This window comes from Gossypium hirsutum, chromosome D05 (genome assembly GCF_007990345.1).
Source record: "Gossypium hirsutum isolate 1008001.06 chromosome D05, Gossypium_hirsutum_v2.1, whole genome shotgun sequence".
Taxonomy (NCBI): Eukaryota; Viridiplantae; Streptophyta; class Magnoliopsida; order Malvales; family Malvaceae; genus Gossypium; species Gossypium hirsutum.
This window is the reverse complement of record NC_053441.1, coordinates 12,515,776-12,617,901: the sequence shown is the minus strand read 5'-3', so window position 1 is coordinate 12,617,901 and position 102,126 is coordinate 12,515,776. Positions and strand designations below refer to the sequence as shown.

The 102,126-nt window shown below is 33.0% G+C and overlaps 14 protein-coding genes across 21 annotated transcripts in view; 7 read left to right on the top strand and 7 right to left on the bottom strand.

The window, feature by feature from the left end:
• Positions 1-10,477: 10,477 nt before the first annotated feature.
• On the top strand, positions 10,478-12,642 carry LOC107906012 (LOB domain-containing protein 4). Of its 2 annotated transcripts, none has more exons than XM_016832846.2 (3): positions 10,478-10,926; positions 12,035-12,208; positions 12,467-12,642. In XM_016832846.2, exons 1-3 carry the CDS (start codon positions 10,750-10,752, stop codon positions 12,476-12,478), a joined length of 363 nt encoding a protein of 120 aa, XP_016688335.1. In that variant the 5' UTR covers positions 10,478-10,749; the 3' UTR covers positions 12,479-12,642. The 2 variants fall into 2 exon arrangements, with proteins under 2 accessions (XP_016688335.1, XP_016688334.1); XM_016832845.2 differs by having other exon boundaries at positions 10,485-10,926; positions 12,035-12,373.
• Positions 12,643-19,597: 6,955 nt separating this feature from the next.
• LOC107906014 (photosystem I reaction center subunit III, chloroplastic) lies at positions 19,598-21,888 on the bottom strand. The gene is made up of 2 exons (XM_016832847.2): positions 19,878-21,888; positions 19,598-19,763 (listed from the first exon to the last, which is right to left on the bottom strand). The coding sequence occupies exon 1, from the start codon at positions 20,565-20,567 to the stop codon at positions 19,893-19,895; it is 675 nt and encodes a 224-aa protein (XP_016688336.1). The 5' UTR covers positions 20,568-21,888; the 3' UTR covers positions 19,598-19,763; positions 19,878-19,892.
• Positions 21,889-23,104: 1,216 nt separating this feature from the next.
• Positions 23,105-23,740, bottom strand: LOC107903209 (uncharacterized). The gene has a single exon (XM_016829252.2). It carries the CDS (start codon positions 23,628-23,630, stop codon positions 23,298-23,300), a length of 333 nt encoding a protein of 110 aa, XP_016684741.2. The 5' UTR covers positions 23,631-23,740; the 3' UTR covers positions 23,105-23,297.
• A 2,022-nt stretch (positions 23,741-25,762) lies between these two features.
• On the top strand, positions 25,763-33,937 carry LOC107906015 (serine/threonine-protein kinase BLUS1). Of its 2 annotated transcripts, XM_016832850.2 has the most exons (22): positions 25,764-26,033; positions 26,125-26,162; positions 26,550-26,736; positions 27,614-27,868; positions 28,310-28,434; positions 28,692-28,736; positions 28,820-28,901; positions 28,996-29,064; positions 29,153-29,323; positions 29,432-29,497; positions 29,830-29,898; positions 30,004-30,123; positions 30,235-30,305; positions 30,520-30,690; positions 31,280-31,383; positions 31,527-31,624; positions 32,324-32,494; positions 32,578-32,626; positions 32,723-32,787; positions 33,323-33,384; positions 33,483-33,534; positions 33,625-33,937. In XM_016832850.2, the coding sequence occupies exons 3-22, from the start codon at positions 26,578-26,580 to the stop codon at positions 33,628-33,630; spliced, it is 2,010 nt and encodes a 669-aa protein (XP_016688339.1). In that variant the 5' UTR covers positions 25,764-26,033; positions 26,125-26,162; positions 26,550-26,577; the 3' UTR covers positions 33,631-33,937. The 2 variants fall into 2 exon arrangements, with proteins under 2 accessions (XP_016688337.1, XP_016688339.1); XM_016832848.2 differs by having other exon boundaries at positions 25,763-26,033; positions 33,483-33,937.
• A 2,266-nt stretch (positions 33,938-36,203) lies between these two features.
• LOC107906016 (putative glucose-6-phosphate 1-epimerase) lies at positions 36,204-40,552 on the top strand. Of its 2 annotated transcripts, none has more exons than XM_016832851.2 (8): positions 36,204-36,495; positions 37,552-37,626; positions 38,155-38,211; positions 38,296-38,456; positions 38,791-38,931; positions 39,466-39,568; positions 39,668-39,767; positions 40,008-40,552. In XM_016832851.2, the coding sequence occupies exons 1-8, from the start codon at positions 36,403-36,405 to the stop codon at positions 40,220-40,222; spliced, it is 945 nt and encodes a 314-aa protein (XP_016688340.1). In that variant the 5' UTR covers positions 36,204-36,402; the 3' UTR covers positions 40,223-40,552. The 2 variants fall into 2 exon arrangements, with proteins under 2 accessions (XP_016688340.1, XP_016688341.1); XM_016832852.2 differs by having other exon boundaries at positions 36,422-36,495; positions 38,155-38,188.
• A 1,029-nt stretch (positions 40,553-41,581) lies between these two features.
• Positions 41,582-44,006, top strand: LOC107906017 (uncharacterized). The gene has a single exon (XM_016832853.2). The coding sequence runs from the start codon at positions 42,491-42,493 to the stop codon at positions 43,613-43,615; it is 1,125 nt and encodes a 374-aa protein (XP_016688342.2). The 5' UTR covers positions 41,582-42,490; the 3' UTR covers positions 43,616-44,006.
• Positions 44,007-44,801: 795 nt separating this feature from the next.
• On the bottom strand, positions 44,802-47,105 carry LOC107906018 (uncharacterized). The gene is made up of 2 exons (XM_016832854.2): positions 46,640-47,105; positions 44,802-45,234 (listed from the first exon to the last, which is right to left on the bottom strand). Exons 1-2 carry the CDS (start codon positions 46,719-46,721, stop codon positions 45,032-45,034), a joined length of 285 nt encoding a protein of 94 aa, XP_016688343.1. The 5' UTR covers positions 46,722-47,105; the 3' UTR covers positions 44,802-45,031.
• An 8,572-nt stretch (positions 47,106-55,677) lies between these two features.
• Positions 55,678-60,844, bottom strand: LOC107906020 (ribulose bisphosphate carboxylase/oxygenase activase, chloroplastic). Of its 4 annotated transcripts, none has more exons than XM_041093806.1 (12): positions 60,389-60,844; positions 60,197-60,282; positions 59,783-59,792; positions 59,303-59,365; positions 58,816-58,929; positions 58,620-58,681; positions 57,778-57,832; positions 57,424-57,625; positions 57,177-57,283; positions 56,988-57,043; positions 56,630-56,722; positions 55,678-55,897 (listed from the first exon to the last, which is right to left on the bottom strand). In XM_041093806.1, the coding sequence occupies exons 1-12, from the start codon at positions 60,714-60,716 to the stop codon at positions 55,892-55,894; spliced, it is 1,182 nt and encodes a 393-aa protein (XP_040949740.1). In that variant the 5' UTR covers positions 60,717-60,844; the 3' UTR covers positions 55,678-55,891. The 4 variants fall into 4 exon arrangements, with proteins under 4 accessions (XP_040949740.1, XP_040949738.1, XP_040949737.1 ...); XM_041093804.1 differs by lacking the exon at positions 55,678-55,897 and adding an exon at positions 55,977-56,228 and having other exon boundaries at positions 56,622-56,722; XM_041093803.1 differs by lacking the exon at positions 55,678-55,897 and adding an exon at positions 55,977-56,228.
• A 1,818-nt stretch (positions 60,845-62,662) lies between these two features.
• On the top strand, positions 62,663-66,535 carry LOC107906022 (uncharacterized). The gene is made up of 3 exons (XM_016832863.2): positions 62,663-62,852; positions 63,014-63,222; positions 65,200-66,535. The coding sequence occupies exon 3, from the start codon at positions 65,305-65,307 to the stop codon at positions 66,376-66,378; it is 1,074 nt and encodes a 357-aa protein (XP_016688352.1). The 5' UTR covers positions 62,663-62,852; positions 63,014-63,222; positions 65,200-65,304; the 3' UTR covers positions 66,379-66,535.
• A 5,848-nt stretch (positions 66,536-72,383) lies between these two features.
• LOC107906023 (probable E3 ubiquitin-protein ligase RNF144A-B) lies at positions 72,384-73,795 on the bottom strand. The gene is made up of 2 exons (XM_016832864.2): positions 72,923-73,795; positions 72,384-72,814 (listed from the first exon to the last, which is right to left on the bottom strand). Exons 1-2 carry the CDS (start codon positions 73,732-73,734, stop codon positions 72,742-72,744), a joined length of 885 nt encoding a protein of 294 aa, XP_016688353.1. The 5' UTR covers positions 73,735-73,795; the 3' UTR covers positions 72,384-72,741.
• A 1,837-nt stretch (positions 73,796-75,632) lies between these two features.
• LOC107906024 (probable E3 ubiquitin-protein ligase RNF217) lies at positions 75,633-77,298 on the bottom strand. Its single transcript, XM_016832865.2, has 2 exons — positions 76,227-77,298; positions 75,633-75,979 (listed from the first exon to the last, which is right to left on the bottom strand). The coding sequence occupies exons 1-2, from the start codon at positions 77,057-77,059 to the stop codon at positions 75,907-75,909; spliced, it is 906 nt and encodes a 301-aa protein (XP_016688354.2). The 5' UTR covers positions 77,060-77,298; the 3' UTR covers positions 75,633-75,906.
• A 1,318-nt stretch (positions 77,299-78,616) lies between these two features.
• Positions 78,617-81,300, bottom strand: LOC107906025 (protein SUPPRESSOR OF GENE SILENCING 3 homolog). Its single transcript, XM_016832866.2, has 5 exons — positions 80,698-81,300; positions 79,946-80,621; positions 79,519-79,813; positions 79,114-79,367; positions 78,617-79,000 (listed from the first exon to the last, which is right to left on the bottom strand). The coding sequence occupies exons 1-5, from the start codon at positions 81,186-81,188 to the stop codon at positions 78,842-78,844; spliced, it is 1,875 nt and encodes a 624-aa protein (XP_016688355.2). The 5' UTR covers positions 81,189-81,300; the 3' UTR covers positions 78,617-78,841.
• An 8,477-nt stretch (positions 81,301-89,777) lies between these two features.
• On the top strand, positions 89,778-92,989 carry LOC107906026 (4-coumarate:CoA ligase 1). Its single transcript, XM_016832867.2, has 5 exons — positions 89,778-90,869; positions 91,829-92,027; positions 92,114-92,327; positions 92,432-92,534; positions 92,647-92,989. The coding sequence occupies exons 1-5, from the start codon at positions 89,871-89,873 to the stop codon at positions 92,761-92,763; spliced, it is 1,632 nt and encodes a 543-aa protein (XP_016688356.2). The 5' UTR covers positions 89,778-89,870; the 3' UTR covers positions 92,764-92,989.
• Positions 92,990-101,827: 8,838 nt separating this feature from the next.
• The window catches only part of LOC107906027 (protein STRUBBELIG-RECEPTOR FAMILY 7), a 5,322-nt gene continuing 5,023 nt past the window's right edge, over positions 101,828-102,126 (top strand). Inside the window, exon 1 of one of the 2 annotated variants that reach the window (XM_016832869.2) lies at positions 101,828-102,126. This exon is cut by the window's right edge and continues 173 nt beyond it. The gene's annotated coding sequence lies outside the window, so the exon portion shown is untranslated. The other variant, XM_041093802.1, reaches the window with a different exon arrangement.

Below are 102,126 nucleotides of genomic sequence, written 5' to 3'. Positions count from 1 at the left end.
AGAGGGTATATTCAAAAATAAGCAAGGGATTCTTACAGGATATTTATCTAAGTATGTTTGTTATCATGAATACGAAAGAAAGAAGTAAAATTCTTAAGATGCAAAAAAGCATAACAATTGAAAATGGCATGGATTTGGAAAAATCCCATCTTTTAAATATTCGGTGAAAGTGACGACACAACCTAACATTCCTTAAACACCCAAGTCAAATTCCATTTTTGGTTTGGGAAAGCATCCTTGGGCGAAACACAAATATATGGTATCAAATCACTAAACCAGAATCTAGTTGGTAGATAGGATTGTGAATCGAAACAGAAAAATTCGGTGTCCAAATATGCAAATAGACTAGAAATAAAAGGAAATTTTAGAGTCCAAAACATTGTATCAAATCAGCTCATCTGATCTTATCATCATTATTAAACCTATTTCTTCTTTTTTATATATGACTTTTTGGCAACCTTAGACTTTTGACATTGTGGTAACAGACAACAACCCTAGTCTCCACCTTACTAGCTTTGCCTTGTATAACGTGTTTTACTCAGACCACCTGTTTTTCACATAAATTATAAGGAGAGAAAAAAAAATGTAGCATCAACGTGATATAGTGGAAGTTATTTGGGAAACTAAAAATGAAAAAGGGTTTTAATTAGTTCTAATGATATGGGACCCTCTTGCTTTGAATTTGTTTCTTGTACATTAATTTGAAATTCCCTTTTCTATACCTACCCTACCCAAAGGGATGTAATTGTTTTTATTTATTTATGCTTTCCCTTTTCTCCAACGATGCAAGGGGTGTCCTTTTCGGATTGGCTCAATATTCAATTGCATGCCCTTGTGTCACACACCAAAATTGAAATAGGACGAAAATTATGGTCATTCTTAATATGAAAGGAAAATGTTAATTTCCATTTCTTGGGGAAAAATCTAATAAATTATTTTTAAGTAAAAAAGGCTATTGATTAAAAATAAAAATATATAAATATTAAATCTTGAATCTTGAATAGTTAAACTAAGACCATGAACCCAGTCCAACCGCGAATAATTTGTTTTAATTTATAATGAAAACTTTTACCAGTCAAAAAGATTGTATTTTATCCAAAAGAGGTAAAGGTTGAACCCGAGAAAGAAACCTATCGTGAAAAGTACCACTATGACTATCAGACGCTTTTACCGCCATTGGGAACTAGGCTTTAATTGGACACCCCCAACATCTAATAATCAAGGTCTTTTAATAATAGTAATAGTAATAGTAATAAGCTCTGGGGAAGTAAGTGACTTTATATCAAATAATAATTAATAAAATATATGATTAGTTTAGAATAAAATATCAAAAATGGGTGGAAGATTTGTCGTGCCGACACAGTTATCAACTCTCATCTGAGGTTTGTTTTGTAAGGTAGTAGACCAAGTAGAGCCCCAATAAATGAACTTGAAAGGATATTCATTGACTCAATGGTAGGACACCATAGTTGACCACAAGCAATATCAATAAAAGCAATAGTGTTTCCCGCGGTTCTCGAATTAATTACAAAGTAAACTGCTGATATATTCATCCTCGTTTTAGCATGTTTCTGTCTTAGTTACAAAATTTTATTGATATTAATTTAATCAATTTCGTATTTTAATTATCCTATCCTTAAAATATGGTTAATCATTAAATGAAATATTGTCGTGATATAATATAATAATAAATTTAATCACTGATATTTTTTATTTTGTTAATTCAAATTTAATTTAATTTTTAAAAATTCAACAAATACAATCAATATTTTCACATTCAATTAATGGTTTTCAAAATTATAAAATATAAATTAAAAATAAAAATTCTACAATTTTTAAAATAATAGATATATTTACCACGTCAATAATTTCGTAAAAACATTTAAACAAAAAATTCTAAAAATTAGTTTAAAATTACATGATTTTTATTTATATTTATGAAAATTCAATTAATTTAAAGATTTTAAAAATAATAATAAATGTCATTTAAGTTTAAATTTAGTTAACATTGACTCTATTGTAACAATAAAAACAATATGAGTTCAATCATGTTTTAAGTATTTTTTTTTTAAGTGTATAGAGAATTATGGATTAAAGTAAGGAGGGTAATAAAAAATAATAAAAAGGATAAAATTTATATAACAATAAAACTTCAATATTTTGAATTTAGAATGCATAAATTTAAACTATAACAATATAAAATTTATTTTCAAAAGTCAATTTAAATTTTTTAGTATAGATACTAAAACTCATTTTTAAAAAGCCTCAACCTCCTCCAACTCTTGAGAGGCTTGTCCCTCTATGTTTCACTTTTGTTTTAATTATCCTAAAAATACTTTCACATTTGATCATTAACTTAGAAATAGTGGCATTGAGCCATTGAGCACCTCATTATGAGTTTTACTTGTCGCCGGACCCATCTGCCTTTCCCCGTTGATGTCTTCTCTCTCCTCCTCTATTTATCTTTCTTTTTTTATTCACCACCTTTTCCTTTTGGTGGTGTATATGATTTGGGCATGCCATGCATCCAAAGTAGAACAAATTTGCAATACATGCTCTTCAATTTCTACACGTATGATAATTTTGTGTTTTTCTTTTTCTTTTTCCTTTTTCTCCCTTTGTTTTTTTGCTTATTCGTAAAAGATAAATACAATAAAAATATTGCTCTGATGTACAAGTTTCTCTTGTCGGCACTTTACCAAATCTATATCATTCTCAAAAAAAAAAATCTCAAGCTTCAACTCTCGAGTTTCAAAATGCTACCACTAATTCACTATCTATAGAAAATAAAACATGGAACAGTCAATAAATTCATGCCAAATGGTTCTCAATTAAAAGAGAGACCCCCTCCAATGATTGGACCAAAATGAGTGCCCGACACATCGGATTCGGCCGCTCATTCTTTCATTCAACCAAAGTTTTGAAGTTTTTGAGCACAGAATAGAAAGGGGGCAAAATCTTAATCTGTCGACGCCGACACTACCCACTACCCTCCCAATTCCAAATTTGGATTCAAACTATTTCTCGCGGCCTCACCCTCCATCCTATATGTTAAACATCCACTTAAAATCGATAACATCAATTCATAACAAATTAGAATGTAATTAAATTATGTAACATCAGTGAAAAAATATTATGTAGTAAATTATATTAAAATTATTTAGTGAAATGATAGGATTAATAGTTTAAAAATTATAAATTTTTAAGTTCAAATCCTATTAAATATATTATTCTAGATTTTAGAGGAATCATGAAAATACTCTCTCATTAATGTATCATGTTTGATATAAAAGGAATTGCTCAAATAAATCTTAATTGGGTTAATTTAGAGGATATGATTTTGAAAGTAGATAAAACATAGAAATAGTCTCTTCTATCCCAACAACATTTAGGACCAATTTACAAGGAATAGATAATTCCTCAAATATAGCCCAACCCATCTATGCCAGACAAGAAGAGAGTCCCCAAAATTCACCTAACATGTCACCAACTTATTCATCAATGACTAATAATGCAAGACAAAAAGAAAATTCAGAAATATTTGTTTTAGAAAAATTGTTTGAAATAAATAAAGAATGGTGTAGAAAGCACTTCTATTCCAACAAAAATAAGCAAAAAAGAGAAGATTACTTTAAAAATTATAATGATAAAAAAGAAAATATTCTTCAAGAATATTATAGATTTATGAATACTCATAAAGTCCATATAAAATTCTTTGAATGGTTTGAAGAATATTATTTAGGATCTGTTAATACAATAAGATATAATACTAGATGGCAAACTAATAAAGGAGAAGTTGAATCTTGACATCCCCCTTTAATGGACAAAATTCTTCCATTTCTTTGTTCATTTGTATTGGTCTTGCTTTTGTGGGTATTTGTCTTTCATCAAAATCGTTTTCGTATGGTAATGTTACTTCATGTTTCTTTCTATTCCAAAAGGCATTAGGAATGTCAGAGCAAATTGTTGATTCTATTTCCTTTTTGATTTGATCTATTCTTTTTTGTATTTCTCTTTTTCTTAATTGTTCATTTAATTTTTTAAAACATATTTCTTCTTTTAGGAAAGAGATTTGCTTCTGTTTTATTTCCAACTGTAATTCCATATGAAAAGCTTACATATGGTGAACTAATTAGTTTCACCCAAAAAGAAGGATTAAAAATTTGCCAAGATTTAAAATTACAAAAACAACTCAAGAAAGAAATATATCAATGTAGAAAGGAATTAGGATCATTCTGCCACCAATTTGACATCAAGAATGAGCCTTATTCTTCAAAAACATGTTGCCCTGACACATCGGATTCGGTCGCTCATTCTTTCATTCAACCAAAGTTTTGAAGTTTTTAAGCACAGAATAGAAAGGGGGCAAAATCTTAATCTGTCGACGCCGACACTACCCACTACCCTCCCAATTCCAAATTTGGATTCAAACTATTTCTCGCGGCCTCACCCTCCATCCTATATGTTAAACATCCACTTAAAATCGATAACATCAATTCATAACAAATTAGAATGTAATTAAATTATGTAACATCAGTGAAAAATATTATGTAGTAAATTATTTTAAAATTATTTAGTGAAATGATAGGATTAATAGTTTAAAAATTATAAATTTTTAAGTTCAAATCCTATTAAATATATTATTCTAGATTTTAGAGGAATCATGAAAATACTCTCTCATTAATGTATCATGTTTGATATAAAAGGAATTGCTCAAATAAATCTTAATTGGGTTAATTTAGAGGATATGATTTTGAAAGTAGATAAAACATAGAAATAGTTTAGGCATTAAATAAATAATTATAATACCATGGAAATTTTTAAATTTAACCAATATAAAATACATTTAATTTAACACATTCTATCGGTACTACGTGTAGGAATAACATACAAATGCAATGATAATATGCAAAGTAAACAAAATGAAAACTGAAGTTAAAATTTGATTTCATATTAAGTTTGTAACAGCTCGTTTTCAGTAAAATCGGAACAGTGATTTCGAGACCACAAATTCGAGTTCGTAAGATAAATTATTTTGAAATTATTTTATGATCTACCGTATGATATGAATACCATATAAAAATTTCACTAAGAAAATTTTACTGATTACATGATTAATTGATAAAATGACCAAATTGCATGAAATGAAAAGGTTGAATTCTAGTAGCTAAAATGATCAAATAGCTATGGAATTCAAAATTTGAGGTCCTTATATGGCAAATAGAACATTAAGAGGAGTTAGTAGATAATTTTGATGATTCATCCATGGAAAATTAATTAAAGAAAATGACTAAATTGGAAAGTAAAAATAATAAAAGATGATAATTAATAAAATAATAAAAATATCATCTTTTTCATCATCTTTCCCAATTTTTTTCTATGGAAACCCTAACTAAGAGACGAGAACTCAAGCAAGCTTATTTGGTTTAATTGGGTAAGCATTTTTGTCCCATTTTTAATGATTTTTATGTCTCCGAGATCGTAATAGATTAATTTAGCTATCTCGGGGATAAATTTGTAAAGTTATCAAAGTACTAGGGTTTTTCCATGGATGAATATGCATGAATTATGAAAATTTATGGTAGAAAATGAAAGGTTGTTGATAAATAAACAACTTTTGTAAAGTGAATTTTGATAAAATTGTGATTTAGGGACTAAATTGTAAATATGTAAAATTTATGAAAAAAATTATAAATTTTATGGGCTGCAAATGTTACATGTAAAAATCGGTTATGCTTTGAATAATGATTAAATTGCATGAATTTCATTTTCCAAGCCTAGGGACAAAATTGTAATTAATCAAAAGTATAGGGGCAAAATGGTAAATTTTCCTAGGAATTGAATTGAATTGAATTGAATTGAATATGAATTGTATTCAATTGTGCTAAATTTACTTGTACAAATCCGGATAGACCAAATACAGAGCTAGATCGAGGTAAAGAAAAAGTAACGGATTAGTAGCATACGAATTCACGAACATTATCAAGGTAAGTTCGTGTAACTAAATGATATAATTATATGTTTGAATCGAATGTTATGTATGTGATTGTATTATTGTCATGTATATGAAAGTATTCACATATTCGACAATGATCGATAAGTATAAAGTCACGTTTGAATAGATGAAATTCGATTGGATACAGAGTTCCCGTATTGGTTGTGGTCCTGCATATGTTGCGGACACACCATAGCCCGAAAGAGCATCCTGATATTAGCCCTCTCGAGCTTCATGTTAATAGCTCTTCGGAGCATCCCGATTAGTTGTGATTCTGCATGTGTTATAGACACACCATAGCTATTATGAGCATCTCGATATATGGCTTTTCGTGGGCTTCCCGATTAAAGGCTCTTTGTGAGCTTCATAATTTATGGCTCTCTAGAGCTTCCCGATATAGCTTGCTTGAACTTCCCAATATATGGCTATCCGGAGCTTCTCGTTAATGGCTCTTCAGAGCTACCCGTTATTGGCTCATATGAGCTTATTGAATATGGCTCTTATGAGCTTCCCCTTATACAACCCGGATAAGCTTCCCGTTACATGGCTCACATGAGATTCCCATTATATGGCTCAAGAGAAGGCTCATTGATTACGTGCTTAAACAAGCACTCCCGAATATGAATTAACGGATTTCAGATTCGTACACTTCATGTGTACTACCATTGTATCCATCAATATTTTAAATGATTAAACGGGTAAAGTTCCAATATGATATGATATAAATTCAAGATGAATTACTATGAGAAATACTTGAAATACAAATATATGATATGTACATGTTCATTGATACTAGAAATGATAAATATTTGTATGTGGAAATTGAATATTGATGAGCTCATACATGTTTCTTTATATTCATGTGAATTACATGACTAATATGCTTGATGATGATATGTGTTTAGGCAATTGGCCAAATTGCTTTGGATGTATTTTATAAGCTTGCCTTAAATGTAAATGAATGGTAAGTTAAATTCCCGTTATATAAACTTACAAAGCTCTAAAGCTTACTCTGTTTTATTTCTTCTGTTTTATAGTACTCGGAAGCTCGTAAAGGTTGGAAGTTCGGTATAAATAGAAAAATTTCTTTTGGGTATAATGGCATGTATAGGCTAAGTTTGGCCAAATGATGGCATATATATGTGTTGGTTGTGATTTGCCATTAGTTTGGCTTAAGAGAATATATTTTGATGTAAATATATATGTGTGTGTGTGTGGTTTTATCATGTTGATATGTGTTTGGTATAAGTAATTAAATATGAGTTTTGATAATCATGGTAAATGTGAATGCTAAGATATATGTGATAAAACGACTTGTTTAAAACTTGGTTTGGGTTGATTTGAGTGATTGGTATTACTTTGTGAATGTATTTATGTGTTGATGTAGGTGTGAGACAAGTTGGGTGAGAAAAGTAGCCTTGTAAATAGCCTATTTTCGTCCACAAGGACAGAGACAATGGCGTGTGTCTCAGCCGTGTGTGACACACGGCCTAGCACGTGGGCGTGTGACTTGGACGTGTGTCCCCTGCATATTAAAATTTCAAAACAGAATGCTCAGAATTTTTTCACACGGCCTGGCACACGGGCGTGTGGCTTGGCCGTGTGATCCCTGCACCTACACACGACCTAACGTATGGGCATGTGACTTGGCCGTGTGACCCAAGTCAGTAACCTCGGACACGGGTGTGTCTCTTGGCCGTGTGAGCCACACTGCCTGACCACACGGGCGTGTGTCCCCAGCACTTAGGAAAAATTTTAAAATTTCGCGAAAAATTCTCTGAGTACCCGGTTTAGTCTTGATTTTTTTCTAATGCATGTTTTGGGTCTCGAAGACTCATATAAGGGACTTTATGAATAATAGCTGATATAAATGTTAAATAATATGAATTGTCTGTATTTGATTTTTTTATTCCAGTAATACTTTGTAATCCTGTTCCGGCGATGGATACGGATTAGGGGTATTATAAAGTTAAAGTCGAATTCCAAGGGAACAAACAAATACTCAAGTGAAAATGAAAATTTTGTAATTTAATCCCCTCGTAGAAAGGTAAAATTGCAATTTAAACTAAAAAAAATCTATTAAACTCCTTAAAATATGAAATCATAAATTAATGTAACATCTTAAAATTTTATAATTTCATTTTATGTTATATAGTTGGAAAATCTAAAATTATTGCTTGAATATGTCGGCTGATACAAATTTTTTAATTAAAAAAACTTCTAATTTCTCATTCATAATAAAATATTTTTTTATGTAGTAGTCTAGCAGAAAAAATAATTGTCTCATATATTCCTAAAAGTAGATTAAAAAAATGCGCGCTCTCAAGTTGAAATTATTGACTTTTTAAAAAAAAAGATTTTGGTTATATCTTGAAACTCTTTACTTTAAAGCTATTCAACAAATTAAAAATGCAAAAATAGAAACAGGTCATGAGAATAGTTTGTATTTTTTTTTTAATTTTCAAATCCAATACATATTTTTCATAAGTAAATGCATAATTGCATGCTTAACTAAAACAATCTCATGATAATCTTGAAAACAAATCATCATTAACTAGATTGACACTTGACAGGCCAATTCATTATTATATGAAATAAAGCTTCTGTTTTGAAAAATGTTATCATCATAAATCAGAAAGTAAATACTCCATAACTAACAAAACTTCCTATGTGAACCAATGAAGAAAGGCAGGTGCTGCTTTCAATTAAATTAAACCCAACATGTCTTTGCAAATTACTCTTCATTATTACCATTTTCTTTCTTTTTACCATTTTGCCGCATGCATTCAGCAATCTTATGTTTCTCTTTCTTTCTTTGAATTTTTTAAATAAAACAAAACATTCAAGCGCGATAAACTTCCCATTTATGTGTTAAAATATTTTTTTATTTCTACAGACATTTTAGGGATGGATTTCTTCTTCTCTATTTCTAAATTAATATCTTTTTAATTTTCACATTCAACAAAATTATTTTTTTATTGATGAGATTATAAAAATAATAACTCAAAATAATGACATCCGTATTCATCATGTAAACTTCAACAATCACAAAGACCAATAAGCCTCTTTGCCTATGAACAAAAAATTTTATAGATTAAAGTTGTATGGATAAAATTTTCAAATGAACCGGTTTCAGATTAAATCGAGCCTGATCCGGTTTTATTAACAGCTCGAAAATCTTTTGTTACAAAAGTCTACGCTCGCGTCCATCGTTTGATCATATGAAGAAGAAAAATTAAATTAAATTGTGATATATCTTAAATTTTTTAATTCACACCTCACCCTCACACTATCACATGAAGATGGAAAGGTGAGGATTTCCAAGACATGCATTGGATCCACAAATATGAATATGAATACATATATATTTATATTGTTGGCCAAACCCTATTCTTATAATGATTAATGCTGAAATTATTATTAATTAGCATGTTATGTTATGCTCCCAAGCATGCACATGCATCATTTTCACACTACTTAAGAGTGTGCTAACATGCAATGAAATTTTAGGGACCCCACCAAATTAATCTCATTCTTAGCAAATCCACCTATACATGGAAAAATCATATCTTTATTTTCATCATTATAATCCATTTATCATATGAGAATTTTAATCAGGGTTAGTAGGCTTCGTTTCCTTAAAATGAAAAATTTTCGTTTAGATCCTTTAATTTTTTTAATTTTAAATTAATAAAATTAATTTTACACTTTAATCCCTAAAAATGATAAAAAATTGATTTATTTTTTTTTAAATTATAAAAAATTCGGCTATTAAAATAGTAAAATTATATTTTTACTATCATAAAAATTATAATTTAATTTCGGTCCCCTAAAATTTTTTTTTGCCTTCGCATCTGATTATAATCGAAATATAAATTTGGATATATATTATTGAATTTATATATATCTATAGATTTATATCGATGAATTGATGATATATAATTTTATAAGTTAATAGTGAAATAAGTAAAAAAAATTTATTAAACAATAAATTTAATTATGAAATTATACATTGTCAATGATTCATTGTGTTAATTTTTTTTATTATATTATATTTTATAAAGAAGAAGGATCTACTTACATCGTTATAAAATTAGATCATTTTGTATATTTATGCATGATAAATATTTTAATGATTCGATCATTGAATTTATCAATATAATTGTACAAGTCATTCATATAAAATTTCGAACCTATTTAATATCATGTCAATCTAAAATATTATATATATTAATTTTTATTATATGGACGGGATTTTTTATATAAAATAAATAATTAAAAAATTTTAATTTATATCAAATATAACGTGGATGTTATATTAATACGATGATTAGTTGATTAAAATATTAATTCTATAATATACAGAAGGTGTAAGGGCATCACTTTTCTTTTTATGAAATATATATTTTAAAATAAAAATGGGGTCCATTTGAAATGCACTGCCCATTTGCTTATTTAATACCACCCCCCACTTCTCCCTCCAGTAAAACGCCTCCTTTCCCTACTCCTTTTACACTCTCAATCTTGATCTCTTTCGCTCATTTTCTTCTTCAGCTATCCTTCTAATCGTATCATCATCTCCGAGGGAAAGCATACAGATTTAAGAAGGGAGAGCTTTTTCTATTTTGAAAGTGCAAGTACTAACATTGACTGAGAGAGCGCAGTCATACATACATACATACATACGTACATACATACATACATACATAGATATATATATATAGAGAGAGAGAGAGAGGGCGCCGGAAGCAAGCATGAAGGAGAGCGGGCGGAAGCAAGGTGCAGCTCCACCATGCGCAGCATGCAAGCTTCTAAGGAGGAGGTGTGCCCAAGACTGCGTATTTGCTCCTTATTTCCCTGCAGACGAACCCCAGAAGTTCGCTAATGTGCACAAGGTCTTTGGTGCTAGCAATGTCAACAAGATGCTCCAGGTTTCAGTACCCACCATTTTACATATATAATAATATATTGCTTAACTAAAATGACCTTTGGAGATCCTTATTCAATAATTCTTAGCTTTAACTTGATGACAATAATTCTCTGTTTAGTGCTCTCTCATTCTACATTCCCAGAGTATGTTCAAACTCATCATTTTCAACTTCTTCTGCTGCTTCCTATAAAAAAAGAAGAAGGGGTTTTTGATGATTTTGTCTTTTTCATCATCTTCCTGTTTTGTTTAACATTAAAACAAAATTAATAAACAGTTCCTGGCCCCATATAGATTATAGTGTCCCCTTAGGGTAATAACGACAACTTTTTTGTTCCATTCTTTTCATTTTGAACTTCTCCAGATTTATTATAGGACCCAGCTAGAAACTCGAAATTTATATATATATTTTTAATTCTACAATAAATTTTTAATTTCTTTTTATATAAGAAGATCATATGTTAATTTCGAATTTAAATATATGAAAATTAAAAACTCTAACCATTACTGTTTTTTTTTTGAGAAATAAGTTAAAAAAACTTCATTTATTAAAAAATATATGAATAGAACTTTTTGTTTGCTTTTTTTTTTCTTCTTCTTTCTGCTTAAATTTCTAAGGGCTGTTCGCAGATCACGTGAAGATGTTGGCTAGGTGCCGAGCGGGAAATTACATAAACTATCTTTTTGACCAACTTCTTTTTTTCACTCTATATTTTACTTGGAAATAGGTAGATTCTAGACCCCAAAGGAAAATTGTCTTTTCACCGAAGAAGTCCCCTCAAATTAAAATAAGACTAACTAATAAGGAATTGAGCCACCAAATTTAAGCATTGTATATATATTAAATATATATCATATCATTTTAACCTTATTTACAAAATAAATATATATATAAATGAACTTGTTTTAAACTTTAAAACAATGCTTTCCACTTTTGACTAATTCAATTGATAATACGAAATGATGCAAGGGGAAGTTGTTAAAATGATGTCACCATGAGCTCATATTACCGCGGCTTTTTGGCCCATGGGTCTTTACTTCGGCACGCACCTTAACACAGATCTGACTTTTAGGCCCTGCAAGCTGACCGAATTAAGCTATCGAACTTGCAGGAGTTACCGGTTCACCAACGAGGCGACGCCGTTAGCAGCATGGTGTACGAGGCCAATGCCAGGGTACGTGATCCAGTTTACGGGTGCGTCGGAGCCATATCATCACTTCAGCAGCAGATAGACGCCCTTCAAACCCAATTGGCCATGGCACAGGCAGAGGTGGTGCACCTCCGGGTGAGGCAGACCGCATCGTTTTCACATCATGGGTTCGGCCCTGGAAGCCCGAGTAATAGCGGGTCACCCTCATCCAAGCTGATGGGTTCACAAGCTAAACCCATTTTTGACATGGATATGGTAGTTGACCACGCTAGCTTCGGAGAGTCCATGTGGTCATGCTAGGTTATTATTATATATATACAACAGGCTGCATTTTTGTCACCCTATGCTTGATTTCCCTCTTAAATATAATCTCTAAATCATTTTTATATACAGCAATATGAGTAGACAAAAAAAAGAGAGGTGGTGGCGGTAGCGGTGGCGCTGTGGCGGCTAGAGTGGTTCTCAAGGTCATTTAGCATATTTTGGTCTGAAAAGGGTCTTTATCATTAACTATATATGATGTATATGTATAATTTTAACTTTTTATACATGAGCTTGGTTTTAGCCTATTTTGTTTGATGCAATCAATTTAAAAGGTGACGTTTATTAAGTTTGAAAATCGAGCACCCTTAATTAGCTCCTACTACTTCTTCTTCTTCTATCTTTTAAGTTATATAATGACTTGAATTAGTGCATAAATATCTCCATTGCTATCTAATTGATGTTGATGACTGCTTATATAGTCAGCCCTGGGTTAATACTTTTGTGGTGTTGGTTTACCTACCATATAACACCATTATATGAAAATCTTTTAAAATCTATTATTTTTTTGGGGAAGCTTTACGTTGGCTTAATACATTTGGTTTGCCTCATGAGTTCACCTGAAACGTGGGGGCATTGAATTGGATTAGTTGACAGAAATTTTAATACCATTATTTTAGGGTTAATGTAATTAAATAAAAAAACCAAGTTGAAAACAATTGCCTAATTCAAGCTAATATGGATAAAAAAAATTTTCAGTCTTCAATATGAGAATAAATTATCTAATTTAAGTCTCAATGTGAAAAGAATTATAAAATATATAGATTAATTTAGACAAAAAAATTTAAATTTCAATACGTAAACCATTACCAAATTTAAGCTCAAAATAATGTATAAAAAATTTTCAATAAAAAACCAACGACTTGGGATGTGGGAAAGTAAGTTTTCTGGTAAGTAAGATAAGTCTAGCAAACCATTTTCAAAAAGAAGAAAAAACATCCACAACTATTATTATTTAAATTTTCAGACTAGAGCCTTTTAATTAGAAAAAAAATAAAACATATTTAAAATTACATTTTTAAATTAAAATTTTAAATTCAAATTTTAGAATATAATTATTGAAAGGACAATTACGAATTAAAAAAATTTATAAACCATAAATCCAACATAAAAAATATCTTAATTATAAAAAAAGAAATAAATCTCAAAATTATACATGAATTATGGTTTAATGTGCAATTGTATATATGGAATTTGATTTTGTGCAATTTTATACATGAAATTTTGATTTGATCTAATTTTTGTAAATTTTTAACACAATTATCGATATAATATCATTTTATGTTTATATATTACATACATAAATAATTATATTTATCCAATATAAAAATAAATTGATGTATTTATTTCTTTAAATGTGTATGATTGAAACAAAATTAAAGTTTCAAGTATACATTTGAACCACAATTAGAGTTTCACGCGTATAATTGCACCATATTAAAGTTTATGTATACAATTGCACATTAAACCATAATTCATATATAATTTTGAGATTTATCCCAAAACACTACAAACTAACAAGATTCTGATTTAACATAATTAAGTTGTTGGAAGACGGGTTAACATCAAGTAATAGGTTCCTTATTGTGACATTAATTCTTTCCTTTCGGTTCCCAACAAAAACATTAATCAAACCCATAATCATGAACCCCAGTTGAGCGCATGTACGCTTGAGGGTGGTTAATGTGGCTATAACATACATGCATTCTCTTACGTTGACGTCTTACCTACTTTTTAGTCCTTTCCCGCCCTTTACTTAAAAAAAAGAAAAACAATTTATATTAAGCACCGGAGGAATTTTTTTTTAAGTGTTGAAAATATGGGTGGTGTCAAATAATGCAACATGGGATTCTACAGAAAGTCAAACCCCTAACCCAATCATTTCCACATCCAGTAACCTGTAGTAGTGTTATTAATGTATGTGTTTGTTTAAACTGAACATCCCTTTTTAATTGTTTCAACGAAGGAATCATTCGTTTCTATTAGAAGGTCTTAGGTAGACCTAATTAACACTAATTTTTCTTTGCATTACTTTTTCTTTGAAAGAAAAAAAAAACTTTGAATGAGACTAAATTGGCTATGGGTATCTGATGTTGAATATTGGCAATATCCCACATTAGGAAAAGATAGAAAGGGAGGGGGTTTGGTTTGTTATATATAGAACCCCTCCCCCTTTGGTTGTATCATCCCAAAATCTTCTCCTTTGTAATATTTCTAGAGGAAATATTAATTTGGTAGTGTCCGAGGACGTAAGCTAAATTGGCCGAACCTCGTTAAAACTCTGGTATTTTATTTCTTATTTGTTTGCTTTTATTTAATAGCTTTATGTTAGTTATATTTATTTAGTTATTATTGCTATAAATATCTAAGTGAGTTCTGTCTAGTTGTTGGGTTTTAAGCGGGACCATTGTGACCCCTCCAATTTAACTGGGAATTTTCTTAGTATAATTGTTGGCATAATAATTATCTAAATATTTCTGATAATATTGTTATTAATATTATCGTCGCTTCCGCAACAATTGGTATCCGAGCCAAGATTTTGTAGTATGCTCTGTGTTTGCAGCTTAGTCTGATCTTACACATCAGAAACATTTCCGAAAGCTTGTGGGTATTCCGCATTTGGTGGCTATTAAATAGAAGCTATGGCAAAAATGACAGAAGAAAAACCATCCATATCAACAACTTCCACTTCGTACATTTTGCCGAGGATTGGAACTGCAAATACGAGATTTGTAGTGGAAATTTTTGATGGAACAGGTCATTTCGGCATGTGGCAAAGTGAGCTTCTAGATGCCCTCTTTCAACAGGGTCTAGATATTGCCATTGAGGAAGAAAAACCAGAAGGGGTTGATGATAAAGAATGGAAGACCATCAACCGATTGGCATGTGGTACAATTCGATCATGTCTTTCCAGAGAGCAAAAGTATACATTCAGTAAAGAGACTTCTGCAAGTAAATTGTGGAAAGCATTGGAGGAGAAATTCTTGAAGAAGAACAGTCAAAATAAGTTGCATATGAAGAAAAGACTGTTTCGTTTCAATTATGTTCCTGGTACCACGATGAACGAGCACATTACCAATTTTAATCAGCTGGTGGCTGATTTGTTGAATTTGGATGTGACTTTTGAAGACGAAGACTTGGCGTTAATGTTGTTGGGATCGCTTCCTGAGGAGTTTGAGTACCTTGAAACTACTCTACTTCATGGAAAATCGGAAGTAACTTTCAATGAAGTAACTGTTGCATTGTATAGCTATGAACTACGCCGAAAGGATAAGTTGAAAGGTTCAGGTGAAGCAGCAGTGGAAGCATTGGTAACAAGAGGTCGTCAGCAAAGTCAGTCTAAGGGGAAGAGAAGAAAGTCCAAAGGTCGAGCTGTTGCCAAAGATGAATGTTCTTTTTGCAAAGAAAAAGGACATTGGAAGAAAGATTGTCCAAAATTGAAGAAAAAAGGGAAGACTCCGCAAGATGCAAATGTTGCAGAATGCAATAGTGAAGCAGAGTCAGACTTTTCTCTTAGTATGACATCTTCAACATTATATGCAGATGAGTGGATCATGGATTCTGGTTGTTCCTATCATATGTGTCCCATTCGGGAATGGTTCTTTGAATTTAAAAAACTAGATGAAGGGGTTGTTTACATGGGTAATGATAACACATGTAAAATAGCCGGGATAGGTTCAATTAAACTGAGGAGTCATGATGGATCTACTAGAATTTTGCGGGATGTACGATATGTCCCAAAGTTGAAGAAGAATCTCATCTCTTTGGGGTCGTTAGAATCTAAAGGCCTAGTTGTGACAATACGAGATGGAGTTCTTAAAGCAACTTCAGGAGCATTGGTGATGTTGAAAGGCATAAGAAAGAACAATCTGTATTACTACCAAGGTAGTACAGTGGTCGGGACAACAGCAGCAGCAATTACGAGTACCAAGAAGGACGCTGAGGCAACACAGCTGTGGCATATGCGTTTGGGCCATGCTGGTGAAAAATCCTTGCAAACTCTAGCCAAGCAAGGATTATTGAAAGGTACAAAGACTTGCAAACTTGAATTTTGCGAGCATTGTGTTCTGGGAAAACAACGAAGGGTGAAATTTGGCACTGGGATTCACAATACTAAAGGTATTCTGGATTATGTGCATTCTGATGTATGGGGACCGTCCAAGACTCCATCACTTGGAGGAAGACGTTATTTTGTCACCTTTATTGATGATTTTTCCAGACGAGTTTGGGTGTTTCCTATGAAGAACAAAGATGAGGTGCTTGAAGTTTTCCTTAAGTGGAAAACTAAAGTTGAAAATCAGACAGGAAGGAAGATTAAGGTTCTCCGATCAGACAACGGTGGAGAATATAAAAGCGATCCTTTCCTGAAGATATGCCAAGATTGTGGCATAGTAAGGCACTTCACCGTAGGTGGAACACCGCAACAGAATGGGGTGGCAGAGCGTATGAATCGAACGCTTGTGGAGAAAGTTCGATGTATGTTATCTAATGCTGGATTAGATAGAAAGTTTTGGACTGAGGCTGTGACGTACGCTCAACATCTCATCAATCATTTGCCATCATCTGCTATAAATGGCAAGACTCCTTTGGAGAAATGGTATGGAAAACCTGCTACTGATTATGACACCTTGCGCATTTTTGGTTCTATTGCATATTATCATGTGAAAGAATCAAAGTTAGATCCAAGAGCAAAGAAGGCTCTATTCATGGGCTTCAATGCTGGTGTTAAGGGATATCGTTTGTGGTGTCTAGAGGCAAAGAAGACGATAATCAGTAGGGATGTTACCTTTCATGAATCTGCCATGTTGAATAAGGTAAATCCAGAAGGAGTGAGTAGTACTTCGCAGCAGGTGGAGTGTACTCCGCAGCAGGTGGAGTTTGAGCAGAGTGTGGTAATTCCAGCAAAAGGTACCACTAGTGATTCTTCATTGGCAGATGCAGAGTCAGATGAGGAAGAGGTTTCTACCCAAGAACCTCAACAGCAATCAGAGCCAATTGCAGTCAGAAGGCAGAGACGAGAAATTCAGAAACCTGCTCGTTTCACTGACACGGTAGCTTATGCACTTCCAGTTGTTGATAATATTCCATCCACTTACACCGAAGCCATTCAGAGTTTAGAGAATAATAGATGGTTAGGTGCAATGGAAGAGGAAATGCAATCTCTAGAGAAAAACAAGATGTGGAAGCTGGCACAACTACCAAAAGGGAAGAAGGCGATTGGTTGCAAAATTGAAGACACTATTGAAGTTTGTGTTATGAGAAGATGTTCGAAGATGTGGAATATCGCCAAGGTGGAGATTTGTTGAATATTGGCAATATCCCACATTAGGAAAAGATAGAAAGGGAGGGGGTTTGGTTTGTTATATATAGAACCCCTCCCCCTTTGGTTGTATCATCCCAAAATCTTCTCCTTTGTAATATTTCTAGAGGAAATATTAATTTGGTAGTGTCCGAGGACGTAAGCTAAATTGGCCGAACCTCGTTAAAACTCTGGTATTTTATTTCTTATTTGTTTGCTTTTATTTAATAGCTTTATGTTGGTTATATTTATTTAGTTATTATTGCTATAAATATCTAAGTGAGTTCTGTCTAGTTGTTGGGTTTTAAGCGGGACCATTGTGACCCCTCCAATTTAACTGGGAATTTTCTTAGTATAATTGTTGGCATAATAATTATCTAAATATTTCTGATAATATTGTTATTAATATTATCGTCGCTTCCGCAACATCTGATATATAATTGATTCAATAATCATAATTGTTAATGTTGAATTACGGAAGCAAGAGAAGTTTTGATTGGCCTTGAAACCCTGAATCAAAATTTGGAAGAAGGAACTTTGCCAAGTGTGCAGTAAAATTGTCAAAGGAATCTAAGCAATATCCCTAAAGAAATCAAACTAGTATGAGCTAATTTGTTTTTAAAAGAAAAGACTTGTTGTCCAAAATACCAAAATCAAATCACACCTTTATACCAGTTTCCTTTTGCTCCCCATTAGGGTTACCAATAGTGAAGCGGTAGGTATATATTTTTTGAAATGAGGAGATATGGAGGACTGGTCCATCTCTCTTCTCTCAAGGAAGGGAAAGCATGGTGGTTGTTGGAATGCACTCACCATTATGGACTTCTGTAAGTCAAATTACTCTCTCATTATGTCCCTTTGCGATCACTCAGACTGCCTAATTAACCCATAAACCCGCATTATTTTTGTACTGTAAAGTCTAAACACAAAGAAGGTTGATTTGAATCTAAAGACATCAGCCATCATTTATCTTATGTAACTAATAAACTCTATGAATATGGGTTCTACTTTGAGATTAAAAAAAAAAGGTTGTAAATATTGGAATTCGAACCCGAAATGGACTTAAACTCCATGTTCGTAATTCAGATTCCATTAAGTAAACTAATTAGATTTGTTTTTAGTTTCGTACTTGCTCTTGTGGATGTAATATGTCAAGGGTAACCAAACCAAGAAATGAGAAGAGAACTAGAATGATCCAGGCCCAACTTGGTTTGATATCAATCTGGGTTACGAGCTGAAAAGGAAAAAGAAAATCATGTTTGCTACTTAGATCAAGGTCCAATTTTTAGGTCTATAGAGCTTCAGACAATGGCTAAAAAAGATGGGCTAACCACGAGGAACCAAATTTGCAAATGTCTTTTGGTTATTTGAAGACAATGTCCGGTTTCCATCGATGATCAACTTCAGACAGGGTTCACTACTAACCGAAAGACTTCTTCCAGCACTAATTTCTTTATTTCAGAAGACAGTCTTAACATGTCTGAATGAACAAGGCCTGAACCTAACCTTCACTACTTTATTGAAGTAGATTATCACATACACTTTTAAGATATTGACGATTTATTTTGTGCCATGCAGGTCGAGTTCCTGGCCCTCCTTATCGGTCTGTTCATTTAGTTTGTGCCAGTTGATGAAGGGCCAGTTAATGTTACTATTGGAGCCCAACTAAGCCAGACAAGAGGCTGACTGACTGTTTGCATTAGAATCACCACCCATCTTTCCTTAAATCTCACCTTCTATTCTCAACTTGAAATATATATGCATCTCTGCTTTACGTTTTGTCATCCATTGGTGTGATTAAACATCTAAGTTGATAGTATAGGATTTCATGGTATTCAAAGTTTCTTGTTTATAGCACACATTTGTATTTACTGTCACATGAATTTGGGTAACAACGATTGAGATGGAGAGAAAAATCATATCCAAATTATGTTTTAACACTAGCATTACATAAGCTCACACAGATTAAAAAAACCTTTACATATACAAGTAGAAGAAATTTCCCAAGACGCCTCTTTTCTCCATGAACAAAGTCAGTCTTCGCATCCTAGTTGTTGTTCCATTCAATCTCTGTATGCTCAAAAGAAAATGAGAGAAAACAATTATAATGATTAATGACATTGTTGGTAACAGGAAATATCATTGTCGAGAATTCAAGAAAAAACTTGAAGGGATGCTGGAGACCTGAGGAAGATAAGATTAAACGTCCTTGACAACAAGGTCACCATTGATAAGCTCTCTGTAGGCAGCGACAGGCCAAATAAAGCCTCTGAAGATGAGACCGGTAGCCAAAGGCACATCGATGATGATCTCCTTCATGGCTGGCTTCTTGTCATCGCTTATAGCAATGAGGTAGCTCCTTCCGACCCACCCGATCCATCCAGCGATGTACAAGAACAACAGGCCGGGCGTGATGAACTCACCCCAGTGCCTCTGATCGCCGCTCACTATCAAATGAGGCAACCCATCGGAGCCGCAGAGCAAGCCGTACTTGCCGTAGTTGTCGAACCGTCTCTTGGTTTTCTCGATGGTGGCTTTGATGGCGAGAGCCGGTGCGCTATCGGGGCCGTAAAGCTTCAACGAGGATTCCAGCTTCTTGATCTGCTGCTTCTCGCGCTTGGCGAATTGCTTGGACTCTTTGCAAGGAGTGAGCCCCGCAATGTCGGCAACAGCAGGGAGTGGAGCTGAAAGAAGGATGGAAGAAAGAGCCAGAGCCGCTGAGAAGGCCTGGAGTGGTGAAGCCGATTTGTCGGAGGAAGGATTGCTGGAGGAGCATACAATCAATGATCTGGATGAAGCCTTGGGGATCACTTGGGTCTCCAGCTTTGGCTTCAAAATTGATTTTGAGAGATTAGTTGGGATTGTAAGAGACATCTTGGGGATCTCTTTTCTTCTTCTTTTTGATTTTCTGGTATATTTCTTTGCTGATGATGAAGAAAGAGAGGAAGGTGAGGGTTGGGTTTTAGTCTTTTAGATTCGGGTAAGGGGGAGACTAGTGGTGGGAGGAAGGATAAGAAAGCTGAGATGGATGGTTGTGGTTGGTTAAAGGGCGACTGTTGGTTGTGAGTTTCAGATTCTCTTATATCCATATCCTCTCAAACTTGAGAGCTTTGTCGTTAGTTCGTGTGTTGCGCATGAGCCAGACCCTACTCACTACTGCATGTAACTGTAGCAATATCTTTGGTTACAATAAAACAGGACATCATTCAAAGGGGGAACTCAAAAATATCAAAACCCCGTTATTTGAAAACATAACATCAATTTAACATGGGATGGGAATTCCATTCCTTCGTCACTAAATGCAAAATCTTTAGACATAAAATTAAAATGATGTGCCAAAATAAATCTTTAGGCCTAGCGATGATTAGTGTAATGATCGTAACGACCTGCTTCCAGGGGCAAAGCGAAAGGGGCAACCAGAGCCAGGTGTTTAATATTCTCTTACTCGAGAAATAGTGAAAATTTTATCACTGTCCTAGTTACTAAATTGTATCCTATCAAAAAATTCCCGACTTTGCGGTGCTCTATTTCTGCTTGATGTCTTTACCAGATGCATTGGCTCTGCAGAGTTCTGTTTCACTCAATGTGTTGTTAGGTAACTATTATGAAGATCAAAGAAAGGAAGGATAGTCATGATTTTGAGAATCATCTGATAGAAAGTTGGACTGTGACCCTGATGATGGTTAACTTCGAGCATTTGGAAGGCCACTTCCCCCGAATAAGTAGCAATCAAAGCTCACCAGACGATGTTAAGGATTTTAGGCTTCAAAATAGAGATGGGTGTAGTTCTAGCAAACAAAACAGAGAGATTTCGAGGGGTAAGTTGCAGCAAGCAACTGGAGGATCTGAGAGGCAAGAAAATCTGGCCTGGCATACATGATGGGCAATTTGCGAGTGAAACATTGTTTATGTGGTTTCTTGAGAAAGAATTGTAAGCGTCTACCCACTCACTCCGCTCGTGCTCCCACATACATCTCTCTAATCGACTTTAAATCATGGTAGAAAGTTTTGATTTTTTTTCTTTAAGTACTATCTCTCTGAGATAGTGTGCTGTGATTGTTCTTTTGATAAAGCAACCAATTGTTTATTTTAATCAAAGTTTTGTTGCAGTTTTATGGTTTAGTAACTTCGGCAACCACTACTATGGTTAATGTATGTGCTTAGTTATCTGCAAAGTATCATAAAATAACTGAGTTAAGCTACATCAAACGTTCAGGCTAAATTATGCTTCAGAAAATAGATTTTTAGCTTTTATAATTTCAACCTGTTAAATTGAAACCCTCCTTTTTTAATTGATACTGATATCAGATGAACAACCTCAATTTGAATATAAAAACATAAACTACACTATTTTAACCATTTTTTTTCATGTGACAAAAGTGCACAGGGCAGGCAACACAAACAAATCCAATCTAAAATCAAATGACAAAGGCAACCCTAAACTTAACCCTGATGAGATACTATCATTTTAACACAGATAACCAAACATAGTTTGTCTCAAATTCACACAAATATAAGCAACCAAACAAACAAAAAAACAAAAAGCTTGTCTACAGTAAAATAAAGTACAGGGATGGGAATTTTCTTTTCTAAAGTTATCCCAGAGATATAAAATCCATTCCTGGAACCTGTCAAACACTGGCCAAGTTGTCAGGCTTGGTATGTGGAGGAGGAGGTGCACCAGGCGGCGGAGCTGGTGCCCCATAAATCTGAGGGTTAGTAGCTTGTCTCCGTTTAGCTCTTCTGAAGAAGTAATATGCCGCAGCAAGTAATATGCAGAGGATAAGTAGTGGTAGAGAGATGATTACAACCAAACCCATCTTTACTTTGAGCTTTTCCCTATGAAATCTCTTTTTAAAGAGGAGAAATATATTTATAAAGAGGTTTCTTGTGGCTTCTTAAATAAAGTGAGGGTTCAGATTCTGTGAAGGACAGAGTGGAAGAGAAAGGTAGGTGTTTTTTAATGTGTTTGCTAACTGTATACAGCTTAATGTTCAAGCCTCCACGGCTAAACTTTCCAACCCAATGCAGGCATTTGTCAATTTCCAGTGGACAAAAGTGTAGTAACGCTGAGTTAAGTGCTCATGAACAGGTCTTTAATTTGTCTGCCAAATCACTACATTCTGATTCTCCTAGGATGTTACTTTACGGTAGTTTAGTAGTATTATTTTTATTAAGATACAACTCCACTCCACTTGCAAATGTTCTTTCTATTTATGCTCTACTTAGTATTGGCCAACTTTTCTTCTTTTTTTCCCCTTAAATTTTTGAGGGAAGTAAATACCGATACTCAGAAACAAAAATTGCTGCTTACCAAGAATTGTAGGTGGCAAGGGCTATTACACACATACGATACGAATGGATATATAAAAATCTATACAATACAAAATGAGATGAATTAATCAAACCAAAAAGAAAAGGAAAGGGAAAAAAAAAAGGAAAATTGAAAAATTCAATCGATTACAATAACATATAGCCCAAAGAAAATTAGTTATTAAACCAAGAAACTACACCAAACTCAAATGTAGTTAAAATTAATCAACAACAAGGATACATATGAAGAGCTTGTTTAGTTCATAACGACATGAAAAAGCATGAGAACTTTTAAGCAGCGATCATGCCATTTTGTTGCTTCAAGTAGAGGGTATTGGGATGATGAGGTGTAGGAGAAGGGAATGCAGGTTGATGAGGGGAAGGAACAGAAGGGAATGCTGGGTGTTGAAGAGGCGGAGGTGGTGCTGGAGGAGTCCCTGGGGGCACCATTACACCATCTACAACCGAAACCATTCCCTGTGACTGAGGATTAATCCCAAGTTCTTGAGCAGCCAATGCACGCCCTTCTTGTCGCCCTTTGTTCCTTCCCATTACAAAGCAACCAAAGCTCAACATGATGAAGAGAATCACCATGGGAAGTGAAACCACCAGCACATATCCCATTTCTTCACTCTCCTGAAGATCCCTTCCTACTTAGAGATAATGCAACTTTCCCCCTTGAGCTGCTTAAGGTCTCTTTCTTTGGATTTAAGCTCATAAAATGGCGAGAGAGAGAGACTAACCATGGAAGGATTAGTTGTATGTCTAACGTCTATTTATGGGCAGCTGTGAGCTCTAAGAAAATTGCAACCAATTGACTTTTTTCCCCCCAATGTTCTAACAACTAAGTAAGTTGAGGGAAGAATTTTGATTATATATAATTATAAATGCGGTTGGTTCAAAAGATATGACTAATTAATTTGATTATATAGTAAAGTGATGGGGAAAACTAATGCTGGAATGGACGATTAGTGCACATTCCTGGAGTTAACCCCAACATATATTCTTTTTTCTTAATTTGTATCGGGTTGCTGGCTTTTTTTTATATGCTCCATATCTCTAAACTCTGCGAGGTTTTGGGTTTGACTTTTACCCCGTTAAGTGTCAACTACAATCAAGTTGGGCTTAATTTATTTTGTAGTTTCTTTTTCCTTGCAGAATCTCTAATCATCGATTAGGCTGGCACCATGTTCTGAATTCCTCTGCGGTTTGTGCAAGTTAGACATTTTTTTAGTTAAGTCAATTTGTCATTACTCCTATTGCAGCTTCCAAGACCTTCCCTTTATAGTTGAAAGGAAAATGGATGAATAATATATATATATTCCCAACTACGAAAAGAAAAATAACTTGCTTAAAGATTTTAATTAATTAATGCAGGTCTCGGTTTTACATTAATCTGTCTACTAATTTCTCAGGCAAGTACACCGGGAAGAAATTGGTTCTGGCTAGCCGACGATGACTTTAGTACGAACCTCATATATAGTTATTTCCAACAGAAAGGAAACATTATTGATTGCAAAGGTTTCTTAGCACCAGGAAGGTTGAGAAAGGTTACAGTCATCCTCAATGCTCAGCTGGATTGCCAATAATGTAGCAGCCAACGGGGGCGTCCATGCATGCATTTGCACAACAGTTATAGAAGTGGAGCTCATGGAAACTGAGTTAAGGTAGCCAAGGTTATAGGATAGCAGCAAGGACATATATAACAGACCTCTAATCTTCATTCACAAGCATTTACTGGGGATCCACTTAGTACTACCCTTGGAGTGGGGGTCAGTTTGGATAAAGGCTGCTTCGTTTTGTTGTAACACCAGAGGCTGATCCGGTCGGTCCAAAATTGAAAATAGTGGTCTAGTACGTGGCTGAAAACATTATAGAAAACATATCTCATGCATCGGGAATTATATGTCCTTCATACGGCAGTGAAACATGAAAAATGAAAAAGATTGGCTAGAGAAGAGGTTGAGTGAAATGTAGGAGAGTTGGGAGCAATATGCTGAACAACAGGATCTTATTTGGGCTTGAAGCCCAGTTAGTTGTTGTTGAGCGTAACAGTATCAATCATAGGCTAAACGGCCTGCTAGCGGAAAAGGCTTTCAAACTCCAATCAGTCCAACCATACCATAGGAGGCACCTTCCTTCTTCATCCCAGAACTGTCTCTTCTTCTGTTCGTCATCTGCTTCAATCAAACACTCTGAGTGAGTCAAGCCTCTCTAAATCCTACGGTCATGCACTCTTTTATTAGACGGATCATCCAAAATATATAATAACACATTAACACTCCTGAGGAACTTGTGTCCCAACACTGATATATACACTCCATCTCCCACCCAAAACCCATTGATATATAAATATTCCTATAATTTTTAGTTATTTTGCGCAAAAACCATGTCATATGAATATTTTTCTATCCAGAAAAATATTCCAAATTTCTCATGAAATAACGAAATTATCCTATTTAAAATTCCTTAAACCTTATCATATATATCTCCTGGACCTGTATATCCTTACAAAACGTTTTAGAGTAAATATATATGTCACACATGAAATTTTCTGAACAATTATAGTAATAATATATTCAAAAAAATTGACAAAATTAATGAAAAATAACATAAAGATATTATATAATCTTTTTTTAAAAAAAATTGAAAAACTCGATCAAGCTTAACAAACCCATTCAAACTCTTAAAATTCAATTTGAAGAAAAAATCAAAATAATGATTATTAGCTTATAATGTTGCTTAAATCAAAGAAAATAAAAGAGAAAGAGAGAGAAAGAGAAACACAAGTGGCGGGATTCCTGCATGCAAACGATATTTAGCGGCGATCCGAGAGCCTCGCTGTCTATCTTTCTCTCTCTCTCTCTCTCTCCTTTAGCTCTTTGTTTTCACGGGAAAGCGAAGCCAAACAACAATTAAACCCTTTCATCTCATCAATGCCTCTTTTCCCTTCCCCTTTCTCTCTTTTATCTCCTTTCCTTTTCCTTTCTTTTCACTTCTCTTTCTCTCATCTCATTACATTGCACGGTAATCATTTTTTCTTCCCTTTAACTTTTTTATACATGCCTTTTCAATGTTTTATTATAATACGCCTCATCTTTCTTTCTTTTTTTTGCAGATTGATATCGGGATGTGGGTTTGAAAAAGATTTTTCAGGTTTGTTTATTGATTCTTTTTTTGGAAGATTGGATACGGTATATACATGAATGTAAATCACAATATTTATATTCTATGTTTGTTTTAAAATGTTTGATTGGTTTTATATTGTTATTAAAAATTGGATTCCATTTGCGATCTCTTTCTAGACTTAGGAAGCCTTTGCTTGCTATTTAAGAGAACGAGGCTAGCTTGTATATGATTCAATACTCCCATTGCTTGAATTTTTTTTTTCAACATACATGTTTCTTCCTAATAGACCGCAACAAATCATTTTTTATTATTGTTATCATGGCTTTGTTTCAAACTTTATGCCCTTTTAAGATTTGTTATCAAGTTTTGCTTTTTAATGCTGGAAGACGATTGAAAGTTGTGTTTATGTGACAGTGAAGGGGAAGGAGAGGTCTAAATTATAATGGAGAAGAAGAAGTATCCAATTGGACCGGAGTATTATATTCTGCATGAGGAGGTCGGGCAGGGTGTTAGTGCTTCTGTGCGCCGTGCTCATTGTATACCCTTTGATGAAGTTGTTGCAATAAAAATTCTAGATTTTGAACGCGATAACTGTGATCTGGTAATCCCTTCATTCCGATTCTGCTATTGTTTTTCTCTTTTAAGTTATCATCATTTTTTCTGGGGTGGTGGTGGTGGTGGTTTGGTTCTTCATATACTGAAATTTGGTTTTGATAATTTCTTATCTGATTCGGGCTAAAGGTTGTGCAAAACTGGATCAATATATATATAAAAAATAAAATTACCGTTGCTTCTTTTTATCTGTTGTGCTGCACAATGATGAACTACTTTGAAGAATTTCTGTAGATCCATTATATCTTATGTTGAAGATCGGTCAGCAATTTGATGAGATTTCATTTTTTTTTTTAAAAGGATCATTGATATTTGCTTGAACCCCGTTTCTAAACTTCACTTGAAAATCAATAAGTTAGTGCTTTCTTCATAGTTGATAAGGCATACAATTAGTTAACATTCTGCAACGATATTCAAACAATCTTGATCACCTACTTGAGCTTGGCTTAGCATTTTCTTCTTGATCTGGTAGATATTGATTTTTAATATTTGCTGATGTAGATTGCTAAGGGACACAGATTTATGTTCATGTAGTAGAGGCACTTCTCCCTCAATACATGATGTAGATATTGGTGCATTTGGTCAACTCAAATTAAATCAATCATTTGAAATACGCGAGGATTAATAGAAGTTAGAGATAATCATTTTCATAAGATCAGTTGTGGAGCAAAGCTCTTTTCATTGCAAACATAGCTAGTATGTTTAGAGTTTGGCTGAATGCTTTTGCATCAAACATGATTGTTCCAAAGTTATTAACACTAGTTCTATCTTTTTTTAAAGGGATTTTGTTTTTTTCTTCCTGATCAGCTTCAGCTAATAAAAATTGGTAGTTGTTTTGATATCATCCTTGTATTGTGCCTGTGTAGAATAACATTTCTCGTGAGGCACAAACAATGGTCTTGGTTGACCATCCAAATGTTCTTAAATCTCATTGCTCCTTTGTTAGCGATCATAATCTATGGGTTGTCATGCCATACATGTCTGGGGGATCTTGTCTTCATATACTAAAGGCTGCATATCCAGATGGTTTTGAGGAGGTTGTTATAGCAACTGTACTTCGTGAAGTGTTGAAAGGTTTAGAGTATCTTCATCATCATGGGCACATACATCGGGATGTTAAAGTAAGCATTTGGTCTTCAACATGATTTAAAGCTATTGTGTTTGTGTGTGCTATTACATTTTAGTGATTATTACAGTTTGTAGCATCATTTGAGCTATACACATGTAATCCTTTGGGAAGGGGGGGGGGTTAAAACTAAGCTCGTACTGGTTCAGTTTATTTCATCTCTAATTCTGTATAATTGAGCAATTTATTTGCTAGTCAAAAGGCATACATACTGAAAATCGTTAGGGCAAGTGAAGATAGTATTTCTGCTACAACAGAGGTTCTGATTTGTGCAATATATGTTTGAGTTGAGTATTTCTTGATTTCAACTTCAAGTAGAATATCTTGATTATTTTGCTGTGAGCTCCTAGAATTTTGATTAAAGCTTAATTATTTGTTTCTTATGTAAAAATGTAGTACTTGGGTTTCTTTGTTCCTCAATGATCTTGTTCAACAGGCTGGGAATATTCTTATTGACTCCCGCGGTGGAATCAAGTTGGGGGACTTCGGTGTTTCAGCTTGCATTTTTGAATCAGGTGATAGGCAACGCCTGAGGAATACATTTGTAGGGACACCTTGCTGGTATGTTTACATTATCATGTCTAAATTTCATTTAGTTCCTAGTTCTTAGATAGCATTCTTGAGTGCCAGATATTTTATGTATAGCACAGGCTAGATATATTCTTATCAACCCATAGAAATGTAGATTACAGAATAACCAGCTAATCCTGTTCATAGAGCATCTTAATTTTGAAGAGATGTCCCACTGGACTTACAAGAGTGGCAAAGTTTCGATGTTTCTTATAATCTGTGGACTAATTTCCTCTCCATTGTTTCAGGATGGCACCTGAGGTTATGGAGCAACTACATGGTTATGATTTCAAGTAAATCTATTGTTTTCTCAAAAAGTATATTTATGCTCCTTAGGTGGCATCATGTTGATGTTTATTTGGTAAAATCCATGTAGGGCGGATATCTGGTCGTTCGGTATAACTGCACTAGAGCTTGCTCATGGCCATGCTCCTTTTTCAAAATATCCTCCAATGAAGGTTGATAGCTTCTGTGATCCCCTTTGGCATAATCCTGATCATTTTCCGGACCTTAAAAGTTATTCTGATTTAAAAACCTATCTGTTGTTCTTAGGTATTGCTTATGACCTTGCAAAATGCACCTCCTGGCCTGGATTATGAAAGAGATAAGAAGTTTTCTAAGGTAAGCTTTAATCAATCCAAAACTCTCAATAGTCGGATTTAATTAGATAAAGTGATGTGTTCATCTTGTGTTTCTCTTTTCTCTTCAGTCTTTCAAGCAAATGATTGCTAGTTGCTTGGTGAAAGATCCTTCAAAAAGACCTTCAGCGAAGAAATTATTAAAACATTCTTTTTTTAAGCAAGCGAGGTCAAGTGATTATATATCACGAACACTTCTAGATGGATTGCCTGCTCTTGGTGACCGTATCCAAGCATTGAAGGTTAGCATGCTACTTTTAGGCATATGGCTCTTGGTTTGTATCATTTAGCCTCCCATTATGTTTAAATTTCTATATTATACTCACAAATGCTATCATTTTCAAACATAGAGAAAAGAAGAAGATATGCTTGCTCAAAAGAAAATGCCAGATGGTGAAAAAGAAGAACTATCACAGGTTAGAACTTTAAAAACTTGAAACAAGTGGTCTTTATAATGTTCTTGTGTTAAGTCATGATTATTGAATTAAAACTTTTGGTTAGATCATGAAGTCAATACTAGAGTGTGGGTTTAGACTGCAATTTATATTATTAACTTTGATTGGTAATTTGTAAGTGTATGTTTGCTTTGTGGATTTTTACTTCACCAATATGTATTTTACTCTGTTCTATCGTGGATGCATGTTCTACTTTCCTTCTCATTGATGTAATATCTTCTGCAACTATGGCTACTGATAAGATTTCATGATCTTAAGTTCATGATTTTTTATGCTTTTGTAATAACGAGCAGAATGAATATAAACGTGGGATAAGTGAATGGAATTTCAATCTTGAAGATGTGAAAGCTCAGGCTTCCCTGGTACAGTAATGGTTTCTTTCCTTTCATCCTTTACATGAAACTTCTATTTTTTGTTTTCAAATTCTTTGGAATTGGCATATTCTTCTTTTTTTTCTGTTTCATCAGATTCAGGATGAAGATGTTATATCCGAAACTACCCAGGGAGGGAGTTCAAGTTCTTTGTCTACTCTTGATGGACAAGAGAAGCAATCAGAACTGCACACCTCTTCTCAGGCCACATATAAAGTACTTCATTATTATTAGTATTTTTTTTGGTTCTGTATACCTTGTGCTTGGTCATTTATTCTTTCCTACAAGATACTTTTTGTGTGGTTCATGATGATCTAGCTTCCACAGGAAGATAATGATCTGGTCCTGAATCAGCCAGTTTCTTTTGCAGCTGTTGAACCAACAACAAATTTTGCCAAGTATGTTATTAGTTATCTGACATTCTTGCTTTTCTAAATTTTTTATCTCTTTTGTTCAAATATAGGAAGTTATAAGAACATAGTGTATCATGCCTGTGCTAAATAAAATTTTGAATAGTCTTCTTTATCCAGAAGTGTCACATCAGGTCTCATACTTTAACTAAGGCTTCATTTACTGTAAGTAATGTAATTATGTCTGTGTTTGACCATCCAGAGCTAGATCTGAAAGATCTGATGATGACTCGAGCATTGCTAGTCCCACCAATGAACTGAATGTGATTTCCCTTTGTCATGATGATCATCTTGAAAGTAATCCGAGTGAAAAGCATGTTTTGGAACTCAATGGAAAATCTCTTGATAACATGACCAAACCTTCTCTTCAAAGGTTAGCAACTTTAGGCAGCACCCCTACACCAGAAAGGTTTGATACTTTATTTTGCTTGTTTAATGCTTTGCCTGCATAATTCTTCTAATTAAAGGAGAAAGGTTTGATACTTTACCTGCATAATTCTTTAAATTTTCTTGGTTCTAATGCTTACTTCTCTGTTGCACCAGTTGTGTGGCAACTTAATTTGCTTGTCTTATTGTGTAAAGTTCCTCTACCAAGAATTAGTTCTGCAAACTCCATTCATTGCCTGTTGTCCCTTTGAGATAAAGCATGATGTCCTGCTTTTTATGTCAGCAGCGAAATTGTTGTTGTAAATCTTGGTCTATGATTGTCATGGGCATACCAGATGCTTGATTTCCAAAAGCCAAATCATGTGATCTATATTTACCAATATGATTCGAGTTGTGTGAATAAGAGAGTTGACAAGGTTTAATCTTTAGACATCTGGGAAACATTTATCCAAACTTCTATTAAACTATCATCCCATCCAATTCATTTCGACAACATTAACTGTAGTATTAGTATTATTGTCATCCTTGTATCATACTATTTTTTCAACATTCACTCATTTTATGAAGTTTTCCAGTGATAAGCAAAACCAGTCCCAGAATATTTCTGGTGTCAATGGAGTGGCAGTAAAAGAGGATACTATTTCAGAGCTTCCTTCTAAGGCATCTACTAAATCATCAGGCAAGTGTTAATTGTTCACTCTCTAGCTTTTGTTGTGCAAAAACAGTCTCCAGGTTTTGTCTTTTGGTTGGTTAATTTGATTATTTTGCTCTCTTGCCACTCCAAGTTGATTTACTTCCCAAGTAACGAAAGTGTAATTGCAGCAATGAACAGTGATGATCTAGATGAGAAAGCAAAGCCACCTGTTGTTCAGCAAAGGGGTCGTTTTAAGGTTACCTCTGAAAATGTGCAATTAGAGAAGGTGATTTATATCTTTCGGTCTGGCTCTTGCTTCTTTTTCTCGTAAGGGATATAAATTAGCCTTCTCTTTTCATTTTTCTATCTTTCCTACCAAGCACACCTTTGGAAATAATATTTTCCATATTTCTATTTTTCCACCCCTTCAATTTTTTGTCTTTCCAATTTTCTTCCACTCTACCAAGCAAAGCCTTATGTGCCAAATTGCCTTTTACACCCAACATTAGAATTAGTACCCCATTTTGTAGTTCTCTAGTAAATGCATGATTAGGTATCTGATTTGATTTATAAGAGATTGAATTGTATCCGTAACAAAAAAATTTCAGACAATAAGTAGGCCTAACAAGTATTAGTAAAGAAGAAAGGGGAGCTTAAAGCTGCTTTTCCAGAGATTCAAGGAAAAGCAGGCTAAAGGGGTGCACTAAACCTTATGAAAAAACTAACCTTACCTTTTGACTGCTTCGAGAGCTGATTGAGCATCACATATCACACTCAGAAAATCTCAGAGTCCACATGAACCATTGTGTAGGTGGCTTGTGTTCAAGCATCAAGAAGGAAGGGATAATCGATCTTGGATGCATATGTAGTTTTTCAATCATCCTAAGTAGACAAAGATGCCTCGTACGCCTGGAAAAATAAACATATCTATAATCTTACTTATTTTCTTATAATTTTTATAATGTCAGTGTTATGGGTTATGCAGTTGATGGACCCACATCCTTTAGTGTCAGCAGCAGCACCATCTGATGCTGTTTCATCATCAACTCCTGTAGCTGCTTCATCATCAACTCCTGTTGCCACACCATCAGCTTCTTCATCCAATCAACTTTTCCCATTATTGCAATCCGTTTTGCAGACAAACATTCTTCAAAGGGTATAAGTTAGCCACATATTTTTGCCATTTTACCACTGTATCTGTAAAGTTAATGTCTCTACTTGGCTTACTTTCATCAACAGGATCATATTCTTAATCTGATGAAGCAAGTTTCTGCTGGTGACTCTATAGGTGTGCTAACATTAACGCTCCTCAAAACACTCCCATTCCTCTCTTTAATGAATGCAAATTAGATGATCTTACATTTTCTATTTCTCCATTATTTAGCCAACCGCCCATTCGAGGGAGCTTCCATGCCAGCTAATGTCTCAACTGTCACAGAGAAATCTTTGGTACGTCGTATAGGGTTCTATCATTAAAAATCAGCCAAGGTAATCTCAAAAAATATAGTCTGCTGTAAAAAAATTGCGAACCTGCAGTCCTGCACTTTATGAATTGAAATTTTGGAATACATGTGTGGGATCTTTAGTTAGGATAAACGGTTGATGAGTTCAGTCAGTTGAGTTGTCGACAACTTAAGGGAACATACAATAAAAATTGAAGCATGGAATAATATTTTGGTGATAGAGCAATGTGAAGGTCAATAATGAATTGAGCGAAATGTGCTGCCGAAAAGCAGGATGTAGTAGTTTGTGTGTTTCCAACAGGTTCTAAGAAAGCTCTACAGTGGAGTTCCCATGTTTCCCTTTGGCATTGGTTTGTTGGGTTCGCCGTCAATCATTATTATGCTATAACATTCAACTTTATCTTACATCATCTGTAATACCCTCATCGACCTACATGATTTCGAGGTTGCATGAATGATCCCGAATCTAGATCTTCGTCTTGCACAATTCATTTGGGAAACATATTTTTCTTGAATTACAGTTGGAAGTAGCTCATGATAGGGAGAAGGAGTTGCTTCATGAAATATCCGAGTTACAGTGGAGGTATTCCAATGTCTAGTGCATTCGGTTCTCTTTTTGCTTCTTAATTTTACCATCTCAAAACATAAAAACTAGTCTGAACCTTGGTTTGTTGTATGTAGGCTCATTTGTGCCCAAGAAGAACTGCAAAAATATAAAACAGATAATGCTCAGGTTAGTTTCTGAATTACTTTGCTCATCTGTTGCCTCTCTTCTTGTTTCTTACTTCCACAGCTTGCACATTTCTTAACCTTCTAAGTTCAGGTGTAATTTTATTTCCATCCGGCGCACGGATGGAGGTAGAACTGAGCTCTTAAACCATATGATCCTAACAGAAGCTAGAAAGAGACGATTCGAAACAATTATGACCGACTGCAAATGAGGTCATAGTCTAAGGAAAAGGAAAGGAGGAGAGGAGTTGTAGAGGTTGAGATTCGAATTGTAAATCTATTGGACACTGAATTTTAAAGGTGATTGCATAATTGGATTAAGCTTCTGGTTTGTAGCACGATACTCTTTTTGTATCATATATAGGTTGTTTCGCAGTATTGGCTGAAAAGAAAATTTATTCCCCAAATGCCCTACTTGTTGTACATTACACTTTACATGTTCTTTTATAGAATATATAAATACTTAAATCTAACTTTAACCTTAAACAGTAAACTTTTATAGAAAAAGAAGGTATGTAACATCACATCAGAGTAAATGACTTTGATTTTCAGTTCAGTATGTATATGAAACAATACTACATTTAACCAAAGCAATCAAGTCAAATTTGATGATGTTTCATTTTCTCATGAACCAAACACGGTATATATAATGAAATCATGTGAAGCACGGCATCTAAAAGGTGGCCGACAAATCAAAATTTATTTCTTAGGTGAACGTGTGATACAGCATTAATATACAGGATTAAATTTATTTCTGTTTTATGTCTAAAATATTTGAACGAGAAACAAGTTTAAAATATCGTAAAATAAAATTTTTTTGGGTTCATATGTTTTTAAATTTATCTGCCTTAGTTTCCCTCATTTTGCTCTGTAGTTTTAACTTTTTTCCCCTTAATTTATTATTTTTAGTTTCAAAAATAAATTTTACGTTCATTTACCATATATGACACAAAATTTAATGATTCTTAAATGCATCATCACGATTTGCAACAAAAAATTCATGCTAGATTATGAATATGTATATATTGTGTATACCATATTTGATCGATGATGGTATATAGTTTTTCTTTTCACTTTTTTTTTCAAAATTGGAATCACAACCTCTTAAAAAAGAGTCTCTCAGTTTAATGGCAGAGTGTAGTAGAGACCCGAGGTTATAATTCCTTAAAATGATAAAATTTAAATTTAAAATTTTTATAATTTATAAAATTTTAAATTAGTAGTGATAAAATTGTATTTTATTCTCTCAAAAATAATAAAAATTTGATTTAACTCTTTAAAAATTATAAAGATATAAGTTGTTAAAATGATGAAATTATATTTTTATTATCATAAAAATATACAATTTAATTCTACCTCCAAAAATATTGCTAAAATCATATAAAAAATTTATTAGAATCATCTAAAACTTTACCAAATTCATTTTTAAAAGTTAGTTCACCTTAAAACGGGGTGATTTTTTAATATTATTTTGGAGTAGAATAGGTGGTTTTAAATATAGTATTTTCATGGTAAAAGTATAAGAGAAAATGAATTGCATTTCGACTTTTTATTAAAAATGAGTAAATTAATTTTTATGTATTTTGAAATGTATAAATTAGTCTATTCCTTAAATTTTATTTGTTAAATGGTACGGGGAACGTTATATTTATGCTGAAATTATTTTTTATGGGTAAACAATAAAAATGGTTAATCAACTATGTCTTTCGTTCTATTTTGTCACACAACTAATAAATTTTTTTATTTAGGAACTAAACTTTTTAAAATTAATTATTTTAGTCCCTTTGAACTGATGTTGGTTTTTTTTATTAAATAAGGAAAAAAAAGTATCATCCTTCAAGTCACTTGCAAAATGACTTTAAAAAGGTTGAGATAAAATACAAAAAAAAAATCCAAAAGAAAATAAAAGGCATTAAAATAGTAACTTTTTCGGGTGGTAATGCAATCAATTATTTCGGATAGAGTCCAAATCAATTGGTTTGGTCTAATGTAAAGCACAAATTATAGTAAAAGAAATTGATGCAAATGACTTGAAATAGTGTACTCTTTTATTATTTTATTATCTTACATGAGTTAGTCAATGAGTTATAAAGAACTAAAATATTTTTTTAAAATATTTTAAAAAAAATAGAGTTAGGACTAAATTGATATATTTTTGTAAATATTGAGGGTCAAATTTATTAAATTTTTTAGAAATAGAACTAAAATGACAAATTTTGTAAACATTAATGGCTAAATTTGTTAAATTTTTTATATTTATGATCAAATTGATTTAATATATAAACATTAGAGGGCTAATTGTATTACTAGACCAATAAAAAATGCACATTAACTCGAATAAAATATTTAATTTCAAAAAATTTAGTAACTAAATTGAAAATATTAATAGTTAAACGATCATAATAAAACGAAAGATATAGCTGGACGACCATTTTTATAGTTTATCTGAAAAAAATAATTTACAACATAAATTTAAGATTTCACTAAAGAATTAATTTACACATTTCAAAATATATAAAAATTATTTTTTTTGAGTAAAAAAAATCAAATTAGAGGCTTCATCGATAATAATATGGTTAATGTGGGATGCCGTCGTTTTTTGAAAGGATAATAATGGAGCGCCGTAAACACACGTTATTGTTACGTTCCATCCCATCAAATGAAAACCGAAATAAAATAAACTTACTAAAAGGAAAAGAAAGAAAGAAGCTTACGAAATAAAAATAAATTATCTGATATTTCCTTAATTAAGTAGACCCCCTCCGAACAAACATCCTCCGAAATACTCCTCTTCTCATTCTCTTTCCTTCTCTCCTTTATATGATTTTTTCCCCCCTCTGTTCTCTTTCCAGAAATTGAAGAATTTCATTAGATGGCTTCAGAGAATGTGTATGTCGAGCACTGTAAAGGCGTTAATGGCCTCGACAAAGTCATCTTAAGGGAGATACGTGGTTGCTCTGCTGAGGTTTCCCCTCTCTTTCCTCTGATCTTTCGTTTGCGTTTTCTTATCTCATCATTCTTGTCTCTGTTTTCGGAGGCGGAGTTATTCTTGCTACTTTTTTTTGTTAGAAATCTTCAAAAATTTGTTAAAATGTTAAGCTGCATTTAAAAGATTACCTGTTCTTTTTCTTTTCTTTTCAGAGTTTTGCGTGTTATGCATTTGATTATTGTGTTCATCGATTTAGATATTGTGATTGTTAATTGTTTGTATAATGAAACTGTGATGATTTTTAGTCTTGTAACGGTCGGGTTTTTTGCTTAATATATCTGATGATGATGCGTTGCGTTTGCATTGAATTTATATTAAGAATAATTCGTTCTTTTGTCGTACTCGTGAATGGGACCGAGTGTGTTCTATGAATCTCCTGAAGATGCGTTGCGTTTGCATTGAATTTAAAATGAAGAATAGTTCATTCTTTGTAGTCGTGAATGGCACCGAGTATGTTTATAAAAAGACAAAAGAAGATGTCAAGAGAAAGGTGAAATGTATGAACCGAAAGATTCTTGAGAAACCAATCTTGAGGGTGCCGATTAATGCTCATTATTACTATTTCTATACACCTATAGGGAAGTTTAAAGCGTGTGAGTTGATATGCTTACAACATCCTATTGGATGATAAATAATAAAGTTGATCTTGATTTATTATGTTAACATATTTAGTTAAATGGACGCATGATGATAAATTGAGTTCACTAGAGAAGTCTTTGATTTCCTCCACCGTAGTATACTAGTATAGATAATAATCCATTTCTGTGTCCTTAAAGCCATGAGAATCTTTATCTCACTCTCTTTCTTCTGATGTTAATTATTTCTGAAAATTAATTGTTTTGTTTGAATATCTTCAGTCTGTTGATTTTTTCCTTATATTAACCATGCTTAAAAGTGGAATCAGTGTTTCTTGAAATCCTATCGTATCCAGAGAAAGTTGTGATTGCTGCTTAGGTAGTCTTCCTGAAAAACTTAATACACTCTTAGACAACACAAATTCTGTCTTCATTTTCCTTTTTTCCTCTTAAACAGGTCTATTTGGATGGAGGCCAAGTCACTTCTTGGAAGAATGAATTCAGGGAACAGTTGCTTTTCCTTAGTAGTAAGGTATCTGTTTTAGAATTATTCTTGTAAGAAGATGTTTAGCTTACGGACTTAAAAGAATTAAAGTTACCTTTTCCACATTTTATTAATTATCTTCAGCAGAGATAGTCCCAGAATGTGCATGCAATAGTTCATGGGATAACTTTTACCACATTGGTCACTTGTAATCCTGTTATCTTTTTATCCCATTTAGTCAACCATATGCTTGTAGGGTCTCATAATTTTGCAGTGTGTTGGTTAATTCTCGCAGGTTATAGTTATTTAGTTGGTGTTTCATGTTTGATCAACACTTGATGGTATTTGGTACAGAGGTTAGTGCTTAAAAAGCACTTCTGAAAAATGAGTTTGTTTTGGGAGGGAAATGTCAAAAGAACTGTCAGTTTTACTTACCTTTAGATATAAACAAGGTTTCTTGATTTTCTTAAAGTACAAAAACTTTCTAATTGAAATGATCCATGTATATTGATTTTTATTTTGGAAGAAAACTAGCAATATGATTGCCTTTTCAATGAATATGTGTGCTTTCTGCAGGCTACATTTAAGCCCCCTAATGCTATTCGTGGAGGTATACAGATCTGTTTTCCTCTAGTATGTGCTTCAATTCTTTTGTCTCTGTGTTTTTGCAATTATTATGTATACTTTTCTTCCAACTCAAATGTTTGCGGTCTGCAGTTCGGGACTATTGGTTCTCTTGAGCAACATGGATTTGCAAGGAATCGTCTTTGGAGTGTTGATCGTGATCCCCCACCATTTCCAGCAAATACTTCTCACAGGGCCTTCGTTGACTTAATCCTCAGGCACTCTGAAGAAGAAGTGAAAATCTGGCCTCACAGGTGCATATCTCAATAAGAAGTTTGATCTATTTAATTATGTTCCTAAATTGGCATTTTAATTTCAGTGCTTTAGTTTAAGCAAAACTGTTAAAGTGGCATGGAATATAGTTTGTTCTTCCCATAAAACATTATTGTTTATGGGATTCGGTTGTACACTGTTTTTGAAGCCAATCTTAATGTGCTCTAGTACTGGTCTGTATATAGATTTATGGATTAACTGATTTCATTTGCTATGTTACTTGTCCTGTTTATTTAATGTGTACATTTAGGCATGCATGTGAGATTGATTCTGAAGTTCCATTGTTTGAATTAAGGGATATGCTATCTTGTGCAGGTATGAGTGTCGATTAAGGGTAGCTTTGGGTCCTGGTGGTGATTTGATGTTGACATCCCGCATTCGGAATACCAACACTGATGGAAAGTCGTTTACATTTACATTTGCCTATCACACCTATTTTTCAGTCACTGATATCAGGTTCAATATATTTTTCTTGCCATCTTGTGGTTTTTAGTTATGAGAACCTTCGCATGTAAATATGGTATTATGCATTTTTAATTTTACTTGTTGCAGTTATTTTCTTTATTTAACTATGCTGGCTCTCTTTTCCTTAAGTCTTGAAAGCAGTGTGAGATGCAATCTCTGAACATTCCTTGATGAAATCACCCTATAGTTCTAGTGGGACTGTCAAGAGCAGGAGAATAAATATGAGATCAAAGTTATTAGTCACTGAACATGAGTAGTTTACTTACACGTATGATTTATAATCATGCAGGCTACAGTCTTCTACATTGTAGCTAAATATATTTGCTTTACTATTTTGCATAGGTGTTCTAGATACTCTTGCAAAAGATGATGACTTTATCTTGAAATGTTAATAAAGTTGTTTTAATAACACGTTTGTATTACAGATAGAATGAAAAAAAGCTTTGTTTCTAGACATTGTTGTATGATAAATTGCAAGGGCCTACTCATTCATGCTCTTTGTAATTTTTTTTCTATTTTATTTAGTGAAGTGCGAGTAGAAGGACTAGAGACACTGGATTATTTGGATAACCTGAAGAATAGAGAGCGGTTCACTGAACAAGGGGACGCATTAACATTCGAGTCAGAAGTTAGTGTTGATTTTCATAAGCAGGCTTATCCATTTTCCTGGTCTTTTTAATTCTACTTTGTGTTTATTGTTTTATTACTGTTATCCTTAATGAAAAAGGTTGACAAAGTATATCTCAGTACACCAACAAAAATTGCCATCCTGGACCATGAAAGGAAGCGGACTTTTGTGTTGAGAAAGGATGGACTTCCAGATGCTGGTGAGTTCATTGTCTCTATACACTAATTATGCGTGCTATGGATATTTTGTTGTTGGTCCATTCTCACCTTGGAAGTTAACAACTATAGATCAACTGACTGTATTTAGAACGACTAAATATGACGAAGATAGGTTTAATCATATGCTTTCTTTTAGATGATTGGATAAGGATGTAAATCATGGTTAGATGTGTTGATTACAGTTTTTTAATTCCTGTATTTCCTTTTTTTTTTCTTTTCAGTCGTGTGGAACCCCTGGGATAAGAAAGCAAAGGCGATGGCTGATTTCGGTGATGATGAATATAAACACATGCTATGTGTCACAGCTGCTTGTGTAGAGAAGCCCATCATTTTGAAACCTGGTGAAGAGTGGAAAGGAAGGCTAGAGATTTCAGCTGTTCCTTCCAGTTACTGTAGCGGACAACTTGACCCTCGAAGAATATTCCGTAGTAACTGAAAGTCTGGCTTTTTCTTGGTCATCTCTTTGTACAGCTTAAAAGACTGGCAATCCGGTTGCCAATTAGGCCTCACCTCCAACTGGCTTCACAGTAAGAGCAAGCAAAGCATTTTAATGCAAAGCATTTCAGGTTCTTTCGGTGTTCTGATTAACCGTCCATGATTTTGTTTTTTGTTTAAGGAAATATTCTTTCATTACATTTTGAAATCCATTTTCCTATTAATATATAGTAGAATTTTCCCGAGACTTGTATAATCGTTTTATTAGAGTTTTCCAGTTTTGTAATAAAATCCTTTGCTTCAATTTCAGAGATCATAGAATTTCGTTTCAGTGGTGTATATAGTTTTTCTTTGTTTGGCATCCGGCTTTGATTTTTTTTTTTATAAAATAGGTTATTATTTGATTTGGTCCACTTTCAGTGAAATTTAAATAAGTAGCAGGTGACAAGTGAAATTTAAATAAGTAGCAGGTGACAAACGTCACGTTTATTTTTTTACCACATTTATCAAAAAAATCTAGAAGAGACTATACAAATTAAATCCACTATTTGTAAACAAAATGTAAAAGTTTTAAGAACTGAATTTGACAAAAAGTAAAAAAAAATTAAAATGGATTAAATTAGAGTAAATCTAGATTATTTGAATCGGATGGGTTGATCTGGATTAATTGAGCAGGAAAGTTAAATTGGGTTTTTAATATATATTTTTTATTTTTATGATTTTTTATTAATTTAATTTATTGAATTGATCAAATTGATTGTATTTGATTAGATTATCTATTTGAATCTTAAAATTTTTGAATATAAATAAATTAAATAAACAAATAATTTAATTTAATTTATTAAATTAATGCATTAAATATTAAGTCATTATAATATTCCAAAATTATCTGCTATATCGGAAATCACATATTTTATCATATTCACTCTCTGAGAGTGAACCACTCCATTATTCCCTCAACTTCAACACAAAGCGGAAATTGTTTTTGGAGCTCCTACATTGTAACGTTTATTTACAATATATTAATATATCATTTGCAACTTGTTTAATATTCAATTTGATACTCAGATAAAATGGTATCAAATTCGATCGATATTTGATATTTGTACTCTTGAAAAAAAATGTAAGTATTTAATTGGGATAGAAAAAAAGTTTAGATGTTAAATTGAGCATTGATGTTGAACTCATGCATTTAATTGGGACAAAAAAAATGTTAAGTATCATATTGAAAAAATTTAGGTATCAAATTAAACATTGAAATCAAATTTAAGTGCCAAATTGGGAACAAATTTAGGTACCAAATTAACATTGAAGTCAATATCAGGTATTAAATATTATATTAGCCCAATACAATATACGCGAAAAGGATAAAAAAACCAGAAAGGAAATCGTAGAAAAATAATGGATCAAAGAGGGTAAGCTGAAGAACTCTTTGATTTCAAACCCAAAATCCATCAAAGATCTCTGGAAGAGAAAATCAGACGAAAGTGTGTTGAAAATGCTACAAAAAGTTCTTTGATGAGAGAATAGGAAGTGAAGATATAAGGAGAAGGAAGCTCGAGTTCGAAGGAAAGATAGCAGAACGGTATTTTGTTTTTCTTTATCCGCGGAAATTTTCTTCCACTTTCTCGAGCTCCAATCAGGTCAGAGCAACAGTAAAGTTTCTTTTCGAAATTCTCTCTTTCTGGAATCTCATGTTTCCTTTGCTCTCTGTTGTATTCAATTTCCCCCATGAAATTCAAGCTTATTGTTGAAAGTTGGCATTGAACTTATATTCTTAACATTCGTTGATCCGCTTAGCAGCACTTTGCTTTTCGAGGCGGTATTTTTCTTTTAGCTTCTATTTATTGAATAAAGAGGAGATGTTCATGAAGTGGGTTGAGCTTATTTTCGTGGATTTTTTGGTCAAATTTATCTCTGAATAAATATAAAGGAGGTTTTTTCTGGGTTGATATGGTTCAAATTTGGCTTTCTTTCTTTTTCATTCCTCTGGGTTTTTATTTGAATTTTGTTGATTGAATTTGGAGGGACGAGTTTAAATGTTTGAACTTTATGAGAGCTTTGCTGTTGGGTTGCAAAGATGCGTTTTGTAATGGTGTCCATGGGTCTTTCTGGAGTTAGTGGAACATCTTTAGTGGGGTTATGGAAAGGGGGTTTTTTGAAATGGAGCAAAGAAGCTCTAATTTAATTGAAGTTTTTGGGGTGAAAGGAAGTGTGTATCTGCATTTTTTGGTCAAATAATTAGGTTATGGATTTTTAGCGGTGAACAATGCAACCGCCAAATCAGCACTCGCGGATCAATCTTCTTGAGTTGAAAGCTCAGTTAATAAAGAGACTGGGGCCTGAGAGATCGAAACAGTACTACCATTATTTGAATAAATTGTTGAACTTGAAGCTAAGCAAGGTTGAGTTCAATAAGGTTTGCTTTCATGTTCTTGGGAAAGAGAATGTTAGACTACACAATCTCCTAATCCGTTCAATTTTGAAAAATGCTTGTAACGCGAAAGTCCCTCCACCGCCTGTGACTATCCATGACGGTCAGCAAATTGGGGATGTTCTATTGACACCTTGGAAAGCTAGATCTGGAGCATCCATTAGGCTTACTGCCAAGGTGGATTCTGCTTCTCATGAATCAACAATAACTAATGACATTATTGTATCTGAAAATCAGTATCTGACTTCTCATGGTACAAAGAAGCCGGTGCAGCATCATCAAGAAGTTTCAGGAAAAGCAGATAATGGAAGAGATGTTCTGCTTCCTAACTCTGAGGTAAAGGGATCAGCCAATGGTTTTGTTTCTGAAGATGGCAGAGGTCAAAGTGAAGTATTGTTTGCTGAAGATGGAAAGGAGTCGTGTGCTAGAAGTTCATTGCAAGCACCACTTGGAATTCCATTATTCTCTAGTAGTATCTCTGAGACCCGAAGGGCTTTGACTTTGGCAAGAAGTACTAGACATGCCAAGTCATATGCTATTGGCGGATTGCTCGACTCTGAGGCACTGAGGGAACACATGCAACAAATTGCTGCACTGGAGGGCCTTGAAGGTGTGCCAATGGACTGTGCCAATATCTTGAACAACGGACTGGATGTCTATTTAAAGAGGTTAATAAGGATGAGCTTTGAGCTAGTAGGAACCAGGCATGGATGTAGTTTGAGTAAAAATAATACAGTGAAGCAGCATTCCCACTGGAATCTTGTTAACGGTGTCTCACCGAGTCACCATAATCAGGTTCAAAATAGCAGCTGGAATTTGGAAGCTATAGACGAACAGAGATACTACAAACTGATTTCTTTGCTGGATTTCAAGGCTGCCATGGAATTGAACCCACAGAGGCTTGGAGAAGGCTGGCCAGTACTGCTTGAGAAGATATACATGCATTCACCCAAGGAATAACATTCAGGAACTTGTGTGTCTGTCAGTAATTTATTTGGTAACTTAATGTCGAAAGGTTCCCGGAAGCGGAAATAAGTTTTCGTGAGCAGGGTGCTGCATTTAGGATTATTCCCCCTAAAACACGATACTTGTGGTTAGTTGGCAACTAATCAAAAGGGATAAGGAGAAAAGCAAACACATGATTGATTGCCCTGTTGTTGTACCTTTAGCATTATTTTGGTTCGCTTAGTTTTTTCTATAGTAGCCTATGAGGGAAAATTTGTATTACAGTTTTGCAGGAATAATATCTTAGCTTAGTAGGCAGACAAATTTCATGATGTGAAGTTCCACTGTATTCACTTGCAGCAATCCAGTTGGAATCTTAATATCAAAAGTTATGCTCCCTTTATCATTCTTGCTGATTTTACCTTTTTTACTCTGAAACTCTTCGATGAACTGCTGTCATATTTAATCGCTTTGATCTGGAATTGTTGTGATATTCACTTATTATAACCTCATATTTTCTGTCATTTCCGATGTTCTTCGTTTTTGTATCTTTGTATTCCATGGCTTCTTTTCTTGTGAACTGATGGAGAATAGTTCTATTACACCGTAATAATAGCTGGTACTTTAAGCACTCAAGAGTCAAGACTCCCTTGCATAGCTTAGATAAAGTGTTACAGTAACAAATACATACTCTTAAGTTTCTCTGATCAGGTATTTCTCCTCACATTCAATTCTTACACAGGTATTATCATATTTTGGGAGATTGTTAAGCTGCCTTTGCCTGTGTTTTAATGTTTTATTACAGGGGCATGAATACATGAGATAAAAGATATGGTATGGTATGGGACCAAAGGTTTAATGGAGAAAAATACACGAGAAATAGAGGTTTCTTATGCCATCTTTCTTCTCGCTTTAGTCATCTTAACTTGTTTGTGATGGTTTGATTGGTCGTAGTAATTTGATTTGATGACAATTTTATGGAGTCAAGTAATTGCTTAAATCATTTTCAATTGCCATGCATACATACGTACAACTTTTTGTTCCTTCCTAGTGGAATTTTAATTATTATTAGTCTCTTTATCCTCCACCGATTGAACTACCGTACTGTAATTTGATTGCAGTTGATAAGTATATACGCATGTATGCATAATAGTTGTGTCATTTGAAAGCAATTTTTGAACCCCCACCAAAAGGAACAGAGTAATACATCATCTTATATTTCCATTTCAATTTGAACATTGTTCATGGTTGCAACAGAGCTCTGTACCACGCCACTGTATGGTAGGCCGTCAGAGTTATAAGTTCAGTTCTAAACGTAAGACGCAAATGTCCATGCTGCAGGACAGTAGGAACACATTATTATTACTATTATTATCATCATTATCATTATTATTATTATTATTAGGAAGTATGCATGCAAATGGTGTGAAGTTAGGCATAATTGGGCGAGAAGGATGAAGTGTGGTTAGAAGACCAAACGAAAACTCTCCAGAAAGCTGGGCGGTGCTTGCGCTTGGGATTGTTGTTAGCAGCCAACAGCTCCGATTCCGATCTTCGCAGCATTTCCCACATCACCTGCACATCTTCGTATCCACATGTTTGTACATCATCGTGAAGCTTCAACAACCCGGCTCCTGCATTAAAAAAAAAAACAAAAGTTATTCTGGTTGAGTCATGATTGAAAATAAAATAATGTTTTCGTCCAATCTCAGCCGAGCTTCCGGAAAAAGATAAGATGCGTAATTACTTTACCAAATATCTTCAATCAACTTTCTTTTTTTATGTATAGATCAATCATCTTTCCTTGATTATTGTAATTTAACAAAATTATCTTTAACCTAATCTTTCTCATTAAGTAACTTCAAAACCAAGATATTGATATTGATATTGATATTTGGTAAATTACTAGGGGCCCCTTAGTTAACCATTCTATTTCTTAGTAAATAAAAGCCTTTTTTAAGTTTTTATCGTCAAATTTTGAATTCCAAATAAATAAATAAAAGTACTTATTATTCAACCAAATGTTTAATTACATAAATAATTAATATTGAAAGAACTTTACACGCTGTTAATCAACACATGATATCACTAATATAAAAATTATATGTTAATAAGTAAATTTTATACATCCACAAAGAGTCAAATGTAAGTCCATTTGAAAAAGTAATATTTCAATTTATCTTCTCTAAAAAAAAGAAAATATGTTAAATAATTATGTGCATCTAATTAAATTAGTACATATATAATTATTGTTTGACACAAGTATCTTATACTTACTAAGAGCCTTCCATGTTGCATTATCTTTAGAAATTGAAAAAGAAAATCAAAGAATCATTCGTGTTATCTAGGAGTTACTTAGTTAACTTTATGTGAACAATAATAAGAAAAAACCAAAATGAAAAAAAATATTATGGAATAAATTAACATGGTTTTCTTCTCCCTTGTTTCAATTTTAAAATTCCGCTGTTTCTTTTCCTCCAAATGAATTGAAACTAAAAATACAATCAAGGAATAATCCATTTCAACATGAGTTTTTTTTTCATTCCAAAATACTTTAACAAAAATATTAAATTTCAAACTTAAGCATTTTTGTCGGTGCAAGATGTGTTCTATATTACTATAATTATAGATTTTAGGAGAAATAAATCTCTTTTTTTTATGAGGATATGATCAGATTTATATTTTCTACCAATATTTCGAATAGACTCAAGCTTAAGCATAGATAAGATTTGATTCAAAAGGTCATATGATATTTTTCCCTCTCTTCTCTTCGTCATGAATAGTTGAACTCTTTTCGGACTCAAAAAGAAACAATAATACACATCAAAACAATTTTAAGAAATTTGAAAATATAAATAAAAGAGTTCATTAAAACCTTTTGTTGGCTAGTGAATAATTTCTTTTATTTTGAAAATTCAGTAATACAAGAAGGAAGCAGAAGAAAAGAGAGAACTCCAAAGAAAGAATAAAAGCCTCTGGGAAACAAAGAACATTAACTGAGAAAGAGAATGGGGTGAAGGGAAAGGGAAAGAAACGCACCATTTTTGCGAGCCTTAACGCGAGAAGAAACAACAAACCAGAGTCTTCGAACAGGGAAGATCATCTTATGCCACCAATCCATAGAATTTTCCTAATTTGTTTCGGTTTAATCTTGTTCGATGTTTTCTCCTCCTCCCTCAAATATTCTTCTTTGATTTCGGCCACAGCCAGACCTGTCCAGATCTCCACCCTCTCTCTCTCTGATCTAATACTAACGAAAATGAGCAAACAATAAGAAACAAATTAAGAGAACGGAACTAGAAACAGAGGCTTTGCACAGATGAGGACGAAGAAAGGTAGCTTGGTTTTGCGCAGATAATTAATTATCTTAGGTAGTAGAAGCAGTAGTAGTAGGCTGTAACTCCCTCCACCATAACCATAACCATAATTAATTAATTATTACAAAATTAATATAAATGGCAGTTTATGATGTTTGGGCTTTGCTTTTCTGTTTTCGCCAATATATAAGTGACTATGGCCACCGACACGTGACTAATATGTCACCTTAAGCGAGATAATTATTTATTTTCATATTCATAAATTTAACTCTTAATATTTACATATTTTTGTTAATTAGATCATCCTTTCAAAACGAGTCAAATTGTTTTATCTTAATAAAAATACTAACTAAAACCTTAATTTTTTACTAATATTAGTATGACAACTCACATGATAATCTATGTGTACTTCTTACTGACATGACACTATTTTATTTTATATGCCAAATTAATAAATAATTTAAAAGCCATGAAAATATTCACAAAAAATAAAAATTAATTCAAAATTCACAAAAATATAAAAAGTTAATAAAATTTTTAAAAAAAAGTAACATGAGTTACACATGGATTGCCATGTTTAAAGATTTAACGTTTTAGTTTGTATTTTCATTAAGAAAACAACAATTCAGTTCTTTTAAGGTTAATGCCAAATTTGAATTTTTTTTTAAGTTATGGTGAAATTTAACTAAAAAAGGGGGTCATATTGACAACAATTATAAATGTTAAGAGCTTAATTTATCATTACGCCTTATTTATTGTTTTCATTTATATTTCATAAAAGAAAAGGGTAAATTACACCATTAACCATTAAACTATGAGTAAACTTTTGTTTTGGTAAACTAAAAAAGTTATAATTTGATCCTTAAATTATTCAAAGTTTTCATTTAAGTTACTAAGTTATTAAAATCGATGAAGATGGCTTTCTCTATCTCCAATATATGCACCAATCAAAAGTTCACTTTCTTTTTCTCTTCTACAATTTTTTTTTCATGAAGCAATTTTAAACGTCATGAATCTGTGAATCAAAATTCAAACAGTTTTTTTCTCCGATCTCCAAAATTGACCATCAAATCGACTTGGATCTAATATATGTTTTTTTACTAGTGTTATGGGTACTAATTCACCGTATCGATCGTCGAATCGTTGCTTGAAGCTTGTTGGAGAAATTTAAAAAAAAAATTAACAGCCTAATGACTTAAATAAAAACTTTTGAATAGTCCTGTGACTTAAATAAAAATTTCTACATAACTCAATGACCAAATTATAACTTATTTTAATTAGGTGACTAAAATAAAATTTTAACCATAATTTAATGACTAATGATATAATTTATCCAAGAGAAAACCAACTCTAATTTGGTCGTTATAATAGTAAGAAGAATGAGAACAACAACTTGATATAGAAGCTGTTAAATAAATATATTTGTGTGATATATAAATTAGGATTAATCAATAAAATATTGGTGTTGTGGTAATACATATTATATTTTTAATGATAGAGTTTAGGATTATTAGAAGTGACAACTATGAAACCCGAAAGATTAATATTCATAGATGATAAAAAAACTAAAATGATAAAATAAAAATAAAGGATATTTAAAATTTTTAATATTCATAGACATGTATAGAGAGATGATTAAAGCTCTTATCAAATACTGGTTCGGTATAAATTCAAATTATGTTACCTTATCTCTTACTCTTAATATTGTATAAAAAATTAATAGTATTTAACAAATAACACAAAACTGCTTTTTTAAAAACTAATTTTATCTAAATCTAAATAAAATTTATTTTTTAAATAGTCGGGATACCTACCATCAATTGTAATGATTAATCCTCTTATCACGAATATTCTCTAAATAAATAAGTCTTATAAATTTTACTCCATTCTCATGAAAAATTTTCATTTATTTTCAATATATAATTATTTTTTAAAACATATCTTGCCCACATATTCTTTTCACAATCCCGATTACAAAATCTATAATAATAATAATAATAATAATAATAATAGTGATTTTAAATTTAAAATCATCACTATTAAAGAAACGAGGTGCTTTACTCAATGATCAAGTTTAGGATCCGTTTAATCACTGTGTTAAGAATTATTTAATTATTATATATTAATTTTATTAAATTAAAATTAAGAATGTCAATGAAACGGGACGAGGGTAGATATTGCTAAATTTATTATCGCCTCACAATTGGCATGCTCTGGTTTCTCGTCCACCCCACTTCACTATAGATGTAAAATCTTGAAAACACTACCACCTCTATGGATGTTAGCTGCATTCATCCCCATCTTAGCTCACTTTGCTTCAATTTAATATATACTACTTATCTTTAATATTTAAAAAATAAATTGTAAATTTGAAACTTACAATTTTTTTTGGTAATATCATAAACTTACAAATTGATTACTTGAATTTAATAATTTGTGATAAATAAATTAATTTAATAACTTAGTCATTAATTAAACTTGTTAAATTCATGAACTTTATAATTAGTCATGTGATACAATGTAAAATAAAATATTCATAAAAGTAATAATGCACTCACATGTTATACTGTTTTTTAATTTTGTTGATTTGATTTTTACTTTTTCTCTTCTTTTTTGAACACAATTTTCACTTTCTTTATTTTGATGAAAATTCATTATATAAATCTTATGGTAAGCTATTATCTCTCTAAAGATATATAACAATCATTTCTTGTAAAATTTGGGCAAAAAAATAAAATTATTATATAGAAGGTTGATTATATTTACAAATGATAAATCTCAAATTTAAATACTGAAAAATGAAAACCTTTGGAGAAATATTTTAGTTGATTAAATTAAGTCTCCATTCTGTTTGAGGAAATAATTTTAATTTTTAAATTTAAAAATAAAAAACAAGTTTATTAAAGCAAAATAAATTTTAAAATTTGTATGTGACAAAAATACGTAATTTAAGTTTGTTATTTTAATATTATATTGGTTAGAATAATGTTAGTGTCGGCAAGGGGGTTCGCCACGTAGATAATAAGAAACCGGATATGGCAATGGAACGTGCCTGACCTGATTTTTGACGAAGGTTTTTTTACTTTTTACCCAATTAGTAAATCCATGATTGGAGACTGCGCGCATTTCACTAGGGGTTTTATTATTAATTGGAATATAAAAATTTTTAAATGTTAATTGAATTGAAATTTTAAAAATACATTAACTGAATTAAAATATTATCAATTAAATTACTCGGCTAATCGAAATTTAAGCTCACCACCATGCACCCTACATTCCCTTGTTAACCAACAAAAAATGATAAAACAGAAACGTAAATAGAAAATAGGGGGATTTTTTTTAGGAAAAGAGAAAGAAAACATCATCAAAGCATGGAAAAACCCAAACAATAAAAAGCAAGTTGCTTGAAAGCGGTATGGAATGAATTCCAATAAAAGTAACAACCCACATCCTGCAATTTTAAAACCAAACTTAAATTACCCAGAAAATGAAAAGGAGAAAAACCATAAAAGAAAATAGTGAGTCAAAAAGAAAAGGTTGAAAGAAAACAATGTGACGTTTATGGGGAAGAGATGAAAGAGAGGATGTGATTATTTAGGATCTGATGGAATTGACAGAAGAAACAAACTGCTAGAGAAAGGGTATAAGAAAGAGACGAAGGAAAGAAAGGAAGGTTAGAGAAAGGATAGAAGAAAAAAAAAAAGAGAAAGGTAAAAGGGGGGATTGGAAACTATTTCGGTAATAAAAAGAGAAAGAGAAATTGGCCAATTGTAAACTATTTCAGTTAATTTGGGTAATTCAATTAATTACCTGACTTCGAACTGAATTAATTAATAATAAAAATTTTAAATTTTTTTAACTAACCTCCAATTAAACTAAATTTAACCATCCACTGATTAATTAAATTAGATCAGTTGAATTAATTAATTAAATTTTAACTAAACTATAAACTCCCTACATTTCACTATAACACCTAGGCTGGCTTCTTTATTTCTGATTTTTTTTTTTGAAGATTTATTGTCATCTTGGCAAGTTGATTGAGATTATTCTGTTTTTTTTTATTTACCTTAACGAATTAGATTTCTATTTTATATTTATTCTTGAGCTATATTAGAAAATATTCTTCATAGTTGAAGTTGAAGATACCATTAGCATGAAAAACAATTTAATTATGATGCATTTATTCGTTGAAAATAAATTCTTATTCTTGTTTTTACTATTTTTGTTATGCAAAATCTAATCAAATTTTTAAGAAAAATATCTCTTTTTTAACTTACAATTGAACGATAAGTTAACCATTATCTATAAAATATATTAAGTATTTGATTGAGTAGGTAGCATAAGTGAATCAAGTACTAATTCAGTTGGTTAATAACAAAAACATATTTATTTTACAAAATAAATTGTATTATTTTAAAAGTGTTTTTTATCGTATATTTTTTTTATAATTTTCAACATTTAATATTTACCATACAATCGAATTTTTATTTTATTCATATAATTTTTATAAAGATATTTATTATATAATTATATTTTTCACACATATATCATAATCTAATGCTAATAAAACTTTGAATAAGTAAAAGACATTTGAACACTCAGTAAAATAAATCTAAAATTAACCTACACATCATGTAATTTAAATTTCAAATTGATATTTATGGACTTAATTTATTTCCTCCAAAGCTAATTTAACATCAAGAGTATTGGAGCTGCACATAAATTCAAATCTTTCATTGTCTAAATCAAAACACTTGATGGTAGGTAAGCACCAAGTTGATGTTTTATCAGTTTTTTGTGTGTGGGGGGTTATTTTTTATTAGTATGGTGGGGCAAATATACGAGTCGTTCAATTATAAAATTCAATATAATTTTGTAGTCATTAATATTTGCATAATTTTCATTTAATTCCTAATAAATGATTGATGATGCATCATATGAGTGAACATGCACACATCATAAAAATGATTTTTTAAATTACATTCTCCAAATTTCTTTTTCCCTCTTTCTATTCTTATGAATAATAAATATAAATAAACTAAAAAAAAAGTTGGAACTAAAATTCCTTACCATAAACTATGTTTCCAACTTTTAGGTTAAAATATCATCAACTGTCCATTGTTAATTTACTATAACCTTTAATTCATTATAATTCTTTTAATATATTATAAAATTAGGAAAGGAGGAGGTAATTATTAGTATTTGAACCTTAAATTGCTAATATATAACTTCAATGGATAGCTCTCAAGTTGTTGAAGTGTGCAATAATCTGGCATTGGTATAGTAGCTCGGAATTGTTTCGAAGCAAGACAGTATTTTATTTCTTTGTCTTTCCAATGGGACGTGTAGGATAGCAAATAGAGCAGCTTATAGCTTTGCTCGGGTGGCTCTGTTACTTGCTGACTACTTTACGTCGAGCAAGATTTTTAATTGTATTCTAAACATTCTTATTTCGGATAATCTTTTGATGGGTTCTATTGGAGCCAATGGATATAGGTGTGAGGTTTGGGGGTTCAGATTCAATTTTGAATTTTTACCCTGTGTTTGTTTTTGATGTTTTAATCTAATATGAATTTTTCTTCAAAAAAAATCAATATCGAATTTGACATCATAAACATAAATCCACACGAGGATAGGTTTTGATTTGTGTAAAAAGTACCCATTGCCTTAATAAATGATAAAGACACACCAATTAATTTTTCCAATAATTTGGCTTGTAAATTAAATGCAATATTGAAAAGTGGAACTTCGTTTTCACTTAAGGAACCAATGAAGGCAATGTAGTATAAATCAATGTGCGGGTTTCGTCAACTTCAACTTGGAAAAATAAAATTGAAAAAAAAAATAGTGGGTCACTTTTAAACACTTTATAAAGTATGGAAGGTTCTTCATACCTAATGCAACCCTAACCAATTTGCAAACCCATTTTTCATTGTCGTCTTTGTGCCTAATCACATCTCACCCCTTTTTTTTGGGGGGGGGGGGGTTTGCTTAGTGATCTCAACACTTTTTCTTCCATATACATATATATATACACGTATAATATTAAAAAAAAATGGAATGAAGAATAGGTCTTTGTTATGGAGTGCTTTTAGAATAAAGTAACTTTTTAAAGATAGCTAATATATGATTTATTTATTCTATAAAAAAATATAATTTATAATAGTAATAAATATCTATATTAGTAATAAAATGTTTAGCTGAATTGACAAGTTGAATAATAGAAATTCATTAAAATAATAAGAGTATACTAAAATTATTATAAAATTCAAGACATTAGTTTTCTTGTTTGTAATTCATGTTTTCAATCTTGAAATGATTAATTCATACTTAAAAAAATTTTGAATGTACAATTGCAATCGCTCACCATTGAAGACAACCATATATTTCAAAGTTTTTTCCTTTCTTCTTTTTTTTTACATACAATGTTATCATTTTATTTTTAAAGAAATAGTAGGAAAATTTGTAAATGTGGAAATTTAAATACTGAATTATATTTTATGTTATATGTATATAGCATTTTCCTTTCAATTAGAAGTAGGGAAAGGTTTGTCAAAATTCGAACTAAATTTTTTAGTCATTTTTATTTGCTTCACATTATATTTTAGTCATTTATGTTATCGTTTTATTACGAAGTGATCATTTTATCGTTAAGCTCCATTACCTCTCTAATGGTAGCCCAAATGGATTTTAAATACCCAATTGGGACGTGAATAGATTTTTAATTAAATAAATTTAATTAATTAATAATTTTAAATTAATTACACCTTGAATTGGAAAAAAAAATCTATCATCTCCTTTTTCTTTTAGTTTTCTTTTCTATTTTGATTGAAAAAGTTATTCTTATCCCAGTTAGACATCCAAGTTAGCATTTAAAACCCATTTGGACTACCACGTAGGAATGCCGTCAGGGAGATAATGGAGCTTAACGGCAAAGTAACTACTTCGTAACAAAACGATAACGTAAGTGACTAAAACATAACATTTCAAAGATAAATGACTAAAATGTAATTTGAAACAAACAAAAATAATTATTTTTGTAATTTATCCTAAAATTTAATTTAAAAAAGAATGAAGTGATAGATAAATTGAAAGGTAGAATAAAACTACGGTACAGTTAATAAAAATTAAAACTACTACCAACATTAGGTCGAATAGTAATCTTGATAACCATATAGAAGACGTAAATATATTTCATAAACAAATTGGTAGATTAGAAAAAACTTGATCCAATGGAAGTCAAAGCTGAAAGGCCAACATGAATGGAAGGATATGACAAAGAGTAGCACTCATCATAATGTGCACATCAAGTTTTGCAAATAGAGTCAAATCATAAATTACCAATGTTGTTTTCTATTGGAAGTATTCTTGGATTTAATAATGTCACCTAAAACTTAAAAACAATGAGTGAAAGCAGTCTGACCACAATAAAAATGATATTTTCCCCAATATATTATAAATAAATAAATAATGTAGCAATTTTTAAAATTCCATTTACGAAAATAAGTAACTTAAAAGAAGGGTAGATTCCATTCATTGAAAAATGAAAAGTTAGTGATAGCATCAAGATAAGGCTCCTTTGCTTTGCGTATTAGAGAAGGTATAAAAATGAACAACCAATCATATTGTAAATTGAAAGAGATAAAACCGAATCTAACATGCCAAGCAAGCATCAAACATTTGCCCACCATAGAGTAGTCTAAAGTTATCTGATAAACAAAGAAATAAAGAATCCTTTTTCTTGTGTGTGTTGAAAATTATTTAGACAAATGAAGACAATATAAGAACCAAGTTTAGTGCCTTTACTTTCTTTTTTTAAGCAGCGTCAAGTCAACTAAGTTTTACTTCTCATTTCCACTCAAGAATTTCCCCATAAACTATCACTAGAAGCTGTAGGAATATTGTCCCAATTGACGGGAAAAAGTTGACAATTTTTTCTTCTTCTTCTTGATTATTATTGGGCAGCCCAATGGCTTTAAAGTGAAATAGGAATGTTTTAGGGGTGTTCAAGAAACAAAGCATTGGATTCCCGATTTAATTGTTCTTTGCACAGACATTAGTTGATGGGAAAACGAATGTCACTCCATTGTCAATATCGTACGAATTAAGCCATTTTACTTTTGAAGAATGGTTTGGATGACGTAAACATCTTAATTACTAAGCCTCGTCATCATAATTAATGAATGAAAGCTAACTTAAACGTTATTGTTAAAGTTTAAATACGTTTTTATTCTATGGAGATCACATCCTAAAACATAGAAAAAAATTGTCCATATTAAGTTATAATACATGTGAGTGAAATTTTTATGTAATTAATTTATAGAAAATTAATATAGAAATTAAATGTAACTTCGGTTGGAATAGTAAAATTTTAAAATATATATATATTATGAGTTCAAATCTTATAACTTTCATATTATGGATTTATCGAAATATAAAAAATATAAATACTCTCAAAATAATCTGAAATTATATAAATTATCATTATTACATATTATTTATTTGAATAAAATAAGTAAAAAAAATTGTGATGTCAATCTATAGCTTTTTCAGTAAACTACAAAAATAAAAAATAAACAATTTAGCTAAATTATGTTTTGATTAATGAACTTTGATTTGTTACATTTTGATAAATAACGTTATTATTTTATAACATTTTAATCACTATATTATTATATGTTATAAGAGGTGTCACTTATAATTATGTCATGTGTGATTCAATTCCCGTTACACCTCTAACAATAAATAATGACACAGTGATTAAAATGTTATTTTTATTTTTTACAAAATCAAAAAAGCTATTGTGGGATTAGATGGTCTAGGGACAAAAATTTTAAATAAAGTCTTTCTGCTGTTATGTCTTTGGAATAATAAGATTAAAAATAACAATAGTACGAGAGGAGATCTTTTTCTGCTTGCCCAACCCTAACCTGATCTCGACTTTGTCCTCACCCAAACCTGCCCGATTCCATCTCTAATCCTATTATTTTGAAGAGGAGAAAAAAGGAAAACCAAAATCCATAGTTAAAATTTAACAATATTTTTCATATAACGGTTGATTTAAAAAAAAATCAATAATCGAATTAGATAAATATAAATGGTATAAAAAAGTGAAATACACATCAACCACCAGGAGAGAAAAGAAAGTAATCCACAAATTAAAAATATTAATAATATTGAGAACAGATGGTATCGAATCAGAGTCAGTCATCAATGTTCTTCATGTACTCCTTTGAAAGTTTAGTGTCCATTATTAGCTGTTGCTCCCTCAGGAGAGAATACCCTGATTCAAGTAAAGCCTCCACCGTTTGCTGTTCAATGAAACATCCCCACTCCCAGTCAAATCACACACACACAAAAAAAAAAACTACATTCACTTCTCTTGCGAGCTTCAACTTGCTAAAAACCATCTTTCAGAAAGAAAAAAAAAAGGGGGGGGGTATCATATCAAGACGTTTTTATATAAACTAACAATCAAAAAGCCAGTGGCCGGGGCAAAGACTGAAAAGGGAATTCCACCATGTTTTGATTTGTTCATCACCTGATAGAAGATGTAATATTTTTGAAGTTCTTTTGGCTTCTGTATGTTGTTTTCGGTAGTTATTCTATGAAAAATGATCATGCACTAGTTATTAACCAATTTTCCTTGAAAACTCTGCTAACAGCATATGAATTTGCGCCTCTAAAAGAAAGTTTATGATTACCATACTACCTGCGGGGGAGTATATACGGGGAGCTCTTCATTCTTCTTCCGTCCGAGAAGTTTGTTTCCAAGATTTTCAATTCCTCCAATATCTTCAATCCACTGTAATGTGGCAGGAGTAAGATGATGAAAATACATTATATTTACTTGTTTTCTTTGAACCGACGAAAAAATTACGTGTCCAAATGACGGCATAAAACAGGTATGGACATTTTAGATACCTTCCTAACATGGTGAAACTAATAATCACTAACTAGCAAGGTAAAAGCAACAATATTGCACCATGTTAGGTATGGCAATCACTTAAGAACGAAAATCCACACATAACTTGAGAACACCTTCTATACCTAAATGAAGAGTTACATACCTTTGAAATCGACCGGTCGTATGTTCGAGATCTAAGAGCTCCATAAAAATCTAAGGCTGTCCAAAACCAAAGAGGAAAAACAATTCAATATGCACTCCATGATATAGTCATTGTTTTTCCCTCTACATAGTTGCTATAGAAGTGACAGAGAAAATCTAATCATGGAGATCATGCAGGATCTGAATATACCTTGATTGGGAAACGTTTCCACAATAGTTACGACCTCGTCCTTAGATATGTCATCTTTCTCATACATTCTGTGAACAATGTTCACAATATCTTCCTTAGTAGGCTGCCTGTATTACAAATGATGTGTTAGATAATAATGGAATAGCTTGATTTCTTTCTTTGAACCACCACAAGACCATTTGATTGTATTGTATCAACAAAGCACCACAAGGGAAGTAAAAAAGAGTGGAGCTTTAGTATCATGTACCAGTAGAACTTTTCCATCCTTCCATCACGGATCAAGGGAGCATAAATGGTTGAAAAATCATTCCCCGTGACAATGATAGGGACTCTATTTGTTATATCTGATTCTCGCCAATCTTGTCCGATGCTAACTCTGGTTGGATTATCTGACAAATTCATTAAGGTACCAACAACAATCTGATTGTTGACCGTCATTTGAGTATTACCTAGATAAGATGTGAAAAATATATAAAGTTTAAGATAACGAATCAGTACATAAGTAACTTTTTAAAACTTATTAAACAAGAGGAAATTTATGAAACTTGAAGCATAATTGGTACAGTTCAAGGTTTTCTGTTCCAGTAAAACATAAGCTCACCAAATCTACCAAGACCAGCATCAATGTCATTGATCATCAGACAACTCATCTTGCCCTGCATTAGTTCAGAAAATTCAAACAAACATGCACTTAAGAACAATTGCAGAAAGTCATTAACAATGATGTGGAACATACAGCATACTGAGTATCTGTAAATATTTATACTGAAAGCTCTGGATATTATTATGGTCATAATTGTTCTATTTTCATGCTAATATGTTTACCATAGTTCTGACTTTCTAAGGCAAGGGAACGACTTTAGCCTTTCCATTCCAATCTCTGTCAGGCACTGACGAACTTAAAATCGGAGATGGAAATAGGAACTCTGACGACAAAGCTTCACCGCTTTCTTGATCGAAAGGTCATATAGATAGTTGAATGTGCTTGTGCTATTTTGGAACATTAAGGCATTTATTTTGTCCAGCTCTCCTCTAGGCGGAAATAGAATTCAACATCTCAGCTGATCATTTTCATCTTATTTGGTAGATTATTCACAGGATTTTGAGGAGTTCAAGCATTTGCGAAGGCTTTGAGTCAAAGTGGCAAAAATGCTCTCTCACTATCTCTTCTTGTACTCGGATTTTTCTCAACTCTCTTCTGCTCTTTTACATCATTATCATGGTTGAATATTTCATCTTATCATTGTAAGAGGACCGCAATATACTTGAAAAAGATGTTGGAGGAGGAGGAACAATCCGTTCGTTGACACATTAAATATCAGTATATCCCTATGCAAAGGCTAATATAACATGCAGATTTTACCATAGGTATTAAAGAGCATTATTAAACTTCATAAACCTAGACATACATATACGAAGAATGAGGGTGGTAAAGCTTCTAACTTGGTTCTGGACCACTTGGGAAGCTGTTCTATAGCGTTCGCGTATCAATTTTCCTGGTTCTCCTGTCAAGGAAACAACAATTTGATTACATCATGTCTTTTCACATAAAAAGGTAATAATAACGGAATGGATCGAATCTCCTTATATTCTTGCAGACAAATGGCAAGGAAGGAAAAACGGTGGAAACCGATCTTACCAGCCCTATCAGATTCTAGTTCCCCCGCAGACATAATTACAGGTTCAATCCCCATAGCCTGAAAAATGAGTTCAGTTTGGAATGTTTTTCCTTGACCTTTTCCTCCCCAGACACCTTCAAGTCAAAATCCAATGTTTCAGAAATAAAATAATTGAGAATTCAAGTTATATACTACATTGGTTTTGCGAGAAATGCCAGAAAAGAATCTGCAGTCCATAAGATATTTAATGCAGTGAAATGTTGTTTCCAGCATAGCTGTTGAAACCATCATCAAGGATTCAAGATTGTTGTGAGCAGTCCTAAGACCCAAACCGTTAAGGACAAATATAACAATGAGAAGTATGGAATTTATACTTAACACTCCAATATATAAAGCAATCCTACCCACAGAAGTAAAAAACAAGTATGTCTAAGCTTTTAAAAATCCCCTCATCCCTTCCCAACCAAAGTAGAAAAAAAAATTCACTTGACTATTTCAAATATATACCTAGAATCAAAGGAATTTTCACGTTGAGAAGATGAGCAAGGTAGTTCTTCACGATGTGGCATGCTGCAGCAAGTAAAACAGGAAAAAAAACAAGTCATCATTCAAGAAAACAAATGATAGGATTATGTCATAAGTTCCAAAATGATAGGATTATTTCAAGAAGACAAATAATAACTATATGACAGGCTCAGCATCAAGTTGGAAAATCAGAGAAAGCTGGCAAGTGGAAGGTCACACATCAGAGATGATAATATCGTGGAATGGTAAAGGGTGATGGATAATAGTATCGACAGTAATATATCGGATTTCTCCTCATTATTAAAGCATATAATAGAAACAAAATAATCTTAAACTCCATGGATATTTCAAAAAACAGAAAATTGAAGGAATGCTCCAGTCACTAATTTCTGCCAGATTTCCTACTTTTCCTGTATCATTCATAGCAATCTTCTCATCTTTGTGCAGTTCCATAAAACTTACCAACTTTATCCTGACAATGAGAAAAGCAAACATAATGCAGTGTTAGCTTCTGACAAATAACAAACACATAAGAAGAAGAAAGGAAATACAATAACAACTTGCTGTCTCTATAGATAACAGCAGAAAAAAAGATAGTGTATATATGTTAACTGCAACTGAATTTAAAGCAAAATTAAGAACTAGACAATGAAAATCTAAGTTCAAACAAGATAGTAAAGTTGAACTGAAAATTATTATTTTATTATTATATGCTAATCACAGCAGAGGTGAATATTTGATAAAGATAAACAAGACCCTGTAAAGCTAATCACATTCTAGTTCAAACCTATCATCAGCCTGAATCATAAAAAGCCACCTTTAACTCAACTTTTCCAAAAGAAATGCAAAAGGAAATTGTTAGCCTGGAAATTTTACCAAGAATACGGGAGCAATGTAATAATCCCCTTGTAGATACTCAAAGGACCTCGTCGCCTTCTGCCTGTAATCAAACACAATATCCGCTACAGATAAAAAAAGAAAAGAAGAGAAAAGATATTCAATTTCATTTCTTTAAACGGTTTGTCTTAAGTTAAATATAAGAAGGAAGAGCAAAGGGAAGAAAATTACAGTCTTTGCCAAGAAAATTCCCAGTGAAAAGATCATCAATCACACCAGCCCTAGCACCAACAGCTATGTTCATGTTATCAGCCTCTTTGCCAAGCCTGTATAGATAATCTCTCCCTTCTGAATCTTTGGCTTCCCAGGAAGACTGCTCTGACAGTCTCTTGGGTTTCTTGGGATTATCAGAATTGCTGTTATCATCGTTGTTTTTTAGTTGATTGGGAGTGGATTTTGAAGAACAAGAAATTGAAAAGGAGGGAACTGGCAAGAGTATCTTTGGAAAGAATGATGGGAGAGTGGAAGGGAAAGAATAAGGCAGTCTGAAGAGAGCCATTTGGAGCCTGGATACTATAAACAGTTGTTTTGGGTTATGTGGTTCTTTTTATTAATGGATAGGTAGGAAAAGTTTTTGGAACATTTGGCGCCACAAACAGACAAGTTACAGTTATGTGACTCTCCTTCTCACCCACCTTTTCGAAACCCAAACGGCTAGAGTTAATTACTCAACTCAAATGACATTGTGTTATGAAAGGACCGGGTCTGGGTCAACCTCAACCATGGTTAGCCAAAGCCGAATGTAACCTTTTCCGGCACGACGAAGGGGAGTTTGACCCTTGACTCCTCTCATGAGGGGAAGTTTCGTGAGTCGATAAAGATTCCTGTTTTCTCAATTACTCAAGCCTTAGTTTTTTTTGTTTACGTTTTGCCGGTAAAATAGCCATTGTTTGGGGAAACCGAAGAGTAGATATTACAAGCGAGCGTGGATTCGGAGACAGTGTTCCAACGAACAACTCATGGGAAAGATTTTTATTCCTTTAAATTTAAAAAAAAAATCATAATATTTGGCAAACAGTACAAGCATAGCAAAATTTGGACATCTCAAAAAGTGAAAATTTTATTAGATTTTTAAAGTTCTTTTAAGTGGAGTTTTTGTTTTATTTATTCTTTTAGAAGAAGATTTCGGAAAAACTAAAAGGAAAATCAAATAGAGAAGGCAAAATATTATATGAGGTGAATTTTTGGAGTTTAGAAGTTTTTGGACAATAGTGGTCGGCGGTTGACAACCATGCTCATCACTCTTTCATCGGAAACCGGTTTTCATTTCTTAAAATTCAAGAAAATGAAATAGAATGAGTTGTAAAGGTGAAGGAGAGGAAAGACGAAACAAATTATGAAAATAAATTATATAAGAGAGAAAAAATTAGGGTAAATTTTACCATTAGTTACTAAATTATGTGTAACTTTTCAATTTGGTTACTTAATTAAAAAGTTAAAATTTGGTCACTGATCTATTCGAAAGTTTTCATTTAAGTCACTGAACTATTCAAAAGTTTTTATTTAATTCACTGGGCTATTAAGTTTTTTTTTTAAAGTTTCGCTAGCGAGTTTCAAGCAATGATTCGACAATCGATACGATGAATCAGTACCCATTGATAAGTAGAAGAACATGCCTTAGCTCAAAGTCGATATGACTGTTAGTGTTGGAGGTTGAATTTTTTTTTTGAATTTTGTTCGTAAATTTGTGACATCTAAAGTTATTTCATGAAAAAATTTTGAGTTGTAGAAGAGAAGGAGAAATAAAGTTTTCGATTGATGCAGACAGTGCGAACAAAGAAAGTTATATAGCATTGATTTTAACAGCTTAGTGACTTAAAAGAAAACTTTTGAATAGTTTAGTGACTAAATTGTAATATTTTTTGGTTAAGTAACTAATATGAAAACTTATCTATAGTTTAATAATTAATGGTGTAGTTTACCCAAAATGTGAATGTGATTAGTTAGAGACAGAATGAGACTTTTTATTTTCTTAATAAACAAGGAGGCATTGGAGAGAGTGATTGAGGGAGATAATGGGAGAAGAGTGAGAGAAAAAACATTATTTAAATATTTTATACGTTTTTTAAATACAATATGTCAAGGTATAAATTATGATATGAAATAAAAAAATATTTTAAAATGACAAAACATTATTTATTTGATATATTAAATCAGTGTTTTATACTTAGATATTATTAATACATAATTTATACTAAAGTTAATTATAATTTTTAAAAAAGTATTTTTAGATATTATTTTTATTAATTTCATTTTATATTATGATTTTATTTTTAAAAAATATTATTTACCTTGATTTGCAAATATTTTGATATAATAAAATATATCCAAACACTCCCTTAATCAAATTTACAAAATTCAAATTATTACTATGTAGCTTTGACTTTGAGGAATTGAAGCACAAGCACTATCTTTCCCTTATAATAGAACTGTTTTTCACTTATAGGTACATATGGTTATGTTTTTTTACACAATGGACTATTCAAATGAGCTGCCTATAACTTGGTACTTTGAATGTCCTAGACAAGTTGGTTTGATTCGTTTGATCGGGAGAATCTAATCTGATGTTCCTTCTGAAGGCTTATACGAAGCTGATGCAAGAAAACATTCTCATTATCTTGCTCCTCCAAGCAAGGTTAGTCTGCCATACTCCTTTCTTTTTGGAAAACAATTTCTGGAATTTCTCATATGTGTAGTACTTCTCTAGTTTCTTCTATAGCCTTGATTTTAATGTGTTTTCTTTAATCTTTATTGACTTATCGAGATGATGATTTTGTAATTTTTTTTATTGTCAAGAAACAATCGCCAAGCAAAAAAGGGAGCGGTCAAGGATGTGATCAAAGCGTCTGTGCCTGGAAGCTGAATACAGTCGGAAATCAATGACAAGCTAAACAAGTCATTCCGGAACATCTAATCTCTTAATGGAGCACCGTAGGGGGTGCATCAGAGAAATCACAACACACGTTAAAGGCAAAGCTTGAATTCCAAAATGCCACTACCCGGAGGTAGTTTTTTTCCTTCTTTTTCTTTATTTTCCCCCTAATTTCTTTATTCTATTCGCATGCACGCTACTAGTTCGTGAATAAACCCAGATTTAAAAAAAAAAGACTGTTGAAACTCCGGAAATCGGAGAAGAGCCTTTGATGATACGGTGTTTCATATGATTTCGAAACCATCTAGCTGAGAAGGCAACGAAATCTCCATAATAAATAACACACAAAAAAAGATAAAACAGAAATCATAATTGTTTGTACAGATTTAAAAAGGTAAAATATATAAAAAAAATGGTGGGTAAAAGAGGAAGCCATGGGAGAGAAAAAGAAAGGGGAGAGTTGGGAGAAGGGAAAGAAGGGCCTTAGGGTCAGAAAGAAGAAAGTAAAAAAGGAACAGAATTAAAATAAATAAAGTTTTTTATTTTTAATTTTATCCTCTCACCGCGTCAAGTGGGAAATTTCCCGCTCATGTATTAGATATTTTTGGGCTTCGGGGAAAATTCCTATTCTAGTCCTTCGCCATTTGACGTGTTTGTAGTCAGGTTTTTTGTCTGCTTCAATTTAGTCCTTGTGCATGAAATCTCAGTCCTATTTCAATTGATCCCTGAGTTATTTTAAGTTTTTATAATATTGAATATTGAGTGATAATTAATTTGCGAATATGTTCTAGGAATAAAATTTTAGTGTTATATATTAGACATTGTTATGGGGCCACAAACGGTTGGCTCTTTTCAATTGTACCCCCAAAGACCGACGTCTTTTTTCTTTAATAATAATGAATTCAATTTAAAAATATATATATGTTCTTGAAATAAAATAAGATAAAATTTACTATTTTGAAACCGCAAATGGTCAGTTGGTTAATTCGTACTCCATAAGTGACCTGTTTATTATTCCATTAAAACAAGCGGGAAATCTACTACCGTCTTTTTTGCCCTTCACATTGTTGGGGGAATAGATTTTTAGAATTTTGGATAATTGTCAGTTTAGGTTCTTCGTTGTCCGGTTATTTTGTAATTCGGTCCTTATAATCCCTACGTTTGTGATTTCAATTCGGATTCAATTTGAACCTCATGTTTTTAAAATTTTGATGGATTGCAAATGGTTGACCGATACATGGTGTTCTGCAAGTGGTTGAAGCCCAGTTTCTTTTAAAAGTAAATATATATCTATATATCAGATTTCTCGGAATCGCGGAGGGTCGTTTTGTTAATTCGTATCTTGCAAATGATTGAGGTATATTTTTAAAAAAATGTTAACTGAACCATTTTATTAAATTAATAAAAGTGATATTTATGTTTTGTAAATTGAAAAATTCATCGAGCCGTGTCTCACAAATGACTAAGGCTTATTGAGTTTTTCGCCCCAAAAGTTTTGAGTTTATCTTTTTTCTCCTAAACTAACAATCAAAGTATTTTCAGATTATTTTTTCCAAAATCATTTTCAAACATTTTGAGTCGTAAATAATTAATCGTAAAAGGTATCTTGTAAATGGTTGAGATGTATCTCTTTAAAAATTTAAAAAATGAAGTATGTGAATTTCTTTAAAATTAATTTAAGTAATTATAGTCAAATTAGATAAGAATAACTTAGAATAATAATCAAAATTTTAGACAATACTAATGTGGTATTGTCCATTAGAACAGGGGTTGCAGGGTGCTAATTTTTATCCATATGTTCAATAAGTATCTAATCACATTTAATCTAAAATGATTAGTGGTAATTCTATATAAAATATTTTCGTGTCTAGTATGTTTGGATTTTTTTTTTTTGTTTTGAACCATCACATTATTATTTATTCTTATTTTTTTTATTCATTTTCTTCGATTTCCATTTTTGTTACGTATATTTGTATATATGAGTTAAAACTATAATTCATATATACTCATATATAATATGTGTATAAATTAAAAAAAATTAAAGATTTTGTATACTGTTACATTAGGCTGCTGCTTTTGAAGTATCAATTGATTGCGTTTGTTTTCGCAGGTTTTCTTCTATCCTTCTTATGTTGTCTTAGTTCTTTTCTTAGTACTCCTTAGTCTTCACCTAGCACACTTACTCTTCCCTTACTCCTACAAAAAATTGTTTATCATGCCTCCTCATACCTCCTATAATAGAGCTACTAAGAAAAGGGCTAGGACGGATGGTGCGTCATCTAGTGCTGTTTATCCATCGTCCATATCTGATTGCTTCCGCGGTCATGACGATCTTAATAAATTCAAGACTTCCTTTGCTACTCGAAATGTTCATATTTCTCGCCCTATTGACCTTCCCTTTCTTCGCGATGAACTCGATTTTCGACACCTTTCCACCTTGAACGAATGGGGTTGGCTTTATTGCCTCCAACTTACGGGCCCTTGTCATGACAACGTCGTCCGAGTCTTTTACTTTAATGCCGAATTCAAATACGGTGATGATGGTAAAACTGTTACTGCAATCACTTCGTATGTCATGGGTGAGAAAGTAACCATTACCCCTGCCATTTTGTCTCAATACCTTAGGATTCCTCTCGATGGTGATCCGACTTTTTTAGGTTCTTTCCCTTCGACCTTAATCCTTAAAGATGATCATGCTAGTGATTTAGAATTACATGATCGGATCCTTCATCTCATCCTCACTTGGACCATTAACCCTACAAACAAACATGCGATCTTGCGCAAAACCGATTATTGGTTCATTCATTGTTTTCAAAGTAAGCATCATCTTAACCTTCCGGTCCTCATGTTCCTTAACATGATTGAGGTTGTTCGTTGGCCCCTCTCTAGCAACAAAACCCTTAAGTATGGCACCTTTCTCTCTTTCATCTTTCGCCAACTTAAACTCAAGGTGTCTGTTGATCCAGGTCGAGCCATCGATAGCTTCATTGGTATTTCCTCTGTTCATAGCTGTGGCTATTATAAGGAGGATGGTAAATGGGTTCATAAAGACAAACTACAGGCGGCAGCGGCACAACAATTACAAGGAGAAGTACAACCCGAGGAGGAGGTACTTGCCTTACCTCCACCACCGTCACCTCGCACTTCGGCCATCCTTGATGCCATTCATGGTCTTTCCCAGCATGTAGATGCTCGTTTCGATGCCTTAATGCCTCGGATTTTTTATTTGGAGGATCAAATGGCTCAACTCGTGTCACGTTTCCCACCTCCGCCATCATCAGACGATTAATGGTTGTTTTAGATGTGGATTTTGTGGCTGACTTGTTGATTCTGTTTAGAATTGCTCTCTTTCCTTGTTTTGGTTCACTTTTATGACCGTCGTTTATATTGGATATTATTCTTGTCGATATTTGGCTTTTGTCACATATTTTCGATTTGCATGGTTCTTTTTGTTGGATGTTTTGATACCTTGATGCCATGTTAGCTTTTGTTGGGCGGTTCTTGCATGATGTTTATTTTTGTCATATATCATTGAATGTTTACGGAATATCCGACTCCTGATTTCAAATGGTTATTCAATCGGTATTGTTGACTTTTTCATATTACTAATTTTTTTTATATACCAAAAAAGGAGAAACATTGCTTATAAGCTATGAAAATTGAATTTCTAAAGTTTTAGTGAAGTAAAATTATTTTAAATTATTTTTCAAATGTATCTAAATCAATTAGAGAATATAAATACAAGTTAAAAATACTTCTTGTATTGAAATCAAGAGAATTCCATTTAGATATTCATTTCTCGTAAGTTTTTTGTACATAGTCTTTTAGGTGTTTATTGCAATATCTTTTACCGTTCTAACTTTTATTGTTTAAGTGAGCTAACATTTGTAAGCACACATCTTTGAGAGCTATTTATGGTTTACATATTTTCTCATTAAAATTAAAACGAGCATGCTTAAGGTTTTTGGGTAGAAAACCGTAACGGAATTGTAAAGAACAATTGAGCCATAAAAACTTAGCTTTGTGAAATGATAGAGATTGCGAAGGTTATACATTTTTCTTAAAAGCTTTTAATTTAAGTATAATAAATTGAGAAATATTTGGTTGAGGTATAACAAGATAGTAGAGGCAAGTAATCGGGGTCGAATCACTAAATCAATTGCCTAAGTAAGAAAAAATTGTTAAAAATTTAAAATACCAATTCAGCTCCTTTGTATTTTTGGATCGTAAAACATAATTTATTTAACGAGGATAATATTATAATTTTATACTTATTACTTACCTATTCTTTAAAAATATTTTATCCAAACAAACTTTGTAATGGCCCAAATTTGAGGTTATCGGAACAGTGGTTTCGGAACCACAAATCCGATGAGAAAAATTTTATTTTTCTTATATTTTTATGGTCTAAAATTTCACAAAATGATTTTTTGAAAATTTCATTCGAAAATTTCGACGTTTGGGCACTCAATTTAGTCAAAAGGACTAAATTGTAAAAAGTGCAAAAGTTGAGTTCTACATGTTAGAGGTGTCCAATTGTTATGAAACTTTAAATTGGAGGTCCTTATATGGTAATTATACCATTGGTAACTTGGTAGACAAAAATGGACATGAGATAAGTGAAATAGAAAATTTTTAAGTTAGGGGCAATTTGGTAATCTAGTAATTAAAATGAATTAAAAGGGAAAAAGATGGCAAAAATCATCATCTTCTTCATATGAACGAAATCAGCAAGGGGGGAAGCCATAGTTAGGGTTTTCAAGCTTCCAATCTCCATAGTAAGTGATCCCAAGCCCCGTTTTTAATGTTCTTTACGTTTTTGAGATCCCGGTAGCTTAATTTAGCTTATTCTAGCAATAATTTAACCTAGGGTTTATATTTGGAAAAATACCCATAGGTGAAAAGTGTTTATTTTAATGTTTTATGATAGAATATGAAGCTATAAATTATGTTAAACAACTTTTGCTAAGCGATTTTAAGTGAAAACGAGTAAAACGACATAATCGGTAAAAATACCTAATGTTCATAAGTACATGTTAGAGTGGGAATTTGATGTTTCCATAGAAGGGAAAAATGTTCAGAATGTTATAAAACATAAGAATAAGAGATGAAGTTTAATTTCCGAGCCTTGGGGCAAAAATGTAATTATGTAAAAGTTTAGGGGCAAAATTGTAATTTTGAAAAAGTTAGAGTCGAGGGCTGTTTTGATGAATGTGATTATTAAATAAGTTAAATTTACTATTTTAGATCAAGAAGTACGAAACTCGAGGTTAGACAAAGGGAAGAATAAAGTTGAAGACTAAGTTGGTGAATTTGGCTATAATTGGTACCGAGGTAAGTTTACGGTAAATAAATGCAATATTTCAATATTTATTATTAATGCTGTTAATTTCCAGCAATTATGAATTTATTTTATGAATTTATTTGATGATGATCCAAGCATGAAATGATAGAGAATTAAAATTTAAAAGTCCCGTTGATACATAAGGATGGTACTGGATACGAATGTCATGACATTTGGGTAAAGAGATCCCATGTAAGGCCATGTCTGGGACATGGCATTGGCATCCTTAAGATCATGAGAGGTCCCCTGTAAGACCATGTCTGGGACATGGCATGGGCACCGAGACGAGAGGTCCCATGTAAGACCATGTCTGGGACATGGCGTTGGCACCGAGATGAGAGATCCCCTATAAGACCATGTCTGGGACATGGCATGGGCACCATCACGAGAACATCCCATGTAAGACCATGTCTGGGACATGGCTTTGGCATGTTATTATCAAAAGAGACCCGAGTATCCTTATTATTCCAATGTAGCTCAACGGGCTTGTAAACGAATCATGTTCATGAAAGTTCAGTTTAAAGCATAAATGGCAAGCTCAGGTAAGTTGTAAGACTTAAGAACTTATTATACTATCAATTGATGTTCAACGATGCAGCAAGGATTGAGTAAGTTATGCACACAAGTATTCTAAGTAAACAAGTAAGAGAACTAGTATGAGATTAACTAAAGAGTAAACTAGAGATATAGACATTGAGTTTAATTATTTAAGTTAAATATTGTTATTTATTTGCTAGTAAACTTACTAAGCTTTATGCTTACTTCTTTTATTTCTCTTTCTCTTATAGTATTGCAAAGCTACTTCAAGGATCCTAAAGAAGTCGGAGATCGTCCACACTATCAACTACAACTGCTCGGTATTTTATATCGAAACACGTTTGAGTTATGGCATGTATAGGGATTTAGTTATTTTGTATGTTTGTAATGATGATTTTGCTAATGAGTGATGTGTAAGTATTTGATGATGTATGGTTATTAAAATGATTAAGGATGAAGGTGTTTGTTGTTATGAAAGATTAGGTGATAAATTATGCATGGAAATCATGAAAGGATAAAATTTTGCAAAGAAACAGAATTCAGGCAGCACAGTGACGTGAATTTGAAAAATCACCCAAGATAGTATAAAATGAATTAGAGGGTGAATGATATATGAAATTAAATCTTGTTGAGTCTATTTTCATGGAAAAATAACGGTGTAGAAAAAGGAAATTTATATTTTAAGATATGTGAATTTTAGTAAGATAGGGTCAGAACTGTTTTTGGAGTCCCCTGTTCTGAGTTTAGAAAATAATTACAAATTGTAAAAAAATGGTTATGAGTTGAAATTTACATGCTTAGATTTCTTAATGAGTCAATTTTCTGTAGAAACAAGTAAGAACTTCACATGAAAATCCTACAGTGAGAAAACTTATTTTTAGTGACTAGAGGTCAGGGCACTCAGGTGGTGAAACAGGGGAGACTTTAACTAATAAACTGTACTAATTTGCTGAACCAAAAATTCTAAAAATTTTATGGTGAGTATATATATGAGTCTAGTTTCAGGGAAAATTTACGGAATTAAATTTCGAGTTCTGTAGCTCAAGTTATAATTAATTTAGTAACTGCTGCGCGATTGGACAGATTTGCTGCGAATAATGAAATAAATTTTCAAACCTAGTTTTTATGCTCCGAATTGGTAAGATAAGCTAAGTAATGCCTCGTGCTCGACTCCGAAAACGGTCTCGGGTAAGGGGTGTTACATTTTATTGGTATCAGAGCCAGGTTTATACTGATCACAAAAGCTTGAAATATTTGATGACACAGAAAGATTTGAATTTGAGACAACGCAGGTGGCTTGAATTGATAAAGGATTATGATTTGGTTATTGATTACCATCCGGGTAAGGCTAACGTGGTAGCTGATGCTTTGAGCCGAAAATCTCTATTTGCTTTACGAGCTATGAATACCCGGTTGTCACTGTCTAATGATGGTTCAATCATAGCTGAATTGAGAGCTAAATCGACATTTCGTCAACAAATATGTGAAGCTCAGAGGAATGATGAGAAGTTACAGGCTAAACGGGTGCATTGTGAGTCAGGTAATGATTCAGAATTTCAGATTGGAACTGATGGTTGTTTATTATTCAGAGGCAGAGTATGTGTACCGAAGAATTCAGAACTTGTACAGAAGATTTTACACGAAGCACACAGTGGTATTATGTCCGTACATCCGGGAGGTAATAAAATGTATAATGACTTGAAAAAGATGTATTGGTGGCCGAGTATAAAACGTGATATCTCTGAGTTTGTATCAAGATGTTTAGTATGTCAGCAGGTTAAGGCTGAACATCAGGTACCTTCGGGGTTGCTTCAGCCAATCACTATACCGGAATGGAAATGGGAAAGAATCACTATGGATTTTGTATCTGGGTTACCGTTATCTCCGAGGAAGAAAGATGCCATTTGGGTAATTGTCGACCGATTGACAAAGTCCGCGCACTTTATCCCAGTATGTATGGATTATTCTTTAGATAAATTGGCTGGATTGTATATATCTGAGATTGTTAGACTACATGGAGTGCCTATCTCCATTATATCAGAGAGAGATCCCCGATTTACGTCTCGTTTCTGGAACAAATTGCAAGAAGCTTTGGGTACTCAGTTGTATTTTAGTACTGCATTTCATCCTCAGACAGATGGCCAATCTGAGCGTGTAATTCAGGTATTGGAAGATATGCTCCGATGTTGTGCATTAGAGTTTCAAGGTAATTGGGAAAGGTATCTACCTTTGATTGAATTTGCTTATAATAACAGTTATCAATCCAGTATTAAAATGGCTCCGTATGAAGCTTTGTATGGTAGAAAATGTAGAACACCATTATATTGGACAGAGCTCAGTGAAAAGAAGATACACGGGGTTGATTTGATTCGGGAAACAGAAGAAAAAGTAAGACTGATTCGGGATAGTTTAAAAGCAGCTTCCGATCGTCAAAAGTCATACGCCGATCTTAAACGAAGGGAGATTGAATTTCAGGTGAGTGATAAAGTATTCTTAAAAGAGTCTTCTTGGAAGAAAGTTCTCCGGTTCGGTCGAAAGGGTAAATTGAGTCCAAGATTTATCGGACCATATGAGATTATAGAAAGAATTGGACCAGTTGCTTACCGATTGGCTTTATCACCGGAACTCGACAAAATTCATAATGTATTTCATGTATCTATGCTACGACGGTATCGATCGGATCCTTCACATGTTATTACTCCAACAGAAGTAGAAATTCAGCCGGATATGACTTATAATGAAGAACCGGTTAAAGTATTAGCACGAGAAACAAAGGAGCTTAGAAACAAAAAGGTAAATCTGGTGAAAGTGCTATGGCAAAAGCACGGGATTGAGGAAGCAACATGGGAACCGGAAGAGACAATGAGGAAGCAATACCCGGATCTCTTTACTGGTAAGATTTTCGAGGACGAAAATCCTAAAAAGGGGGGGAGAGTTGTAATGGCCCAAATTTGAGGTTATCGGAACAGTGGTTTCGGAACCACAAATTTGGGCCATTACACTATTATATATATAATCATTTATTTATTTCACTAAGTCAACCAAATTATTTAGTCCTTGTCACTTTTGTATTTCATTTTTATCAAATAGCTACTCCATTTTTACTTTATTTCATTACAACGAATCAAATATGTTGTGAGAGTTGCTATTTTTTGGGGTTCAATAATAAATGGGTTGCTATCATATCGACATAATTCACGTGGAATATGGATTGATTAGGTTTGGAAAAATCTACCTTGTTTGTTTTGTTTTATGGATGATTAGGTGAAAACTAAAATCTAGTTTATGTTAATGAGACATCAGCAAGAAAATTCAATTGGATGTAGGTCCAAGCCAGGGTTCATGCTAAGCTCTGAAATGACCCTAAATCCAATAACCTTGACATTAATTTGACTCTAATCGTTTCTTCTCAATGTAGAAATTTCATAGCCTTTTTGCTTTTATTTCAAATCAAGGAAAAATGAATCCAAGACGTGTGGATTCCACTTGTTGAAAGTAATCTGGTAACTTAAAAGTGTGCTCAATTTTGCAGAAATCTCTTTAAAATTACTTTCAGATTGCAGCAAAACAAAGCCAAATGACATTCAGAAAGTGACAAATTCTGTACCAAAGCATTTAACAGAAAACCCAAACTTCAGGACAAGTTCTCTTGGTTTCCATCTGAATGCTAAGAGTGACTTCCAATTATTGAAAAAAGAAACACAATATCACTAACTGCTGTTTCTCATTCTTATATTATCCTTGTCATATCTACATTCTACACTTGTCTTCTCAGTTGCCCTGACAGCCACCATGATAATGAGTCCACTCTGCTCCACACGCATAACAAAATTCGTACTTACACCTGCAACCACAGGCGTCAACAAGATTCGTAATTAGACGCATAACGAAACAGCACGAATTTCTCGAATTACTTTCTAAGCAAGCAAACAAGCATAATTCATAGACTTACCAGCAGGTCATATGTAGGCAACCTTCGGTTCTTTCAACTATGATATGGCAACGAGGACAACGATTCCATTTTTTCTCTTTGGCAAGGTTCCTCACCATCAGGTCTTCACTTCCTCTCTCATCTTCGCTCAGCTTCTGATATTCCTCACAGCTGATCCCTGAATGCCATGAAACTTTACATCGAGCACAGAGCAACCTGTGGCAGTAGGGGCACTCTGTTTCTGCTATGACTTCGTGGTTATCATTCAGCAACAAAGCTGAACAATCCTTGAAAGGACAGTAAAGTTGCCCACCCGTCGCACAAAGTAGTTCGTCGCGTAGTAAATCCCCCCAAAGTTCGATCACCTCTTTAGGAAACCGCGGCTTACACGCTTCAAGCTCCAATGGGACTTTGCAGTTCTCCCTTGGGCACATGATTATGGTTATGTTTTGCTCTAGCCTTGTCTTTACGTATGTGCTAATACAACCAGCACAAAATGAATGAGAGCAACCCGAGATTCTGAACATTTGATGCCTTTCTTTTCTATCATAACATATCTCACAGTAACTTAAGGAGGATGGACCGACTCTTTTTTTAGATTTCCCTGGCTTGTTGTGCTTAGGCATCGACGAACTTGTCACCTTCAACGTTGAGCTTGAGGTTGAGGACGAAGATGAGACGTTTTCTTTGACCGACAAGAATATTGCTTCTTGAAATTGCAACTTTTCAGCTAACAGGGCATCTAGGTCTTCCAAATTACCTCCTTCGTTTCCATCAAGGACTGACCAATAAACCTCTTCTGCAAAATCGAAATCAGATGAAACTTTTGCCATGTTACAAGCACTTAATTACAACACCAATCTTTTTTCCCCTTTTAAGTTAACTAGCCAATGGTATATATATGGGCGTAGCTTTGAAGCTAACTTGCTAGGAACATGTCCGTTTCTGATTCTAACTTTCGCGTAACTTTCTAGGAAAATGTCCATTACGATCCAAGCAATTTATCAACAAATAAATAAATATAAGTGGATATGAAGCTTTGACTTGTGCTTTTAAGTTTTACCTACATTATTTGCACTTATTTTATTTTTAAATATCCATCTTCAACAGATGTACTTTACATATACGAAGATATAGTATGAAAATCTGATACTCCAAGTATATATATATTTATATTATATACTGTGTCCAAATTTATTGGGTAACTTCGTAAGGGAAATAGCAATGAAGCCAAGTTCTATTTGACATCTGCCAGGATAACAATGCATATTCCAACAGTTTTGACTTTTCTATGCATTAAATAGCAAACATCCTTTTTGTAACTTGCCTGCGAAGATGTGGTTCTTGCTACAGAATCTTAGTCAAAAAATCTTATGTGATTGTTGTCACTAACCAACAAAAAGCTAAAACACTAGTAGAAGGATGGACCCATCCCAGAAGATGAACAAAGCTTTTGTTATTTTTGTAGATTTTGGTGTGCGTCATAAAAAGGGTAATTAAACATTATCTGCAATGATTCTATTGCTATAGTTCTTAGTACTCATCACCATTAGGGTGAACAAGTTCCTACCTTATTTTATCCTTAATATGGAGCGAAGGCTTTGTTGTCTCAGAAGCCAACATATTGGCACCAAGTGAAAATAGAGATTATACACTTTCTTGTAGAGAGTGATAGGGCACTGAATTAGAACCATAATTAGCTGGAAGGTGATTCGGCTTGCATGGGGTTACGATGGGCCTGGTGCAAATATCTTCGATGTATCTGTTGCGAATGGACTTTGGACCACAAATTTTTAGGCAATCACTACTATATTTATTAAGATGAAAGCCTCAAATTTATTAATTGATATATGATTTCCATTATATTTGTTAACCCACAGTGCAGCAAGGGGAGCTCAATCCGAGTCACCAGTTCAGAACTTTAAGCACGCCTGGCCCTTTACCGACTTTCATGTAGCACGGCTGACCCTATGCCGGTGCAGGTCAATTACAAACACGTAGCCATGATATTGAATAGAAGTGCGAGATCGATAGGAGACGGAGACCTCATATTGTGTACTAAAGAATTGATTTCCTTCTCGCAGAGGAAGAGAAATTCCTACGAGAGAACGAAACAAGGAGATTCACTGCACTTGGAATGTCCTTTATGAGAGTGGGACATTAGCCGTTCTGCTTGCTTGCTTCTACTTTGAGACCAAACTTGCAAGTTTGGTTCTTAAAAGTTATCCCAAGGGTATATGAATATTGGAAAGTGCCTAAAATTATATAATGTAATTGACCAAAGATCTATATGTAAGATTGGCACAATACTAGCACACAAAGGAACTTCAGCAGCAAAAAAGGAGCTATTTGCCTTCCCCTGTTAAAACTGATCAGAAAATAGTACAGCAAACAGAATGCAGTAGCACAGGAAAAGAAAAGGCTGTGACTGAGTTTATGTTCTTCCTTTTCTAATTTCAACTTTATTCTCCTCTTTTAATCCCACCTAAATAAAACAAGTTTCTTTTAAGGTTTTATCTATTTTGCCTAAAAAAAATGAATCCTTTTCGATTAAGAATTGTTATGAAAGGGTATTTTAGCAGTTTAATCTTTTGCTAGGCTTTAGTGAAATACTAAGATTGCTAACCTGTTTCTAGAGCTTTTTCTTTCATAAAGCTTCTAGGATACAGTTCATAAGGTTCAATGCCTGTGTTTTAATGTGTATTTTAGCATGTAAGTTGAACACAAAGACTACCACAATGAACCACAATCTTCATCAATCAAGAACAAGCTCCAATGGATAAACATCATTCACAACTAAGAGTAATAACAAGCAAATTCTCAGTACTAAATCGAACAAATAGTTCATACCTCATTACATCAGTTATATCTGATGTGTCATAAACTAAGAACATTAGACCAAATTAAACTTACTGCACATCTGATGCAAATAGTTTCTTTAAAGAGACTAAAAACAACTTAAAAGATGATAACATTTACTGTGGTATTGTTGAGTTGTTGTGTGCTTAATCCCTTTGGCAGCCACCATGAGTGTTACTCCACTTTTCTCCGCAACCATAACAAAACTCGAACTGACACCTGCGACCAAAATCATAGGACAACTCCCTTATCAACTCCAAGTACTCTTTTTAAGAAGCTTTAAATAATTTTCAGTTCCATAAGTCTAAAGAGTCTAGTTTAAACACATCTATATGAGCTCAAGGGAATTAATCACGTTCCAGCATATAGAGCATAAAAAAAATCTAATATCCAAATTCCAAAGACAAGGACAATCATTCAGTATCATTGATGAATAGTATTATAAATGACTAGAATATTAACTGACCTGCAAACCATGTGTGGGCAACCTACTGTTCTTTCAACATAGTATTTGCACTTGGGGCACCTAGCCCATTTATTCTCCTTGGCAAGTTCCCTCACCATGAGATCTTCTCTCCCTCTTTCATACTCATTCAGCCTCTGGAAATCCTCACATGCAATCCCCGGATGCCATGGCACATAACACTGCGCACAAAACAATCTGTGGCAGAATGGGCACTCCGCTTCTCTAATAACTTCACCCCCATCATTCAGCAGTGAGGCTGAACAATCCCTGAACGGGCAATAAAATCTCTGGGATGCACTAATAAACTCCTGACAGAGTGCATCTTCCCACCGATGGATTACCACCTCGGGAAGCAGAGGCCTACACTCATCGAGTTCCAAGACAGTCTCGCAATTCACTCCAGGGCACCTTACTACGGTTAAGTTTTCTTCAACCCTCGTCGAAACATGCTTGCTAATGCAATCGGAGCAGTAAGAGTGGTTGCAGCTTTGCGTAGTGAACATCTGATCGTTTTCTTTCCTTTCGGCGCAAATCTCGCAGAAGCTTAAGGAGGATTCACCGGTTTCCTCTGTTTCCATCTCCAGTAACTCAGGCAGAGGCACGGCTTGGATTAACAGGGGTGATGAAGCATGGGCGATGCATGGGTTGCAGATGTCATTGTTACCCATTTTGGAAAAGACGGTGGATGACATGAGAGCCTCTTGAAACTGCAACTCCTCGGCATACTTGTCGTCAGATGGTGGAAAGATTTCATGTTCGTCTTCATCAAAGAGTGCCGAGTAGTAAAAATCATCAACGAAATCAAGATCAGATGATGGTGTGATTTGTGCCATGATGGGTACCGAAAGACTGACTACACTCCACAAGGTTCAATTGTTTTTTTTCTTTTAACAAAATGGAGTAACCGGGATGGCTTTTCAAGTAATTTAGCAATGAAGAGCCCTACCCTGATTCAACTACTTCATTAAGTGGTAACGTCCCCGTTAATCGATAAATCTTGACTTCTTGACTTCTCTAAAGCAAGTACTTCATGTACAAGTTGAACAAGCGGCTTTATTGGTTTTAAGTGGGAAATAAAGCACATATATTTCTGCACAATTATAATTATACCACTATACAATTCGAATTCGTATATATAATTCTATAAGCTTCATTTCTTTTACTAATTTTGTGGGGAAAAAGTTAAGTCTTTGAAACCATGAATCTCTTAATAGTTATTAATTTAGGTATGTTCAAATGTTTTAACTTTCTTAGAGATTTTTTTTTAAATAATCTCTCAATATTCATTCTTAGTACATAAACTACATTGAAAACTTTATTTATTTTCCCAAAAAAATTTAGAATCAGATTCTTTTTATACAACATTTGAATATTAATATTTATTATTATTGCTCTTTGTTCTACAATGCAATGTTCCGGGTATAGGATGACTTAGTATTTTTTCATTCAGTCCCATCCAATCAAAATGGCTTCTTTTTTTATTGGATGGGTTGCTTTCTTGATCTTGATAAATTGTGAAATAAAAAAAGTTCATTTTATCAATTATTTGATAATTCTTAATCACAGTCTTAATATTTTTGTTACTCTTGGTACTGGTACCGACCCAAGACTCAATATCGACCTTATTTCTAAGACAAAAATGAAGAATTCTCCAATTAAAAAAACTTTATGTGCGAAAAATTCCCCATAGCATCTAGGATATCGCCTTCTCCTAGATAATTACCCGAGTATATGCTTCAACAGGAATCACGCACACAAGGGTAGATTGATACAATATAAACCTCTGGTAAAATCCCCCGGTAACCCAGCGGGTAAAGTACATTACATAGTCCGTTTTAGGAATGGCGACTTACCCATTCCGTGACTTTGGCACTGGACGTTCCAAAAATAGATATTATCGGGTCGGGTGAATTCAATAATAGACGTCTGGTGACATTTTAGTTTTCCTTCTCCTTTCAGGACCTATCCGAAAGAGAATCCAGTACTTCTCGGCATAGAAGAAAATTGAAAGGGTATAATAATTTATTTGATACTCTAATTTTACAAAAAGAAATTTATTTTAACCCTTTATTTAATTTTTTATTGCCACATAGATGATACATTAATATTCAATTAATTTTTATGTAACGTCCTGCTAAAAATTAAATTGATGGATGAAATGACTTTTTTTTGTAAAGCTAAAGGGCCAATTAAAAATCACTGTCGTTTCAACTTCTTTCTAGTGTCTTGACATGTGTAAATCGATATTTAAGTTTATGTTGGATATCCATTTGATACAACATGCGAGTTTAAACCATGTGACTCTCATCCTTACCCTCAATATTGTATAAAAAAAACTTTTTTTTTAATAAACATAAACTACCCATGTAATTATCATGAAGAAATTATGAAATAATAGTTGGTTCTTATAAACAAATAGCACCCAACCCTACAACGCATCCACAGGGATATATAATCCTACACTGATATTACTTTATGAGTTGCAGTAAAGTCTTAAAAGCTGGTGGTTTGAATGTTTTCAATCTCCATTTTCATTGGATTTGCTTGGAAGCTTTCCATTCTCCAAACTTGAATCTTCATCAATGCCGAGGTTGCTGTTGTACTGATATGGAGTGTTAAGTGTGCTCCTCCTCCAATAGGCCGGACATGGCAGGTTCAGGTTCCCCTGTATGTAAAGGACTTGCGCCAGATTCCTTCAACTTGTGATCAAGCTCTTTCACTCTTGCTTCCAGAATTTTAATTTGATCCTTATAAAAGATCTCCTGGGATTCCACCTGAGAAATTACGCCACTCAAGTTTCAGTTACCTATATGTATTATATAGTAGCTAACAACCTTATGCATAAAAGGAAAATTTTGTGTGGAATTTGTTAAAAGAGTATTATTACCTCTTCTTTGTTATCTTCATGCAGTGATTTGACCCTTCGTTCAAATATGCAGATGTCCTTCATTCTCTGTTGCAGGTTCCTACTTAGATCATCGGCTGATCTTTCAAGAGTTTTTGCTCGTTTTATTTCTTCTTCAAGCTTATCCTTGAGCCGGATAAGTTGCTGGCTATCCTCCCTCATTTTCTTGATTTCATTCAGAACCGCTTCTTGATATGATTTGAGCTCATATTGCTCATATTTGAGCTTTGATTTACCTGATCAATAGTACTAGCATGTCAATCACTTGAAGAGAATACGAACTGGAAGCAAGTGTAAATCTCATACACGTTAGTTTGAGATTAAATCAGTTAAAATGATCCAGGGCATTTACTTAGAACCTTCAACAGTATGAATGACAAAGAGCACCTTGGCAATGCTGGTTGAAGCAATCCAGGTCCTCTTTCACTGCCATGAAACCATAAAGTTGGCGCTCTCCTCCTGGCAGGACTTCGTTTGTACAAGAATTCCAAGCAAATCTATCCAATCCTTGGTCCAAAAAATTCTGATGCAGTCGTTCGGCTTCTAAATAACCTACCGCCGAGCTCTCAAAGATCAAGACGCTCAAACCACGGTGACCTTGAGGACCATAGGAATGTTGAGCCTTTAAAGCAGGAAACGAGCTGAAGTGCTCAAGAAGCTCATGACTTCCCATGCCAACAAACTGAAAGAAGTTGTAAATTGCATGCATATTAGATAATATAATGTATATTACAATTTTCAATTTAATCAGTGCTAGAAACCAGCATCATTGGTTCAACTATTAAAAACCAAAAGATTTTCTGATCATTTTTACCTTTCCATCCTTTGAATTGCTTGTCATTGTGTTCATAATGACAACCATGGGAGGCCAAACTACTTGATGATCTCTTGCCTCCTCTTTTAAACCTTTCCAAGTACCAACAATTGGGTCAGCAGGAGGAGAAACTGATGTTCCCCTAATGCACAACTCCCCTTCTAGAAGCATCGCGAGCTCTTGATGTAACTTCACCCTTCTCGATCCAATCTTTTTGGAATGTGCTATCAGGTCACTAATGCTTCTGTACCATTTGATGGCACCTGGACCGCCTTGGCATGCTGGACAGTGCCACAGGGTTTGATCAATCTCCTCTGCATTCAAGGCGTCCATTCTCTCAAAAAATTCCTTAAACCATTTACTCTTCTTGCGACTCTCGTAGCTCTTTTGACTATCATCGGAATCAAAGTCATCCTCATCATCCAAGGACTCGCAATCATCGTCGTGAACAGCACTTGTGTCGTCATCTTTTGAACCCTTTAAATGATTAGGATGCCCGAGATCAACCTGCTGTTTGTCAACACTGTTTCCACCCCTGCTTTCGGATTTCCATTTAGAGACCAGCAACCAGCCATCATCTATGGCTTTGCCTTTACCCTTAGGATCTTCAGTATTACCAGTGCCAACAAGAGGACTGCCTTCACCCCAGGAACTGGTTTTTGCATGAAATTCCTTGCTGGAGAACCAATGTTTCAGATATTAGTTAAAATATGTATTTTTCCATCTGTTACAAATAAGTAAAAATCACTGACCTGGAACTGGTTTGAGGAACATCTCCCACCCTTCTTCCCCTAATGTTGTGCCACCCTGTAGGTTTCCTCCGCCTGAAACGGTCTCTTCCTTTGTCATCCCAGTTTATCTGTTGCTCAATGTAACCAAACCTCTGCTGGGGACGCCATCTTGCTGACCCCTGTTTATTGAACGACTGAGGCTCATGAATCTCTGAGACATGGGAAATAGCACATTCCGTGTTGGATAATCCATGGCTGACAAGACACTCAAGTTTCTGGTTGGCTTCACTAGCTGCATCTTCCAGCTCCTTTTCAGAACCCAACATGGACTCCTTCAGGATCTCCTGGAGCTGCAACTCTTCAGCAAATGTAGCATATGAAAGCTCGAAAATATCCTTATCGTCACCAACTCCATAGATCAGATCAAATGCTAATTCGTTGGCCATATTAGTAATTCCGACTAAAGGATCGATCGAATTCAGTCTATTCAGTTCTTCACAAAAAATGACCATCTATCTAGCTGCTATATATATATATATGACTTGGTTCCTAATGTCTTTCTCTAAAACTTGGCAAAGAAGTTCCTATCATTGGACACAAGCTACTTCGTTAAAGGATTAATTATTTTACAAGTTGATGCTAAAAGATTTAGTCCACGCCCCTTTATGATTAACATTACAGTACAAAACAACTTAGCTGAGAAGAAGTTTTGTTCATTGGGCACTTCCTACTTCTTTAAGGAGGATTATATATATTGATTGATCGCCTATATGTAGATTTATTCCTCCTTTAGACAAATATGGCCAGCTCCCCAATATTTTGGTGTTGAAACTTCGCTTTTTAGTTTTTAGGCACGAAAACTACTTCGAAGTTTACTATCCTTTGATTTGATTGGATTGCACTGGCAATTGGGTTTATTATAGCGATTGAACTTTATTTTTCTTTTTGGTGGCGTGGTAATTAAGTTGTTGGAAATGTAAAGATGAAATCCGAAAGGAAAAGAAATATAAAGATTGGGATTAATGTTTTTCCCCAGGATGCACCATAAGTTGGTATGGGGGTCAAAGGAGTGAATTCGATCAAATGCTTATTCATCTGAAATTAATTTTTACTATTATTTGCTTACTTGGATATAGAATACTTTGAGCCCAAATATAATATCGGTCTATAAGTAATGGATCATTACCTTTTAGCAGCACGTCAATCCCAAGAGATTTCAGGCCCAATATTTGTCCAGTTTTTAACTCACAAATTGGATTCGTCTTTGTCCTAATGTAATATGTTTTGAGTTAATTCCATGTTCCCTTTATTGAATTTAAAAATTTTGATTTTAGCCGATTACTGATTTGTTTTCTTTTTAATACTCTGCACTTCTTTACTCTTGAAAGGGAAATTAATTACACAAATGTTTGAACTCCGATTTTGGGTACAATCACAAACTTTTTTATTACTTGCTTCATTTGGCCTTTTTTATAAAATTTTAGTAGTTGCTCAAGGCTGACCTTTTGCCCCCATTTCGTCCATCGTCATCGAAATGTTTAGAATCAGACATGTCTTTGGAAAAGATAGAGGGAAATGATTAAAATTCAATATTGAATTTTGGGATGATTAGATGATAAGTTTTTTTTATGAGTACATCAATAAAGGAGGGGATAAAGAGGAGGACGCGGTGGTGTTAAGGAAGGTTGGTTCATCCTAGCTGAGTGGAGCATAAGAGGAGTGTAATAAAGGAGGGGATAAAGAGGAGGACGCGGTGGTGTTAAGGAAGGTTGGTTCATCCTAGCTGAGTGGAGCATAAGAGGAGTGTAAGTAAAGGAGCTAATAGCACAAAGGAGAAAGCTGAGGATAATAAGGTGACTGGTATGCTAAAGGTTCAATCCCTTCTTTATCATGACAGGGGTATATATAGTGGAGGTCTTGTGCTTGATAGTGCTAATATGGTAAACCATCTACTAATAGGCTATCATTGTGGTGTGCATGGAGAGATGTTCATGATGGGACTCATTTTGTCATTCCTTTTAAATTATGGTATGGGATAGTTACATTAAGGTAGGGCTTGGTGGTCTAAAGTATATGTCCACAATAAAGATTGTATTCACATTAAAAAAGGAGGGTGGTTTGGTCGTAAAGATGAATAGGCAAAGACCTTTCTGATGGTAGCGGGTAGTCAATTCGCAAGGACTAATAACTTAATGGCTAGAACTCTTTTGAAGAGGCTAGGAGGTTGAGTGGAGGTAAATCTTCCGAGACATTGGTAATTCGATGACTATTCGAACAATGGAGAGTTAAAGAATTACTTGCAAGTACTTCTCAAGCAACTTACTATATTGCCATGTATCCTAAATCAGAGGAGATATAACAATAATAAACTTTGGTTAAAACTGTGAAATGTAAAAAAGAATGTTAACATATATATTATATATGTTAAGGGTAAATTACACTTAAGGTTATTAAACTATTGGTAAGTTTCCATTTAGATCACTCAACTCCAAAAAATTATAAAATAGTCATTGAACTATTCAAAAGTTATCATTTTAAGTCATTGAACTGTTAAAATCGTTGTTGTATGACCTTCTCTGTTAGGGCACACATGTATCGGATAGACCCCGATGCGGCGCAGGTAGCTGAATTGTCGGAGTACCTGCTCACCGGATGGCCGTATATTCTAATCTAGAGGAGTTGTTCGTGTGCCAGAGATTCAAGAGTGAGGAAGAATGCATATATGCCATTAAGCGGTATAGCATGAATATATCAGTAGACTACAAAGTCGTCGTGTCTAAACTAACATTATATATTGGAGAGTGTTAGAGGTCGGCAGAAGGTTGCAATTGGCGGATAAGAGCTGCATTTATCCAAAAGTCGCAGATGTGGGAGATACAAAAATTTGTTGGGCCTCACACATACACTTCAACACGTATGACAGAAGATCATCGAAAACTTAACTCCAAAACTATCTGTACGTGCATCATGCCAATGGTGAAAGACATGCCGCCCATTAAAGTTTCTGTACTAGTTGCCAAAATACAAGTACGATTCTAGTATTGAGTATCATACCAGAAGGCATGAATAGCTAAACAGATGGCAATAGAGCAATTGTACGGAGATTTCGATGCATCATACAATGAGTTACAAGGATGGATAGTCGCTATGAAGGAACACGTGCCGGGGACTGTCATTGAGTTGCAGGCACGACCTTATTACGGGCCGGATGACCAACTACAATTGAGAAAAAGAATTTTCCATCGGAACAGAATACAGCATCCAAGTGAACTGCACAGTTAATAATATTGTTATGTTAATGCCGATCGAGTGAGATAAAATAATAAAATTAAGTTTATATTGGAAAAACTTACCCCCTTCCCAGCATGATTCTCAATCATTAGACGGTATATCGAAACTGTGTATGACCTTCCGATACCTGGATTAGTACTCCATCTACGAAAACAAATTGTTAGAACAATATAATCTAAAAGAAAGTCAACTAATTATTATAACGAGTAAAAGTTCATCACCTATTAACGAGTGGAAATATATATGATTGGTGACTAACGGATGCCAAGAATGACATCCGGTAAAGTGCCGACGACTGTAGCAGTATCAGGCATCCGCCTATGTCTATCGCAGAAGAATCTGTCGTCTGACAAAGTTCGCGATACAACATGGCTAAAACTGCGGACCCCGAACTGTATGAACGGGTGTTATGCAAATTGGATAATAGGGGTAAGTACATCAAGTGGACCTTACCACCGTTTGCATCTGGCATGAGTATACCCTCTATAAGGTGCATAATGTAAGCTCGAACGGCCTGCATCACCTCTCATTCATTGGCAGTACTCGGCAAATGCTCAAAATTGACCTTTAGCCATGAAAATCTCAAACTGGTAAATTTCCCCTCACTTGGTGAGCGTCCAAGTAATTCATAGCAAAGGGTAGCCAACCTAAAGATTGAACTTACGCCCGTGACCGCATTCCCGTTGATGGGAAGCCCGAGCTGTAGTGCAACATCCTCTAGAGTGACGGTACACTCTCTGCACGGCAAATGAAATGTGTGGGTCTCCTAACGCCATCGCTCGACTAAAGCGGAAATCAAGTCGTATCGCAGATCAAAAGTCCGGATCAATGCCGCTGATCTGAACCCGGCTAACTCTAAGTATGGTATTAGGCGTTCATCTGACAGAAACCCTACACTATTAACACGGCCCCTCAATACGTGGTACGGACCCTGACATTATTAAATTAGCAGAATAGTTAATCCAATATAATTTAATTCAACAAATAACATGAGTATCAAATAAAAATTTTATTAACATCTCATTAATAGTACTTGATATGTGATTATTATTAATCAAAAAACTCATTTGCTACAAATCTGCAATTAAAAAAATGAATTCATTTAATTTGTTTCAAAAAATACAATAAATTATTTCAATTTTCAAAAACAAAACACGGTAAATAAATATCTAATAATTTCTCATAATTTACCTACAATAAAAAAATTTATGTTAGGTTACAATAATAATATAATTAAAATTAATATAAACTATCTTAAAAACATACGAATTAAAAAAATGAAAATAGAAATAGATACATACCCGAGTAGTTTATGTTCAAACAACATATAAAATTAAATAACAACAAATTTAATCAACATTTTAATAAATCAATAAAAACTGTTCAATAAATAAAAAATTATATAAAATTATATTATATAAAAATTACATTATATAAAAAATTAAATGAGTTAACAGCAACTATATGATTAAAAGAGTCAGTTATGATTAAACTTTTAATGAAATAATTTTTAATTTTTTTATAAACTTATATGTTAAACTCACTAAATACTAAACTAAACACAACAATTTATAACTTAATCCTATCTAACAGGCGCAACCCGTTTTTTACCCTTATTTTGACCCGTTGACCGTATTTTTACTTGTATATATATTTAAATATTTTTAATAAAAATAAAAAATTAATATTTTATTTAAACAACAAAATATATTTTAATATAAAAAATTGATTCGCGCCTGTCAGATAGGCGCGATTAAAAATATATTTTTTAATATAAAAATTGATTCGCGTCTATTAGGTAGGCGCAATTAATTTTTTTTTAATATAAAAAATTGATTGGCGCCTGTCAAATAGGTACAATTACAAAAAACATACCATTTCGGTAATTAATCTATCTGACAACCTATTTCGGTATTTAATTTTTTTAATATATTTGGGTAAAAAACCCCAAAGTTGATATAAAAAAATTAAATGAGTTAATAACAAGTATATTGATATAAAAAAATTAAATAAGTTAACATCAATTATATGATTAAAAGAGTCAGTTATAATTAAACTTTTAATGAAATGATTTTAAATTTTTTTTATAAACTTATATGTTAAACTCACTAAATACTAAACTGAACACAACAATTTATAATTTAATCCTAAATTACTAATAAATTAATTTTGTAAAGTAAGAGATGAAATTCATAATTAAGAGATTGCGAATGTGTCAACTGATAAATTTCTTTGTGTTCTTTTTTAACAAAAAAACTTCCATTTATAACAAAAATTCCAAGGTAAATCCCACTTTAGTACTTTAAACAATGACTTATCTTTAGCATAGATAAAACTAGTTTTTATACCCATCCATATTTGTTATTTATGTTCTTAAATAGATCAAATGTTATTAATTCCTTAGCGGGATTTATAATTTCACAATAAAAAGATAAAAGATTAAACAAATTTAAATTTCAAATATAATATTGAAGTCTTACAAATTTAAATTACTAATAAATTAATTTTAAAATAATTAAAAACACAAAAATTTATAACATAATTCTAAATTACTAACAAATTAATTTTAAAATAATTATAAAAATAAAAAAATACATTCATACAAAATACTAATCCAAAACTATAAACACTAAACATAAATAATTTATAATTAATAATTAATAACAAAAAAATCACAATATCTTAATTAAACTCTTTAAATTATAAACAAAATTATTTACTAAAATAATACATTACCTTCTTTCTTTCGTTCTTCCTCTTCTTCTCCTTTCTTTCTTTTCTTTCTTTTTTCTAGTTGATACATGAGGTTTGGGCGACCATACTTATAAGGTCCCCCATTTGTAATTTTTTCCCATTGAAGGGACAATAGCCTGGTGGAAAGGACAACACCATGGTGGAAGGGACAGAGGCAGCAGCATGGGCATTGGCGCCTACCTGTCAGGCGCAATTAGTGGCGCCTATCTGACAGGTTTGACCCGTTTTTTACCTGTATTTTAACCGGTTGACCGTATTTTTATCTATATTTATATTTAAATATTTTTAATAAAAATAAAAAACAATATTTTATTTAAACTTAAAAAGAAAAAAAATTAAAATAAAAAATTCATTAGTGCCTATCAGATAGGCTCCATTAAAAAAAATACCCTTTTGATAACTAATCTACCTAACAACATATTTCAGTATTTAATCTTTTTTAATATATTCCAGTAAAAAACCCATAAAATTTTTAAAAAATATATCAAAACTGACTCAGTTTTAAAACTTAAAAATAAAACAAATGAGATGAAAAGGTTAATGATGCCGATTTCTTAAAAAAGAAAAAAAAAGATTCTTTTGTCTTAATTACTCCAATATTTATTTATTTATTTGATTATATTTATAGTTAGTTTATTTCGGAGGAAACTTGGTGGGTGAAACAGAGAGAGCATCAGGCATCAGCATACATTTGTTGACAGGAGAACGCCCTTGGAATAGTCCTCCATTCCTGACCGCCAAACCTGACAGGTCCACCTACAATTCCATAATTTTTTAATTAAATTATTAGAGTAAACTGATATTAAAATTCTAAAAACTAAAATTTGAAAAATATTTATTTTGAACTAAATATCAATTTATTTTAAAAGAAAATGCAAAAGTGTCAATAAATATACTAAAGTCGAACGACCAGATTAAATAAAATCGAAATTTACAAGTCCACCTAATTTTCCTCATCCCGGAGAATTCTAAACCACGACTGCTTTGATTTACCGGGGTCAGGCAGGGTCATGCTGCACTAGATTCCAGTTGGGCTTCTTTTTTGGTGTTTTTTTTTAATAGTTTTTTTGGTGTTAATGTACTCCTTTTTTTTTTCTTCTCAAATTCAATTCTGCTGGAAATATACAACTTAAAATTTATAAAAATCTACGTATATTTATAGATGATAAACTTAAATTCATTTTAAATTTGTTTATATTATTTTATAAAAATTTATTTATTTTTAATTCATATTTAATAAATTTATTTTTATTCTGTACTTGATGACAAATAAAAAAGAATATTTTTATTCAAATTTTAAACATAGACAGTTTAACTTATTTCTATATTTAAATTATAGTATTATATATTTAATTTTTATATGATACAAATTACATAAAATAAATTAAAATAAGATATTAAATAAGCCTTTTTTACTATTTAAATCTATTTTTTTGATGTCTAATATTTTTATTAAATCCTCCGTGAAATTTTGATTTATTCATTATTGTAGAACATGTGATTTAGTCTCAAATCTAAACCCACTCATTAGATTCCCAAATATTTGTCCTTTTGTGGACTGTGGATCAAGGATTGGCAGAAGCAATTATTGAATGTTTGGGTATGTGAAAATGGCACCATCCAAAAACATTTTAGGCATTTGACATGATTTGTAGGTTAAAATTTTATTAAACAAATATGTTTCTCAAAATTTAAATTTACTTTTTAAGTCAAAAGGTTATTAGCACTATATTAAATATTGTTATGGACCAAATCATGAACCAGTTAGGTTGAGACAGTTGTGTCGAAGAGGATTAGTCGAAACGGTACACATCCAATTAATAAAACGGCGCGTTTTGTGCATGGCAATCGTATCATACAGTTTGTTGTCCTTTCTGTTATTTTGCTATTATGATTTTCTATGTATCTACGCATGTAAAGGAATAGAAAGGATACGAAGAATATACAGTAACTGCTATAGTTCTCTCTCTCTCTGCTTGCTCTCTTCTTCTTCTTCCCTTATTTTTCTTTCATCTTTCGGGTTTCTAGTTCATTTCCTATCAAATATAATCATTGCATCTTGTCTATTATGTTTATGATTTATGCGTGAACCAATAATCAATAAGCTGTTGAAAACTCGATGAGCGCAATACACCTACTACAGAGGATTTAGGATTTACAACTAATGTTACATTAACTCTTTGAAATCAGTTAAACTTTTACTTTCTTACCTCTTAATGCACTATAATTCTTTGGCAGCAGAGCCAACCATATATAAAAACTAACCCACATATATATTTGATTTTCATCTATACAAAAGCTAATACACTTTTTTTCAAATAAAAATAAAGGTTAACTTAATCTAATTCAATAAATTAAGGTTAAATTTTATTAATGCTTTATCCTTTGTTTTCTAACTATTTTTTAAATTATAAGAAATTAAAAAGAAATGAATCGGAATCAAGAGGTAAAATAGCAAAGAAACCTCCAAAACAAATCATCACCTAGACGGGATTTAAGTAATTGATAATAAAAGGCTTTCCGGCAGGAATCACGGTTGCGGTAGGTGAAGAGGGGAAATGGTCTGGCAAATTTCTCCGACGTATTGTGGCACTGGTCGTGGTCGGTAAAAAGCCGTCCTTGTAAAGGCCCCACCTCTTTAGTCAAGTTGCCATCTTTAACAACCCAAAAATATGGACCCCATTTTCTCCCAAAACCCACCCTCCACCAACCCTCTCTTTTTCCTCTGTTCTACCAATTTACATCTTCGTAGTGCATGTTATATATATATTTATCTATAAAATTCTTCAAATGTTACGTCTACATTACATCATTAATTTTATCCCTTGGTTTAATTATTTTTGTATTTTATATATATATCGTATAACCACGTCATTTCCAGCATATTTATACACAACCCCTTCTCCAATTAACGAACGCCATATGTGATTTTCCTCTTCACACCCTTCCCTGCTTTAACCATCAACCCATCCTCTAAAATCTCCCTTCTACCCTTCTACCAACTCCCATCACCAACTCAACTGATTGATTATATATCCATATCGCTAGCTATCATTTATTCTCGGGCTTCCCCACTTACATAGAAAGCCTAAAATTTTAAAGTTTCAGTATATATATTTTTTCTTTGCGTCTCAATTTCAATCTCCAAAATGGCACCCCAAGCTGAATTGCAACAAGAAGAAATCATTTATCGTTCAAAGCTTCCTGATATTTATATCCCCAACCACCTCCCTTTACATTCGTATTGTTTCCAGAACATAGCGAACGTCGCCTCCAGGCCCTGTTTGATTAATGGGACGACAGGTAAAGTTTATACTTACGCTGAAGTTGAGCTCACCGCTCGAAGAATTGCCTCTGGGCTCAACAAGCTCGGCATCCAACAACGCCAAGTGATCATGCTCTTGTTACCCAACACCCCGGAGTTCGTCTTGTCGTTCCTCGGCGCTTCCTTCCGTGGCGCCATTGCCACGGCTGCCAACCCTTTTTTCACTCGGGCGGAAGTTTCAAAGCATGCGAAAGGCTCCAACGCGAGGCTCATTATCACGCAAGCCAGTTACGTTGACAAAGTAAAAGAATTCGCCCAAGACAATGATGCCATGGTCATGTGCATTGACTCAGCCCCAGAGGGCTGTTTACATTTCTCCGAGTTGACTCAAGCCGACGACAACGATCTCCCCGAAGTTGATATAGCCTCTGAAGATGTCGTAGCACTGCCCTATTCGTCGGGAACGACGGGGCTTCCCAAAGGGGTGATGTTAACGCACAAAGGTTTGGTCACCAGCGTGGCGCAACAGGTCGACGGAGAAAACCCGAACTTGTATTTCCACAGCGAAGATGTGATCTTATGTATTCTTCCCATGTTCCATATTTACGCCCTGAATTCCATCATGCTTTGCGGGCTACGTGTTGGGGCTGCAATTTTGATCATGCAGAAGTTCGAGATTGGGTTGGCGTTGGAGCTGATACAGAAATACAAAGTGACGATTGCTCCGATTGTGCCGCCTATAATGTTCACCATTGCTAAGTCATCGGAAACTGATAAATACGACTTGTCTTCCGTAAGGATGGTGAAGTCCGGGGGTGCACCCTTGGGTAAAGAGCTTGAGGACGCTGTAAGAGCCAAGTTCCCTGGTGCCAAACTCGGGCAGGTACGAAAGTCAAACCATTTGTTCTTCCTCCGTCTACTCTTTGACTTTTAATGTAAATTAAAATTTTAATTTTATCTCTTATTTTTAAAAAATTAATGGAGTAATTTAAAAAAATATTTTTTTATAAAATTTAATTAATTAAAATATTCACAATAATTGCAGTCAAATTTTGATAAAAAAGTCAATTGTAACATTTTTATTGGGATAGAGAGATACTTTTGTCCAGGTAAAGATGAACTTCCCTGACTAATTAATCACAGGTTTAATTTTCTTGTTAAAAATAGAAGAAAATTCATTAATTTTCCTTTTATGGGAAATTTTTTGTTGGGTAAGATAATAAATGTATAACTTCTTTTCCAAAGAAGAAATGACACGTTTTCTTTGTCCGACCTTATTATAGGACTATTATTATAGTTAATTAATTATTTAATTATAACTTCAAATAAATATTTGTTCTGACAATATCATTTATATAATAATTAGGATGAATTTCTGCTTGCTTTTCCTTCATTTAGCTTTGTTACACTCATCAATATGTCTCCCTTCCCCCACAATTTCATGAAAAAAAGAAAGAAAAAGAAAAATAAATGATGGTCTCCCATAAGTTTTCTATTTCATCATTCCTTGGTTTCTTCACCAACCCCTTCGTTCAAATAAAATACTCTAAACATGTGTTCCATGATAATGGATATATCTCTTAGACAATCATCGTTGACCCAATCCTCTTGCCTAACACATCTAGTCAACTTTACAGTTCAAGTTATCATTTGAATTTTCCCTTTAACTGTGGCGGCGGTTGGCCAGCCTCCTTTGTCCCATTGTTACCGTCCGGTTTGGAACCGTAGGCTTTTTGAGCCCGCAACAACCACCTTGGATTTTCACCTACTTCAATTGAATGCGAATGTGACGAGTCGACATTATGGAGCAGATTTTATTAACATATTGAAAACGTGGTACAGGGGTACGGTATGACCGAGGCAGGACCAGTTCTAGCAATGTGCTTAGGATTTGCCAAGGAACCATTCGAAATAAAATCCGGGGCTTGTGGGACTGTAGTAAGGAACGCAGAGATGAAAATTGTTGATCCCGACACTGGTTCTTCCCTGCCAAGAAATCAAGCCGGAGAGATCTGTATTAGAGGAGATCAGATCATGAAAGGTAAATCAGTCAAAAATAAATAAATCACATGAAATTCGAAAGCTTGGAAACAAACTATGAACCCTGTTGCTGAACATTGAATGCAGGGTACCTTAATGACCCTGAGGCCACCGCTAGGACCATTGACAAAGATGGCTGGTTACACACCGGGGACATCGGTTACATTGATGATGACGATGAGCTCTTCATTGTCGACCGATTGAAGGAATTGATCAAATACAAAGGCTTTCAGGTTGCTCCTGCTGAGCTTGAAGCCATGCTCATTGCACATCCTGATATCATCGATGCTGCTGTGGTCGGGTAAGTGAAATAATAATAATAAATTATTTAATCCATATTCATATAATATGTAGTTTCTTGGTTTAATGGCTTACTTAAGATAAGTAAATGCCTGCAATTTTCAGCATGAAAGACGAGGCGGTTGGGGAAGTTCCTGTTGCGTTTGTGGTGAAATCAGGCAAATCAGAAATCAGTGAGGATGAAATCAAACAGTATATTTCGAAACAGGTAATAATAATTTTATCAGTAGTTGAACTTGTTGCTAATGATCAATTTGACCCCAAGATGATTGGTGGTCCTGAAAAATGCGACTGACATATATGTAGCGTTGATGGTGCAGGTGGTGTACTACAAGAGAATAAGCCGTGTGTTCTTCATTGAAGCCATTCCAAAGGCACCGTCGGGAAAAATTCTGAGAAAGGAATTGAGAGCTAAATTAGCCACTAAAAAACATTGAAACCTGGTTTCAAAGCCTGCCCTGGAAGTTTGAAATAATATACAACCGATCCCTGTTATAAGCGGGTCTGGAAAGGTGTAAATTACTTGTTAGAGGAAATATAATTGATTAATACCCTGTTTCTTTTTTCCCTTTTTCTCCTTTGTAAGAATATTGTCTCATGGCAAATTGCATAATTGAGACCACAAAAACAACGGTAATATATATATAATTCCTTATGTCTTTATATATTGTTTACTGATAAAGCAATCTAAATTCCAAATTATCATGTATTTTTCCTTCTTGATTATAACATTTCTAATATATTAAAACAAAGAAAACCGTTCACTGTTAAGTTTGCTTGATGTCTTTATTTTCCGACAGGCGAATCAAACATTCGAGACCCAAGTTGTTCACTAATATATTTGTAAAGGATACAAGATGCGTTAACAATGCCTTAATCTTAGCAAAATTACTAGGATTGAAGATCATATTGTCCTCAAATTGTGCAAAGCCCAAACATTTAATTTTCAATCTGAAACTTCTTGCTTGGTTTCCTAACAATCAAATTCCACATGCAGACGAAGGTGTCGAATCAAACAGACTCTTACATAAGACTTATCAGATCATGTTATTAATATGACAGTTCAAACATAAACTACATTAAACAGCTAATCAACCATTACAGCTGTAAGAAGTTTCCTCCATTGTTTCTACAAGGTTGTTATTACTTTCTAAAGCACTTCTCCAATTACCCAGGACTGGGTAAGTGAAGGAAAAAGGAAAAAAAGAAACAAGTAATCTTTAAAAAGGGCCTAATACAAAGTTACATTTAATCTTAATAACAACAGGCAAAGCAACTTTTCTGATGCATTTATACAGTTTACCAACTCCGCCGAGATCAAGAGTGCGGCTATGCAGTAAGCTTCCCCTGTTCTCCTCAAAACCCAATGGGATTTCTCCAACCAGGTCAAAAACACAAAAGGAAAAATGTAGGAGAAAATTTTGTAGACATATACACCACACTGTAGCTCTATAGAACCAAACAGGATTTTAGCATGATTGATGAAAGCCTAATTGATCAAAGTCATCAAGAAAAAAACATGGTTTGCGTGGAAGGGTACGGCTGGTTTTGCTGCTCGCTAGTCATCTCCGTGAATATACCAGCAAAGGAGCATGGTGGCACAGCGGCGCATGATGTAGAGTCGAGCTCGTTGCTGTTTTACCAAGGAGGTACACTTGGTGGAGAAGCCATTACCCTTTCTCTCAGCAGCAGTGGCCTTAACTCCAAGATTGAATTGCTGGGACTGAAACTCACCCATGGCTAATACGAAATTGTGTTTTTTTTAACTAGATTTGCTGGGGGGGGGGAAGCTCAACCTAGAGCTTGAGGCCGTGTGGGTTGAGGGTAAAGTATATATATACGATTACAATTCCGAAATCCAAGAAAGGCTAAATGAAATACGTAGGAAGCAAGTGAACATGGTCAGGTTCAAAAACTGAGGGATCTGCATGGAAGATGCAGCATAGTTTTCTGTACAAAAAGGGGAATGGTCCGAGTGGACGTAGTTTTTGAGGCTTTTATTGATTAATAATTGAATATACTTAATACCCTTACACAACAAATGACTATTTCTCTGCCTTCTCCTTTATACTAATCTTTATTAGTTGGAAACGATGAGGATGGTGAATAATTATTTAGTTAACTCAAAAAAAATTATTTTATTAAGTAATGAGGGTTAGAAAAGTGAAAGGATGAGCATGAAAAGTGGAGAGCTGTTTAATGAAGACAAGGCAAAGGATTTGGGTTATGGGAACAATGCCCCGGCAAGCTGGCCTCAGTTTTGAGGCAGGACGTTGGTTTGGTTGGATTACTTGGATTTTCTACACCGTGGCTCATACTCCCAACACACACACTATTTGCTATGTATGGGCAAAATTAACAGATTTTTTCCCACTCGAGAGAATAAAATCTTCCGAGCAATGTTTGTGTCCTCTAATTCATGGAAATGCCAGTGAGTGAAACATGTAAAAATCAAGCTGTCAAAATCCCAGAATTATAGTATGTTATAAGAGGGGAAAGAATCAAAAAACTTAAAAACAATTTTCGATTCAATGCGTCAGCATATGAGGCATCCCATATCTTTTTAAATTGTTAATATGATCCTCACCCAAGATTTTGCATTAGCTAGCTGATTCTTTTATCATTTTCCATGGATATATTCTTGACTCGCAGATTGTACAGCTGAGTTTGCTTTTAAGTGAAAGATTCTAACTGTTCTTAACCAGAAGTGATCAGACTATCATTTGACCATTCAATGATGCATGCTAGACAACTGAAGTTAATTTATTAATTGAAGGACCAAAAATAAATTCCTTACACCTAAACTGAAATTAAATTAAATTTGCAGCATAATGATTGGTGAGTAGGATAAATCTCACATAGACTAGACTGATTAATTTTATTTATTTTTTATGACTAAAAATTTATATGAAATTACAAAAATAAAGGGAGATTAAATATAAAATAAATAATTAGAAATTAAATAAAAAGATACTAGAAATAAATTGAATGCAATATAAATAAACAGACAAAATTAAAATTGAGTAAACTGATATAACGAAAGCTCAAGCTTGAGATACAAACCAGTAGGTAAATAGAAGATTCAAGAGGTCTGTAACGATCAACATAAAGATGATTGCGCTAACTTAATTTTTTGGCTTTATAATTACAACTGCAAAAAAGAGCTTTTGGATTTTCAGTCTTTTGTGTCTTCAGATAAAATTGAATGAAAAGATTAAAAAGTTTCAAACTTTCTATGAGGAACGCCTTGAAATTTAGGCGATTGCAGATGATATAACTAGTAAATATGTTCCTCCTCATGTTAACATATTTTATTGTCTAGGAGTAATTATGCTTACTTGTTTTTTGGTATAAGTAGCTATAGGATTTGCTATGACTTCTTACTATCGTCCAACCGGTATTAAAGCTTTTTGCTTCTGTTCAATACATAATGACTAAAGCTAACTTTGGTTGGTTAATCCGATTCTCAAATCGCTAGCCCCTTTGTATTTAAATTAATTGCAAGAATAACTCGGCAACTAACTCTTACCAAGCGAATAACCTTGAAATTAGCTTCCACAATTTAATTCCTCTACAACTTTGCAAACTAGAGGAACCAGACTCAAATCAACAACCTCAATTGCGCGGGTCATTCAAACTTGATCGTTAATTCACTTGACAGATCCAACCACTTACTCAATTGGTCACATTAATTTATTCTTCAGTGGACCAAACACGACAATTACGAATCGTACCAATTGTATGCGCCGAACACCAAATCCAAAGGCCTTCTCAATTTTGATACTAAAATGGTGTTTAATCAATATGTATATAATATATATAACATAATTATAATAATACATATGAATATATGATATCCTAAAATATAATAAACTCTAAAATAAAGCACTTGGGTCTTCTTCTTTTTTATCCCTCAATATAAGTCAGTCCTTAATTAAACTCTTAAAGAATATTGCGATCCATTTCAACCTTCATACAAAATTTTTATTTTAGTCCACAACTTATCTTGTTTTCGAACGAACTGAATAATATTATATCTACATAGAAAATTGTCAATAAAGTGTCAAAATCAATAAAATACATATCCAAAAATAATTAAAATGAATAACAAAGTTATGAAAATTAAGCACAATATCACTAACATTTTCTAAAGTATATATTATTATACATTCATTTTCAGCAATTTGGATATGGAAATCTTTTATCTTTTCCGTGTATCACAATATGCAGACATTTTTATCTTCAAAGATTATTTTGTGTTTCCCCCTCAAATCCTTGATGCAGATATGGCATGATTTGTCACTCTACCACCATGAGAAAATCATAGAAAAACTCCATTAGAAAGAGACTTGAACTCGAGTCTCATTTCTTATGGTAATATAACATAATCTGTATCTTTTAACAACTATAATAGCACAGAACAAGTTATGCTACTTGCATTATATGCTTACCTAGTATGGAAAATGCTAACTTGGCGAGCAAGTCCAGGGATACCAACATCCTGTGTCTTGGTAGGCCTTCAATCACGAGAGATTTGAGACCTCAACAGGGTAATCGAAGCTCTACATGCAATGTATCAAATCGATGCTTTTGCTTGTTAAGAATAGGATACAAAGTTAACCAAAAAAAAAGTGCTTCAGCAGAGATTGAGAAACAAAGGATATCAACCACCAAAAAAAGAAAAATAAAAAAAGCAATAACAGATGAGCGTTGACCCTTTGTTGGAGGAAAATTAATGTCCTTTATTATCTCAAATGCCTTTGTTTACAAGTTTGATTTCCTTTTCATCATCTATGTGCAATGCATGTGGTGGTGTTGTACCTTGAGTCAAATTAAAGGCAATGATTTCTGAATCTTCTAAAACTGAGTACAAAGATAAGTATTGAATGACATAGATTTCTTTCCACATATGTTTATGAAAAATGCACAAAAGCAATATATATATATATAACCATAAAAAAGAATGAAGTCACTTGCATTTATTTGTAAAAACTTTTGATAACATTGTCCTTTAATTCAATAAAATTGTGTACTGTTACTCCATCAAAACATTAGAGAGTACTTGCAGAGTTTTCTTGAATTTCAACATTCTTTTTTGTCACTTGTAAAGTTTTCTTGTAACATTTAGTCAAATCCCGAAAGGAATTCCGTTTCTTTTATCTTTTATTTTACAAAAATTGAAGATTTTATCTCTTTTTTCTTATTCTAGTTATTAAAATTTGGTCCTCATACATTATGAAAATTGAAAACTTTGTCCCTTTAAGTTCGGGATAACACTATTAGAACTTATTAAATCACTAGTTTAACAACTTATATACATTGCATACCAAAAATCAACAATTCAACAACTTATATGCAGCAAAACAAAAATCAATAGTTCAAATTCATGTGTTAACTAATTTATCAAGTTTCATAAAGTAAAGGGTTAAACTCACAATTAAACCTTACTTAAAATATTATTTATATTTTTTTATATAAATTTTGATATAGATTTTAATATATTATTCACTTCTTGTGTGTAATGTTTTTCTAGGTTAAAATATACTCAAAGGTACATTTGAAATTTAATTTGTTTAATTTTATTTTTAGAACTTATATTATTTGCTTTTTAAGTTTTAAATTTTAAATTAAATTATTAAAATAATTAATTTTTTTATTAAATCCAGTGATGTGATATAAAAATAAATTCACTTCATAGTCTTATACAGACCTGTCCATTGGTCGGGTTACCCAGCTCGGCTTAAAGGCCCACCCAAAAAGTGGGAGGGTTTGGGTAAAAATATAGGGCTGAAAAGTGAACTTGGGTAAAAAAATAAGGCTTGCTTAGAAAATGGGTTGGGCCTCAAGTAAGGCTTTCTTGGCCCGGCCCGGCTGGCCCGAATATGAAAAAAACAAAAAATTGCTGTTTTTTTTTACTTTTTTTTTATTTTCTAGTTTTTTCACTATTTTGCTCCAATTTCACAGTTATATTATTATTTTATTATTATTCTTTGGATATTGTATAATTATTATTTAATTATTAATTTTGTTACTATTTTTCACATTTATTTGTTAAGTTACATTTAGCTTAATGTTATTTAAGTATACATATATATTTTTTAATTTATTTTCAATTTATTGAGAAATATTTATTTTAATATTTTTACTATTTTTTCTATATTATAATTTTTTTTAAAATTATACAAAAAATTTAATATGGACTACTCGAGTTTTTGTACTTTTATTCGGGCCGGGCTTAAGTAAAAATTTATGCCTATTTTTTGAGTTGGGCCGGACCTAGACCTAACAAATGGGTCTAAATTTTTTATTGGGCTCAAACCCGACCCAACCCATGAACACCTCTAATCCTAAAAAAAAACCCTTAACAAGCCTAAATTTTTTTATTTAAAAAAAAACTTTTTTTAATACTAGTAAATAGTTATACAAAATTAAATTTTATTTTAACAAAATAATAATAATAAAGGAAATGGCAAGAGTCACCGACAGAAGTTGAGAGTAGAGTCAGCGGAGGATTTAGAAACTCAGTATCTGAAAGACAAGGTTGCTATCAACAACGCCACATGGCGTGGACCGCAACATCTTTGCGGGTTGTCTCTTTTTTCTGATAACTCCATATCTCCTACCATTTTTGTCTGCATTTCTGCTCAATTAATTAATACGTTTTCTTTAATATTGCTAAACTGTGCTTGTGAGCTTGGTTAATGTTAAATTAAAACTTTTTTAAATTTTCTAGGATGTATTGTTTTTATTTAATTCAAAAGAAAATATTTAAAAAAATTAATAAAAAATTTATATAAAAGGGTGGAAATAATTAATGATGTAAATGGAGATCTCCCTTTGTTTGTTTACTTCAGACTGACCTATTGAATCGTTTATTCCTTTCCATACAAATTGAATGCAATGATATTACAAAATCCAAAAATATTATAAAGTATACTTTAATCAGTAACTAGTATTTTAATTCATATTTTCAAATTAGTCAATCATTAATTTTTTTATAAATATACGTTTGTGCTTTCCCCCTTAATTATCACTAATAAAACCTAGAATTACTTAAATTATACCGTAAACAATTTCAACTTGGGGTGTATAAAGCAGAAAAAAGGGACTATCTTTTACTTTTAATGATCTATAATTCTTTTTTTAAAAAGAAATCTATAAAACCCCTCAGTCCCCACCAATAATTACCTGTTTAAAGGTGGTACGACAATATTAGGATATTGGGATGTTAGTGCAAACATTTTCAATGTGTCACCAAATTAGAAGGTTGATGAAATAATGTTTTCATTAAAGCATTTATGTAAATTAGGCAAGTTAAAATGCAACCATAGAAATGGTTGAGATTAATGATAGAGTAGCAACCTCAAAACCCTCTCTTTTTTAAAAAGAAATCTATAAAACCCCTCAGTCCCCACCAATAATTACCTGTTTAAAGGTGGTACGACAATATTAGGATATTGGGATGTTAGTGCAAACATTTTCAATGTGTCACCAAATTAGAAGGTTGATGAAATAATGTTTTCATTAAAGCATTTATGTAAATTAGGCAAGTTAAAATGCAACCATAGAAATGGTTGAGATTAATGATAGAGTAGCAACCTCAAAACCCTCTCTTTTTTATTTTTCCATAAAAAATTGTTAATTCCATATCAACCTTTAAATTCACGTTTAATTTTAGATAAAAACAAAGCTAAAATGAGAAGAGGGAAATGTTCTTACTTTTTTTTATTGCCTTTCAAATACAGCAAAAGGCTTTCATTTTCCTTATAAATCTTTCAGGGTTATTTTTCAACATATGTTTCTTTTTAAATATAAAAAAAGTATTTTTTTTAAATCTATCCCATCAAATCAGATAACAAATTATGAAATTTTTTAAGTTGAAAAATAAATTTAAAAAAGTGTCAAACTTTTGTAGAAAAATAAAATAAAAGGTGACACACTAGAGGTGCTCATGGGCCGGGCAGGGCCAGGTTTGGGTCAGGCCCATAAAAAATTTTAGCCCGGGCCTAGTTCGAAATATGGGCCTAAAATTTTGCCCAAGCCCAGCTCGGGAAAAATCATAAGCCCGGGCCGGCCCGGCTCATTTTTTTAATAAATACTAAAAAATTATTTTAAAATTATTTTAAAAATATTTTAAAATTAAAAAATTTTTAAAAAATTTAACGTATTTAAAAATATTAAATTTAAAAATTAAAAATAAATATATTTATTATATCGGCTGGCGGCCAAAAAGTGATATCGAAGCCAGCCATTTCTAACGGACTGTTTTTTGCCAAGTCATATTCGGCCTATATTTTTACTCAAACCCTCCTATATTTCGGGCGGGCCGTCGGGCCATGAGCACCTCTATGACATACCGTTATCTTTTATTTTTTTTTTTATTTTATTGGGTTGGGTCATGTGTAATAGCACAGTTTTGTTTTTTCTTTTGCATATTTCCCTCATGTGTCGGCAGTTTAGGGAATTTGTTGTCTTACGTGGGGAGTCCAGGTTTTTTTTTTAATTTTGATTATCTACTTAAATTCAATCCAATTACATCCCTCTATTAGAGCTAGAAACACTTATTTTTTTTATTTAAAAAACCCTTCACTTATTTAATCAATTATCCCTAAAATATTAAACTTCATTTATTATCTACTTATTATTTAAAAATTTGCAATCAAAATATGAGATATCTAAAAATTTCTATTTGAATCCGCTTTAAATATTTTGAATATAATAAATATAATAATCAAATTAATAAAACAATATCTAAAATATAAAATATTCAACTATCCATGGACCTCTTTAAAAAAATAATATTAATAATTCTTCAATATTGTTCTTTCAACCATATTTAGTTTAACTACCCTGATACATAGATATAAACTAACTCCAACTTGTTTTTTTTTTCTTTTAGATTCACAGTTCAGTCCTAATAAACACCAATACATTGTCTTTTATTTAGGAAAAAAAAAGAGAAGGAATTTGCAAATGCTTACAGTGTAGATTAGAATCTGCTACCTTATTACCTCATCTGACAGTGACTGTCACACAAACACAATCCAATAATTCAAACAGTTTTGGCATCATTCGCTCATCTTCAAACCAAATCTTAATCATTTAAGAATCTCTGCCTAAACTTGAAAACACCCTCAGAAATCTATTAAAACCAAACCCAAAACTGAGAAATTTGTGAACCCATGATATATTATTTTGTCAAAATGGGATGGTAATGGCATTGACAAATCATGCACTATACTTTCCACTTTCAACTAGTATTAAAACCAAACGTGTTTATTTAATTATTTTATCACACATTCAATCAATACAGCAATTTATTATTATGGTTTTTTTTACCTGGTTCTTACGAAATAGAGTGTGTGGTGGGGTCATCTCCTTGATCCCAACTACTGTATAAGTATGATAACACAAATAAAATAAATCCTAAAGCCAAACACGTGTATGCCTTGTGAAAGCTACGGCTGTTATTTTATTATTAGGTGATGAAAGAACAGAGTATTTAGCTAAGCCGTTTACACCTACCAAAGCGTGATCATCTCTTTACTTTTTCGTTTTCTCAACAGTGTCAGTCACGTAAGAAAGAACAAAAAAAAAAACCCAACTTACAAAAAATGGGAATCTGTGTTGTGCATGTTTAATTTATTATTAATGGTATTGGTTTAGGCAATGTAAACGCATAACCGTCGCTGTGGCTTGGGATTCTTCTGGCAAATCGTGCCTGCAACTTGTTCTTATAGGTATGGCTAAATGAGTATAAAATCTGTAGCATAAAAAAGTAATAAATTTTTTAATAAAAT

What these genes read in the sequence shown, in the direction of transcription:
- LOC107906012 (XM_016832845.2), top strand. Translation starts at nt 10,750, where the DNA reads ATGAAGGAGAGCGGGCGGAAGCAAGGTGCAGCTCCACCATGCGCAGCA. An exon ending in ATGTCAACAAGATGCTCCAG is followed by an intron (nt 10,927 to 12,034) that starts GTTTCAGTACCC and finishes TCGAACTTGCAG; the next exon opens with GAGTTACCGGTTCACCAACG.
- LOC107906014 (XM_016832847.2), bottom strand. Translation starts at nt 20,567, where the DNA reads ATGTCTCTTACAATCCCAACTAATCTCTCAAAATCAATTTTGAAGCCA.
- LOC107906023 (XM_016832864.2), bottom strand. Translation starts at nt 73,734, where the DNA reads ATGGCAAAAGTTTCATCTGATTTCGATTTTGCAGAAGAGGTTTATTGG. An exon ending in TGCCTACATATGACCTGCTG is followed by an intron (nt 72,815 to 72,922) that starts GTAAGTCTATGA and finishes CTGTGGTTGCAG; the next exon opens with GTGTAAGTACGAATTTTGTT.
- LOC107906022 (XM_016832863.2), top strand. Translation starts at nt 65,305, where the DNA reads ATGCCTCCTCATACCTCCTATAATAGAGCTACTAAGAAAAGGGCTAGG.
- LOC107906015 (XM_016832848.2), top strand. Translation starts at nt 26,578, where the DNA reads ATGGAGAAGAAGAAGTATCCAATTGGACCGGAGTATTATATTCTGCAT. An exon ending in ACCGTATCCAAGCATTGAAG is followed by an intron (nt 29,324 to 29,431) that starts GTTAGCATGCTA and finishes TTTCAAACATAG; the next exon opens with AGAAAAGAAGAAGATATGCT. An exon ending in AAAAAGAAGAACTATCACAG is followed by an intron (nt 29,498 to 29,829) that starts GTTAGAACTTTA and finishes AATAACGAGCAG; the next exon opens with AATGAATATAAACGTGGGAT.
- LOC107906020 (XM_041093803.1), bottom strand. Translation starts at nt 60,716, where the DNA reads ATGGCTCTCTTCAGACTGCCTTATTCTTTCCCTTCCACTCTCCCATCA. An exon ending in GAAAATTCCTTTGATTCTAG is followed by an intron (nt 58,930 to 59,302) that starts GTATATATTTGA and finishes TTTGACTTGAAG; the next exon opens with GTGTCTGGGGAGGAAAAGGT. An exon ending in TGCTGGTCTTGGTAGATTTG is followed by an intron (nt 57,626 to 57,777) that starts GTGAGCTTATGT and finishes CATCTTATCTAG; the next exon opens with GTAATACTCAAATGACGGTC.
- LOC107906026 (XM_016832867.2), top strand. Translation starts at nt 89,871, where the DNA reads ATGGCACCCCAAGCTGAATTGCAACAAGAAGAAATCATTTATCGTTCA. An exon ending in CTGGTGCCAAACTCGGGCAG is followed by an intron (nt 90,870 to 91,828) that starts GTACGAAAGTCA and finishes AACGTGGTACAG; the next exon opens with GGGTACGGTATGACCGAGGC. An exon ending in AACAGTATATTTCGAAACAG is followed by an intron (nt 92,535 to 92,646) that starts GTAATAATAATT and finishes TTGATGGTGCAG; the next exon opens with GTGGTGTACTACAAGAGAAT.
- LOC107906024 (XM_016832865.2), bottom strand. Translation starts at nt 77,059, where the DNA reads ATGGCACAAATCACACCATCATCTGATCTTGATTTCGTTGATGATTTT. An exon ending in TGCCCACACATGGTTTGCAG is followed by an intron (nt 75,980 to 76,226) that starts GTCAGTTAATAT and finishes TTTTGGTCGCAG; the next exon opens with GTGTCAGTTCGAGTTTTGTT.
- LOC107906017 (XM_016832853.2), top strand. Translation starts at nt 42,491, where the DNA reads ATGCAACCGCCAAATCAGCACTCGCGGATCAATCTTCTTGAGTTGAAA.
- LOC107906016 (XM_016832851.2), top strand. Translation starts at nt 36,403, where the DNA reads ATGGCTTCAGAGAATGTGTATGTCGAGCACTGTAAAGGCGTTAATGGC. An exon ending in TACAGATCTGTTTTCCTCTA is followed by an intron (nt 38,212 to 38,295) that starts GTATGTGCTTCA and finishes TGCGGTCTGCAG; the next exon opens with TTCGGGACTATTGGTTCTCT. An exon ending in GTGAAAATCTGGCCTCACAG is followed by an intron (nt 38,457 to 38,790) that starts GTGCATATCTCA and finishes TATCTTGTGCAG; the next exon opens with GTATGAGTGTCGATTAAGGG.
- LOC107903209 (XM_016829252.2), bottom strand. Translation starts at nt 23,630, where the DNA reads ATGGGATATGTGCTGGTGGTTTCACTTCCCATGGTGATTCTCTTCATC.
- LOC107906025 (XM_016832866.2), bottom strand. Translation starts at nt 81,188, where the DNA reads ATGGTCATTTTTTGTGAAGAACTGAATAGACTGAATTCGATCGATCCT. An exon ending in GCAATTCAAAGGATGGAAAG is followed by an intron (nt 79,814 to 79,945) that starts GTAAAAATGATC and finishes AACTTCTTTCAG; the next exon opens with TTTGTTGGCATGGGAAGTCA. An exon ending in ATGAAGATAACAAAGAAGAG is followed by an intron (nt 79,001 to 79,113) that starts GTAATAATACTC and finishes GTAATTTCTCAG; the next exon opens with GTGGAATCCCAGGAGATCTT.
- LOC107906018 (XM_016832854.2), bottom strand. Translation starts at nt 46,721, where the DNA reads ATGGATTGGTGGCATAAGATGATCTTCCCTGTTCGAAGACTCTGGTTT. An exon ending in CGTTAAGGCTCGCAAAAATG is followed by an intron (nt 45,235 to 46,639) that starts GTGCGTTTCTTT and finishes TTTTTAATGCAG; the next exon opens with GAGCCGGGTTGTTGAAGCTT.